The sequence below is a fragment of the Sinohyriopsis cumingii genome, chromosome 10, assembly GCF_028554795.1.
Source record: "Sinohyriopsis cumingii isolate HCF-2022 chromosome 10, ASM2855479v2, whole genome shotgun sequence".
Classification (NCBI taxonomy): domain Eukaryota; kingdom Metazoa; phylum Mollusca; class Bivalvia; order Unionida; family Unionidae; genus Sinohyriopsis; species Sinohyriopsis cumingii.
The window spans coordinates 13,071,895-13,216,073 of NC_142970.1; the positions used below are offsets into that span (position 1 = coordinate 13,071,895).

At 36.1% G+C, this 144,179-nt stretch overlaps 3 protein-coding genes across 5 annotated transcripts in view; 2 read left to right on the forward strand and 1 right to left on the reverse strand.

Moving 5' to 3' along the window:
• Positions 1-25,523: 25,523 nt before the first annotated feature.
• Positions 25,524-42,687, reverse strand: LOC149789617 (ubiquitin-conjugating enzyme E2 G2). Its single transcript, XM_089971646.1, has 5 exons — positions 42,530-42,687; positions 37,790-37,871; positions 33,161-33,279; positions 27,296-27,436; positions 25,524-25,673 (listed from the first exon to the last, which is right to left on the reverse strand). The coding sequence occupies exons 1-5, from the start codon at positions 42,570-42,572 to the stop codon at positions 25,561-25,563; spliced, it is 498 nt and encodes a 165-aa protein (XP_089827772.1). The 5' UTR covers positions 42,573-42,687; the 3' UTR covers positions 25,524-25,560.
• An 80-nt stretch (positions 42,688-42,767) lies between these two features.
• On the forward strand, positions 42,768-121,130 carry LOC149789618 (DNA topoisomerase 2-alpha-like). Of its 3 annotated transcripts, none has more exons than XM_089971643.1 (32): positions 42,768-43,075; positions 45,683-45,955; positions 51,714-51,807; positions 53,087-53,150; positions 55,380-55,525; positions 57,985-58,082; positions 59,813-60,025; positions 60,677-60,850; positions 63,106-63,207; positions 63,811-63,948; positions 65,028-65,324; positions 65,899-66,135; positions 67,030-67,135; positions 69,136-69,338; positions 71,955-72,191; positions 77,743-77,891; positions 80,750-80,981; positions 81,644-81,843; positions 83,073-83,208; positions 84,618-84,813; positions 86,320-86,417; positions 94,042-94,185; positions 95,829-95,912; positions 98,257-98,457; positions 100,172-100,340; positions 100,764-100,928; positions 101,319-101,478; positions 103,027-103,172; positions 106,426-106,551; positions 108,970-109,152; positions 113,561-113,736; positions 117,723-121,130. In XM_089971643.1, the coding sequence occupies exons 1-32, from the start codon at positions 43,040-43,042 to the stop codon at positions 117,867-117,869; spliced, it is 5,130 nt and encodes a 1,709-aa protein (XP_089827769.1). In that variant the 5' UTR covers positions 42,768-43,039; the 3' UTR covers positions 117,870-121,130. The 3 variants fall into 3 exon arrangements, with proteins under 3 accessions (XP_089827769.1, XP_089827771.1, XP_089827770.1); XM_089971644.1 differs by lacking the exon at positions 42,768-43,075 and adding an exon at positions 43,206-43,322; XM_089971645.1 differs by lacking the exon at positions 108,970-109,152 and having other exon boundaries at positions 42,769-43,075.
• Positions 121,131-128,846: 7,716 nt separating this feature from the next.
• The window catches only part of LOC149789619 (salivary peroxidase/catechol oxidase-like), a 65,986-nt gene continuing 50,653 nt past the window's right edge, over positions 128,847-144,179 (forward strand). Inside the window, exons 1-4 of the mRNA XM_089971647.1 lie at positions 128,847-128,938; positions 135,100-135,283; positions 139,504-139,618; positions 141,147-141,361. Of these exons, the coding sequence (XP_089827773.1) occupies positions 135,100-135,283; positions 139,504-139,618; positions 141,147-141,361 (514 nt within the window). The 5' untranslated portion in view covers positions 128,847-128,938. The remainder of the gene's footprint in view (positions 128,939-135,099; positions 135,284-139,503; positions 139,619-141,146; positions 141,362-144,179) is intronic.

Sequence of the window (144,179 nt, forward strand, 5' to 3'; positions counted from 1 at the left end):
AAGTGAGTATATCACACTTCTAACTGTAAATACAAAATCAGTATAATACACTTCTTATTATAAATGCAAAGTGAGAGTATACCACACCTCTTACTCTAAGTACAAAGTGAGAATATCACACTTTATTGCTATTAATACAAAGGGATTAAACCACGCTTCTTAATATAAATACAAAGGGAGTAAAATATGCTTCTTACTATAAATACAAAGGGAGTAAACCACGCTTCTTACTATTAATACAAAGGGAGTATACCACACTTCGTATTATAAATACAACGTGAGTATATCACACTTTGTACTATAATGCAACGTGAGTATACCACACTTCTTACTACAACTGCAAAGTGAGTATACCACACTTCGTACTATAAATACAACGTGGGTATACCACACTTCGTACTATAAATGCAACGTGAGTATACCACACTTCCTACTACAAATGCAAAGTGAGAGTATACCACACCTACAACTCTAAATACAAAATAAGTATATCACACTTCTAACTGTAAATACAAAGTGAGTATACCACACTTCTAACTGTAAATACAAAGTGAGCATAACACACCCTAACTCTAAATACAAAGTTAGTATATCACACTTCTAAATGTAAAAACAAAGTGAGTATATTACAATTCTAACTATAAATGCAAAGTGAGAGTATACCACACCTCTTACTCTAAGTACAAAGTGAGCATATGACACTTCTTACTATAAATACAAAGTGAGTATATCACACTTCTAACTGTAAATACAAAATCAGTATAACACACTTCTTATTATAAATGCAAAGTGAGAGTATACCACACCTCTTACTCTAAGTACAAAGTGAGAATATCACACTTTATTGCTATTAATACAAAGGGATTAAACCACGCTTCTTAATATAAATACAAAGGGAGTAAACTATGCTTCTTACTATAAATAAAAAGGGAGTAAACCACGCTTCTTACTATTAATACAAAGGGAGTATACCACACTTCCTACTATAAATACAACGTGAGTATATCACACTTTGTACTATAAATGCAGCGTGAGTGTACCACACTAACTACAAATGCAAAGTGAGAGTATACCACACCTCCAACTTTAAATACAAAATGAGTATGTCACACTTCTAACTGTACATACAAAGTGAGTATACCACACTTCTAACTGTAAATACAAAGTGATTATAACACACGTCTAACTGTAAATATAAAGTGTGTATACCACATCTCTAGCTCTGAACACAAAGTGAGTATATGACACTTCTTACTATAAATACAAAGTGAGTATATCACACTTCTAACTGTAAATACAAAGTGAGTATATGACACATCTGACTCTAAATACAAAGTGAGTATATCACACTTCTAACTGTCAATATAAAGTGAGTATACCAGACATCTAGCTCTAAATACAAAGTGAGTATATTACACTTCTATCTATAAAAATAAAGTGAGTATATCACACTTCCAACTGTAAAAACAAACTGAGTATATTACACTTCTAACTCTAAATACAAAGTGAGTATATCACACTGCTAACTGTAAATATAAAGTGTGTATACCACACCTCTAACTCTAAATACAAAGTGAGTGTATGACACTTCTTACTATAAATACAAAGTACAAAGTGAGTATACCGCACTTTATTGCTATTAATACAAAGGGAGGAAACCATGCTTCTTACTATAAATACAAAGGGAGTAAACCACGCTTCTTACTATTAATACAAAGTGAGTATACCTCACTTCGTACTATAAATACAACGTGAGTATATCACACTTTGTACTATAAATGCAACGTGAGTATACCACACTTCTTACTACAAATGCAAACTGAGTATATTACACTTCGTACTATAAATACAACGTGAGTATACCACACTTACTACAAATGCAAAGTGAGAGTATACCACAACTCCAACTCTAAATACAAAATGAGTATATCACACTTTTTACTATAAATACAAAGTGAGTAGACCACACTTCTAACTGTAAATACCAAGTGAGTATACCACCCCTCTAGCTCTAAATACAAAGTGATATATGACACTTCTTACTATAATACAAAGTGAGTATACCACACTTCTAACTGTAAAAACAAGTGAGTATATCACACTTCTAACTGTAAAAACAAAGTGAGTATATTACACTTCTAACTCTAAATACAAAGTGAGTATATCACACTTCTAACTGTAAATATAAAGTGTGTATACCACACCTCTAACTTTAAATACAAAGTGAGTATATGACACTTCTTACTATAAATACAAAATCAGTATATCATAATTCTTACTATAAATGCAAAGTGAGAGTATACCACACCTCCAACTCTAAATACAAAGTGAGTATATCACACTTCTAACTGTAAATACAAAGTGAGTATACCACCCCTCTAGCTCTAAACACAAAGTGAGTATATGACACTTCTTACTATAAATACAAAGTGAGTATACCACACTTCTAACTGTAAATATAAAGTGAGTATACCAGACATCTAGCTCTAAATACAAAGTGAGTACATGACCTCTCTAACTCTAAATACAAAGTGTGTATATTACACTCTGTCTATAAAAACAAAGTGAGTATATCACACTTCTAACTGTAAAGACAACGTGAGTATACCACACTTTTAACTGCAAATACAAAGGCGGTATACCATACTTCTGCTTCTTTCAACATATCTAAAACATTTCCACATAACTGTCAATGTTGATTTTTTTATATTTTACAAGTTTATGAAATGTGAAATAAATAAGTGAATGTGCTTTTATTTATTTCTCCTTTTAAAAAATATGGCATTCAACATTAAATAGGCTATGTCAGATATGTCAGATATCTTCATCACACAAAAGGTGTCTTTTTTAAATAAGTTTTTTGATGTACAACAATCAGGATCTGATGCATTATAAACCACACCAGGCACTAATATAAAAAAATGGTTGCATCTGGAATGTATAATAAAATAAAATATTCCCTCCATTCCTTATAAAATACTTTCATTCTTGTGAGTGTCCATCTTTTCATCCTTGAACTATCCACCGATTTATATAGCTATATTCAGGCCATACAAGGAATCTGGTGGTCATCTTTAGCAACAATGTCCACTGTGTCTTATGGTCATATTTAGCAACAATGCCCACTGTGTCTTATGGTCATCTTTGGCAACAATGCCCACTGTGTCTTATGGTCATCTTTAGCAACAATGCTCACTGTGTCTTATGGTCATCTTTAGCAACAATGTCCACTGTGTCTTATGGTCATCTTTAGCAACAATGCCCACTGTGTCTTATGGTCATCTTTAGCAACAATGCCCACTGTCTTATGGTCATCTTTAGCAACAATGCCCAATGTGTCTTATGGTCATCTTTAGCAACAATGCCCAATGTGTCTTATGGTCATCTTTAGCAACAATGCCCAATGTGTCTTATGGTCATCTTTAGCAACAATGCCCACTGTGTCTTATGGGAGAGGTTATAATAAGTAATATTGTTCATGCATTACACACTGCATGAAATACAAATCACCTCGTGACTGCGGTCATTGTGGTTATTTATTTGCGCGGATTATTGCTAACTGGAAATCGAGAGATATGTACGAGCACCGCAATGTTAGGTCTACTCAGCGGTTAAATAAATGTCAAACGGCCCATGACGCGATACGGTAAAACCAACAAAAACTACAGTTAAAAGACTGAATTCATGATCAAGACGTTACATTTTTATTTAATGATAAAACTGTTATATCTGTATTAATTCATCCCTGATGTTTACAAGCTGTAATTAATACGGTACATAGTGCAATGGATTTTGAGAGTGTATAGTGACTCCGTATAAACGTATAAATATTTCATACATACATACAATTATGCATAGATATAAAATATGATTCGATTGACATTTTGCTTAATATATTTCATGTATAAAATTTTAATTACATTTATAGACCAATGTAATGCTAAACCTCTATGATATACAATTACTTGCGTTACTGAGGTTACACGTTTTAAATTGATTTTCTGCTTGTGTTGAAGCAATACTATGATAGCAATGTGTGAATCGGGTTCCTTCGAAATCAATTACTGAAAACAGTCAGCAAAGGTTTTAATGATAACTGGACTAAAGAAGTCCGGCAATCAACTTGCCTTTCAGTTTTATGAAGTAGTAAAAGTTTTCATTATACGATTCGGACAGGTTTACCGTATACATTTATCAGCACATATTTTTCTAAAACAGTGAATGCGACGGTTTTTATCCTATTTCAAAGTAGCTTGCAACACGAAAGTTGGATAATTACTACCTGGGATTTTAAGGAAATTCATATTGGGCTAACGCGGAGATCTATTTTAAGCACTCACTCTTTTTCATAGAAGGTATGCAAATACCAACGACTAAAACAAATCCAGGGAAAAACAACGCTAAGTTAAAAGATACACTAATTCTAAATTAATGGAGATACATAAAATCAACACACACACTAGCTACGACAGATTAAATAGTCGGAGAGACCGGAAGACACGCAAACACAAAAAAATGTGTCAGGGGAATAACAACGTGCAGATAAAAAGGTTACACTAATTAAGAACACACCCACATCAATAAATCCAACCCAGAGTGCCCGGTGAAAAACAAAATTAAGTTAAAAGGTTCCAAAAATACTTATAATAACACGATAATATCATAGACATAATGATACCAACAGTACTTATACTAAGGCCACGACTAACAAAATATAACAAAATCACTCAGATAACGAAAGCTAAATTTAAAAAAGGATATTCAAAATATGTCAAACAATTATCATAGTAAAGGTGCACACCAAATGGTGAATAGTGTGTGTGTGTGTGTGTGTGTGTGTGTGTGTGATTTGTATTTTTAACGTAGCTTTAATAAGAGTTCAGTCATATGGCTACTATGTCTGCAGTGTGACAGTTTATAGTGATATCTAGCGCTGGGGCATCATGCCGCAGACATGTAACATGATGCCCCACTTTACGTGTAAGGGGCCCCGAGCGACCGAATGGTCTAAAGCGCTCACCGTCCCGGAACACTGCCATCTCACCTCTGTCTGCGTTGGTTCGAGTCTCAGGCTCGGCTAACGTGGATACGTGAGAATGCCTGCCAGTAGCTTCTCGTGGGTCGGTGGTTCGTCTCGGGCTTTTCCAGGGTCCCACCTCCACCAGCTATACTGGCCGCCATGTATATCCTATCTTGTGCTGAAAAATGACGTTACACCCCACAGCAACAACAGCTACTGTACGTGTGATCGGCCTTTTTCTTATTGTCTTCCCGTGGGGAGGAGGGTATATACAGGTTCAGGCGTTGTTCTTGGGGATGGCAATTTCTTTTCTGCATGTTTGGGTCTTGGGCTTCTAGTCATTTATGGTGGCAATTTCTTTTCAGTTCTAGTGTCTTCTTTAAACTATGACCTGGGAGTCTTCTATCGTCTGCTTCTTTTCCTGCCCTTCTTTAGTATTGCATCTTACTCTGTGTGTGCTCATTTCATGTGCTGTTCTTGTTGTCTTTATAGTAATAATAATAATAATAATGAGGACTTTGTGTAGTACCTAATCTTTAGAACCTCTAACCGCATTACAACATTAGACAACACCTATAAGACTAAAAAAAAAAAACATATAATAATATTATTACAAAAAACAAACACCATGAAATTAGAAAAACATTAAAAAAATTTAAAAAAAACATGCTGAGAATATTTCAGGTAGGAAACATTATTAGGTCTTTAAGTTTGTTCTTGCAGTCGAAATAAGTGAGTTTTGAGAGCCCTCTTGAATGTGATCACTGTGTCTTTGTGTCTTTGTTCAGTGGGCAATTCATTCCACGTTGCTGGGCCCTGGTATGCAAAAGAACGCTGTCCATATGACTTTGTTTTCATAGTGGGAATAACGAGTATACGATTGTCAGAAGAGGATCGTAAGTATCTTGTTGGTGTGTACACATGGGTGAGGTCGGATAGGTATGTTGGACTAGAGTCCGACAGTGAAACTTAGCACAGAGAACCAATTTTGCGTTTGATTCTGGATCGAATGGATAGCCAGTGTAGGGTACAGAGCAGCGGGGAGGTGTGCTCTGATCGTGTTACTCTAAGTATGATCCGAGCAGCTGTGTTTTGAACTTTTTGAAGTTTCTGGAGCAGATATTGAGATGAACCAGACAAACTGAGTTACAATAGTCCAGTCTTGAAAGTACTAATGAACACGTAAGTGTTTTAGTGGCATCAACTGAAAAGATATTTGCGAATTGAGCTGATGCGTCTCAGCTCAAGATATGCAGCCTTGCATATGTTCATGACATGTTGGTGCATTGTGAGAGTACTGTCCAGAGTAACACCTTGGTTTCGTACTGATTGTGTGAATTTAATGTTGGCGTTGCTGATATTTATTGTTTGAGGTAAAGGATGTGAATGAGAAAGTCTTTGTGTTGTGATCAGAATCGCCTCAGTTTTATCATCATTCATCTGCAGCTTTTTACATGTCATCCATGATTTCACATCAGAAATGCATCTCTCTACAACTTGGATGGTAGTATCAACTTCAGTTGGGTGGCTAGATTTGTATATTTTTGTGTCATCAGCGTACAATTGGTGAGACACTGGATGATGATCTATGACACTTGAGCGCGACTGAGTGTACAGAATGAAGAGAACAGGTCCAAGAACAAACCCCTGTGGAACACCACAACAAAGATCAACTGGGCTGGAGTGCATTCCATTTGCAGATACAATTTGTGTCCTGTTGACCAAGTAGGACTTGAACCACAGTAAGGCTGTATCATGAATGCCAAATACATGCTGGAGACGGTGAAGTCATATATCATGGTCTATTGTGTCAAATGCTGCAGACAAATCAAAGAGGGTGAGGACTGTAATCTTTCCGCTATCCAACGCAGAGAGAATGTCATTAACTACTTTTAGAAGAGTAGTTTCAGTACTGCGGCAAGGGCGATATGCAGATTGTACATTGCTAAAAAAGACTGTTTGAATTTAGATGAGATACAAGCTGGGATAGAACAACCTTTTCTAAGATTTTTTTATATGAATGGGAGATTAGAAACTGTGCGGTAGTTCTTTAAATCGTTATTGTCTAGTGTTGGTTTCTTCAGCAGAGGCTTTACAATGGCAGGTTTGAAAAATGATAGGAATTCCCCGGATGAGAGAGAGGTATTAATAACATCAGTTAGTGAAGGCAATACTGGATCTAAGCACTCAAGCAGCAGTGATGATGGAATTGGATCAAGTTCACATGACGTTGGTGCACTCTTCATCAGGATTGTACGTGCGAAATCCATAGAGACAGGTTCAAATGCTGCTAGTGGTTGCCGCTCAAATTCTGTATATATATATATATATATATATATATATATATATATATATATATATATATATATATATATATATATATATATATATATATATATATGGACAATTCAACAGAGGATCCACACTTTTCAGCACTGAATATGCACAATCATAAATCATGGTAGGTAATTTACATATGTCTTGTGTAAAAATTACTTTTGTTGTGAAACCCAGTTTTACAAGTTACAGTATGAGGAGAAGGTTGATCCTCCTACTGATGGAATATTAATGACAATGATACAATTGTATACGGTATTAGCAATATAACTCAAGTATGTTTGATTAATTTGATAAATTATTATTATTAATATTAATATTAACAATAGCTTCCTTATTAATATTATTATTAGTTCAAGTATTCAGAGGCGGATACAGCAATGCAATGTTACGGTGTTCGTGGGCTTAAGTGACACCCAATTTTGACACATACTTTCGGTATGCAAAGTCTGCGAATCTATCGACGAAACCGAGTAAGGAAAGATTATAGATGTGATAAAAATGCTTTCTTTTTATTATATAGCGAACATAAACGAAATATAAATATAATGGGCAAAGAAAGACTCGATGAAAAACAACAAGCAATATAGATTGTCATCTCTGGAGCAAATTATATAGTTCTGAGCCAACGTCAAAGCATTATCAAAAGCGAATTTGCTTTTTTCTATATACTCTTTTATTCTTGTGATTTGTTATTTATATTCATTGTTCTGTTGGTTTATGTAAATAAAATGGTGCAATGTGTGGAACAAAACATTTCAGTAAACACATGTTTTGAATAATTTCCAGTATCCACTGAGTACACATTAAAATTGCTAAATTATACAAGGTTATGTTTTATCAGGAAACAAAATGTTTTTTTTTCTTTCTCGTGAAGTATGTCATTTTATTCTTGCAATGTAGTAGACGAAATGGCTGATAATATTTTAAGATTTTAAAGTGTACAGTCGAAGAAGAATGAGCATTAAAGAAACATGAATGCTGATCTCCAGTTTATATCTAAACATTAGATATTTTATTGGTTATTCTAAATACAATGAAACCACTCTTCAAACATCCTCAGTTAATATACAAATGCGGATATAGCACAATCGTGGCGGAGATGCCAGATTTGGACTATATTTGGATAATTGGAGATATGATGATTTATATCATATTTTAAATATGTAAATTGTGTAACTGTATGAAGCCTTCATTATGTATGATAATTTCCTTGGCTATTTTTTTGTCTAGTGGTTGTGCATATGTTGTATCTACAAAGTTTTCTTGAATTAAATAGGACAGTAGCTTTTATGAAGACTATTCCAGACTACCATTAGTCGGGTGACACCTATAGATTATGACTTTTACTCCGAGTAACTAGCTACGAATTGGGTTTGTAAAATATATTCCCATCATTAACTCCCACAATCAGACAAACAATCACCAATTTCTAATCAACTCGAACGCAGAGACGTGAATACAGATAGCAATACCCAATGTTTGTTATATATTGTCCTCTTATACATAAATTAACTTACAGGCATTCAATTTAAATTTCCAGTCATGCTAACAGGATACATAATTTCGCATACACGCTATTTATTGACAAAGATTTGTCAGAGAACATATATAAAGTTTTCGAAATCCGTATAGCAGACGCTGTTAAATAAAGTTTAATCTAAATTGTCATTGTACTACGCGAATTAGACACATCCATATATAAGCATAGTAAGCTACTTCACGAGTTGTTAAAAATGAATAATCTAATGCGTACTGGCCGTTTAACACGTTGCAAATTTAATACCAACAATGATCCGTTTGGATTCTTCGGATGACTGCACAGGTTTATGTAGTATGCATATTGTATTATATCAAGAATAGCAAAATGACATCTCACATCTCCCTATACCTAATTCGCATTATACCTTTTCATGTGTGAGAAGTTTTAAACAGTCTATGAATGGCAATAAACATAGCTTTGAGGATATTAGATCATAATACGTTGTAAGACGTTCATGTTATATCCATCATTCGGTACGTGTAAATCACTGTCATTTTGCTAACGTTTCTTGCGGACTTAAAAAATCACCAAGAAACGCTGTCCATAAGGCATTTATGCCCGTAAAAGAACAGATTTTCTGAAATTTCTAGAATCCGGGATTTGCATCCGTATATGAGTATAAAACTAAAGTAAAGGAGGTAAAACAAAACACTTGATAGTTGAAGTCACTGCTCTTTTCTGTAAACTATATATCATCCGCATGTAAGAGGAATGTCGGAGGTGACCCATACAACACAGCAGAAGATAAAATGTGGATAAAAAACGAGTTGTACACTTTTCCGAGTAATTGATGAGACATAACGCAGCTAACCCTTTATGAAATCCTATTTTCTTAGACACCTTTATACCGCTCCGTTGGCCTAGTGGTTAGAGCGTCCGCCTCGGAACCGGGAGGTCGTGGGTTCGATCCCCGGCCGAGTCATACGAAAGACTTACAAAAATGGTACCAACAGCTTCCTCGCTTTTCGCTCAGCATTACGAGGTTAGTGTTAGGACTGGTCGGCCTGGTGTCAAGATAATGTGACTGGGTGAGACATCACGCTACATGTCTGCGGCATGATGACGCAGTGCTAGACATCACTATAACTGCCACATTGCAGACATCGTAGCGATATGACTGAAAAATTGTTAAAGCTATGTTAAAAATCCAAATCACACACACACACACACCTTTACACCGTGTGTGTCCAAATGGCTAGATATGTATAAGGATACATTATGGGATAACACGTACAAGTTTTGTATCATTTTCTTCTAAGTATAACTCTCTACATGTAACAGCTGTCGGTGCTTAACAGATGCGTATTAACTAGTTTTTATGTAAATTTAAACTAACTGTCTAGTCCTAAGACCTTTCCACAGCACAATTTGAGCTTCATTAAGTTTGCTGTCAACGATGCTAACATCTTTATCGTTATTAGTAAATGAAAAAATGAATCAATTATTATTGAAAATCTTATGATCGAGATTGTACAATTGATCTTTGTGGTATTCAAATAGAAAGTTCCTTAAAACGTGAGACATTACCTCACAGTTTACAGAGTATAAGCTAATATTAAGGTAGCAAAAAAACCATCACGTTGCGGGCTTTTGCAATGTTATCTAAGGATAATATGGGCTGCAAAACTGTCTGATTATTAAGTCATTGAGATTGGTTATTAATTAAATGCTTTATGGTCTGAGAATGAAAGGCCAGGTCATTTCCCGTCGTCAGTTTTTCCTTAACCCATTATCACTCACACGAACGTGTTCTCTTTGGTACGAATGATTTGGACGAAAATGCGATATAGATTTCGTGCATGAAACATACAAAAATTACACATCATGCCATTCATTCTGAACGGTGTCTGAGCATGATTAATACCTATTTGTGTATGTCTCTCTGTCGCAAGCTCATGGTCCATGTTTTCTTTATATATCACAGTGAATAGCACCGCCATCGCTTCTAATAATGGGGCACGCCTCATTTCAAAATATATTCGTATACACTCAGAGAGAGAGAGAGAGAGAGAGAGAGAGAGAGTCACTAAACACCGTCTAAACCTATAATGCTAAGTGCCTTATTAAGGAGTGCTAGTCAACATTTGGGATGAAATAATAATACGGTTACCCAACCATTCAAAAGTCATGTAAACATCGTTGCCTTCTCAAGGATCATTTAAACACGTAATTAGCCGAAATGTTTATAACGATTCGCAAAGTCAATGGTTCTAAGTATGAGCCATGCTCTTTAGATTCCATAAGAAACAGCATAGAACGACATCTTAAGGCTAAAGGTATCAAGTCTCTCTTAGAGACCGTCAATTTCAGAAATCAACCGAAGCACTAAATTCTAAAACAATGCAACTGAAGAAGGCTGGTTTTGGAAGAAAAGCAAGAGCATCAGAGCCGATAAGCCAAAATGACGAAGAAGCTTTATTTCAGCCGGTGAAATGGACTCTCTCACGCCAGCTGCATTGCAATTTTCCCTATTCTACTTTTTTGGAAAAATGTTTGGATTTAGAGGCCGAGACGAGCAAAGAAATTTAAAGTTTGGAGATGGATCAGTTTTCACCGATTCAACCGGTACAAAATATCTTCAATATGCTGAGAGGGATAGCAAAACCTTTGACGGTACTGGGAAGGATGACAACAGATCAACAATACCTCGTATTTTTTTCTACTGGAACAACACCGGAGCGAGACCCAGTTCATCTTTACCTGCAGTATTTGAAACGAAGGCCCTTGGAAATGATGGATGCCGTCAGCCCCTTTTATTTGACACCAATTCCAATTCAGAAACTGACAGAAACTTCCCAGATATGGTAATTATATTTTCTCAAGATTCAATTAATGCCCTTATTTAAAATACAAATTTAAATACAGAAAAAAATATTCGTAAAAACATTTACGAAAATAAAATGAATAAATGAAAAGAAAATTATATCAAAGTAAACAAAAAATATCGGAGAAATATGGAATAAATGTTGTACTCTGTAAATACCAAACCTTGCGAAATATAAGAAAACAGATTTTTATGAACGTGTAAATTTAAACAATACAAAAAATATATATTACTGGACAAAATATTACAAATTGCAGGTATTATCCGAGACCTATGGGGGTTCATCAACTCGGGAGTTTGATGAAACGAGCCGCAGAAAGGGCAGAAATCCAGGGGTGAATTACCAACCATTCAGTAAGGAAGACTACTGTAACAACCCTGTCGAAAGATGGTATCCTCCAACAAAGATCATGCAAGTGACTGGGCATAAAAATATGTCATCTACAACTGGTAATAATAATGAGAATAAATCTACTTGCCTTTTTGCATCCTTAATCTCCTCAAAATGTATTTTGTAGTCTCTTTCTGGTAATAAGAATTACGTGGTTTCCAAATAGTGATCCACATCGCAGAAATGTACTGTAATCTGTAGACCTATAATCCAGACTAAATTTTTGAAATCCAAATCACATTACAAAGGCGACTGCACTGCATTCCAAAACGAAAAGAATTTGTTGTTCTCTAAAAAAAAAAAAACAATGTTGAATCCAGCATCTTATTGAGAATTTAGATTTAAAACCTTTCATATTTTTCCAGCTTACGATTCAAAATTATCCATGGCAGAACAGAAACAATTGTGCAGCTTGTTGTCAACGCCAGTCCCTCAAGTCACATGTACCAGTACATCGTGCAGAAAACTCACAAAAGGAGATAATCAGAATTTAGTGGATTGACAGAACAACTCAATTCCTCCAAACCTGACCAGCTGGGAACTTTGTTCAATGGCGCAGTCATTCATAATATGATTTTAAATTTTAATTTCAGATAGAGCAAAATGGGATTTATTTTTCAAATGAGTGACTGAGCGTACAGGTACAATATGAAGTTAAAAGGTCGGTGGGCGGAGCTATGTGCGCATGAATACTGTTATTGTGTATTGAAGAATCTACAGTTGTGAATTTATTTTGTAATAAAGAATAAATCAAATACATTGTTTCTTGTAATGTATTTTATTATTAAGCCTTAGGTAGTTAAAAAAAAAACCAGCATATAATAAAAATGAGCATATAACAAAAAGGTTACTGCTTTTGTATGGGAAAATATGAACTCGTTTTCTTTCGAAAAAAAATGAGTTCATATTTTCCCGTACAAATGCAGTAACCTATAATTCCATCATGCAAGTATTTCATTATATTTCTGAGATTCACTGCATTGTGGAACACAAGGTTCTTAGATTACAATAGGATCGGCACAAATGCTGCATAGCATTTGCTGTACGATAAGCGAAATACCATTAATTGCCATAAAATAGGTTACTTTGTTACACAGTATCAATTATTTCATGAAAGGAGAAATGCTAACTATCACACACCGCATTGGTGACGTTAGTTAATTTATAGGGTGAAGTGGCTGCCAAACGAATTCTATCCCTTTACATTACAGAGAACGTTTTAGGACTGTTATTTGTTAAAGTTGGAGCTTCAGTATATATCTAAAATTGACGTAACGAGAAAGAGCTTTAAGAATGTCCAAGTTAATCAGGTACGATAATTGTGTAAATATTTTCCCCACTGTTTAATGAAGTGTAATGATGACATGATTTTGCTATCTCTGTCGTTAGAAACTCGAATTATATTTTTCTTATTTGTGCCAAAGTTTCATTTTAACTACTCAAAAATAATACCGCAATTCCGAAAAAATGTTGTAATTGATCCAGTCAAACACAGGTGAAAAACCCTATTGTTCGGTGTACAGGTCAGTTAATCTGCTATAAAATAATTTTTAATTTCGCGTCCTGTGTTGAAAGGTGCTTGAATTAACGCAAAGAGTTTCTAAATATCAGCATCAAAACTTCGTCCTTCACTCGTGTCAAGGGTTTCATGTAATTGTTAACATTATCTTATAATGAAGTTTATTCGTCCCGAATATTGAATTGGATATTTCTTAAAGAATTTGTTTAACGATATTGTTCACTTTCTATTTTTATTTTCTGCTTGAAAAGCCGCAAGAATTTAAAAAGTGAACAAATATACAATTCTCAGCTTGTATCTCGGTGTTTAATACAGGGGTCTAAAATACGCAGCCCGCGGCCGCATGCGGCCCGCCAAGCCGTATTATGTGGCCCGCAAAATGAGCCGTATCCTATGGCCTGCAAAAAGGAGTCATGAGAGCCATCCAAAATGCCCTTGCGGCTCTCAGGGTAGACTGAGTTTGAGACCCCTGGTTTAAATGGTCTCAGCAACCGTGTAACAAGACGTGATTCTTCTAAATTTAAGTTCACGTTAATGGAGCAGCTACTTTTTTGGGCAACGTCTACCTTCGTGTTAGAAATGTTTATTAATTACCCTATGAATTTGAATATTCATTAATATTAATAAAGAAATTAAGAAGTTGTTACCGTTATACCTTCTCCATTACAACAACTAAATAAATAAATCCGGAGACCAGATTGTGAAAGTCACCAGATGAAATAGCTTTTTGGATGATGTTAGTATTTTAGATGATTTACATTGTGAAATATCTCTTCTCTTCTCAGTGTTATTAGTGCTGCAGTTGTGAAGGAGAATTAATAGATGCACGGTTCAGAAGTGTATGTTCCTCGATTTCTTAAACCTTTGTTTCTAAGAATTTTGTGCTGGTAATGTCTCATGAACTCGATTTACAGCCATTAGTTAAATTCGTGAGTGACAAAAACGTGTACGACATCCTAAAAGAAAACGTAACTGAGAAACTGAGGAAATGCATATACAGGTACATCTACTCGTGTGATGTAATTTCAGCAAAACCCTTTGGTAGTGTCCCAAACTACTCTCTACAGGCACGGATGTGAAATTTTTATATCAGTTCAACATACCAGTAACTGTTTGTCAAACTTCACTTGTAATAAAATAAGCTTTTTTTATTTACCCTGATTAACCTATAACCTGGTAACCTATAACCTGGTAACCTATAACTTGGCGGTTTTCGTCTGCATTTTATGACAAATGCACATTTACATTCTTAGCACGGTGACAAGGAAGTAATTTTTTATCTTATGTTTACAAACATATACTTTTTACCCGCCAGTTTGCCTACGTTTTTGACGAACCATATTTTCAGCACTGACCGTAATTCGATATCTTCGCTTTTTAAATGAAAACAGTTCAGTTGAGATGCTTGATAACTTGCACAGAGCTAATGTTTTTTTTTTTTTTTTTTGTTTTTTTTTTTTTGCGGGTGGGTGGGTGTTTTTTTTGTGTGTATGTGTGTGTGTTTATTTTGTTCTTGTATCATAGTAGTTTTAAAATATCATAATCCGATAAATACCTTTTTGATGGGGTAATGGGGAGGACGCGGGCGGGGGTGGAGGATTAAGTAAAAGGAGATAGGAAAGAAATAGGTTGCAAATTAGCCATCACTTCTTACCTTCTACAACCAAAGAGTTGTATCCTAGTTAGACAGCTAACTTTAATTTCTCACGGGAAAACAGGCGCGTGTAATAGTTGTCGTGGGGTTTAACGCCATTTTTCAGCACACGATAGGCTATACAGGGCGGCCAGTATTAATGGTGGAGGAAGAACCCGGGAAAACCCCGGAAAGAACCACCGACCCACGAGAAGCTACTGGCAAGCTTTCTCACATACCAACATTGGCCGAATCCAATCGCGTGTAATAGACAGCTAACTTTTATTTCTCGCTGAAAAACTGGCACGTGTCAAAGTTAACATGTATTATGCAATAGGTAATGAAGTGTACATCAGAGCGAGTCAATGTTTTAAGAATTCGGTCGTGTATAAAATGCATCCGATTGTAATGAACGAATGAACGTACGTACTTAAATCTCTGTCAATTAATGTGCCGGTAGATCAAGGTCTAACGAAATTTAAAATTAACAGAACAAACAGCATCATTTTACGGCAGACGTTGCTATTGAATGCTCGAGGGTGGGCGTATTATGTTGTTGTTGTAGGGTTTAACGCCATTTTTCAGCACACGATAGGCTATACATGACGGCCAGTATTAATGGTGAAGGAAGAACCCGGGAAATCCCCGGAAAGAACCACCGACCCTCGAGAAGCTACTGGCAAGCTTTCTCACATACCCACATTGGCCGAATCCTAGACTCGAACCGACGCAGACAGAGGTGACATGGCAGTGATCCGTAACGGAGAGCGCTTTAGACCACTCGGCCACTCGGGGCCCCGGGCGTATTGTGTACTTGTGTAAATATGTTTCAGAGATTTCCGAGGAAAAGGCGCGTTTCTTTAATGGAATCTACTCGTCCATATGTGATTGTCTGGTTGCTCTCAGAGCTGTTCGAAACGGTAAATTTGTCCATTGGGATATAATCTTTTTATATTTGGATAAATACTAAATGCCGCCTTTGGGGAAGAAATACAAAGGCGTAGCAATAAATAAATTTTTACTTCAAAGAACTCTGTGGACAATTATAGTAATTGACACAGAAATAATTACACGCAACATCATCCTTTTATCAGGAATTAGTTAGGGGTTACGAAACGGAAATAACAAGACACTTTAGTAAGAAAAGCAATTAAATCTTATAAGTAACTGAAGTCTATATAGCATTGCCAATAACTATAGAAACACATACATTAGTGAAACAAGGAAATGAACCACGATTGACCATATAATATAACGCAAATATAGTGCATCTGCTCACGTATTTCACGACACAACTGTCAACGGAGTAACCACTATCCACTGTTGTAAAATGTTGAGAACGTGGTTGCTCAGATTAGGTGTAAATGCATCCAGATTGAAGCAAAAGGTTTAACGACCAGAATGTAATCAATGATAACACACATCGCATATCTATGAAACTTTCAGTAATTTCCAGTAGCCAGTGTAAACATTTATTATTATGAAAAAGAAAAAAAAATTCATACTAAAGTGATACTGACAATATTGGCACTATATAGCCATTATTGTGCTGACGTACGGCTAAATCACATTCATACATACATACATACCACAACATGGCAAACAGATATAAATTAATCAAAAGAACATTATTTTCAAGGATAACACTGGTCTACAATTTTTTAGAAGTCGTCTGCTTCAGAGATAAAATGTGCTATTTATTATGGATTGTGATGTGCTGAATTCAAACAATGACAATTAAAGCAACTAATTGGCTACTGTTTAAATGATATTTAAGCTATAACATTTTACGTCTATGTATATTGTGTAGATAGTAGAGTTTTAATCATAAATTGTAAACCTAGGTCTTTTCATGTGTTTATGGTTGCTTTACAAGATAATATTTCACATCTTCTGTTTATGTAACACTTTAAACAAAACAGCAAAAGGGTTATAAAAATAAAATTTCTTATGAAACAAAAGGCAAAAAAAATATGTATAAGTACATAGTTTTGTCCTTATTCAGTGTCTACTCGGCGCTTCTTGGCTTGTCTCTTGTAATCATTAAATGGAGCATCTCTTGTCACTGTCCAGCAATAGTCTGCAAGCATTGATGGGCTCCATTTGCCCTGATAGCGTTTCTCCATTGTTGCAATGTCTAGGTGAAATCGTTCGGCGTGTTCGTCGCTCACTGCTCCGCAGTTCAGTGGAAAAAAGTATAGATGAGAGTACAACAAAATGTATTTTTAGTGACATGTTGCAACCAAGGCTTTTGTATGCCTTGAGGAAGTTTTCCACCAACTCCCTGTAGTTGCCTGCTTTGTTGTTTCCGAGAAAAGTTGTTGCCTCTAACTCCATGCCGTATTTTCCTTGTCACCCAGTGCACGGTCAAATGCATCATCTCAAAGAAGCTCACGAATCTGATGACCAACAAAGACACATTCCTTCATCTTAGCTTCACTTATCCCTGGAAATTTTTCATGGAGGAACTTGAAGACTATTTGTGTTTTGTCCATGGCCTTGACAAAGTTCTTCATCAGACCCAGCTTGGTGTGCATGGGTGGAAACAAAATTTTCCTTGATTCAAGAAGTGGTTGATGCTGAACACTTTTGCTCCCAGGCTCTCATGAGTTTCGGAGTGGACAATGGCTCTTGATGTAGTGGGAATCTATCGCACGACTATCCCATTCGCAGAGAAAACAGCAGTACTTTGTGTATCCAGTCTGCAGACAAAGCATAGAGCAATGATCTTCAAATCGTTACAAAGCTGCCACTGATACTAGTTTTAGCTTATCCACCTCAAAAGTTGTTTCATGTTTTCATAGGTTTACTTCATACGGACGGCATTACCAACTGGAATTCATGGCAAAAACATTGCCATTCCGCAGCAAAACAGATTTAAGACTCGTCTTCAACGAATCAATGAACAGTCTCCACTAATCTGGACCATGAACTATGATGAGGGCTGCCATCACACCATCTGTGTTGCTGCAGGCTACAATATCACCTTCCATGAGGAAGAATGGGACAAGATCCTTTTGACGGTCACGGAATATGGAAACCCTACCACCACCTGCTAGGAGATTCCACTGGTGTTGTCTGGAGCCCAACAGCTCTGCCTTACTCTTGGATAGTTCAAAGTCCCTGACAAGGTCATTCAGTTCACCTTGTGTTATGAGGTGTGGTTCAGAGGAGGAGGATGGGAGAAAATATTGTTCATGTGATATTGATGGTGCAAGACAGGAAGTTTCTTCCTCTTCCTCTTCTGCCTAAAGAATGATTCTGGTGCATCAGAAACCAGTAGCCCTTCTCTGTGGATTACTGGGCCTATACATGATGGAATGCTTGGATAATGCACAGTCCACTTTTTATTCTTTGACACACCTTTCCCAACTGGAGGCAGCATGCAGAAGTAGCCATTTCTGATATGATCTGTTGGCTCTCTCCAAATTATTAGCACTGCCAAAGGCATATATTGCCTTTTCAAGTTCAACCATTGGCGAAGATTTGTTGCACAAGTGTTGCAGCATATGTGTTGGGTCAACCTCTTGTCCTGATCTCCAATTTTGCAGCCAAAAATAAAGGTGATAGGCTTTCTTAACCATAGTGGCTATGCTGCGCTTTTGTAATGCAAAAGTCACTTCACCACAAACATAGCAGAAGTTATCTGCATTGTTCACACATGTATGATACATCTCTGCTCATGTTGTCCCTTTTCAAAATCAAACACTGACAAATAATAGAGCACAACACTATGATTTCCAGGGCTGATGTAGGGCAATTTGTTCAGCAGAGTGATGTAAGTTCAGTTATGATTGCATCATCCATGACTTCTAGGAATAACATTATGCAATTTATATTATATATGACACAATACCAGCTTCAGATTGCATCATTCGTTGTTTTACCTAAAAAGCAAGTACTGTCCAAACCCTGTCATATATGTATTCATAGATCCAATAAAATATGTATTTTAGTCATTTCTGGTTTAAATTGAGATCCCTTCCGTCATTCCCAAGTCAAGGGACGTATATACTGACCTAGTATCATATATTTAAAACTTAAGCCGATCAACAATTTAAGCATTATTTTCGTACTCAGTGACCCAGAATTAGTCAAGTTTGTCTAAATTTATTACGGAAGCATTTTGCTTGCAGACCAGTGTAATAAAGTGGAGATAATACGAGTTGATGAAAATCTAAAGCTAAGGATACATTATTGTTTTTAAGATGTACTTTTATTTTTATTATTATTATTATCCACATCTACAAGCCATATTTTACTAAGTTAACATCACAGCCTTCGTGTAAACTAAGTGTCACAGCCACTGTTAGAAGTATTGTGTATGCATCAGTAATTATCTTTATTAGGTACTATAGCTGAAGCCTTACAAGAAAAATATACAGTCCACTCGTACAGATTTTATACTCACTAACATGTACAGTGTAGTTAATTTTTTTAAATAGGGACTTTAGCAGAAGCCAGACATGAAAAGCACAAAGTTCACTGATCCAGTTCCTATACTCCCTAACATGTCAACTATTAACTATCTGAATTAGGGACTATATGCAGTCCACCCATCCAGTTCCTTATACTCATTAACATGAATAATACAGATTTAATAATCTTGATTTGGGGCTACAAATGAAGCCTTAAATGAAAGACACACAGTCCATTCATCCTGTTCTCAACTTAGAAGCATGTGTATATGGTATGTAGTTTTAACCAATAAGTCAAAACTGATGACTTTTCAAATATTATAACAACACTTGCATTTCTTGTACTAGCAACATAATGGCATAGTGGGAACTTATAACTTTGTTTGCAAACACATTAGCTCAATGTAGATGCAGCGATTCGTTTGATTATAATATAAAATTATACTATTGATAAATACAAGTTCATCTGCATAAATGTTTTACAGGTTTATCACTCTGCAGACATGCAACAAACAAGATAATTTCTTCAAAGAATATCCAACATATTGCCATAATCGTGTTTTGAATTTTATATAAGGAGTAAATTCCAACTTTAATTAACCATTTCCACAGATCAGAGAGTTGATAATAGTATTTAAATAATACAGCTTAAATATTTTCATTTAAGGCAATGATGTGTAATGTTTGTTCTTCAACATGCATCTCTTTGCTTTACCTAACTTCAAACAAATTGGATTGTTCCGCTTTGTGTACTTACGCAAATTAGCCTAATGGGCTTGTCCATAGCAGTGTTACTTAACACGTCATTACCCTACCTATTCTCAGCCAATTAAAAAACAGTTTCAGGAATTTTTCTATATATGGCAATAATTTAAATTTCAAACTACTTGAAATTTACATTTTAAAAATTAAAATTTTGTTTATATATTTAAATAATTATAAAATAAAAAAAAAATCTTCATCAAAAATCTTATAACATATAGAGAGGTATATCACAAACAGGACTTTAAAGGACAAAAGGGGAGAGATGACATATTCTCCTGCCCACTTATATAAAGATACTTACTGAAAGAACCTTATGCTAAATCTGTTATGCATAGCTATATTATATTTAATGTTTGTCCATGATTGTGGATTGTAATGATTATTTGTAAACATATTATGTAGCTAACTTTTGTCCATGATTGAATATTGTATTTTAAGATAATTCTTATCCATAAGCAACATGTTTACTTGGATACAAGTATAGAACACTGTTTTTTTTTCTTGGAGAAAAAAAACCATGGCATACATGATGTAAGATTATTTGCTAAAATGTAAGTAAACATATTTGACCTTGTTCATGAATTTGATGGAAAATTCCATTGCAAGTAACCGTGGTCCAGAGCAATTTGTTGTGTTTTAAGTTATGTGACAGTTTTACATAAGTTTGAAGACAACAATATGATTTCATACCTACCTGAAGTACAGCTTTAAAATCCTTGTTAGATCTGTTCAGAAGTAAATCAAGAGGAATTATTTTAAAAATTTCATTATAATTACAAAGTGCTCATGTACATTTACGACTATATCACTATTTTGGGATTATTGTAAATTCATTCAAGGACATTCTGGATTATATCATTGTGATACATCATGTTTGTTTGCACGTCAGCTCAATCAAGGCTACTGGCACATCAGCACATTAAATACTGAAATTCATTTGGAACACTATACTTTGGACATTTTTTAGATTATTTGGTATTGAATTCAAAATACCTTAAGTTCCTTTTCAATTTTCACTTTGTATTTTGGGAAATCAATTATTTATTGAACTGCTGGTTTCTCTTTGTTTTGTTACTTAGTTGAAGACCAGAGAGTTGTAACAACACTCAATTTTATACTCACTATGGTCAAGAACCCTCAATTTTATACTCCTTAATTTCAAACACAATTTTATACTCCTTATGCACCCCAAATTTATACAACTTATGCTTCATTTTGCTTCCATGGTAATAAAAAATGCTGAATATTGAAAAATTTAAACGTATAACATGGTACCTCTATTTAGTTGCTTGGTACAAATTTTTTTTTAAATATCTTCAATGGTTTGCAAGTTCTGCTCCTGAATGACAAAACTACCTCAGACATTCAATCAGTCAATTTAGAAGGCAAAACCACCTCAAACTTTCTAACAGCCACTTTAAAAAGAGAAATATTCTTAAACCTTTTATCATCAACCCTTAAAAAGAACAAACCTACCTAAAAAATTCAATCAGCCACCTGAAAGAGGCAAAACTTGAACCTTTGACAACCACCTTAAAAACACAAAACAACCTAAAACCTAACACTCACCATGAAAGACAAAACTACCTCCAAACTTGTCAGCCACCTTAAAAATTAGAAATATACTGACGTATAAAATGGTATAAAGTTAAACAATCATGCAAGATAAACCATCATAGATCATCAACAGGGTAAGATTCTCCATAAGCACAAATGGACCCCAGGTAAAATCATCAACATGTATATATACTCAACATAAGCTCACATGGCCTGACGGTAAGATCATCAGCAGGTAACATATTGCTCACATGGCATTTAGACAAGATCATCAACAGGTTCATGAGCTCAAAATGCAAGATCGTCAACAGGCGTGAGACATTATACCAGCTCACACATGGCTTTTCATCATTATAAGCAACTGACAAGTAAAGTGTCTCATCTCAAAACTGGCATTGTTATACCTAAAAAATGTCTGATCCTATTGACCAAAATAAAGGATTTTTTGGTACAAAACTTAAGTTTGCACATTAATTTTTTTCTCTGGATATTTTGACATAATTTACACCCATGTTTCTTATTTAGCCTTTAGGAACATCATCCCCTAGTTTTGGCAACAGAACTTCTGTAAGTAAAATGATTGTGGACAAACACGAAGGTAGTTTAAAATAACTCTCAACATGAACGTTATCAATTCAGACTGAGTGATGCACCAGCTGTCTTAAACATGAAATTGACAACAACTGCTTTAGATGACATAAGAGTCTTAACACTTTAACCGCTGGTGACGAGTTTACATGGCAGGAGGTAGTAGCCTACTGCTGAGCTCTGTAGCGTCAAGGTCATGTAAGATACACTAAAGTGAGTGGTATTATAGAAAGGTGGACGGATGTAGCTCTACAATGGTCCCAAATAATCTGGAATTTCAAGTTGCACTGTCCAATTTTGTGTCTGGTTTTTCATTTTTTGGTCTCAGATCTAAGGCAGACTGGTATGAACTGCAAAAAGACAGATCAACCTTTGCAAAAAGTAGGATAAGATGGGCATTTGGAATAAGGAGTGGTCTCAATATGAAAATAATGGGTCCGTTAAGCAAACAAAAAAAAGAACTACAACTTTTACCCTTCTGCTCATGCGCATGCCATATAGCCAATTAAAAGCGACGTTTCAAACACTGATAGGCAGTGTTATTGGTAGATCACCTGGAAGGTGGTGTTTTAGGATGTATTTAGAAATAGCTTTCAAAATGTGTTTCCTACTTGAATTGCAGCCGAAAACGACAAAAACTTCTAGGGATTTATTGGTTCATTTTGATGATGTCACCAAATTTGAATATTCCTTGCATATTCAATCACTTGTGCATTGACACTGCACATAAATTACAAATTTAGCGATTCCTTGATGATTTGTAAACAAATTCAAAATCCTTGTTAACACATTAACCACTAGTGACGAGTTTACGTCACAGGAGGAAGTAGCCTACTGCCGAGCTCTGTAGCATCATGGTCATGAACAATACACTAAAGTCGGTGGTATTATATAAAGGCAGACAGATGTAGCTCTACAATGATACCAAATAATCTGGAATTTCTAGTTGCTCTACAAAATACAGAGGGAAAATCCTCATTTTTTGGACCTGTTTTTTTTTCTACCCAAAATACACCCATGGTCGGATTCCAATTTTGTGTCCGGATTTTAGACTTTTTGGTCTCAGATCTAAGGCAGACCAGTATGAACTGCAAACAGACAGATGAACTTTGCAAAAAAGTAGGATAAGATGTGCATCTAGAATAAAGAGTGGTCTCAATACGAAAATAATGGGTCCATTAAGCAACAACAACAAAAATTCTAACTTTTAGACTTCTGCTCATGCGCAAGTCAAATAGCCAATGGAAAGCAATGTTTCTAACACAACTAAGCAGTAAGTTATTGGAAGATCACCTGGTAGTTGGTCTTTTAGGATGTATTCAGAAATAGCTTTCAAAATGTGTTTCCTACTCAAATTTCAGCTGAAAACGACAAAAACCTCCAGGGGTTAATGTGTTAATAGCAATGTTAAAAATAGCTGACAAGTCTGTGTGTATTTATGTTGTCTACTGGTGCTAAATCTGAACACACCATCTGCTTCATAGTTAAGAAAAATATATAAGCCAACCACGTAATGACTCTCAATGAATTTCATTCATTACTCATAGTTTTGGAAACTGTCTGGCCATCTAAGAAGTGTTTTTGCTGTAAAAGGTAGTGTCTATCAAAGTCCAATAAATCAGCCCTCAAATCTGTACTGATGCTGATTTCCATTTTGTGGGCAGATCTCACTTATTGTTTTGTTGTTGTTGTTGTTCTAGGGTTTAATGCCATTTTTCAGCACAAGATAGGCTATACATGGCGGCCAGTATCAATGGTGGAGGAAGAACCCTGGAAAACCCAGGGAAGAACCACCGGCCAACGAGAAGCTACTGGCAGCACTTATTGTTTAAATCATACCATTTCAAGCAGAAACACTTGTTCTCAAAAACTCAAAAATGAGTTTTTATTTTAGACACTAACTGCAGACTAGCCACCTCGAGTGAAATGAAAATCAGGACGCCAAAAGAAGAAAAAATCCGGATCTGCATTTGAGGCTATACATTTAAAAAAACTATACAAAGGAATTGATATCTCTGCTGTCTTATGCTATTTACTTAATGCAAAAATGTATGCTACAGTCATTCCATGAAAATCATTTTTCCGTTTTCATCTTTTATGCTGACATTTTGTGTTAATTCCATGAACATACTAAATATCAAAATAAAAGATGAAAATGGAAAAATGCCTGCATCACTTTTACTCTCTTTACAAAGCCATCATGAATAAAAAGTTATTTTAAAATATTTTTGACAATTTTAAAACTCTTGATTTTGGGAGAGAAAAAATTGAGAAATCATGATTTTAGTAAAGTAGATAAGTGGCAGGTCTGTAACTGGTATTTTTCATGACTCTTGAGTTGCAGTCAGCTGAAGGGTCCTTTTGGCAGCAATGTGTACAGAATATTTCTAGATTACATCTTATGTTTGGCAACTTGTAAATCCATTTGGAATTACACAACCCTGTGTATCATGGTCATTTTGAATTTTATGGCTATGGTGGACAACAACTTCAAATAAGCATTACCTTGAGAAATTGTGCACAAAACCTTCAAATTCCAAAATGTTTTGCCCTTTCTTCAGAAACTGCATGGTGAGGTTTTTGGTATGTTTAAAGTCAAACTTGATCAGTAGGCATCTTTGGAAATTTTCATTGTGTACAGGAATAATTTAATGCTTTGTATATTTCTAAGTGACTGAGAGTTTTATATAACACATTTAAATACAACACTGGATTTGGATCAATGTTCTTTAATAAATCGGAATTTTCATATTATATTTTAAAAAAATTATCTTGATATTAATTTCTGTACACCTTTGATAATAAAAGTCAAGAAGGTTTTTTCTTTCTTGTCTTTAAAACAACAATTCCTTTCCTTGCTTCACCCATAAAATCTTGCTTCCATTTCCATGTTTTAATCAAGAGAAAACAGATAAAATTGGAAATGGATTGGTTTTTAAAACATACTTTTATTGCACAACATAAATCATAAACCAAGAGTTTTTCTGACTGTCCTTTCTGCAACTTCATTGAACTTGTTCCTATCCTCTCTCCATGTTTTTGCTGCATCAACATTGGCTGCACTCTCATCATTGGGTTCTGCAACAAAAAATATACATTTTAATAAGTGCTAACAAAAGTATCATGAATGGTACATTATACACCAAATGTGAATGGTATATTGTATGAAAATCATGAAACATCAACTGTGAATGGTACACTATACACCAACCATGACTGGTATGTTAAGCACCAACCATGAAACAAACATAAAACATCAACTGTAAATGGTACATTATACACAAGCCATGAAAGGTTCATTAAACATCAACCATGAGTACGTTATACACCAGGTGTGAATTGTACATTATATGCCAACACAGAATGGTACATTACACACCAACCATGAATGGCACATTTTACACCAAATATGGAAAGTACAGTATGCACCAGCTGTGAATGGTACATTATGCACCAATCATGAATAGTATGTTACACAAGCTGTGAATGGTAAACTACACATCAACCATGAAAGGTACAGTAAACACCAACTATGAATGGTACATTATACAGCAACCGTGCATGGTACATTACACACCAAGCATAAATAGTATGTTATACACCAGCTTTGAATGATACATTATATGCCAACAGAGAACGGTACATTATACACCCACCGTGAATGGCACACTACACACTAACTGTGAATAGTATATTAAACACCAAATGTGAATGGTATATTATACACAAATTATGAATGGTACATTAAACACTAACCATGTATGGTACATCATACACCAACTGTAAATGGTACATTATAATCCAACCTATGTTGAACAGTCCTCTATGCAGGCACCAGTATAAATCTGAATGTGGTCAAGGAAATTACTCAAGACTAAACGTTATTCAACAAAACCCTATTTTCTTTGATCAATAATGATCATGACCTTTGACATTTTCTTCAACATGTTGAGTACAAGCCCTACACAAACACTGGTCCATGTACATGGTCAAAAACTAAAGTTATTAATCAGAAACCTTTTTTCTTAACAGTCACAGATACAATGATCTTTGACCTCAAATCAAAAGGCTTCCTTTTTACCCAACATGCATGTCATCCACAGAGTTGGGTGAAAGTGAAGAAGCAATTTTCTTCTTTCAGTCTCATTGTACTTGACCTCTGACCCCAAATCATTAGACCTCTTCCTTGCCTCAAGTGCAAGCCATCTGCAAAGTCTGGTCAAGGTATTTAAAGAAGCTATGGTTTTGTGTGGAAACGATTTTCTTCTTTCAATTATAGTTACATTGACATATAAACTTTCAAACCTAAAATCAACAGGATTTTCCTTAACTCAAGTGCAAGCCATCTGCAAAGTTAGTGGCACACAAATAGGCATGTCAAACCAGCTGGTAGCACTCAAATAGGCGTGTCGAACCAGCTGGTAGCACACAAATAGGCATGTCAAACCAGTTGGTGGCACACAACTAAGCATGTCAACCCAGCTGGTAGCACACAAATAGGCATGTCAAACCAGTTGGTGGCACACAACTGAGCATGTCAACCCAGTTGGTGGCACACAACTAAGCATGTCAACCTAGCTGGTGGCACACAAATAGGCACGTCAAACCAGTTGGTGGCACATAACTGTGCATGTAAAACCAGCTAAAAAGCAGCAGGATCATGTACAAATTGGCCGATGAAGCTTATTCTAGGGCCTTACCTGCCAACATACTGACGACTGAAAGCAATATTTTTTCCACACTTTGTACAGGACTCCATCTCTCAGCACTTGTCTCATATCCCATGGGGTCATCCCCTGGAGCATGTAAAATGGATATGCAGACCCTGCCGTCAGGGTATACTGTAAAAAGAGAAGAAGTAAAAATGTACCAAAGTTAACTTATCATCATTAATAAGCATCGACAAGGGGTACATGGTTTAATCTAGTAGGTTTCCTCTACAAGATTCCCAGCTATTGTAATAATTTCAATAATGTCATTACTGGCCACCTGTGACTATTAGTGGCACCTAGGACTTCTAGTAACCACCTGGGACTAACACTATTAGTAGTCAATGGATATTTGGTACCAATAGGAACAGAGCAGCAAACAAATACTGACATGAATAGTGTGTGTGTGTGTGTGTATAAGATTTGGATATTACTATGATGTCAGCAGTGTGGCAGTTTACAGTGATGTCCATCACTGAGACATCATGCTGCAGACATGTAGCATCATCCCACCCAGTCACATTATCCTGACACCTGGCTGATCAGCCCTAACACCAACCTCTTAATGCTGAGTGCCAAGTGAGTCAGCTGCTAGTAATATTTGGTATGACTCACCCAGGATTCAAGCCAATGATCTCCTGTATCCGAGGCGAATGTTCTAACCACTTAAGTAACCAGAGTGGTTGACATGAATATCAATGACTGCATTGTAGCAGCCATTTTGATGAACACCATGGCTCCTACTACTTTTCTGAATACTTTATGAATATAAACTTGATGACTACTCTTCATGAATATAAGCTTAATGAATACTTTTCATGAATATAAGCAGTGTATCCCCCAGGGGTGTAAAATTGAGGGTACAAAAAACCCCTAGGTGTCAAAACTGGGGGTCAAATAAAAAATGGGGGGGGGGGTCAAAAATGTACTGACAAATTTTCATACGACTCATACTTTTTCAGCTTGAAATAGGATATTGCAACTTGCACAACATACTCTCTCTCTTTCTCTAACCATACAAATACACCAACATGCACAATTAACAAACAAATGCATTGTCCATTCAAAGAATAATTTTATTAGTTCATTTTTCTTTTAAAGTCATACTTTTAACAGTCTCCTCAACAATATTATAGCCCAACACATTACATATAAGCCAATACAAAAAGCCAAATAAATCTTTTTAACCAAATGTGAGTTAATTTACTGTCTTTCATCAAATGTGTACTATATCATAGGTTTCATTGTACTTCGTCCTTGAACACATTTATCCAAATATCAAGGAGGATACTGATTTATCTTCTTTCTAATAAGTTCCACTTGAACTTTAAGATCTTTCTTTTATTGCAGTAAAAGTTCAAAACCAACAAAATCTGCAATGACCCGCTGACTTTGTAATCCAAATAACGCATTTGTCTCTGGAAGTTTACTGATTTCTTTGTTGTGAAATAATGTCTTAGGTTATAATGTGTTCTCCAGATATCTTATGGCGAACAAGGGCCTATTTTTAAAAATTCTAAAATCCTGTCACGAAAGGATTCTTCACTTTTGCAGTCTTTGCAATCATGTGATCAGAAGTCACACCGGTAATCATAATGAACATTCCAGTCAAGGGAATAATTTTCTCCATTTTTCCTTAAAGTTGGATCCACATTTATTCTTTTGTGTTCTGCTTCTTTCACTTTCTTCGCTAATGCTTTTTAGTGCATGACATTTTAATCTGGAGATCACTTTCTAGTGCAATGAGCCTTGATGTTAAATATCAAGAACAGCTTGCTGAGCTCGATGGAAATCACAAGACGCTCATGAGATTAGGGGAAGCTACTCCGTCATAACATTGCCTATGCTAGTCTGGTTCATTGTTTTATATGTTCCCTGCGTTGCACTTTGCTATACGAATAGAGGAGCGCAAGGCAGGGAGCAAACAAAGCGGGGAACCAGTCAAAGCCTATACACAAAGTATATATGATGCCATCCATCGTCCAATGCATTAAGTATTAAATAAATCATAATCATATTATGAAAATCCTTTGCGTCAAAAAAAACGCACGGTAACAAAATGTGTGCGTCAATTTTGCCCAGCGTGCGTCCCTGACACACAAATGTGCGTAAAGGGAAACACTGAATATAAGCTTGATGAATACTTTTCATGAATATATGCTTGATGAATACTTTTCATGAATATACGCTTGATGAATACTTTTCATCAACATAAGCTTGAAGAATACTTTTATGAATATAAGCAAGATGTGTGTGAGTGATTTGGATTTTTAATGTAGCTTTAACAATTTTTCAGTCATATTGCTATGATGTCTGCAGTGTGACGGTTTATAGTGATGTCCAGCACTGGGGTATCATGCTCCAGACATGTTGGATGATGTCCCACCCAGTCACATTATACTGACATCAGGCCGACCAGTCCCAACACTAACCTCTTAATGTTGAGCACCAAGCGAGGCAGCTGTTAGTACCATTTTTGTAAGTCTCTGGTATGACTCAACCGGGCATTGAACCCACGACTTCCCGAATCCGAAGCTGACCCTCTAACCACAAGGCCACTGGAGCGGCCGTAAGCAAGATGATTATTTCTCATGATAATAAGTTCAAAGAATACTTTTATGAAAATAAGCTTTACGAATAATAATTAAATTTTAAATAAGTGAATAATAAATAATATGAGTATAATGAAATGGAGCCTTTATCTAACTACGGAATAATCCCTTTTATTTGTAGAGACCTGTCTGGAGGCAATTCAGTAATAAAGCTCAAAACATTTATATGCAGAGGAAACTGAAAGGGACGCAGGACAATAAGGATGGACAGGAGACTATGATGTAAGAAGACAAAATACAGACCAAGAGAAAGAGATAAACTATATCATATTACATTTATATTAGCATCATAATTTCACATAACTAGGATTGTTGTCGGAATGTATCATATAGAGAGTTATTTCACACTATGTCATAAAAAAATGTCGCTTTAACAATTTTTCAGTCATATCGTTAAGATGCATGCATTGTGGCAGTTTATGGTAATATCTAGCACTAGAGCATCATGCCACAGACATGTAGATCATAACCCACCCCATCAAATTCTCCTGACAACAGGCTGACCATCATATCCCACCCTATCACATTATCCTGACAACAGGCCGACCATCATATCCCACCCCATCATATTATCCTGATAATAGGCCGACCATCATATTCCACCCTCTCACATTATCCTGACAACAGGCTGACCATCATATCCCACCCCATCACATTATCCTGACAATAGGCCGACCATCATAACCCACCCCATCACATTATCCTGACAACAGGCCAACCATCATATCCCACCCCATCACATTATCCTGACAACAGGCAGACCATCATATTCCACCCCATCACATTATCCTGACAACAGGCAGACCATCACAACTCACCCCATCACATTATCCTGACAACAGACTGACCATCATATCCCACCCCATCACATTATCCTGACAACAGGCTGACCATCATATCCCACCCCATCACATTATCCTGACAACAGGCCGACCATCATAACCCTCCCCATCACATTATCCTGACAACAGGCCGACCATCATATTCCACCCGATCACATTATCCTGACAACAGGCAGACCATCATATCCCATCCTATCACATTATCCTGACATCAATCCGACCATCATAACCCACCCTCTCACATTATCCTGACAACAGGCCGACCATCATATCCCACCCCATCACATTATCCTGACAACAGGCCGACCATCAAAACCCTCCCCATCACATTATCCTGACAACATGCCGACCATCATATTCCACCCTCTCACATTATGCTGACAACAGGCCGACCATCATATCCCACCCCATCACATTATCCTGACAACAGGCCGACCATCATATCCCACCCCATCACATTATCCTGACAACAGGCCGACCATCATAACCCACCCCATCACATTATCCTGACAACAAGCCGACCATCATAACTCACCCCATCACAATATCCTGAGAACAGGCCAACCATCATATTCCACCCTCTCACATTATCCTGACAAAAGGCAGACCATCCTATCCCACCCCATCACATTATCCTGACAACAGGCCGACCATCATTACCCACCCCATCACATTATCCTGACAACAGGCCGACCATCATATCCCACCCCATCACATTATCCTGACAACAGGCCGACCATTATATCCCACCCCATCACATTATCCTGACAACAGGCCGACCATCATATCCAACCCCATCACATTATCCTGACAACTGGCCAACCATCATATTCCACCCTCTCACATTATCCTAACAGGCAGACCACCATATCCCATCCTATCACATTATCCTGACATCAGGCCGACCATCATAACCCACCCTCTCACATTATCCTGACAACAGGCAGACCATCATATCCCACCCCATCACATTATCCTGACAACAGGCCGACCATCAAAACCCTCCCCATCACATTATCCTGACAATATGCCGACCATCATATTCCACCCTCTCACATTATCCTGACAACAGGCAGACCATCATATCCCACCCCATCACATTATCCTGACAACAGGCCGACCATCATATCCCACCCCATCACATTATCCTGACAACAGGCCGACCATCATAACTCACCACATCACATTATCCTGACAACAGGCCAACCATCATATCCCACCCTATCACATTATCCTGACAACAGGCTGACCATCATAACCCATCCCATCACATTATCCTGACAACAAGCCGACCATCATAACTCACCCCATCACAATATCCTGAGAACAGGCCGACCATCATATTCCACCCTCTCACATTATCCTGACAACAGGCAGACCATCCTATCCCACCCCATCACATTATCCTGACAACAGGTCGACCATCATAACCCACCCCATCACATTATCCTGACAACAGGCCGACCATCATATCCCACCCCATCACATTATCCTGACAACAGGCCGACCATCATATCCAACCCCATCACATTATCCTGACAACAGGCCAACCATCATATTCCACCCTCTCACATTATCCTGACAACAGGCTGACCATCATATCCCACTCTATCACATTATCCTGACAACAGTCCGACCATCATAACCCACCCCATCACATTATCCTGACACCAGGCCAACAAGTCCAAGCACAAACCTCTTAATGTTGAGTGCCAAGCGAGGCAGCTGTGAGTACCATTTTCATACATCTCTGATATGACTTGGCTGGGGTTCAATCCCGTGACCTCCTGCATATGAGGTGGACATTCTAACCACTAGGCCACCAGAGTGGTTCATAAACCACTAGGCCACCAGAGTGGTTCATAAACAATCAGCGACATCTCATAATAATGCTACTGAGTGAAATAAAATGTTTCAGTGAACAAAACTAAAATCATAAAGTGCTTACAAGATGTACAAAAGTTTAAGTAAAATTATATTGTACCCTCTCTTCAAGTAGACTATGACCTATTACAGTGGAACCTGTCTTGAAAGACCACCCCTTCTGCCAAAACATAATGGTCTCTCATGACAGGCGGTCTCTTATAACAGGTTATAAACACGATATAATCTCTAAATCTGTACATGGATAACCTGGTCTCTCAAGACAGGTGGTCTCTCGTAGCAGTGGTCTCTTAAGACAGGTTTTACTGTACTGCATTATTACCAGACTAAATGGTAACTGTTTCATTAATTTCACGTAACTAATACATTAATAAAACACTTACTGTTACAGTAAATTAATTTCATGTAACTAATATCTTGAAAATGCTTACTGTTAAATTAATTTTATGTAATTAATATCTTGAAAATGCTTACTGTTAAATTAATTTTATGTAATTAATATCCTTATCAACACTTACTGTTGGGATGGAAAAGCTCACATGTAAACTTCATCTTTGGTGGACTAAGGGGGTAGTCTGGGGGAAATGTTAATCGGGCAGGGAATACACCTCCTTCAAAGCATGTTCCTTCTGGGCCCCTAAAATGGATATGAACAGTGATTCAGATTAACATGAATAAGAATAATACCACTGTATAAAGGCAATGAAAGAGATCTTCCAAACAGTACAGACCCGTTTCAGTAATACCCACAATTCATAACAGAACTGACCTATTTCAGTAATACCCACAACTCCGAAACAGTACAGACCCATTTCAGCACTACCAACAATTCCCAAATGGTACAGACCCATTTCAGTATAACCAACAATTCCCATACAGTACAGACCCATTTCAGTATAACCAACAATTCCCAAACAGTATAGGCCCATTTCAGTAATATCCACAATTCCCAAACGGTACAGACCCTAATCAGTAATACCCACAATTCCCATACAGTACAGACCCATTTCAGTATCACATACCATTCCCATACAGTATAGACCCATATTTCCAAACAGTACAGACCCATTTCAGTATTAGACACTATTCACATACAGTACAAACCCATTTCAGTTGTACCCATAATTCACAAACAGTTCAGACCCATTTCAGTATTATCCAGTTACCAAACAGCTCATAGCCATTGCCCATAACAGTATTATCCACCATTTCCAAACAGTACAGACCCATATCTGTATTACCCACCATTTCCAAACAGTACAGACCCATTTCAGTATTACCCACCATTTCTAAAACTACCAAGACACATGTAGCAAAAGAAAATCTGTACTTATTGTTTACACACAAAAAACCCATACCACAACACCAGTAAAATCAATCATGTCACACTGTGCTGATAAGGATATCAAATAAATGGCTTGAAGACACCGACAGGACAAGATAAAATGATCAATCTTTTTAATCTAAAGAAGGCATATACTGGCATGCTTTCTTGTAATTACAATTGCAGTGAGAGAAAAAGAATTCCTTGATAAAATCTTATCCCAGTTACACAATCCAGTAAGTGAAACTCAACATCATAATATCAAGTCCAAATTAGATAACATATGGTGTGCCTTAGGGCTCACTCCCAGGACCTATCTTATTTCTTTTGTAAATTACTGACTTGCCATTGTATACAGACAGCACCAAACTGACTATGTATGCAGATGATTCAGCATTTCACAAAGAACAGCTGCAAAATGATCTCAATCATATCAGTAATTGGTGTCAAGACCAGGTATATAAATACCAAAGGTCCAATGCTACAAGGAACATCAAATACATTACCCTTCAAAAACCTCAACCTGACTGTCTGTAAATGATTGATATATATCCAGAGTAGAATATCATATACATCTAGGAGTATATGCTGATGATAAACAAAACTGGAATCACAACATGCTGTATAACATTTGTATAAAGGTCAATCCATAATTTTGGATCCAACTGCAAGCTGTATAGACCCAGACCTGACACCATACTGGATCAAACTGTATAGACCCAGAACTGCCACCATACTGGATCAAACTGTATAGACCCAGAACTGCCACCATACTGAACCAAACTGTATAGACCCAGAACTGCCACCATACTGGATCAAACTGTATAGATCCAGACCTGCCACCATACTGGATCAAACTGTATAGATCCAGACCTGCCATCATATTGGATCAAACTGTATAGACCCAGACCTACCACCATGCTGGATCAAACTGTATAGACCCAGACCTACCACCATGCTGGATCAAACTGTATAGACCCAGACCTACCACCATGCTGGATCAAACTGTATAGACCCAGACCTACCACCATGCTGGATCAAACTGTATAGACCCAGACCTACCACCATGCTGGATCAAACTGTATAGACCCAGACCTACCACCATACTGGATCAAACTGTATAGACCAAGACCTACCACCATGCTGGATCAAGCTGTATAGACCCAGACCTGCCATTGTGTTAGATCCAGACCTGCCACAGTTTTGGATCCAACTGCAAGCTGTATAGATCCAGACCTGCCACAGTTTTGGATCCAACTGCAAGCTGTATAGATCCAGACCTGCCACAGTTTTGGATCCAACTGCAAGCTGTATAGACCCAGACCTACCACCATACTGGATCAAGCTGTATAGACTCAGACCTAACACCATGCTGGATTTGTCTAAACTCCATCTTGAATTTTTCATGTTTAACAACATATAGTATAAATAGGTTTCTACTGTTGATATTTCATTTATTTATGCTTCACATTTCCCTTGAGACTCGAGAGCTCTTTTAGGGACCCACCATTTAATTTGGATTGGGGAGGGGCATGATACTTTATTTTAATCTGGACTCTTAAATAACTTGTAAAAAATTATTCCTCTGACTTACAGCTACAAGACCTTGCTATATCCATTATATTATTAGAAACAAATTATCTTGAGGAAAGGAAACAAAAAATTCCAGCTCAAAAGAAGAACCAATGCATCCACCCCATCCCACTGAAATTAAATGGATGGTTTGTTAATAACTGATTTAGTACATCATGTGGTGCTTACAATCCCAATCAAGGTTGAGTACATCATGTGGTGCTTACAATCCCAATCAAGGTTGAGTACATCATGTGGTGCTTACAATCCCAATCAAGGTTGAGTACATCATGTGGTGCTTACAATCCCAATCAAACCATGATAAGAATCTTTCTATTTTGACCCTGATCCTGGACAGGTTCTCCTTCTCACTTTGTACATGTGACAGCAGCAACATTAAAGGGCATAAAATCCTTGCAAAAATGTACATGCTTTGACAGAGCATGGTTCTTTGGAATTTAATGTCATGTTTCAGCACATGGTATGCTACACACAGTGGCCAGTATATTTGGTGGAGAGAGACCACTAGAAGAATCAATGATGCATGGGCAGCTAGTGACAAGCTTTCTCACATACCAACACTGGTCGAAGCAAGTCTTGAACTCATACAGAGAGATGTTAAATGTTTCAGTGATCTGTAATGGCAAAATCCTTAGACCAATCGGACATGTGGGGCCACCTCTAAGCAAGACAGTATCATAAGGGAATATTACTTTTATGTGATTGAACAAAACAAATATAGACGATAATGACTGATAATATGATACATGACTAATTTTTGTATGACTGCATTGATTTTTGCATAAAATGAATCATTTCATGGTACTTAAATTTGTGGATTTAGGAAGGGGGTCCTTTTCTTTCTATAGAACTACTGTATATACTCTAACTGCATAGACCCAGATCTACTGTTGCATATTCACCAGAAGATCATGGTTCATGCAGTTTGACAGGAGTAATCGGGTAAAGAAACCACTGCATTATACGATGGATTAAAGATCTATTGTTTGCCATTGGACTTGATTTATAAGCTAGTACATATGGTTCTGTTCACTGGATCTTTAAATTCATTATTTCTGGAAGCCAAGATATCCACAGAAATTAGCATACTATGAAAAAGTTTGCATCCTCTGCAGTATGTATATAGATGTCATATTAATGATGATTATTTTCAACATCAGGTACCTCAACTGGATGTGACAGTTTCACCAATTAAGTGTATGTGTGTCTGTGATTTGGATTTTTAATGTAGCTTCAGCAATTTTTCAGTCATACTGCTACGATGTCTGCAGTGTGGCAGTTTATGGTCATATATGGCACTGGGGCATCATGCCACCAACATGTAGCATGATATCTCACCCAGTCACATTATCCTGACACCTGGCCAACCAGTCCTAACACTAACCTCTTAATGCTGAGCGCCTAACGGGGCAGCTGTTAGTACCATTTCTAAAAGTCTTTGATATGACTCGCCTGTATAGCAAATGCACAATAATATCATAAAATCATACAAGTATTGATTCCAGAAAGTCAAAAAGACCAAAATTAAAAATACGCTTGCAAATTCTTCATAACAACAGGATAGCAAGATAAAATTATACGTAGCCACTGTTATTTTGACACTAACCTGTAGAAATTTGAATGTACATCAGTAAATATTGAATAAAAACATATGTAAAGATAATTATAATTTAGTTTTAACAAGAAAAACTATGAGATTATTTCATTACTTTCAAGGAAATAAAAGTAAATGTTCATAATTGTATAATGATAACAAGAATGATGAATAATGATTGGGCTTCTAAATTCAACCTGGGGGTGGGGGTGCAGGGTAGAGGGGACTAAAAAGACCTTTTCTGGGAAACATCAGGAGAAAACAGTATCAATGTGATGCGCAAATCTGAAGAAAAACAAGACTTTTTTTATATCTATGACAGAAACCTAACTTGTATAGACGAATATCATACAAGTTCTAATCATGAGAATGTGTAATAACAAATATACTATACAAGTTCATAAGAGTGTATAATAATTATATCATACAAGTTTATCAGAATGTGTAGAAACAAATATACCATAAAGTTCACCAGTGTTTGTACAAATAAGTATGGGACAGTTCTTCACTGTGTAGGAATAAATATAACATATCGCTCATCAGTCTGTGTAAGAATAAAAAGACAAAACAGAATAACACTGGAATGTAGTTTTGACACGTACAATATTATCAGTCAAGTATACATGTAGGCCTTACATAATTAAAGCCTCCCATTCAAAGAAGTTTTCTTCATTTACTGGCCCAGCTATGATTCCTTCTGGTGGGTTCATGGTCAATTCTGGAAAAAAAGACACCAGAGATAAGGAAGGTCTCCTTTCATAGTATTTACTATTCTAAGCATATGGGACTGGAAAAAATGTTTTAGGCAGCTATTTGTCTTGCTGGGCTAACAACAGGCTCAAGTTAGCAATTTGTCCGCATGGCTAAAAAAGGGACTCAAGTTGGTTACTGGTGATTGTGTGCAGGGCTAAAAAAGAGCTCAAGTTGGCAAATTTGTCTCCAGGGCTAAAGCTGGCTAGGTGTCTGCAGGGCTAAAACAAGGGCTCAAGTTGGTTACTGGTTTGCACAGCTAAAAAAGAGCTCAAGTTGGCTGCTTGTTTGCAGGGCTAAAAAAGGGTTTAAGTTGGTTACCTGTTTGCATAGGTAAAAGAAAAGAGCTAAAGTTGGCAACTTGTTTGCAGGGCTAAAACAAAGGCTCACATTGTCTACTTGTTTGCAGGGCTAAAAAGGCCTTAAGCTGACTACTTGTCTGCAACACTAGACAAAAAAAAGGCCTTAAGTTGACTACTTGTCTTACTGGGCCAGTGACCTGGAACTTCTACTTGTCCTGCATAGCAATACTTTCCAACAATTCATCGACTATTCCAAATCTAAAGACCATTAGGTTACTATGGTCAATTCTGACCACTGATAAACTGAGTGCTACTGAAGTCAACTGTTACATAATACATTATGTAAAATGACTTCACCCATTGCATATTAATAAGTAAATGGTATATAAATCAATTCCAGCAGACAGGGCACATTACTCATCCCATCATCATTTACCTGCCAGCTGCCATACATCAAGGTCAACTCCAAATTTAAGTAAAATTTGGTTGGTAGGAGTATGGAAACAACATACCAGTCAGGATTTTGTTGGTAGGAATATGGAAACATACCAGTCAGGATTTCGTTGGTAGGAATATAGAAACATACCAGTCAGGATTTGAGGACAATTAAACTTAAACCTAATGTAATGTGTGCGCAGAAAAAGCAAGTCTTAATTTCTGAAAATATGTGGGGAAAAAACTTACATTTTATTTGAAGATTTCATTAGCAGTTGCATTTCCCTTCAGTAATATTGACCAACAAGGAAATTCTGACCGTCCAGGAGCAAAGCAGACAAGCATTGTTAAAAATGAGCATTAAGTTCTGATTCAAATAATAAAAACTTCAAATATACAAATTTACATGTTTTTATAAAAAAAATCACATGCAATAATGCTTGAAAAAGTTTATTTTTCTGTCCCTTTCAACTTATGCCTTTCTCTGTCTCTCTCTTGAATTGTGTATTAGTCAAATGGTTTATTATAATGGTTGCAGCTACCCAGATTATAAGGACTGGATACATATAACCATTCTTCTGTTATTTGTAATTCGATGTTACAATCACAGCTAAGTTTCATCGCTTAAGTTCTCTCTCATCACATTTCTTGTATTTGTAATTTGATGTTACATTCACAGCTAAGTTTCATCGCTTAAGTTCTCTCTCATCACATTTCTTGTATCCTCCAATAATATTATAAAAATAATTGACATATGTTGTGAAGAGCACAAAATAGTTTTAATTCCTTAAATATTGCACAGACACAACAAATATTCAAAAGTAACATGTCATCTGAGTAATTTGCACGACAAATGTAGTTCAGTTCCTGGTTTCTCCACAGTTAAATTATCCATACTTCTGCTTAAAAAGCTGAAAATCAATGAAGGAAGACACCATAAAATGATTTCCAAATGGCTATCCTTGTTTTCTGACAGGTTTACATTTCAATGGTAGCTGCATTTGTATTTTACTGGATATTGTGTACAGTAAACCCCAACCATTGCTGTTTTCATACTTTGCTGAAAGCAGTAGCAAACCCTACAAATTTCCTCCAATCAGTATAATGCAGTACGAAACCCTACAAATTCCCCCAGTCAGTAAAAGACATTAACAAATTCCTTCGAAATCAGTGTAAGGCAGTAACAAATAAAATATCACTAAGCCAGACTGGTGATTAAAACAATGAAAGAGCAACAGTGTTATTCTGATGGAAGTTTAGTTCTTCAGTACACCCAATGATAAAGATATATATGAAAACCAGATAACTCTGACCAGAGACAACTCAGCAAAAAAATAGTAAGCCAAAGTTTTCAAAAGGCTAAACTTGAACCCTATCCAAATCAACTCAGTTCCATGTATTTGACAAAGGATAATTCAGACCAATTAGTAAAGACAAGTCAGGATGATTATTTATTATCATCAAAAAGGGACCTTAAATTAGTGTGGGTACCTTCATCAGCATCTGGACAAATGATCTTCGTCTTAAGCGATTGTTTCCATGGGTTATCTTTATCATTGCTTAGTGTCATCAAAGATGTGTGAGATAATGTTCCAGTGCAGATGAAAATATTACAGCGAAGATGAAAACCAGAAATGACACTTAACTGTCTTGTAACTGTCAATTTATTTCCTGTACAAACCAATTGCTCCAACTTGTCTTTCACAACTGATCCAAGTTTTCCATTATCAAAGAACAGAGAGTGAAGCTAAAACAAGGCTGTTATGGAGTACCTGGGATGTCCTGTCAGAGTTGCATTTGGCTCGTTTTATCCCCACTTTCTGATAAATATTCATTTTCATGACTCTGTCCAAAAACAAGTTTGAGATGATCAGGAGCCAACTCCAGCTGAACTATACTTTGACAAAAGGACTGCATAATTATTAAGGATAAGGTGGACCCACTGTTCATCATCATCAATAGAGAAATCTTAAACTGTAGAGAGTATGCAAATTACACTCTGAAATTTCACGCTCTTTGATCTTTCCAATTTTGCTAAATATTCCAAACTATACTGCAAATCTTTAGATATGCACCTTAACGTCAGATGCATAATTCCAAAACATAAAATTACACTTGTTTTGACACAGTGAGATATGTTCTTTACATGTAGCCTAATAATGTGGCCCAATATGTGCCTACACATATTACACTGGACTGGGGTACAATCATTATATTTGCTAAGGGAAGTAGGACATCTTTTGTAGCCAACCATTTCAGTCACATACAGAAAATTTCATTTATCGGGATATAAGCTCAGATGTCATTAAGCTATAACAGCTCCTCCAGTGCCAGTCATGTCATGCAAATACAAAGAGAAAGTATAGTTGAACTCAAATTTTCACCAAACTGGTGTCGCCCTTCCCTGCTCAGTTTTCAGACAACATTTAATGCTTTCATATTTGTGTAATATCAGCTCATCATTTTTGGAGCAAGGTAAAGAGTTTAAGCATCATATTTTGTCATATTTTGTCATTTTTTTCATTGTGTCATATTTTGTCATATTTTGTCATTTTGTCATATTTTGTCATTTTGACTTTTGTACCAATTAAATGATCATCTATGTATGAAGCTAAGTTCCATCTATGACAGTCCTGTTGAAAATATATACATGATGCTTAATTATATGGATAATATTTCATTCATTACTGGACCAATTACAAGTATTAGCCCCATCACAAGCAACATTAACCCAATCATGAGCATTATTAGCCCAATTACAAGCATTAGCCCATCACAAGCATGATTAACCCAAACATGAGCATCATTAGCCCATTCATGAGCATTATTAGCCCAATCATGAGCATTATTAGCCCACTCACAAGCATCATTAGCCCACTCAAGCATTATTAGCCTAATCGTAAGCATCATTAGCCCATTTATGAGTATTATTAGCCCAATCGCAAGCATCATTAGCCCATTCATAAGCATTAGTAGCCCAATCGCAAGCATCATTAGCCCAATCATGAGCATTATTAGTTAACTGCAAGCATAATTAGCCAAATCATAAGCATTAATAGGCCAATTACAGACAAATATTACTCTGTGGAAGTTTATATGAACATGGATAGTAAAAGTAAACAAGTTTATTTTATATTTCAACCTATAAAACAAGGAAGAAGCTTAATCCATAAGATTATCCTGACACTGGGCCAACCAGTCCTAACATTAACCTCTTAATGCCGAGCACCAAGTGAGGCAACTGCTAGTAACATCTTTATAATTATTCAGTATGACTTGGCCGGAATTAGAACTCACAACCTCCTGCACCCAAGACAGATGCTCTAACCTGTAGGCCATTGGAGCAGTCTTGATTGGGTTTGGTTAGTTAAAATTATGACATAAAAAGAAAACTAATACGAGGACATTTTTGTCTTTTCACTGAATTCCCTATTTTTCATTCTATGCTGTCAACAAAATTTGGTCATGCATATATTTTACAACTGGTCTTAGTAGGCTGGCCATCCATTAACAAATCTAATGGAGCTGGTATGGGTCAAAATATTTCCTTTAGTTGTTTCAACTCCAGTTAGTTTTTTATTTGATTCTTATTGCCTTCCTCGTCAAAATCCTGTATTCCATATACAAAAAAAATCGAATGTTATTTTTAAAAGACAATTTTTCCCATAAATTTAATCGGCGAAACACAAAATTTTCAACTTTAATTAATAAAAGGGATAAAAACTTTAAGTATCATGTTTTGTAGCATCAGGGCCGTGTCAGATGCCAAGGACGATGCATACACGTAAGTTTCACGTGAAATCTAACAAGTGCTTTCTCATTATGCCAGTCCTATTCAAAATGCATACATAAAAGCGTTTAATAACGGTTTATATCAATCATAAATTACGTTTATATTCTGCCATTAATCTTTTCAGGGCCGAACCAGCCATGGTTGGTGTTGTATAAACTATATCATGGGCTGAATATACGGAGTTCCTGCATTTTCTGCCGATTTTGGTGACTCTTTAATATCTGGAGGTTCAATAAATGCAACCATTCTCAGACAGAAACCAATACGTTCATTGGTTGTGCCCGGTTCAATGGCCAATCAAAGTTGGCGTTACTGATCTCAAATCGCAACAATGGCGCACATTTAATTTCTTCACTGTTCTCCCATTGGAAAATAACCATGTAAACTTCATCTGTTGATCATTCATTCATCGCATGGAATGTTACAAATCCTTTATTTATCAATTTAACACAGGACCTCTGTACTCAAGGAAGCATAGGACTTGTAGATTAGAGGTTTCTTGCGATAGCTGTTGAGAAAGCGTCATTCTGTCTTTCATCGTGGGATAATTTTCGCTTTGAAAAACTTTAAGATCGCTACGTCTATATCCACAGTCTGTTGAAAATTATGGCACAAAAGGCAGTTGACGGATACAAGTGGCAAGTAAGTGCAGATTAATGGTGCATAAAGTAGTATTACAATTTTGCTGATAATGTTATGTTTACGACCTAAAGGTCATGACCTTTGGGTCCGATCACGTGACATTTTCTAGCCTTTTGGTTGGTGGATTTGGATTGGCTGGAAATTGAGCGCGTAGTTTGTATTTTTGCTGTAGCTGATCATACAAGTTCGCAATAAATCGAACTAGAAACAAAATAGTTTTGTAACAATGGCAAGTGGTCCATTGAAGGTAAGATTAAATAATGTGACACATCTACAACCTGGAAAGGTACACATTGTGTGTCACTGGCATTGTGATCACTAAGTGTACATTTTGTCCAGGATTTAAAATTCAGTATCCCACCAAATCAGGTGTCACATGAACAAGATTTATTAACGTCGGCATGGATTAAAACAATTCAGGACGACTTCTTCGTCGACCTTACATAAAACAAATAACGTATTACAACAGGCATGATTAGCGAGACATCTAAAATATAATACAAAACATGCAACAAATGATTTCAGACAGGAGCAAACGATGAATTTTAAAAATGGTTGAGCAAAAGTGAATTTAGTATCAAGGATAAATTTTGTTAAAAAAATTGTCATAATATAAATTGAAAATGCACGCAGCAGCACCACATCATGCCTTACAAAGAAAAGAGCTAACAGTAGGGCACTTGATTTTTGCATAAGACAAGTTCAGATAAAAGTGCTAACAAACGTTTGCTGCTATCATGGCTGGGAGAGGATGTGTTATGTGCTGATGTTACTTTTACAGTCTTTAACATTCCAGGACCGCCCCTGTGGGTTAGTAGTGAGAGCATCTGCCTCAGATGCATTAGGTCGTGGGTTTGATCCCCAGCCGAGTCATACCAAAGACTTACAAAAATGGTACAAAAAGCACCTAAATGTTTGTTAAAAAGGTTCTCGCAAAATGGTGCTCAATCTCACTTGATTTCTCAGACACTTTAAGTAAGATGCTGACAGGTCAATAATTCCTTTTATCAATAACATCTTGAAAATTGTAATTACTTGATCTTCCTTCAGATGATCAAAAAATATTTGATTGACAGAACTTTTTCAAAATTGAGTCAGAATTTACATACTCATTATTGGAAGACGGCATTGAAAGAAGCATTTTATAAATCATTTACAATGTCAGTCACATGAATAATGTAGTTTTTGACCATATTGGTATTATATGTAATGCAAGCTTGGTATTAAAATTGGTTAAAATTATAAAAATAGTACATTCTTAGTGGGTCGAAAACCAGTTTATTACATGGCCACTTACATAAATGTGATTTTGACCACATTCGCATTTTTCTAGTTGGCGCATACAATTCCTAATTCAGGTGAACTAGGTATGAAATTCTATAGCATTCTCACATCATCCCATTTGTGTGTACTCCCAACAGTTTTAAAAAGAAGGCAACAAGGATGAAAAAAAAAATATACAAAACTTTACCATTTTATTCACTGAATCGTGGTTTCGATCCTAGGCAGAGTCATGCCAATGACTTTAAAAAATGGTACTAACAGCTGCCTCGCTTGACACTCAGCATTAGGAGGTTAGTGTTAGGACTGGTCGTCCTTCTGTCAGGATAATGTGACTGGGTGGGATATCATGCTAGATGTCTGTGACACGATGCCCCAGTGCTAGACATTGCTGTAAACTGCCACACTGCAGACATCATAGCGATATGATGGAAAAATTTTTAAAAGTTCAATTAAAAATCCCAATCACACATATTCACTGAATCAATTTAGAATTTCTAACCTGATTGCATCCATGGGGTCCCAAACTCTGTCAACATATTGGTGATTGCCACATTTGCTTGGGCCAGTCTGTTTTCAAGCAATAGATGTGATGTAGTTCAAAGTCAAATAATTATTCAAATTCTTCCTATTTCTTTGCTCAATTTGTTTTAGGAATATTAAAACCAGTCATTGCAAATTTGGACACAAATGACAGATTTTACTGAAATAACTGATTCTAGCAACCAGAAATGGACAGCGAGCACTCTGTTAGCATATTTACTTTGGGAGCTTCCATTTGCATTGGAATGTCATTAATTTAACAATTTTAGGGACCCCTTGGCAATAATCAGGTTAAAAATTATAAATCAGTGAATGAAATGACTTAACTTTATATTTACATTTTTAATATCATTGATGCTTTTTGTATTTAAAACCATCCGGGTGGTACAAAGGGGAGTGTGTGCTAATACCAATGTAAAGTTTTTAAAAAAGGGCAGATTTCTAACTAATACAGAAAACAAAAAATAGATTCTCTTACATTTTAGAAAATTTTATGATGCAAGTGCAAAAAAGACATTAGATAGTAGCAGTTTTTGTTTCTTGACTACCTGATCAAATTTAAAATACTTTTTTAATGAATGGTAATGAGAAAGCACGTTGAATAATGCATTCACAGTATGTGTTTTCATAACAGGTGGGTTATATGACCAGTCAGTATATAAGGTGCTAAATAATTTGTTGGGCATTGCTGTAAAAGCACCTTAGCTAATCCTCTGTCATTATGTGTAGGCTGTTTAATTTATTATTTTTATGATGAAGTCAGCATACTTGTTCTATTTTCAGACTCTCTTTGACAACATGAATGCCAAGGCTGCAGCTACTGGTGGTGGTGATGTACCAGCAAAACCCACCTCAAAAAACAAGCCTGCCAAAGCTGCACAAAGAGATGATCTAGAAAATATGGATGAATATCACGTCCCTGCAAGTGGTGATGGAGAGAGCAAAGGACAATCAAAACGCCTCTCCATAGAAAGAATTTATCAGAAAAAAACACAGCTGGAACATATCTTGCTTCGACCCGACACTTACATTGGATCCGTAGAAGTGTTAACACAGGTAAACAAACTTGCTGGATTACACACAGATGATTTTCAGCAGATATTAGTAAAACTGAAATGTGCAGAACTTTCTTTTGGCCTGTGATATCAGGAATCTTTTAATGTCTGTCCATTTGGGAAATTGCTTCACAAAATTGTTACATTTGATGTAGATAAATAAATTTTTGCTATATTATTTGAATAGAAGCTTTTTATTTCTGTTCCTAGCTGTCATAGTTTCCATTGACAGTCACATAATTTTTATTTTGAAATAACACAATCAAAAGTTGGTAAATTTATCTTGCTAGAACTTTTCCTCCATTCTATTCATATATGTTTTTACTAGTCCTACATGTAAGACATAGCACCTTTTGATTTTGTTGAGGTGCTATGTCTTACTATCCAAATAACGGCCTTGTATAGTGTGTTCCGATGTAAATGACATCGGAATGAGTAATCAAAGTTTCAGGAACATCTCACACATTTGGCAGCCTATATCAACATTTTTCCACTAATTTATGTGTAATTAATATACTTACTGTGCTGTCTTTATCCTGGTGGAATGAAAATATGACACTAGCAAATTGATGCATTTTCACGTTCCGTTGACATGCATTTGAATTTGTTGCAATGCGACGGTAGTCGAAGTATGCCGAAGTAAGTTCAAGTAGGTGGATGTTTGGAATATGTTTCTTGAATGAAACGAACCGTTGCTTACAGTTCCAATAGGCATAATATATTTGTATTCATTTTGTTAAAAAATAATGTTTCAACTTTATCCAATTTCGGCTTTCATCGCTTTCCAGCAAACTGAAAAGTAGGCCGAAGAAACTTGAAAACGGGTCCATTTCTTTTGTGAGAATTTGAATTTATTAGAGAAAAGGCATCATAATAAGTAAAGTCTGACTAAATCATTATAACTTTACTTTGTAGAAAAGCGTCATTATTTTAGTTGTCAGTTGTGTGAAATGTTCCTGAAAATATTACTTTCGTAACGATGTTAGTCGACATCAAAACACACTACACAGCGCCTTTAGTTAGGCTGTAAGACCCTGACGCCAACAACATAAATATCAGCGTCGGGTCTTACAGGTAGGACTAATGTTTTTACTAGATCTGAACTGCAATTTTATATTTATCTTAGCAGAAGTTGTCTTATTATACGAAAGCTTAGCATTTCTTTTTAAGTCCATTTAATAGCAAGTCAGGGTCCAAGCTATACCCTAATATTTGGACAAAATTACCTGTTCAGCATGAATAGCGTAAAGCTTGCAAAACTACAGAGAATTGGGTTGTTTATCGTATTCATTTCAAATTAACATTTTTGCACATTTTCATGTCAGATTATTAAAATACTGAAATTATATGAAAAGTTTTGTACAGATATTACTTTCATATTCTGCTTAACCATATTTGTTGTATAACAAATGATAGCATCCTCAGAAGTCACTAACATCTTCCACAACAAACGCCATTGCTCCCACCAGTATTTAAAACTGGTGAGAAGACTGGCTTCTGTTGTCGAAGAGTTTTTATAATAAACCCTCAGGGTCCTAACAGAGAACACAAGCGATTTCTATTTAAAACTACAACTTGTTGTTCACGACACATTTTAAGTAATAAACAGATTTACATTCAGTTAAGTTTATCTCACACCATGGACTTTTTTTTTAGCTTTCTTTTGTTTTTCAAATTTTGATACCAAGAACAATGCAAGAACAGTTTTTATTACTGCTTTTATTTAAAAAGGTAACTTTACAACTAAAGAACAAAATTTTATTTTATAACTAATTCTGGTTTATAATATGAATGCATTAATCTGCTATAAAAAGGGACACGTTCAAATTAATTTCAGCACTAATCAGTGATAAAGGTTAAAATATGGAAAATTGAGGCTCGTGGGTATCTGCAGGGTCCATTCTTAGAATCCATAGGTGTGGGGTGGTCCATGCTGCGCAGGATGCACTTACAGAGAGCTCTGTTGTGGTTGGGTTTATGGCTGCTAGTCCATTTTGGTTTACCATAAAATTTATTGATGCCATCATGAAAATTCATAATGAGGTATAGAAGTACATGGTACTGGACAACTGGGTTCTAAATCAGAGTTTATTTGCTTATTTTAAACAAATGCATCAAGAATTTTTTTATGTGTACAAATTTTTTAACATTTTAAATATGATGTTCCAAATTTGTAAACATGTATCTCATGTCATAAGCATCCATGTTTAAAGTTGCCCAATCATATAGTCCATGCAGCAAAATCAGTCCACTACATTACTAAGATCATGGAAAGTTCCAACTGCAAAGAGCTCTGCAAGATTACTAACAAGCTAATGTAAAGGAATAAACACTTCCAACTACCTTCTCTCCAGTCGACCTTCCGGACATGTTTGCAAATTTCTTCCGTGACAAAGTACAAACCATTAAAGATAAGCTTGACACCACAATTTCAATTGACTCGTTGTCACCATACAGTTGGGATACAGAATTTGAGCGGCAACAATTAGCAGCATTTGAACCTGTCTCTATGGATTTTGTACGTTCAATCCTGACGAAGAGTGCACCAAAGTCACGTGAACTTGATCCAATTCCAGCATCACTGCTGCTTGAGTGCTTAGATCCAGTATTGCCTTCACTAACTGAACTGATGTTATTAATACTTCTCTCTCATCCGGAGGATTCCCATCATTTTTCAAAACTGCCATTGTAAAGCCTTTGCTGAAGAAACCAACACTAGACCATAACGATTTAAAGAACTACCACCCAGTTTCTAATCTCTCATTCATATAAAAAATCTTAGGAAAGGTTGTTCTATCCCAGCTTGTATCTCATCTAAATTCAAACAGTCTTTTTAGCAATGTACCATCTGCATATCGCCCTTGCCACAGTACTGAAACTACTCTTCTAAAAGTAGTTAAGGACTTTCTCTCTGCGTTGGATAGCGCAAAGATTACAGTCCTCACCCTCCTTGATTTGTCTGCAGCATTTGACACAATAGACCATGATATATTACTTCACCGTCTCCAGCATGTATTTGGCATTCATGATACAGCCTTACTGTGGTTCAAGTCCTACTTGGTCAACAGGATACAAATTGTATCTGCAAATGGAATACACTCCAGCCCAGTTGATCTATGTTGTGGTGTTCCACAGGGGTCTGTTCTTGAACCTGTTCTCTTCATTCTGTACACTCATTCGCTCTCAAGTGTCATAGATCATCATCCAGTTTGTCACCAGTTATACGCTGATGACACCCAAATATACAAATCTAGCCACCCAATTGAAGCTGATGCTACCATCCAAGGTGTAGAGAGATGCATTTCTGATGTGAAATCATGGATGACATGTAACAATCTGCAGATGAATGATGATAAAACTGAGACCATTCTGATCAAAACACAAAGACTTTCTCATTCAAATCCTTTACCTCAAACAATAAATATCAGAAACACCATTAAATTCACACAATCAGTACAAAACCTAGGTGTTACTCTGGACAGTACTCTCACATTGCACCAACATGTCATGAACATATGCAAGGCTGCATATCTTGAGCTGAGACACATCAGCTCCATTTGCAAATATCTTTCAGTGGATGCTACTAAAACACTTGTGTGTTTATTAGTATCTTCAAGACTGGACTATTGTAACTCAATTCTGTCTGGTTCATCTCAATATCTACTCCAGAAACTTCAAAAAGTTCAAAACACAGCTGCTCGGATCATACTTAGAGTACCACGATCAGAGCACACCTCCCTGCTGCTCTGTACCCTACACTGGCTATCCATTCGATCCAGAATCAAACACAAAATTTGTTCTCTGTGCCAAGTTTCACTGTCAGACTCTAGTCCAACATAGCTATCCGACCTCACCCATGTGTACACACCAGCAAGATACTTACGCTCCTCTTCTGATAATCGTATACTTATTATTTCCACTATGAAAACAATATCATACGGACAGCGTTCTTTTGCATACCAGGGCCCAGCACTGTGGAATGAATTGCCCACTGAACTTAGACACAAAGACACAGTGATCACATTCAAGAGGGCTCTCAAAACTCACTTATTTCGACTGCAAGAACAAACTTAAAAGACTGGATAATATTTTCTACCTTTTATATTCTCAGCATGGTTTTTTAAAATGTTTTTCTAATTTCATGGTGTTTGTTTTTTGCAATCATTTCATTATGTTTTTTATCTTATAGGTGTTGTCTAATGTTGTAAAGCGCTTAGAGCTTCTAAAGATTAGGTGCTATACAAAGTCCTCATTATTATTATTATGGCATTCATAGATGTTAAGCTAGTTTGAAATGATTGTTCTTGATCACTATGTGAACATTCTAAACTCTGATAGAGCAATGAGGTCAAATGCACAATTGCGTAAATAGTCTCAGTCACTGTGCAATTTTACGCATTGAGAAGACCCCATTGTAGAGTTGTCTAAAACACTTACAAATATTGATCACTTCCATCACGCCTGTTTGTTTAGGTTCGAGTCTAAGGCTCGGCTAATGTGGGTATGTGAGAAAGCTTTCCAGTATTTCTCATGGGTTGATGGTTCTTCCTGGTGCTTTCCTCCACCAGTTACACTGGATGCCAAGTATAACCTATCTTGTGCTGATAAATGGATGCATGTTGCATCTGTGTGAGGACAGGATTGTCCATAGAAAATGTTTTAATATTAAATCGCCATAAGGAAGACTGCGAGTCTGACTTTTGTATAGTCATCAGAGCTCACAGAAACGCTTAATTACACGTTTGGACGTAAATTTTTTATGTGGGTTGCAGAGTTCAGCGGCTGATAAACCCTCTGATGTGCATGTTGTCATTATAAGAGTACATCAAAAGAACGTTGTGCAATAGCTGAGTGGCGAGTTTGAAGACTTTGACCGGCTGTTTAGCTGAGAAAATGTGCTGATATTTACAATGATTGATATCAGAGGTAGAAAGGCCCAGAGATGTACATGTGGACATTTATAAGAGTACAACTTTACCTTTCATTATTGTGTTCATTTCGAGGTGTAACTGAACAAGTAGTGCATGTGACCTTGATATTGAGACTTAGACAAAGTACCATTTGCAAATCTGGATAAGTATTTTGCGGTTAAGTGGCAAACAGGAAAGATTGTAATGAGATTGCTTATGTTGCTTGAAGCGTATTATACCTGTAGACCTGCCAACTTTAATGATTTTGCCGTTTAAGTCTTATGAAAATTATGTTTAAACTACAGACATACTGCATAAAAGCAACAACTACGGCTTAGTTTTGGAATAAGACCTTTCCTTGGATAGACAAAACTGACAAAATTCAGTCACACTCAGATGGACAAACAAGAGCTATATGTCAGTGTTATAAAGAATGTGGAAATTAAACTCATTGGCAACCAGCAGTTCTAATCTGCGCAAAGTTCACATCATCTGGGAGGGGGACTGCGACTTTTGCTGGTAGGACTACTATTTGTTTTGAAAGTGGGAGTCCTGGACTCCTAGTTTTAAAATTCTAGCAAGACATCTGGTCCTCATTTCTGTCTTATATAGTTTAGGGCAACATTTCATGGAAAGTTCTGCAAATTATTGACAATGATATAAGAGTGAAACAAATTCCTTGAATCCTTTCCATACATCTTAAGACATTTTCCTAATATTGTTTCGGAAAAAATCTCAAAGAATATTGTACTAACATCATACGGTTAGATCATTTGAAGAATTTATCAGTTTATCAGTTGTTATAGATTTGTAATTTGATTAAATTAACACGTTTCCTTTCACTTACAGCCCATGTGGGTCCTGGATGAAGAAAACAATTGCATGGTGCAACGGGATATCACTTTTGTTCCAGGATTGTACAAAATCTTTGATGAAATTTTAGGTATGCATAAATACATACTTACATACATACGTAAGTTTTCTAGCACTTTTAACTTTAGTCAGAGTTGTCAGAAACATCTCACCATTTGATCCAACAAAGCAAGTGGAATACTTAGAGCATTTTGGCAATGTTCTTCTTTGACTGTGCAAATGGCAACAGTTGGTTGAGGTGTTACAAATGAACCAGCTGAGATAAATGTCTCAGAATTCAATTTCTTCTGATTGAACATTTATTTCAAGATGGGGGTATCCATTTCAAAGAAGGGTTTTGAATATACTTTCATTACAAACAATGATGGCACTGTTGTGGCTGTTTATCTTGGATAATTATATTGTCTGAGTACTGATTTCTTCTTTAGATACATCACTTGGTATTAATAAACTCTGTCAACATCCATTACCACATAAATCCAGCTCTCCCAACATAGAGATGCTGTTAACCACTTCTTTTGGCTTGTTCTTGCAGATAAGGGGCATAAGTAATTGTTTGCTGAGATGCAAGTCAGATGAAGATGATCTCCCTTGTATAGATCAAGTGATACAATATTACTTTACTGTCTAAAGATGCTTCATATAATTTGGGTCCAACTGCAAACTGCATAGACCCCTATCTGCTATAAAAATCGTGTTGGGGAGAAATCCAACATGAATGGTTAACAAAACTCACTTGACAGCACAATTATTGCCCACAACAAAAGGAAAATACCTAAAATTATTCAAAACAAATTGTGATAATTTCTTAACATGATAATGTAGTCATCTTAAAACTGTTAGCATAACATGATTTAATTCCGATTTTAGAATAATATTGATTCTGTCTTACTCAATAAATTATTAACTGTTTTGCAGTTAAAGGAATAATTAATGTCAGTATAATTTTGTGTAATATTTGTTATCCATTGTTCATGTGTTCATGAGTCAATAATAGAAAGCTATAGCCAGTATAAAATGTTTGAGTTTTTTTGTTGTTGTTGAAAGTCTTTATTGCAAAGGCGCCATCAAGTTAAATCCTACGTTGATCCCATGACCAATGTTGATGTATGTCTAACATTTCTTGAGCATCCACCTCTTGGAAACAAAATGGTGTCCATTCAAGACAGTTGTTTGCTATATAAGGGCTACATGACTTGTGAAACCTTTTAGAGCTGGCTGTTTAAGACAGGTGATTGTTGCATAAAGGTGACCTTTATGACATGTGTTTCTTTTGTGCCTGATATAGACAGAGAACATTATTTTTGTGCAGATATTTAACAGTTTATTTCATTGCTTTTTTTCTCTAGTGAATGCTGCTGACAACAAGCAGAGAGATCCGAAGATGAATTGCCTGAAGATTGATATAGACCCGTAAGTCTGGTTGTGAATTTTATTACCTAGATTGCAAATAATTAAAAAAAGGTTATTGTCCAGATTTGCAAGAAATTTTGTCTTTCTGGTAAAGTCTGTCAATCGACCTTCCTGAGGTTAGAATTTGTGTTTAGGTCATTTTCTCAATCACTATTGTTTGAAGGGTCACATGACATGAGGTGTATATACTTAATGAGGATTGCTTTGACATTGATTGACAAAACTCTGTAGTACTGGGTGGCATGGACTCCCAGCTGTACATTGGCCTGTTCAAACAGGGAGTTGGAGCAGGCTGATACAGCCCCCTTAACTCCTGGCCTTAGGTTTTCTGTATTATCAATTTCTTTAACTTTCACCCATGCATGTATGCATGTTACCACCACTCCCAAATTGAACCCATTGATATTCAGCCTCAAATAGTAAATCTTTTGTGACTTTTCAGTTTGAAAAAGTTAGATTTATAGGCATAAAATATAAGGGTAGAAACATATATTAAAATCAGTTTTTGTGTTCATTTCATCAGCCTTAGTTGCTCAAAAATATGTGCTGTGTTGATTTTACTGCTAACCATACAAACGTAGGACATGTATTAAACCTTAAGTCTTTTAAAACCAAAAATGTGTCTCTTAGTAAGTGTCAGGGTTTGTAGCTATAAAGAAATGAATGATTTTCCCAATATTTTGCATGCAAGTGAAGTGAGATGCACTTTTTTGCCTCAGACAATTAGTTACCTACTTCCTGGAACCATTAGCATATTTTTATGTTACCATTTAAAACAGATAATGAAATATGTTTTGTATTTAAATACTATTTAATTTGCAATATCACTTAAGGACACAAGTTGACAAAGATTTGTTTACCATTATAAAATCTTTCCATTTTCCTATCGCTTTGCCCCATGTAGTCAGAGAGAATTAGCTTCACCAGTGTGACCTGCTCGATAAAAATAGAGATTTCACTTACATTAAAGTGTGACCCCTATGGAGATTCACTCGATTCTTTACAAGACTTAAGAGAAAATGCAACTTTCTGTCAATCAGTCTTAAATGTAATGAGCAAAACTGCTTTGATTTGGGATATTTTTCTCCAGATCATCGGCTAATATTGATGCTGGCTGTTAAACCATCTACTTAAAGATTGGAGAATGCAGCAAATTCTGATTACATCAATTCAGTTTAAGGGAAGAATTTGGCAACATTTTATAGGGATATTTGTTTTGTTGTTGTTGAAAGATTGGCTGTTAAAGGCTTTTGTGAGCCTAGCAATTTAGTTTTTGTTGGAAACTTAAAGCATATTGTCATCAGTGTGTTTATCTCTTTGTTGGTCTACATACCAGATTTAGGTTTTTGTTTTATTTTATTTTTTTTTTAAACTTTGTAGCCAGGTTTAAAAAAAAGTATGCTAAACGAAAAAAAGTGTTCCTTGATGAGCCAGGCATTTCTGTAATTATGAGTATCACGTTGCATTGAAACTTCAGTTTCAGAAATGAGACATTAATCTGTCCATAAATCTGCAAAAGTTGTGTTGATAATGTGACAGCAGTGAGTTGCTATTTACTTGTTTTTCATCACAAGTCCCTGTTGACAAAAGCAGTTAGTTGCACGTGATCAAAAAATAGTGCATCATCAATCTCTCAAGATCTGCATAAATCACTTTTCACATGTAAATTTGTTTTGTATTTATCCAGACATGATTTTTCTCTGTTTTAAAGTGGACTCAAATCCGGTTTTTAAAAAATGGTCTGTTCGGTCCCATTTCGCAACGACCACTATAACATATTCGTTCCATATATTGAGAAATTATTGTGACTTAATTATAATGTGAACACTGACATGCACATGAAATAACTTAAGCACCAGTAATATTGGAGAACAAATTCATGTGACAATAAATATTGTGAAATTATCCATGTTAACTTTTTAAAAAAAATGGTTAGTTTGTTAGTTTTTCAAATGATTATTTTGTTATATAGTATTATCATAAGATGCACCAGGAGCAGTTTTTTATGATTGTAAAATGCATTTTTGGCTGGGCCCCAGATAAGGGGTTCTGCCCCTTGAGACCTCATTGGTGGAGGATCCCCAACCCCCTTCAAATTTTCTGCTTTTTTTTGTGGAATATTACAATCATGTCTGATTTTTCAGATATTCAGTTTAATGCTCTGCAGTTTAAATATGAACTTGTTTAAAATATGTCAATCAGTTCTTTGAAAATGCATTTTTATTTCAGTGAAAACAACAAGATCAGAATCTGGAACAATGGCAGAGGCATCCCTGTAGTGGAGCACAAGGAACATAAAATGTTTGTTCCCACCATGATCTTTGGGTATTTATTGACATCAAGTAACTATGACGATACAGAGAAAAAAGTTACAGGTTGGTATATCCGTTTTACCATGATTTTACATACTCAGTGACAAATTTGTTTCACTTTACACATCAGAAATCAGTAGAGCTTGTGTGATGGCCTGTCATCTATCTGTCTGTGAGTGTCACAAGGTTTTTATTACTTCTCTACTGATATGATGAAACTTAATTCATGCACGTTCATTTAAGGTCTTAGTCCACAGGATATAGCAGAGATTCCATCAGGGAATATGAATCACACACAATTTTTAATAATTTGCAGTTCTCTTTAAAAAAAAGTCAGACTGGCCCAGGGCTTGTGAATTAAAACAAATTGCAATTCCCGAGTCCAATTACATGTGCCTAAAGTGCTCAGTTTTTTAAAACTATTTAACAGTGCTTAAAAAATTATTTCTTCTGCACAGCCTTGGAGTGATATGTGACTCCCATAAATTAGTTTAAAGTTCCACATATAAAAATCGTTAACTGGTAGCGCCAGGGAGGACTTTGCACTGCTTGTTGTAATGTGCATTTTGAGGTAAAGACTTTTGACACATCTGGGTACTTGATATAAACGGTTGTTAAACTAAATTCGATTGACACAGTGAGTCCTGGAACAAGTATCAAAGGAAAAGAGTATAGTGGTGATACAGATATATGTAAATAAAATAGATTGTAGTGTAGTAACTTTTGAGAGGTGGACAAGAAATATTCCATATGCAATATTTAGATAAAATGTAATAATCTGCTATGACAGTTGGATAATTTGTTTGATACCTCAGAGGTCTCCCATCCCTCATCTTGATGAGCCAGAGACACCGGTCCAGTTTTCTCTGAATGGTCATGAAAACTAGATGGCCACTACATCAATTGGGCACTGGTTAGTTCAAGAACATAGAGTTGTTGTTTATGTATTTGTATTTTTCACACCCTTGTCATTTCTTTGCATCTAAGAATTGAACACAAGAATAAAGTACTATTGTTGTTTGTTAGGCACAGACATTACCAGGGGGGCAATGATTTATTTTAACCTACTAGCCTATGCCTCACTTAGCGACAATGTGATATTTTTTATTTCATCTCTTAAGTGGTTGAGCCAGTTTTAATCAAACTTGGCAGGCATTTTGGGGGGTACACACTCTGTTGAAATTATGTCTGTCATGGCTCTCACAGCAAATATGGGAAAACTTATTTTCAAAATGGAAAAGATGGCATTGATCAGACTTGGTATGTGTGTGTTTCTTAGGACATGAGTTACCCAAGATGTGTCTGGGGTGACTATCATAACAGTGATCTAACTTCCATAACAGCTGGGTGATAAACCTACAAATGATACTTATCTCTTCTCATTCACATCCTTTACCTCACACAATAAATATCAGCAACACAATCAGTACGAAACCTATGTGTTACTCTGGACAGTACTCTCACATTGCACCAACATGTCATGAACATATGCAAGGCTGCATATCTTGAGCTGAGACGCATCAGCTCAATTCGCAAATATCTTTCAGTTGATGCCACTAAAACACTTGTATGATCATACGTACTTTCAAGACGACTATTGTAACTCTGTTCTGTCTGGTTCATCTCAATATCTACTCCAGAAACTTCAAAAAGTTAAAAACACAGCTGCTCGGATCAGAGCACACCTCCCCACTGCTCTGTATCCTACACTGGCTATCCATTCAATCCAGAATCAAAAACAAAATTGTGTTCTCTGTGCTATGTTTCACTGTTGGACTCTAGTCCAATGTACCTATCTGACCTCACCCATGTGTACACACCAGCAAGATACTTATGCTCCTCTTCTGACAGTCATATACTCATTATTCCCACTATGAAAACAAAGTCATAGGGACAGCGTTCTTTTGCATACCAGGGCCCAGCAACGTGGAGTGAATTGCTCACTGAACTTAGACACAAAGACAGTGATCCCATTCAAGAGTGCTCTCAAAACTCACTCATTTTGACTGCAAGAACAAACTTAAAGACCTAATAATGTTTCCTACCTTAAATATTCTCCGCATGTTTTTTATATTTTCTGATTTCATGGTGTTTGTTTTTGTAATCATTTCATTATGTTTTTTTATCTTATAGGTGTTGTCTAATGTTGTAAAGCACTTAGAGCTTCTAAAGATTAAGCGCTATACAAAGTCCTCATCATTATTATTATTATTATTATTATCTCCTATTAGGTGTGGCTATCTGAGGCATATTAAACCCAGTTGGGTCTCTTGTTTTGTCATGTTCGTGGGGGTGGGTGGGTATAATGCACAATGGATCTATGTGGTCTGCAGATGTAAAATGAAATTGGTAATTGCATGACAACAGCTATGGATAAAACTTTAAGTATGGTGTTGAGCATGATAACAAACTTAGCTCATTGCAAAACCTAAATGTGATTGACTAACCTGTCCTTTGATAAGTCTGATTTCTCTGTGTCTTTTCGTAATTTCCAATGAATTGAATCTTGTGTCTGGTTCCAGGTGGAAGGAATGGATATGGTGCCAAGTTGTGCAATATCTTCAGCAAAAAATTTGTTGTAGAGACCTCTTTCTCAGAATACAAGAAAGCTTTCAAGCAGGTATGGTTATCAGAATGAAAAAAAGCCTTTATGCAGGCATGTTGTAAGTAAATATGTATTCAAATAAAATTTGCTGGAAAAGCCAAGAAAATATATCTCGAACTGAAGTTCCACTGCAGTTTCGTATTTTGCACACGGTTGAATTTCCAAACAAAAGGTGATTTCTAATATTTGATTTAGCTATGTATATTTTTCACATAACATTCAGTACAAGTGAAGATCCATTTAGTCTTATTTCCTAGGCGTTTAGTTTTTCATTTAAGAATATAGAAGGAAAATGGAGTGATAAAAAAAAGCTTTTATATTAAAATTGAATAATTACTTGTAGCATCTGTGGCTAATTGTCGTTGTTTTGGCAACCACTAAGCTGAATACTGATGCACAGAAAAATAAAAGATTTATCTTGTACGCATAGTATATTTTAATATCACCAAAAAATTTCAATCTGACAAATTCAAATTAAAATGAAACCTGTCTGTAGGAGACATGTACAGAACATGATCTGACCATAAAGTTCTTTTATCGACATGACAAGTTTCTGATTCAAAGTACCCCTCAAGAAAGACCACACCTCTATTTTGACCAGTGGCCAACATATTACTGCACACATGTAAAATTTACCCCTTACAAACAGCCACATTGTGTTCTTAATATGTGTACAGAACCAATATTTATTTTCGGTTAGGAAGGTAATCTGATTATTTTTCCTGATGTCACGTTTTCATTACTGGAAGAAGTGTTGGCTGAAATACTTGTACCACTACGGTTACTATTATATCACTAATGCTGACATTTACATGAAATGGAGTCAGCAATGTTTTGACAGCTTTGGGCTTCATACAAGCATTATTTTTTTTTTTTTACTGATGATTACGCAAGACATAATTGTCAAGATCACAACCTGGTCAGCACAGGCTAAATATAGATTCTGTAGATTAGCACACAGAATTAACTTTTAACATAACAGAGTTCCACAGACTGAAAAATCTTGTGATAGTACATGTATTCTTTTGTAAACAAGGCATTTCGTTCACTCTTTAAAAGTTTAATCTGCATAATTAAAGTGCAGTACTGTACAATTAGTAACATAGGAATAAATTGTTAAAAAATTTTAACATTTAACATGTCATTGCGTAAATGAAGAACTAATAATTTAGAAGAAAAAGTTATTTGATTTGATGGCAATGGGGGGAGAGTTCACTTGCCAAAAATTTTTATGTTGGGAAGACTCTGATAAACAAGATTATAACAGATAAGGGGAATATTCTGTAGCTGTGTGAAAATGGAATAAAAACAAAGCTAATTATTTTATACCATGATTAAAATAACAGTTTTGAATGGTTTAGTTATGTGCATGCCAACAATACTCCACTCACATTTCACACCCAAGAATAAGAATTATTAATTTATAATTTATGTTACCTAGAAATAACTGTTTTCAAGACAAGAACATTTTAATAATTAACTCTACTCTTGAAATGAAGATATTAGCTGCTTTAAGTTATATGTAGCTTTCTTACTATATACACATCTCACAAATAAAGTCCCCCTCTGGAAAGGCCATCCGTCTAATACGGCCACCTTCCCTGTGCAGAAGGGGTGGCCATAAAATCAGGGGGCCACTCATATATATATATATATATATATATATATATATATATATATATATATATATATATATATATATATATATATATATAAAAAATCAGATATAAATTCTCCTTATTTAGACATGGGTGGACAACATGGGTAAAACCAAGGAGCCAACTATCACAGAAGCCAAAGATGAAGATTTCACATGTGTTACTTTCCACCCTGACCTAGAGAAATTCAAAATGGAGAAACTAGACAAAGACATTGTAGACTTGTTTGTCAGGAGGGCATATGATATTGCTGCGTCAACGAAGGGAGTGAAAGTTATCCTGAATGGAAAAAGAATACCTGTAAGTTACCATTTTAATAGCCTGATGTTTTTATATCCCTGCTGTACTGTGGAGTGTCCGTGTTATGATATTGTCGGTCCATCTGTAACCAATTTGGTTTATGCACAGTAACTTCAGTTAACTGCCATCTGCAGTTGTAAACATTGTTGAAAGCTTGAACTTATGTTAAGGAGGAACATTGTTGATGTGGGCTCAAAGTTCAAGGTTCCTTAGACTGAAAGTAAAAAGAATGGTTTTTGCACAGTAATTTGAGTTCTTCGCCTTGCGCAGTTTCTTAATTTATGGAAATCTGTTTATTGTGTAAGGAATATGACAATACAAATATTGCAGTATTAATTGATATAATAAAATATTGAATTTTATTTGATAAAACTTGTATTATTGTAACAATTTATTTAATTCCATTTGAAGAATCAGATTAAAGGAAATGGAGAATTCTATAAAAGTAAATCTTCATCACCAAGAAGCTCTCACAACTAGTTAAAAAGATAAGCAGTTTTGCTGATATAGATCACAGAACCAACCTTGACTAAGCTTCATAGCTAGTGCCAGTATATCAGTATTGTGCATATTCACGATCTCTTAAATTTCTGGTAAACACCTTGAGGCTCTGCCTTATGGTAAATTATTTTTCACACTTTTCCATTGCAGATAAAGGGTTTTAAAGATTATGTGGAGTTGTACACAAAGAATCACACTGATGAGGCAGGACAGCCCTTGAAAATTGTTTATGAAAACGTCAATGATAGATGGGAAGTAGCTGTTGCCATGAGTGACAAGGGGTTCCAACAGGCCAGTTTTGTCAATAGCATTGCCACCACCAAGGTTTGTTGCATTTATTCATAAGATCTTGTAATTTTGGAGCAAAATGTTTTGTCCGTAATACTTATCTGGTTATAATGTGTGCACACCTTCTAAACCCTCCATGAACTGACATCCCTCTAAGGGTCTACATTTGTATTTCACTAGTAATGCAGACCTCTTACAATTTTGCTGTAAGTCTCAAGAAAAATGATCCTTAAAATATGGACTTACAGAATAAAAGCAAAAACTGCAGAAGATTATTGTTGTTATAAACAAATCTGGATAATTAGTTCATCCATGTTTGATCTGGATCCAGATTTCATTTTAGAATTAATGGAATTAGTCAGGAAACCAGACTAACTTTACGTCAATGCCTCAGACGTTTTAAACTATTTTTTCATGCAAAGCATCTGCTTGATCAAACTGTTGATTATAGAAAGTTTTTAAAATGGCATCCAGCAAGTCATGCATATTTAATGTTGGAGATGAAAGGGAAATTATGTAGGCCTCTTAAAAAGTGTTAATAATTAGCACAGAAGAATAAAATGGAATATTCAGATTCTTGTGAATAAAAACAGTGACAGAATTACATTTATTGGACATCACGTGCCAATTTGAGTATATCTCGTGGCAGGAGATATGGTTGTCGACTTCCAGCTTTACAATAGCAGCTTATGATATTTTGATACACTTTACTGAAAACTGGTCAGACTTGTGAAAAATATCAACTGCCTTACTGATATGGTCTCATCAGGTGTGGAAGGTCTGGTAATGGACAAATTGATGTGATTTAGTGTAAAATTTCCTCTGTTCAAGGGGAAGCCAATGTTGTTGAATTGTGCCTCAACAACCTTGTCATCTGCAGCATGGTAGGGCTGCATTTCAGACCTATCCACTCTTGCGTTGTTTATTTTGCAGGATACTCCCAACATCTAACCATACGCTTTTTTTTCTTCCGGAACAAAATTTGTTTCATGAAGACGAAAGTTAGGGGTCAAATTTGTTTCATTTAAAGATTATTATTTTTTTACAACTTCCCAGCTAATAAGACTGGAAGTGAGCAGAAGTTAAATATGCATTAAAAAGTTGTTGCAAGGTGGAATCGTTATTGGTGATCTATTCTACAAAGTCTAAGAGAGATTCAGATAAAAATATTATTAAACTTCTTTCCAAGCTTCTTTTAGCCTGGAGTTTCCTTGCTTGACCTGTGTAAGTGATTTATATGTAACACTTTGCAAAACATGCAACTGAAGTTTCTGTGTTGCCAGTGGTGGGTATAATAATTCTCCCTGAAGTAACTGAATTTCCCTGTACAATTTGTCAAACTCTCCCTGTATGAGTGTCATTGGGGTTGGCAGGTTAGTACATGTAATCCGAACAGGTGAGTATTATCAAGGAACCATTTTAATGTAAGAATAGTATTACTGGTATGACACAGTAATGTTTGATGGAAGGAATTTCTATGATTGCAATCACAAACTTGATCACTTATTGGTTTAAGCATTTATGCTGAGTCTTAATTATTGTGTATGGTAAATCTATGCATTTCATTTTACCTCTTGGACAAGTGCATAGCAGAACTTCCAGTGGTTATCTGACAAGTCAAATTACTCTGCATGCCAGCTCCATATTTGAGTTGGTCAAGCTGACAGATCCCCTTTGTCATCTGTAGAAATTATACAATATGCTATATAAAATTTCAGATCTTTATTAACTTTAACATCTTGCCAGTTTTTTCATGAACCTACAGCACCTACTTCAAAATTTAGCTAACTTTTAAAAATGATAATTTTTTTTATAAGAAACAAAATTGCAGTTTGAAAGAACATTTTGCTAATTATTGGGTGGGGAAGTCAACAGATTGTGGACATTTTGAGAAAATGTGGTTTGTTTGACAGATTTTGAATATATGTTTAAAAGATTTTGTATGTTTTATATACTTTTATAGACTTTTAACATCTTTAACCTTTATATTATGTTGTGGCAACATTTATTTGGAATTCCATGTGTTTTTATACCATTCTTCATGTTTACATTTGTTTGAATATTTCATTTTCTTAGCAACATGTACCTGTTGTTGGGTAGAGGTGCCATCAAATGCTGCATACATAGTTTTATACATTCATTTCCAAACCAGATAATTGTGACCTTAGTACACTTTAAATGTTAAAACATTTATTAAAACTACTACTGTGTAGAAAGTTATTGCTACTGTTACTGGTGCAATGTTACATCTGTGACTCTTTCTTTAAATGTCGGTTATCCTTACATTATAGGGAGGTCGCCATGTGGACTATATAGCTGATCAGGTTGTACAAAAGCTAATAGATGTGGTGAAGAAAAAGAACAAAGGCGGTATCAGTATCAAGCCATTTCAGGTAAAATCCTTCATAAAATTAATTTGCTTTGAAAATTGTCTGAATCTACAAAACCAGTCAAGAAATGTCATTATCAAGAATTTTCTATAACATATCTCTATAACAAATTCATTTTTTATTTTCCTTTCTAACTTTTAAATGACAAAAACATACCTTTATGCTTGGACATAAAATATTGGGCTGTTTAACTGTCAATAAATGTTAAGTGTATGGAAGATGCTTCTCAAAATGCAATACGTTTAGCAAGATTTGCTTCATTATGTGGTTTCACTATATTTCTGTTAATATTTATGTATTGATCATATTTTATATAAAATCTTTAGAGAAGAACTAAGATAAATAGGGAATTTAGACAGCATAAATTCATATTGCCAAAGCAGTTTTTGCATCCATTTGTTTTTGGAAATTTACTTGCTCAGGGTACACACTAGGAAACAATTCAGGCAAAATAGTCTCCTGGTGACTTGTCATTTTTCTTCAGTACACATGAAACGCAGATTTGAGTCCAGCATAGACCCTGGCGCTTCATTGGATAAATTCTCAAATTTATATTTTACTATTGTTTGATTGCGTTTCCTTTATAACATCTGATTTCTTTTGCAGGTCAAAAACCATCTGTGGGTGTTTGTGAACTGTTTGATTGAAAACCCGACTTTTGACTCACAGACAAAGGAAAATATGACACTTCAGGCAAAATCTTTCGGTTCCAAGTGCATGTTAGGAGAGAAATTCATTCAGCAGGTTAGCCCTCTATTCTTTTTATGCCAATTTTACTTTACCATATCCTTGACTGATTCACCTTCCATTTATGATTGATCATCCACCGATTTTGTCTATTTTATTGTAGTCCTCATAACATTGGTTCTTAATAGATTGTCATGAAACTTTATAAACGTTATTGTTCATACTGTCTTGCAGCAGCATATGACACAGTTTTGTGAATGCAACCAACTAGTCCTGCAGGGTTTTCTAATATAAATTTTGACGGTACTTGGCAGATATTATGGTCATCACCTTAAGGTACATACATTTACAAATTACTTACTGTCTGCAATTTTATTTATTGCCTTTTTGGTCTTTTGCTCAATGGTTCCTATGCTGTGGGCTGTTTAACCCGTATTTTAAAATCTTGTAATTAAAAAGTTGTCTGAAAACACTTTTCAGGCATTAAAATAATTTTAAGATCTTCATTTATTGTCTTTCTCTCCACTGTCTGTAATGGTTCTTATTGCATGTATATTTATCATTTGCATTATGAATGTTACTTTGGCACAACATATAAATTTATGTCATTTCATCATTGTCCATAGTTAGTATAAATGTACAGTATTCATTGTCAGTGTGGATGTTATTTTGCCACATAATATAATTGATGTCATTTCATCGTTGTCAGAGTTGGTAAAATGTACAATATTTATTTTCAATATGGATGTTATCTTGCCACAGAATGTAATTGCTGTCATTTCAGAAGTCAGAGTTGGTAAAATGTACAATATTCATATTCAGTACAAATGTTATCTTGCCAGAAAATAAATATCATTGGTGTCATTTCAGCATAGTCTGATAATGTTCTGAGTGAATTTGAATATACAACATTCATTTTCAGTATGAATGTTATCTTGCCACAAAATATAATTCTTGTCATTTTAGCATAGTCTGTAATGGTCATGGTTGGTATAGATGTTCAATATTCATATTCAGTATGAATGTTATTTTTTCACAGCTTGAAAGTAATACCATTTCATTATTATCTGTAATTGTTCAGAGTTTGTGTGAATGTAAAGTATAAATGTACAGTGTTTTTTTTCTTCAATTTCCAGGTAAACAAATGTGGGATAGTGGAGAGTATCCTAAGTTGGATGAAATTCAAGGCTCAGTCTCAGCTGAATAGAAAATTTGCTGGTGCAAAACACTCGAAACTGAAAGGCATACCCAAGCTGGATGATGCCAACGATGCAGGTACCAGGAGCTCTATTGACTGTACACTCATTTTGACTGAGGGAGATTCAGCCAAAACACTGGCTGTGGCAGGACTAAGCGTTGTTGGACGAGATAAATTTGGTGTCTTTCCTCTGAAGGGCAAAGTCCTGAATGTACGAGAAGCAACACATAAACAGGTAGGTATTGGGCATTGTCACTATTTCTGTGCTTGTGACAGACATAAATGTTTTACTTATTACAGTTTATATGTTGAATTCTGTCTTCCTCTTGCCTGTGAATGGATTACGCTTCAGGTAAATTTATCCTCCTCTCCCCCCAACCCAAAAAAAAAAAATGAAGAAAGCAGACCGCTCTGATGGCATAGTGGTTAGAGCATCTGCCTTGTATGTGGGAAGTCGCATGTTCAAACCCTGGCTGAGTCATTCCAAAGATTTAGCATTAAGAGGTTAGTGTAAGGACTGGTCGGCGTGTTGTCAGGATAATGTGACTTTGGGATGTAATGTTACATGTCTGCGGCATGATGCCCCAGTGCTAGACCTCACTATATATAAACTGCCACACTCCAGACATTGTAGCGACATGACTAAAATATTGTTAAAGCTACATTAAAAATCCTAATCACACACTCAAAATAAAGCAATTAAAATTTCTTTGTCCATTTTTGTTTTACATATGAAATCCAGACTTACCAACTATGTTCAATTTGACCACAAGTATTACTTGGGACATTTTCTTAATTTGTTTTTGCAGATCATGGACAATGCTGAAATAAACAATATCATTAAGATCGTGGGATTGCAGTTCAAAGAAAAGTATGAGGATGCGGATAAGCTTAAGGCATTGCGCTACGGCAAAATTATGATTATGACTGACCAGGATCAGGACGGATCACACATCAAGGGACTCCTTGTGAACTTCATTCATCATTTCTGGCCAAATCTCTTGAAGTATAATTTCCTGGAAGAATTCATCACACCTATTGTCAAGGTACTGCTTGAATGTAAAGGAATATAGCAAGAATATTCAGTGTGTACAAATAATCTTGTAAATTCATAAAATATGTGAAATCATAGCAAATGAGTAAATTACATGCTACAGATAAGTTTATAAAATTACACATATTGAGTAGTAATGTTTTTATAAATATAACATAAGTTGCAAAGGATGCAGTTTAGGAAAATGTCAATCTTTGATTCTGTTTTCACCACCACGTTTTTTTTTCTTCAAAATGGAAATTAATTTAAATTCAACTTTCAGATCAAACTTCCAAGTCCTAGTTGTAAAATGGGAAACTAATAATAACACTAATGTAGAGATATGCATCTTAAATTTGTCCATTCATGAATCAGGCATTTCTGTACAACCAGCTTTTTGATACAAATAGTGAGAATTATTGTGCTCTGAAAATGTTGTAAATTGGTGCTGCTAAAGCATAATATGAAATCTGAAAATATAGAGCCCCTCTATGCCAATGCTTTCATCGTGGCCATAATTTACCTGATTATGCTGAGAGATGTTATAATAAGACTGTTATATAGTGCATAGATACATACAGAACCCAGGTATTTAATAATGTAACCACATTGTTTCTTCATAGGCCAACAAAAAAATGTGTTTGTGTATATGTACATGTGTATATGTGTGTGTGTGTATATATATATATATATATATATATATATATATATATATTTCTTTCTTTCTTTGTGTGTTTAAATAAAAAGACATACCTACCCTAATTTTAAAACATTGAAATATGAAACATGGGTGGGGGTGTGGCTTATTGACCTGGAAGTAAATTAGGTGAAGCAGGTCAAGTAGCAGTGTTATGAAGAGATTATAATGAGAGACCATTGTACACCAGCTTATTTTCCATCTTCATAGGTTACAAAGGGCAAGGAGGAGAAGGCATTCTACAGTATACCTGAATTTGAGGAATGGAAGAAAGCCACAGAAACTTGGCATACATGGAAAGTCAAGTACTACAAAGGTGTTCATTCAAAACAAGTTATAAATGTACATGTCATTTAGAATGTTGTTTCACTGTAGAAGATACCACCTATGGACTTGGAAATGTAGAGTAGGAACAATATGGACTTGGAAATGTAGAGTAGGAACAATCTGCTTTAAGGAATTGGCAATGTAGAATAGGAACAATTGGACTTGGCAGTGTAGAATAGGAACACTGTGGACTTCGAAATGTAGAACAGAAACAATATGCTCTATGGATTGGCATTGTAGAATAGTCCATATATACTCTGTGGACTAGACAATGTAGAATGGGCCCATTATGCTCTCTGGACTTGGCATTGTAGAATAGTCCATATATACTCAGTGGACTGGACAATGTAGAATGGGCCCAATATGCTCTCTGGACTGGACAATGTAGAATAGTTCCAATATGCTTTCTGGATTTGGGAGACTTACAAAAATGGTACTAACAGCTTCCTCGCTTGGCGCTCAGCATTATGAGGTTAGTGTTAGGACTGGTCAGCCTCATGTCAGGATAATGTGACTGGGTGGGACATCATGCTTCATGTCTGCGGCATAATGCCCCAGTGCTAGACATCACTATAAACTGTCACTGCAGACATCGTAGCGATATGACTGGAAAATTGTTAAAGCTATGTTAAAATTCGAAATCACACACACATTCTATGAATTTGGGTATTGTTGAATAGTCCCAATATGCTCTATTGACTTGGCAATGCAAAATAGGCCAAATATACTCTGTGGACTGGATAATGTAGTATAGTCCCAATATGCTCTCTTATGTGTTGTAAGAGGCAACTAGTGGAGGTAGGAGCCATGGTGATTGTTCAGTTAGCTTGCCAGACTCTCTGCTGAAAGGGTGTGGATTCCATCATTGGATCAGTCCTGGTTTCTTACCATGGTGTATCAGTTGGCAGGGCACTTAATTCTAATTACTTCAGCTTTGAAAGTAATTTTGGCATTGTACAACACCAAACCACTCCACTGTGTAAAAAACATTTTGCTCAAGTTTCAGGTAACATTTCAGTTGAGTTCAAGTTCTCTATGTTCATTCAAAGCAAGAGTGTTTATTTCTGTGGATAATGCTTTTCTCTTGCAATGATTGTATGGTAATTAGGCTTGTAACAGTGCTGAGAATAGTCGTCGTTGAGCAGCTCAAAAGAAATGGAAAATTATGATTTGCAAGTAACATGCTCTAAAGTTGCATGTAATGTGAGTCTTATGAAATTATTTTCCTGGTCGTTTATAGTTTTCCATGCAGAATCTAGTTTTCCACTGCACTAACTGAATATGCATCATTCACTTTCTTTTTGAATTGGGGGTATTAATTACTGGTTATTGACCAGTAAAATTAGGCTGAAAAGTAAAAATCCCAGATATTTGGCTTCATCTTAACTCCTGGCACCATATTTGTGCTCAGGAGGTAGTACCCTACTTCCTAGCCCTGTAGTATTACAGAAACGTAGATAGACATAGCTCTTCGGGGATACCTAATAATCTGAACTTTCTACTCACATTACAAAATACAAAACTGTCGGTTTCTCACATCTTAAGTGTAAAGACAATACAAAAATTCCAAACAGAACAAGAAATCTGGTGGAATTTGCATAGAAAATTTACTATCACACTCATAGCAAGGGATGTAGAGTAACCTAGGCTATTGCTTTCTTTGTGAAATACTTTTTATATATTAACTGCAAAAAAAAATTGACCAAACATACCAATTTTTTAAATGGCCATTTTGAAAATGATAATAAAATCCCTTTACATTTGTGCAATTATTTTTATATTTCCACTTTTTAAAATGTGTGTGTTACTTATCAAGAAAAAAGGAAGAAAAATAGTTCATTATTTAAAAATATGTAACATGTGAGAGCTGTAACATTTATCAGAAAGGTTAAGTGTAAATTGAAACACAACTTTGCTTGAACCTTGTAATTACAATTATTGCATTCCAGAACGATCATTTGGGTTTAATTTTTGTCTCTGAACTTTCAGGTTTGGGTACAAGTACAGCAAAGGAAGCTAAAGACTATTTTTCTGAGATGGAACGCCATCGGATTCCCTTCAAGTATGCAGGGCCAGAGGATGATGCTTCCATCAACCTTGCTTTCAGCAAGAAGAAGATTGAGGAGAGAAAGGAATGGCTGACCAACTGGATGGATGAAAGAAAGAGGAGGGAAGAAATGGGGCTTCCGGAGGTAATGCTGATCTTTTGGCAGTGTCTCTCATCAAAAACTTTGTGTTACTAATAATAGTAACAAACCGCATGGTCTTACTAAAATTGGTACCTAGGGATAGATCATCAGTGATGCAATGTCACCTTTTGCGTTTAAAGGGAGGCAACTCTGGTGTAAATGATTATACCTTCTAGAAATTGTATCCCTTGGATATTATTCCACCAACATGAACTTCAAACTTGTAGAAAATGATTTGAAAAGAAAACCACCACAATGATTGCTCGATTAATGTTTAAGTTGTTAATATCAATTCAGACTAATATGAAATCCATTATTTAGATAGTTGTTTTATTAACACGTGGTCCATGTGACCTTCAAAGGTTTGTATTTATTTTGAGTGAATAAAATACATTAGTCACACTCTTGAATGACCACCTGCTTCTTATGGTCAGAATCCGTTGGCACCGATGAGTTTATGTCCAAAAGTACCCTCAAGAACGTCCACCCCTCTAATGCGACCATCAGCCAGCATATTAGTACAAAAAATGTAAAATGTTCTTCTCACAAGCGACCACATTTTTATTTCAAATGTATCCAGAACTAATGATTCATGTCGTGACATGAGGTAAGTAATCAGATCTCTTTCATCGATACACGTCTCCCAGAATACATGTAACACTAAGATTAATATTATTCTCTATAAAAGCTGATGTTTATGGTAGAATTTTGGGCTTAACACATCTGTCGAGTTCTTGTCTTTGATGATTACAACCGGATGTAATTGTCATGATCATAACAAGGTCAGCATGGGCTAGAAAATAGATTTTGTGCATTAACACACAGGGAAATTGAACAAAACACGGTATCAGACAAAGACCAAAAAAACGTGACAACACATTTATCTCTTCCTTTATGAAGAAGGCATTTTGTCCATTCTACAAAAGTTTCATCTGCATAATTAAATTGCATACAGTTAGCAACATCCAAATAGTTACCAAATATTAACATGTCACCACATAAACAGAGACATATTATTTTAGAAGAAAGTTGTTCTACTTGACTTCAGGTGAGGTGGTGAGGGGGACTTGCTAAAACAATTTTATGTAGAAAAGACTCAAATAAACATCATAAACGATAAGGATGTAAATCAGCTGCAGTGGGAAAATGGAGCAAATGAAAAGAAAATTATGTATGTACCAAGATTTAAATTACATTTTTTAATGGTTTTGCAATGTGCATGTCAACAATACCCGCTCGCATATCACACTCACACCAAGGATAAGAGCGATTATTGTAAATTCAGTTGAAATAAGTCCATTATTATAACAAGAAGAACCTTTTAATAATTAATGTTACTCTTAAATGAAGATATTAAATGTTTTGAAGTATGTAGCTTTCTTACTACGTTCATTACATCTCACAAAAAATTTAGCCCCCCTCTGGAAAGGACACCAGTTTTATAAGGCCACTTTCCCGATGCAGAAGGGGTGGCCATATACGAGGGGGACCACTGTATATCATACATATTCATTGACACAAATATGTGTGTGTGTGTGTGTGTGTATATATATATATATATATATATATATATATATATATATATATATATATATATATATATATATATATATATTTGAGAAATGAACAAGTTAAATGTAATAAAACTGGATGGATCAAATGACACTCACTACAGGTAGTTACAGATGTAGTATCTCTTTTCTGTGGTTTATGCAAATTACTTGTTTGAATTTTTTTTGCTTTTGAACCTCATGGCACTCAAAAAATGACATTTTGAGAGTTCAGTTTTCTGGAGAAAAACACTCCTTGAACACTTTTAGAAATGCTTGAAAACTCTGAGAAACAATGCTCTGTGGCTGTATGAATTGTGAAATAGCAGTATCTCTGCCAGATCTTATGTAAATTGGTATCATTTGAACTCCACATGCCATCATCGTTTTCAGTGTTAATAAGTCATGTCCAGGGTTGCATCTAAGGGCTATTCCATTTAAACATACCCTGGCGGGGGGGGGGGGGGGAGGCACATTCAAAAATGGGTGATCACCCATGGAAGTGATTTTTTTCTACCACCACCAGTCACAGCAGTGAATTTTGGACACCCATGCCCATGCATCTTTTGATATGACATGGCACAGAAGTGATTATTGTTTATTGATGACCATGCATGGAAGATTTTTTTATTTTGCCGTCCGTGGGGTAGTGGTATGTTTAAATGGAATAGCCCTTAGACACAAGTTTGTCAAGAAATTTAGAAATTACTTTTTATGATCCTCTACAGTTATGCGATTTGTGGATTGCCATTGCACTTGGTTGAAGAGCAGTGGTAACCAAGGAATGCTAAATTTGGTTAAACTTAAAGTACTCCAATTTACTAAGTCCAATAGGCAAACCTGTATCTCTTTGTTTCAAATTACAGTGATAATTTTTCTCAAGATGAACTCAGTTTTACAAGGTTCCTCTCTCTATCTCTCTCTCTCACACACACACATACACACACACACGTAACATTTAACGTAACTCATTATTCCACTTTTGATGCAAATTATCAACAACAACCCCAAAAATGATGATCAACTTTGTATTCGACTACTGAAATTTAGATTTTTGTTTACATTTCAGCTGTATTTGTATGATACACAAACAAGGCAAATCACCTACAACGACTTCATCAACCGTGAGTTGATTTTGTTTAGCAACATGGACAATGTCCGATCCATCCCATCACTGGTTGATGGTTTTAAACCTGGTCAGAGGAAGGTTATTTTCACATGCTTCAAGAGGAACCTGGTCAAGGAGATAAAAGTTGCTCAGCTGGCAGGGTCCGTATCTGAGCAGTCGGCTTATCATCATGGAGAGGTAATTTTGCAATATTGCATGCCGTACCACAACTGGAAAGGCATATAGTCTTGCCTTTCATTGTGCGTTATATCACTATCCAATCTCTCTCTCTCTCTCTCTATATATATATATATATATATATATATATATATATATATATATATATATATATATATATATATAATGATTGGGACCGGTAGGGACATCATGCTACATGTTTGCGGCATGATGCCCCAATGACAGACATCACTATAGACTTCCACACTGCAGACATAGCAATATGTCTGAAAAATTGTTAAAGCTACGTTAAAAATCCTAATCACACTCACGGATTGTGCAATGAGAAAATTGGAATTCTTAATAGCGGTTTGATATGTATTTTTGCCAAGAATTCTGAATCCTGTGGCATACTCTAAATTGCTAAGAATAATTGGTATTTATACCCTTCTATATTTAGCTCTTTTGGCCTTTAATAAGTTCATAGGACTGTTTAAGGGACGTAGGTTAAATTGTATGCCTATAATGATTAAACTGAATGGTTATCTCTGTTGATATTATTTGGCAGATGCTATGCGGAATTATTTAATACAAAATACTCATTAGAGTATTTGATTAAATATTTTCTGTCAAACCTTTTTAATGTTTTTTGTTAAGTGATGAGGTGGCAAAAACATTTTTTACAAGGAAATTAGAACTCTTGATACAAATGTACAGTAAAACCTGTCATGAGCGACCTCTGCTATGAGCGACCACCTGTCATTTCCGACCACAATCGTAATGCACAGATCGATTTTACTATATAAATGCTCTGTTATGAACGACCACCTGCTGAACGCGACCAGCGACCGCGATTTCTTGGCAAAATATGCATTTTGACACTGCTATGAACGACCGCATCACCAAAAAATCGAAACAGATTGACACCACTGACCTTAACTTAATCCTTTGTAAACACTAGAGCTCGGGATAAGTGTAGTATGCAAACAAAGTGCACATTAAATAACACTATAGTTGAACAACCATATATCGGGATAAACACCTCTAACCATCATTTGATCCTTTGTAACAAAGACTGCGTAAATAGCAAAGATTGCTCTAATAAAGTATTATTGCTACAGTACCAGTTTTGTAAAATTTACAACTCCAGCGTACGGTGTCATTTATAAACTGCAGTAAACCAGACTAAAGTACATGTCACTAACCGCCATTGTAGTGCCGAAGTCATGTGAATAGCCAGTAAGAGTAACATCAAAGGGAGTAATGATGGATATACGCAGTCAATTTAGAGGTTTGTATTTTTTCTTTATCTTTATGAAAACTCACAAAACGCCGGTAGTCCTTATGTCCAAGTGAGAAATCGTTTGAAAGGGCTTCAGTGTTGGTTTGAGTACGTCGTTTGCTTTCCAGTTAATCCATAATGCCTGGAGGGTGAATGAGCTCATTGTCTTTAATACTAGTAAGTGAGAATCATTTCCGGATTTTTTTAAAATTATTTTTTATTTCTTTTGTTAGTGTTTCACCAAGCCACAATCTGTTTACGTGGGTGCAGATGCTGTTGATTTAAACTTCGTCTCAGAATAAATGTATTTTTTCTTGATGAGTTAATTATGTCTTTTGGTTTCATTCATTGGTACATAATATATATTTATTCCACAATTCCCCAAAACCTGATCAAAACCGATAGTCTTTATAATGTCAACACTAATAACAATGGCAGAATCTCCGCTAAAAAAAAGAAAAATTTTAACACTGGAAGAAAGGATTAATGTCAATGAAAGAAATGAAAAAGGCGAGACCACTCGCAAAATAGCAGTCAGCTTAAGCGTCGGTAAAACGCAAGTTCAAAATGTAATCAAAGACAAGAAGTCCATTAGAAACGAATGGCAGAAAGGTGCACAAGCACAGAGGAAATATGCCACGGCACGACAGACAGTTTACGGAGATCTGAACGAGCGAGTATGGGAGTGGTTTTGTGTTGCAAGGAGTAAAAACATATCAGTAAGTGGAAAGTTGATTCCGGAAAAGGCAATAATTGAGATACATGTTCAGACCAAATAGCTGAGTAAAACATGTCAACAAAGAAGTATAATGGATTTCTTTTAAAAAAACAAGTGAATAAGTGTATAAAATAAGATATATACATCATATCTAACTGTTCAATTTTTGTACATATTAATGTGATGTTGAAATATAAATTTTATTCTCGTTGTTTGATAGATGTATATCTTTATTATATAAAGATATTTTGAGAGGAATGCATGCAATATTTAACAAGATTCATGAATAAAGGATATGATACATGTACAGTGAGTATGGGTATTATTTATTTTTCAACAATGCTAACTATTGACCCTGAAAACCAGTCCATTTTCACACACCTCTTATGAGAGACCACCTGTCTTGAGAGACCGCTTTTGGTTGGCAGAAGGAATTTGAACTCTTGATACAAACGATATGAGTATTTTCTCCCTGCCTCTTGCATCCTCTCCGTTTCAAGTTACTGAGAATAGTTTGCATATCTAATAATAGACACCATGTATATTTAACTCTTTTGGCATTGAAACCACCTGTCTAGCTATTTAAACGGACAGATCAGTTTTAATCATAATAGAAAATGATGATACCTGGATTTGTTAACTCCTTTGCACTGCCAACCCTTACAATTTTGCCATAAGTCATATAGAAATTACCCTTAAAATATTTGCCATAAGTCATATAGAAATTACCCTTAAAATATAGAGTTAGAAATAAAAGCACAAATTACGAAAATGTGATTGATTGTCGGAAAATCAGGATACTGGCTTCTGTATATTTTATTCAGAACCAGGTTTCGTATTAGACCCACTGGAGTTGGTCAGGTAACTAGACTGACTTTATAATAGTATGTCAGGTTCTTTAAACTGTACATATTGTACGATGCAAAACATCTGCATAATTAAGCTTGCTTATATTTATTAAAATGGCATCTCACAGGTGATATATTTCAGGACAAAAGGGACAATAAACCTCTTAAAAAGTTTTAACAATACTGAAGAATAAAACGGAATTTTCATATTGTTGAGAAAAATGTAGGAAGGGCAACAATTGCCTTTAGTGGACATTTAAACACAATGATTACCCTCACTGCATCAGTCTTCAATCCTACTTCTGGACTTTTAAAAGCATGTTTTCCAGCTTGTCAATACATATTTTCTTACACCTTACTGAAAACTGGTCTAAATTACTAGGAAAAAATCGACTGTCTTAATTAGAAGGCCTTGTTAGGGTTGGCAGGTCTGCCATTGATATCTTTTGACCGTTTCCTAAAATCATGCAATACAAAATATTGATAAGAGGTCATTTTAAAAATCAAGATGTTAATCATAACCAGCTGCAGACCTGCCAACCCTTCTGAAATAATTGGGAGAATTCTGATTTTGGACCTATCCCGAATCCCGTTTTTAAGAAAAAAATCACACTTTTTCAACTCCTCAAAATTCATATTTTTTTGTTTGTTCAAAAACCTTTTCTGTTTCCCTGTTTCTGTTTCTGGTTTTTCTGTGTCTGGTATGTCTCTTAGTACTTTACCATATCCAGCTTGATTTCTGGTTTTCATCCGCCAATACAAAGAGATTGTCTCACAGTGTGGTTCTCTTTATCCGACCCCATCAGCAAATCTCAGCATCATAATGGATAAGTTTCTCAGCAAGAAGCGAAGAAAAGAAAGTAACAGACTTTTCACCAACCAAGAAAAAGAAATTGGATAAAAAATATAGGAGTGATTGGGAGAAGCAGTTTGCTTTTATTTGTCCATCGACTTGCAGGGCCTATCTTGCATTCTGCCACTGATGAATGTCTCTTTCCACATTCAATTCTGTGTCAGACTTGTAGATTTGGTAAAGCTGAGACTCTCTATGCAGATTCCTTCCATTTCAGTTGGAGAAAAAGACCAGGCCCTTAAACGATACTACAGATTGTTTAAACACATCTGCAATGCTTGCATGAATAAGTAAGTCATTCTTTAGTGAGTTGCTCTCAGCAATAAATAGGATGGATCTGGCCAACTGTTGTTTCCAATTCTTGGGAGAGTAATGCTATCAATACTTTACCACACAGCAACAGCAATGCTGAAAAGAGCATTATCAATGGTTAGATAAAACAGAATCAGCCAAAAAGCCAGCCTGTTAGCATCAACCTTGGATGAACTTTTGCAGAAATGCATATCTGCAACATACAAAGGACTGAAATAACACAAGTAAACATATTTGTCATGATATATACACCTTACTCTTGTACCTCCTGATTTTTTTACCCTGCCTCCTGATATGTAATGGTGATTTGGGGGCAAATTCCTGATTTTTATGTTTTCAATGTTAATCTTAACCCAAAATGCCTCAGCTGGTGTTGTGTTAATCTTAACCGAAAATGCCTCAGATGGTTGTGTTAATCTTAACTCAAAATACCTCAGATGGTTTAGTGTTAATCTTAACCCAAAGTGCCTCAGATGGTTTAGTGTTAATTTTAACCCAAAATGCCTCAGATGGTTTAGTGTTAATCTTAACCCAAAATACCTCAGATGATTTAGTATTAATCTTAACCCAAAGTTCCTCAGATGGTTTAGTGTTAATCTTAACCCAAAATGCCTCAGATGGTTTAGCGTTAATCTTAACCCAAAATGCCTCAGATGGTTTAGTGTTAATCTTAACCCAAAATGCCTCAGATGGTGTAGTGTTAATCTTAACCAAAAGTGCCTCAGATGGTTTAGTGTTAATCTTAACCCAAAGTGCCTCAGATGGTTTAGTGTTAATCTTAACCCAAAGTGCCTCAGATGGTTTAGTGTTAATCTTAACCCAATGTGCCTCAGATGGTTTAGTGTTAATCTTAACCCAAAGTGCCTCAGATGGTTTAGTGTTAATCTTAACCCAAAGTGCCTCAGATGGTGTAGTGTTAATCTTAACCAAAAGTGCTTCAGATGGTTTAGTGTTAATCTTAACCAAAAATGCCTCAGATGGTTTAGTGTTAATCATAACCCAGATTGCTTCCAATGGTTTAATGTGAATCATAACTTCTGAATGAAAGGTTATATCAACATTTAGTTTGCAGTGAAAGACATCATATGATGTTTAGGTGGTTCAAGATAAAAATCGTGCTGATGTGATGTCCGACAGGAATGCCAAGGCAACCTCTTTAGAAATCTTTCTGTCACAATTTTCCTTGAACTGAAAGTCAATTCAAGTAGAGTTTAAACTGCAAGATTTCTTAAAAATATTGATCTTAAAAATTCCATTGTGCTCACCAGAGCAGCCATCCTGAAATTTTTTGTTTGTTCTCCTCCAAATTGAAGGCTGTATCAATATACGTTTTTCATATATCAGCATAATGGTTTTCATCAAAGACTTCTAATGATGTCTACTTTACCTTAAATGAAAACAGTGCCAAGCTGATGTCCAGCCACAGCTAATTTGAAAATCTTGTTAGTGCTGAAGAATATTATAAATGGTGTCAACACTCAACATATTAAAGGAAGATGCACAACAGAGCATCAAGTGTCTTTTAAGGATTCTATTTTTTTGTCATTTTTACTTTTCAGGCTTCCTTGATGGGGACAATCATCAACTTAGCCCAGAATTTTGTTGGTTCCAATAACTTGAACCTTCTGCAGCCAATTGGTCAGTTTGGTACACGTCTCCATGGTGGCAAAGATGCTGCAAGCCCTCGTTACATCTTCACAGCTCTCAGGTATGGTGATCTAATATGTTGTTGAAAGTGCTACTCCCATTTATTAGGGCTTAGCTAAAATTAAAAACTATTGGTTGCCAGCACAATAAAGATATGATGAAGTGGAATCTTTAAATGGCTGTTTTCCAAGCAAACTCCCCTCTTCCACCTATATTCTGTAACAATCCATGACATGTAAAAAAATCTCATATGTCACATGGCATATCACAACATGCTAAAAATGTATATTAAGTAGAATTTTTGCATAATCTGGAGTTTATCAAACTATTACAATGCGTTAACAAATCTTTAATAATCCATTTGCCCAGTCTGACAACCACTAAAAAAGACTTTTTTTGCCCAATCATGCAGGTACTAAGAAGGATTCATTTGCCCAGTGAAGCAAGTACTAAAAACAAATTTATTTGCCCATTCAGGCAAGTACTAAAAGATATTTATATGCCCATAATAAACCATACATGCCAACCATTATGCTTTTGGCATAATCATTATGCTATTTTCCCCACTAAATTACGCCTTACTTTTGAACATATATGGATTAGACAGTTTTGGTATATCCCCCTCCCAAAAAAAATCAGTAATTTGTTTTCAGTTTTATTAACATCCTGTTAATCCCACAGATCGTATTCAAGAAAAGATGGCTTCTACGTAACTAGGACATTAGAGTACACTTGTCTGTAGACTTGCAAGCACTTTCCTAACAGTATTGTGTTCTATTTTTAGCAGCTGTCCTATTTCCAAGAAACATGCTGGTCTTTACTTTTTACCTTTTGACCTCAGATTCTATTTATAGCAGCTGTATGACTTAGTTAGGAGAGAACAGACTGGTTTTCTAACTTTTAATCTTTATTTGCAGATTCTTTGTTCTATTTCATATTTGGTGCAGAACCAGTCTGTATGTATTTGGTGCTAAAAGTCTCGTCAAATTTATTCTAGTCACTATGTGTGCTAGAGCAGAAATGTTTTTCAAATAATTTCGCAGATGGATTAGAAAAAGATTGAGGGAAGAAACGATCCGAAAAATCAATTTTTGAATTACATATGACAGCATTCCATTCTAGGGCAGCTCCACGCCCATTGCAGGCTGTGTGGAAAGAATTTTAATATTAGTCATGGTAGTAAATTTCATGTGGAAGAACAAAACTAATGATACTTTGAAGTAGCTCGTCTTATCTACTCAAATACTAAGGTCACCTTTTTTTACAGCAGAACTCGTTTGTGGACATGTTAGTTGAAAATGCAGAGTTGTTATTTACCAAGTTCTTATTAGTACATAGACTACTCCAAATGGTAGAAGACTACATTGGTCCTTTGTTCCTGATTCCAGAATTGCAGAAAATATGCATGTGCAAGAGCAAAATCATCTAATATTGTTAGGTGTTTAGCTGAAGATACTTCACTTAAAATTGCAGTAGCCATGAAAATTGAGATGTTTAGTATTGCCACAGACAGGTGTATTGATTATGATGAAAAAAGTTGTACTTGGTCTGTGTAAGAGACTTTGACAACGAACAGGGCAAAGTCAGGGTGTTTTTCTTTCATTACCAGAATTAAACAGTAGATGTTACTGGAGAAAACATTTTTCATTTGCATGATAATGCTTTGAATACACATGATACAAGTTGGCAGAACTGTATGATGCTCCAGTTGATGATGCATAGAGGAGTTGCATTCTATTTTTTGAATAATGTCTCCATCAGTGTACATTTGTCATTTGATGCACCTTGCTGCAGGAAAGGCTGCCAATAAATTAGAAGAATTCCTGAAGTATCAAGTTGGCATTCTGCCTGACAATGTACTTCATGCAGAGTTGATGTTCAATGGCACATTATTTCCCACCTAAAAGATCCATTAACTGGAAGATATGAATTTCCTCTTCTTTGTCAGGATATCAAAGAAATATTGGTTATTTACCATTCTAATGCTGGCTGTTTGAGACTGTTCAGTATTGTTAACAAAAATAAAACTGAATTCCGATCTAGGCTCAGTAATCCATCACTTAGTGCTCTACTGGTGTGCAAAACATTCATAACCTGTCTCAGCTGGTACAAATTGTTTTGAAATGTAACATGACTGTCTGTTGGTTTTTAAAGCTAAAAGTGCTACATATGAAAACTTGAAGCAATAATTGATGTTAAAAGACCAGAGGGTTAAATAAATCATTTTGTACATAAGATCATCGAATTTTTATCGTTATATGTGGATTACTCTTTTTGTCCACTTGGATTACACTTTTTCCTCGTCAGGGATTGGCATATATGATAAATTCTTATTAAGTAGGATCAACATTAATGTTGGGGTTTTTCCGTCACAAGCATAACTGACATCAGTGGACTGAAGAACCATAGAGATACATAAAGTTAATAAAATATAGTAAACAAATTTTTCTTCTTCATATTAAAGATTTTTCCTCATAAATTTTACAGATTGGATAAATAATGTTATCCACATATCTTTTTCACATCATGTCCACTGCAAATGTTTTTTCCTGCTTAATTCTTGTTAAAGGATTTAAATTTAAAATCAAATATCTCACTGGGTAGCATATTACAATGGTCTTTATGGAATTAGGTCTCAGTCTGATTTTATCCTCGGCAAGGATATCCTGTCCAATGGACACATTGTTTGTTGCTACCATGGGACAAATCTGTAAATGTTTGGTTTTAGCATGAATTCCTTCTTCTTTTTTCTCTCTCTCTCTCTCTCTCTCTCTCTCTCTCTCTCTCTCTTTCTCTCTCTCTTTTAAAGTTTTGGGAAAAAAATATTTTTGAACAACTTGTCATTATATATTTGCTTTAGGTAAGGTAATATTGTAATTGGAATGAATCAATTATTTTGAATCAATTATTTTATTTTAGCCCATTAGCAAGAATGGTCTTCAATCAGTTTGACGACCCCCTATTGGATTACCAATATGATGACAATGTGAAAATTGAGCCAAATTGGTACATGCCAATTATTCCCATGGTGCTTGTGAATGGTGCCGAGGGCATTGGAACGGGCTGGAGTACAAAGATTCCAAATTATGACATCCGAGAAATCATCAGCAACATAAAGAGAATGATTGATGGATTGGAGCCAATACCAATGGTAACGATGATGAAAACATTGCCTTTAATTTGTCTTAATATATTAAGATTGTTCCGTTTATACATGATATCCAGGAATGGTGGTTTGCAAAAACAGCAGCTAACTTTGAGTGCTAATAAAGATCAAACAAAGTTCGGATTTGCATCTATTTGTGATTGTCCAAATTTTGAAAATGCCCTCATTTTGTCTAATGTAAGAAATACCCATACTTGAAATCTGTCATTTTTCCTATGTCAATATATAGATTTTAAATCTTCTTGACTGCTTTCACTGAGTATCCCTTTACAGCTGTGGTGGGTCTTAGGCCCAAAGATTGGTTCCAGTCCTGTATTAAATGGTATCCATTCCCATCATGAAATATTGTATGATTTTTCCATTTTTGGCATTCGACTCATGAAAATTTATGTGAATGTGTTGGAACATTTTATACACTGATCTTCAGATTTTTTGGTTCCCAAAATGATAGGGGAAAAAACCTGATCCCTATCATTCAAATAAAAGATCCCTGCTTGACAAATTTAATGAATTATATGGATTTATTCATTCATGACATGTTTAAAAGCTGCCCATTGGGACTTAAGCGACAGTGCATATATGTGTGAAAATTTGCATTGTGTTATTAGTGGATGTGATTTTGTAAAGTAGTGCATTATATTTTCCAGTTACCAGCCTTCAAAAACTTTAAAGGTATAATTGAAGAGGTCAATGAAAACAAGTATGTTGTCAGTGGAGAGGTGTCAATCGTTGACGATCAGACAATCGAAATAACAGAGCTTCCAGTCAGGACATGGACGCAGCAGTACAAAGAAGAGATATTGGAACCTATGCTCAATGGTACAGAAAAAACACCGGCCTTGATCATGTAAGTCATTTTTTAAAAAAAAGCACGACACCTGAGCAGATTATAAATGAGACATTGTCCAGGCATTGTGATTTTTGTCTCTTTGAATGGCGAGATGTCACACATTACATCAGCAATCAGTTTTAAGCTGTTGAACTTATTCTGCTGAAGATGATGTTTAAAATAAAATAAGAGATGTGTGTGATATATATATATTTAGGAAATTATTGGTGAAATGTATCTTTTCTTTTCTTTACTTTTTTCTCTCCCATAATATCACATGTGAAAGATACATCTTTATATTTTCATATGTGAAATTACAAGATTTCCCATCATGCTTTGTAATGATTGTGATTGCCAATGGAAATTTTACTTGCAGCAGGATAAATGGGCATTTTGTGTAAATATAAACCGCATTAACTTTCGGGTATGGAAACCATTTTGTACCAAAGATATTTGACTACCACTGTTAACTTTTTACGAAGTTCTGTCCCTTTCAGAACCTTGATAGCAATTTAAACTGTTGGGCTTCATCACTCAGTTGGGCTTGTTATTACAGTCAAAGAGGGTAAGATAGTTACATGGAATGTCAAAAGTTTAATTTATTGCAACATTAGGCTATGCCAAATCCATGCTGATAATTTGATCAAGGAAGGGGTGGTGTTCTAAAGAGTTAATTGACTCTTAAGATCTTTGATTTAGAAGCAAGTATGGTGTATGATTAAAGAGAAATATTTTTCCTTGTAAACAGTGGATATATTTTAGCTTGTGGTACAAAATATTGCCTTTTTACTTGTTAAAATAACATGTTGCTTGGGGGGGGGTATTGTGTGGGTTTTCCTACATACTGGTTGTTGTTGTGGTGGGGTTTAACGCCATTTTTCAGCACACAATAGACTATGTATGGCGGCCAGTATTCATGGTGGAGGAAGAACCACCGACCCACGAGAAGCTACTGTCAAGCTTTCTCACATACCCACATTGGCCGAATCCTAGACTCGAACTCACGCAGACAGAGGTGAGATGGCAGTGATCCGTAATGGAGAGCGCTTTAGACCACTCGGCCACTCGGGGCCCCTCCTATATGCTGGAATGTATGCTGTATTAGCAGGTGTATGAATCACCATTTAATTAGACATGCGTGTTTATTAAAGAAATGAATAATCAAGTACTACTAACATAATCCTCTGATTACTGGGCTATCATAGTGAAGGATAATATGAAGGATAATAATTGTTATTTTTTTATAGGGACTACAAGGAGTATCATACGGACACTACAGTGAAGTTTGTAGTGAAAATGTCTCCTGATAAACTTGCCCAGGCCGAGGAACAGGGACTTCACAAGGTCTTTAAGCTCCAGACCTCTATCTCCACAAGCAGTATGGTCAGTATGCTGTTTGTCTGTCTGTCATTGGGTAAATGGGCACTGTTTATCTGTCTGTCATTGGAGAAATCTGCGCTGTTTATTTTTCTGTCATTGGGCAAATTGGCAATGTTTGTCTGACCTTGGAGAAATTAATACTGCTTATCTGTCTGTCCTTGGAGTAATTGGTGCTGTTTATCTGACCAAAGAAATTGGTGCAAACTGAGAATCACAATTTCAAATCAAGCGTTATATTTCCATCTCCATACGCAGCAAGGTTAGTGTTATTTGTTTTTATGCATTTTTGTCCCCAAGTCAACTCGCCCAAGCTGATTATCATCTCATTTGCTCCATTTCCCCATTCAGTGTGGATAGTAAAAACTTGATGTGCGTGTGTTTGTTGGTGTCATTGTTTGTAGTCTGTCTTCCTCCCATATGAAAATGGCTTGGGTTTACAAAGTTTTCAGTTCCAGACAGCTGCCTAAATTAGTATTTTGGTTACTAGACACTTTTTTCCTGCATTAACAAAATAGACATATATATTACTTGAACAACTATATTAACACCTGCCAACCCTTAAGATTTTGCCTAAGTCATAAGGAAATGATTCTTTATATAACGACAGAATAAAAGCACAGATTATGGAAATAATATATTACACAGGTGAAGGGAAAATGTGTTTTCACAATACAAAATGTTTCCACTTCTTGTGTGAAATATTTCCTTATATCTACTTAAAACTTTTTCTTGGTTTAAATTTGTTTGTAGTGTGTTTGGTTGCAGCGGAAAACCTATGTTTGCATGGATTCCCCCCCCCCCCCCATTTTTGCCAGTACAGTTATCACTGAACATCTAAGCCCTTATCACTGTATTCATGAAAATAAATTCCAAAAGTGTTCAACAGTTTAGAACAAGTAACCTTTTACACGTTTTTCTATTGCATCTAATACTTCAGATTGCATCTTTTGTCTGTGTAATGTATTTCTAAAACAACAAAAGGGAATTTTTGTTGTGCAGATTAAAGCTGTAAACATTGTTAGTAGGGATGGGGGGAGAGATTGCTACACTGATCAAATTCAACAGCCTTTAGAGCTTTTCATGAGTTACCTATTAAGTTTTTATATTTTTTTTAATTCTGCTTTTAAACTTGATTTGTGGCCTTGTAAAGTTTGTATTCTAGTTTAGCATCCAAATTTTGATAATCACTTAATTTTGGTTTACTAGTGGCTTTCATTCATCCCAGATTTTTCCTTCTTTTTTAAAACAAAATATAGATATGAGTCTCATTAACCATGAATTTATTGGTAGTTGTACTAAAAAAAAACTGGATATAGATCATGTCAGGTATGGGTAATGGAATGGGTGGGTCATGGAAGTTGAGTCTGCAATTTGCACAATTTATTTATCGGAATATTTATAACTTTACTTAGGTTTTGTTTGATCACAATGGATGTATCAAGCGCTACAACAAAGTGGATGAAATCCTGCAGGAATTCTTTGATGTGCGGCTTGATTACTACAAAAAGAGGAAAGCTTACCTGGAGGGTATGATTGCAGCGGAGTCATTGAAACTGGACAATATCGCACGATTCATCATGGAGAAAATTGATGGAACTGTTGTTGTTGGTTGGTCTCATTTTCTGTCTCATCTATGATAGCAAGACCTACTAATGCCTTTTTTTTCTTTTCCCACAGTTGCTAGCGCATTGTTGAAAATATTTAGATTCCATATTAATCTTTAGAAACTAATTTTCTTAACTTGTGTGGCTGTATTTAGGCTTGTCTGAAGATTTTGCCAAGATATGCATGTATTTCATGATTTGTGTGTGGAAACTAATAGAATCTTTTATATGCATAATAGGAGAATTCTGTTCCTGAGGATGTTTTCATGTTTCTAACTACAAAGCATAGTTTGAAATAAAAAGATGACACCTAGTCAGTTATGATAAAACATGAAAATGGACATAATATCCATTGCAATTGTTTTCCATGCTTAAAGAGCATACAGTGTTGAATTTGTTCCTAAAAAGTGGCTTTAGACTTGGAAATATGGTTAACACAGATTAAATATCATAGCTATTGAAATTAAAGTGATATAGAAAAATCAGTGATAATTGTGATGCTATATGTGAGAAGATGCCATATAAACCTGTAGCTTATTCATGGACTGGTTTTTGTGCTATATTAATGTCATTAGTCCGTCATGAGTTTAAGGCTAGATATTTTCCATTGGTTTTCATCATTGGAAAACAGGCTGATTGGAATGTGATAAAGAAGTTGAAAAACCACATTCTTTGAAATCCTTTTTAACTTTGGTCACAGAAGAGTTTATGGGATGGCCTGTTGTCTGTCATCTATCTCATAGGTCAAGTTTTGTTATTGCAACTCTTAAACTATTTGCAGCATTGCATGAAACTTTACAAACACGTTCACCTCAAGGTCTTGTTGGTCCGAAATGAAATCATGCTGCTCATACGTCCATTATAGCCACCACAGTGGCCATCTTGAAAATCTTATCGCTGCTTATCCTGAATGAAATGTCATATCGACATTAGATTTTCACTAGGAGACTTAATCTCTAGTTGGTACTGAATGAAATTGATGTCAATCTGAAATCCACTATTGCACATGTTATCCATTTTTTATAATTGCAACTCCTAATAAATGGCAAGTCGTAACAAAATGGGGTTTTCACAAGTAGACTAAGAACAGTATCTAGTTGGTCTTGCGTGAAATTGTGCCGATCTGACCTCAAAATTTGATTACCGCAACAAACATTAAAAATCTTGTAACTAATTCTCCTGATTGGGTGGTGATATTAATATGGGGTTTTCACCAAGTGTTCTACAGATGTTCTGTCATTGGATTTAAAAAATGGTATGGTACCATTTGCTAAATTGAAAATCTTGCTCAAGAATATCCAAGAGGATTTCAGCATTCAAAAGTTATTTAAAAAATGTCTTTTCTTGCATTCCTGGAAATTCTTTTTGACTATTAGTGAATAAGTCCATTCTCGATGTTAAGCATTAGTGTTAACCTTTTTTGGTTTTTGGTCTAGGTAATTTAAAGTGCTCTATGTTCCTGTTCCTCAAACTCATTTATATTTGTATCTCTTCTTTTTTTTTCAACAAGAAAACAAGCCCAAAAAGGAACTGATCCAACTGTTGGTCAGAAGGGGGTATGATTCTGATCCTATCAAGGCCTGGAAGGAATCACAGTGTAAAGGAAAGGTAAATAATAAAAGGAAAATGTATCTGCACTAATCCTATTGTTACCATTTATGATTTTTCTTCTCTAATGACACTGATATTCATTCTTTTCTTCTGAATCCCTATACATTGTGTCCAGTATAAAATTATCAAGAGGGATACTGTGGGTTCAGTGCCATTTTTCTGCACATGATGCAGACCTGCTAACACTTAAGATTTTGCTGTAAATCTTGCGAAAGTTACCCTTAAAATATGGACTTGTGGCATACTAGGAAAAACAGCAGAAAAATGATTGTTGCCAAATAAAAAACAGATTATTGGTTCATCCGTGTTTTATTTGGATCCGGGTTCATCTTGGAATTAGTGAAATTAGTAAGGGAACCAGACTAACTTTACAACAGCACCTCAGATGCTTTAAACTACACCTTTTTATTCATGTGAAGTGTCTGCATGATCAAATTGTTGATTACAGAATTTGTTTTAAATGGTGTCCAGAAAGCGATGCATGTTTAAGATGAAAGGGAAAATAAGCTTCTAGAAAAGTGTTAATAATCAACACAGAGGAATAAAAGGAGTATACAGATTCTTGTGAATAAAAGCTGGAAGGGACACAATTACATTTATTGGACATGCCAATTTGAGTATGACTTGTGGCAGGAGATATGATTAACATTGTCATGTGAAATGGAAAAGAATTTCCAAGAATTATGTCAAGTTGAGAGATAGCAACAAGCCATTGAGCTGCATAAGGTTTGGAACTAGAGTTTGTGCAGCTGTACTAGTGGTAAATAAAGTCTATGCATACTTTACAAACTTTTCAGTTGAACATAATGTTTATCATTGATGCTTTGAACTTTTAATTACGTTTTCCAGCTTTACAATAGCAGTTATTGATATTTTGTTACACCTTGCTGAAAATTGGTGAATCTTATGGGGAAAAAATCAACTTCCTTACTGAGCAGGTCTGCATGATGGGCTATACTTGGCCCAAAGTATAACTGATGGAGGAAGAGTCCAAGACTCAAATCCAGAGGTGAGATTGCAGGGATTACTAAAGGCAAGTGCTTCTGTCCACTAGGCCAGTCAGGGCCTCTGACAAGGTGTGATAATGATAAAATGAAAGTGAATTAATATTTTTTTTTTTTTAAATGACAGTAGGTCTTGGTACTTGAATCTTCAATGTTTAAAAATGAAATTACAAGTTTTTATATAATAGCTTCACTTAATTACATATATTTTTTAATCAAACCCTTTTTTGCTATCTCTTTTAATAAAACATAGGAGAAAAACGTAAGTAAAGAATGAATGAGGCTTGTGCTTTACCTGCATTTTTCTACTTTTTTTTATTGTTCTTCATCTTTCAAAAGATACTTAGGGGCAAATGAAGGTGGACTTGAAGTCCACAGCAAAGCAGCATTATGCTTACACTTGTATTAACCCTTCCCCATTAAGTGTCAACATGCCCTGTCCTGCCTTCCAGGAAATACCATCAACCACCCCAATAGGTGTTACTATGCCTAATCCCACCACCCCTGTAGGTGTCACTATGCCCAATCCCACCATCCCAGTAGGTGTCACTATGTACAATCCTAGTCCTGTCTTCTGAGGCAATACCTAATCCCTCCACAGGTGGCAACATGCCGAATCCTAGTTCCTTGTTACAGGGCATTCCAGCACTATGCCCAATCCAAGTCCTTTATTCCAAGGAATGAAAATCTTGTTTTAAAAGTTTTAAAAAATACATCTGACTCGCATGCACGCACACACACATACATGTCCAAGTCTGAAATCACCACCAGGACAAAATGAGACATGCATTTATACAGGGTCATATGATATTCTCCTCTGACAAGTGTGAAGATGTTACTTGCAACAACTTGGGGCCCCGAGTGGTCTAAAGCGCTCTCCATTATGGATCACTGCCATCTCATCTCTGTCTGCATGGGTTCAAGTCCAGGATTCGGCAAATGTGAATATGTGAGAAAGCATGCCAGTAGCTTCTCGTGGGTCGGTGGTTCTTCCCGGGGTTTTCCTGGGTTCTTCCTCCACCATTAATACTGGCCGCCATGTATAGCCTATCGTGTGCTGAAAAATGGTGTTAAACCCCACAACAACAACAACAACTTGCAACAACTCACTGCCTTTAGTTTTGTTTTCTGCTTTGCTGCTGTTAATTTCCTACACTTAAAAACTAAAATAGATTTGTTCACTAATCCATGCACAAAATCTGAGTATCTCACCAGTTTGGGCTTCTTGATTATTTTCACCTTTGTTAAAGTGTGCTTTTTATAACATAGTGTATCATTTTTTGGTACATTTAATGGAAAAATGTAAGATTGCCAATTTTAATGTCTTTTGACAGTTAATAGCAGTTATATAGCACGTTTTTCTCCAGATGCAACCATGTGCAGTTTAGGTCAGTAAAATTTGAAAGGACACAGATATCATGAGTGCATTGTTAATGACACACACAAAAAAGCCTTTACATCATTTGCATGCTTAAGTCAGTAAGAGATTTGATTTGATTAACACACTCTAACCCTGTAAACCACTGTAAGATATTGTAATGAAACTTTAAGCAGTTGCATGTCATGAATAGACAGTATGTCACATACCATAACCACTCTCCTGTATAGTTACATGTCATGAATAGATGGTATGTCACATACCATAACCACTCTCCTGTATAGTTACATGTCATGAATAGATGGTATGTCACATACCATAACCACTCTCCTGTACAGTTACATGTCATGAATAGATGGTATGTCACATACCATAACCACTCTCTTGTATAGTTACATGTCATGAATAGATGGTATGTCACATACCATAACCACTCTCTTGTATAGTTACATGTCATGAATAGATGGTATGTCACATACCATAACCACTCCCCTGTATAGTTACATGTCATGAATAGACAGTATGTCACATACCATAACCACTCTTTTGCATGCAGTTACTTGTCATGAATAGACAATTGTCACATACCGTAACCACTCTTCCGTATAGTTATGTCATGAATAGATGGTATGTCACATACCATAACCACTCCCCTGTACAGTTACATGTCATGAATAGATGGTATGTCACATACCATAACCACTCTTTTGCATGCAGTTACTTGTCATGAATAGACAATTGTCACATACCATAACCACTCTCCTTTATAGTTACATGTCATGAATAGACAGTATGTCACATACCATAACCACTCCCCTGCATGCGGTTATTTGTCATGAATAGACAATTGTCACATACCATAACCACTCCCCTCTATAGTTACATGTCATGAATAGATGGTAAATCACACCATAACCGCTCTCCTGTATAGTTACATGTCATGAATAGACAGTATGTCACACCATAACCACTCCCCTGCATGCAGTTATTTGTCATGAATAGACAATTGTCACATACCATAACCACTCTCCTTTATAATTACATGCCATGAATAAACAGCATGTTACATACCATAACCAGACCTGCCAAACTCTTACAATTTTGCTGCAAGTCTTACGAAAATTGTCCTTAAAATACGGACTTGTGGCATACTAACAAAAACTACAGAAAAATGATCGTTGCTGAAAAATCCAGATAATTGGTTCATCTGTGTTTTATTTGGATCCGGGTTTCATCTTAGAATTAGTGAAATTAGTAAGGGAACCAGACTAACTTTACAGCATCACCCCAGATGCTTTAAACTGCACCTTTTTATTCATGTGAAGCGTCTGCATGATCAAACTGTTGATTATAGAATTTTTTAAAATGGCGTCCAGAAAGCGATGCATGTTTAAGACAAAAGGGAAAATAAGCTTCTAGAAAATTATAAATAATCAACACAGAAGAATAAAAAGGAGTATTCAGATACTTGTGAATAAAAGCTGGAAAGGACACAATTAAGTTTATTGGACATCACAGGCCAATTTGAGTATGTCTCATGGCAGGAGATATTATTGCCATCGTCATGTGAAATGGAAAAGAATTTCCAAGAATTATGTCAAGTTGAGAGATAGCAACAAGCCATTGAGCTGCTAACAGGCAAATTATACTAAAAGGCTTTTTTTTAAAAAATGGTACCAATAGGTGCCTCGCTTTGTGCTCAGCATTAAGAGGTTAGTGTTAGGATTGGTCAGCCTGGTGTCAGGATAATGTTACTGGGTGGGACATGATGCTACATGACTAAACTGCCACACTGCAGACATTGTAGCAATATGACTGAAAAATTGTTAAAGCTACGTTAGAAGTCCAAATCACACACCTGTACACGTTTTCCAGCTTTACAATATCAGTTACTGATATTTTGTTACACCTTACTGAAAACTGGTTAATCTTACAGCAAAAAATCAACTGCCTTACTGAGACAGACTCGTCAGGGTTGGCAGGTCTGCATAATTACTCCTGCTTAAAGTTACATCTCGTGAATAGACATTGTCACATAGCATAACCATTCCTGCATAGTTACATGCATACAGGTCAGGTCATATATAGAAAATGATAAATCATTGACTTCCATCCATGTATAGGTAGGTATAACCTTTAAACCACTGAAAATATTTTAATAAAACTTTTAATATTTTATATAATGTGTATACTTGCATGTCAAGTCAGCTGCAGATTGCACAGACCTGGATCTGGATCTTTGTAGTTTGTTAGTGATCATTAGAACAAAAACATTAACTCTGAAATACTGTCACATTTTGCTATGGTAAATTAGGGTCTGTGTTGTTTGTAGTTGGACTCTACTTACAAGTATGTATATACTGTATCTTGACTTGGATAGTCTCATATATTCAGACGTTACACCTCCCCCTTTACTCAGTGGCAGGTTACAGTAAGGGATAAAGCAAGTCAGTCTCCCATTTTCTTATCCAGACCACATGCTATCACCTTCGAACAACTACAGATACATACGCTAGCATAGGTGGTGCTCTACAGTTTTGTATTTTGCATAGGGTTAGGATTTTAAAGAAAAAGAATTTCCCCGGCTTTCCTCACTGGTTATACTGGCTATTTAAAAAAGACCTTGTATATCTTAGGTATAATGCAAAGAACCTTTAATTCCCTTTATTTTGGTGTATGATTGATGGGTGTACTATGGGTTATAGAGTATACAGCTTGGCCTTACTTCAAATGTGCACCTTTCAAAAAAGTGCTAGCTCTACTTGGTCATTTTCACCACCTGAACTTCAGAGGTAAATTGTATAAAAAAGAGCCCATAACTTTTTTTACATTTTATGTATTTTGTAGTTCATTCATTGCACTTTCAGAAGCTGGTATTGTCTAGTCTGGCAAAATTCATTTTCCCTATTTTAATAGCTGCTATGTATAGTGTACTTTAGACTAATTCAGGCTGATTTTTTAACACAAGGGAGCAGTCATTTTAGTTGGCAGTGTGCTTAAATCATGTAAAATTTCCAAAAGTACAATATCCAAAAGAAATATCATCCACATTACATTAATGTATCATAGAGGTATGCCAACATTCTCTCCATTGTACATGTTTTAAATGCGAACTACTTCTCCTTACATACGTTACTCTCTCAAAAGTACATATTATCTGGTGAGCTCCCCAAAGGTCAAAACCATTAGTGGGGAAAAAGGTCACATGACTATCATATAATGCTCATTGCTGTTTTCATGATATTTTAATCATTGTAGTACATTCACAGCTATTGCCTTATTTTACACTGCTCACTATGTGGTGCTCTTCCTTTTCTCTAAATCCCACTTCAATCCCGAGTTGATTTTTGCAACTGTCTTCTCTTTTTAAATTGCAAGGAATCAGCAAATTAAAAAATTAGTCTGGATTTAGCATATCTTAATTTTTCATGGTTATCTTGTCACCTTTTTTCCCCAAAAAAATGAACATAGCTATGACAGAAGTGACACTATGAAACTGAGGTAGATGTCAGGGTCTATCGTTTTGTGCTGGTAGTGGCATTCTTGATAAAATTAAATGAAAAACAGTTTGTGAAAAATTTCCTTAACGAACTATCTAAGATACTAACCATCGTTTTAATCTTTTTTTCTTCAGAAAAGGATAGTGGTGACAATAGAAATTTATTGTTTGGGAGATTTTAATAAAGTTTATGGGTAGCTTTTAGCTAGATTTACCTCCCCTGGAAATAGATGTTAACCCTCTTGGATAATCCCTTGCTATTGCTGATTAAAGGAATAGCAGTTTGCTACATGCTGTGAGACAACTGTTTACTGCTACAATTTTACTGTAATTTTGCCACAAAATTTCAGTATAATACCAACTAAGGTTCAGGGTTTTAATTTCAGTGACCTCAGTCTTGCTCAGCATTGAAAAACCATTCTATAGTTTTAATGACCCACTCTCATTGCATCTGACCTTCAAGAATTTGAATTTTGTGAGTTTTCTGGCAGGCACATTGATTTCTAGAGAGCTAATTATAAAAGCTGGATGATCTAAGAAAACTACCGACCTTTTTTTACATATACAAATTTGTAGTATTTTTATCCTACACACGAGTGATCTGTTAGAGAAGGAAATCATTGGAATTGTGGCAAATAAAATTTTCCCTTTCTCCATTGCAAACCAAGGACAAAAGAGGAGTAAGTTGTTGTGCATGAAATAAAATTGCTTTTGCTTGTCTTGTTTTCATTGCTGATATATATTGATGAGTAAAAGTAAGAGTTAAAAACAGGTCTTCATTTGCAAGAACTTTGAACACTTTTGCTCTAGATTGCTCAATTTCAGTTGACTATGATGTGGCCACTTCCCGAATCAACGTTAATAGTTAAAGCAATAATAAAAGGGCCGTTAAAAGGAAACCCTAATCATTTTTCAAATAAATATATTTCAAATGTTAAGATAAATTCTCTATTCAGTACAAAAGAAAGTTTAGAATTAAAAACAATTCACGGAAACATGTAAATGATAGCCAAAGGGACAGTTAATTAAATTTTACAAATTCATCTGGCAAATTAGCATTATTACAGCCCTTCAGTATTCTCACTATGTGGATTTTTGTTTCATCTACCTTCTCCCACCCAACTTATCAGCATATGTTTTTATAAGTTGAATTTACCATCAGAAGCCAAGCTGAAGGTTGGGCTGTGTCATGTGCAGATTGATTTTTGTATTCAAAGCTGGTAAATATATATGCAGCAAGTGTTAATTGGCTTTTTGTCCTCATGCTTATTGGTTGTGTAACCTTTTGCTTGTGTTTTTATGTTGTGGTCTGGTCAAGCATGATTATGGGACAGCTATCTGCATGTGTTTTCTCAAGGAAGTTAATATATTCACTTTTAAATGTGTAAACAAAAGAGATGCATATCTTGAAAATGAATCTTTGGTCCGTAAGTGAAGAACATAAAGTTGGACCAGTTTTATTCTTGAAGCTTTCATGTGTAGTCATGAAGGATTTGAAAGTTTGGTTGTTAAGTTATTTTCAGAAATATAGGAATCTATTTACACATACGAATGGTGAGATCTTTATAAGTTGTAGCTTGTTGGTCATTGCCAGACCTGCAAACCCTTACAATTTTGCACCAAGTCATACAGCAATTACCTGTAAAATATGGACTTAAGGAATAAAAACACAAATTACAGACATATAGTTGAAAATTTTGTCATTCTTATTTATTTGTTGTTTACAATATTCGGTTGCAGGCAGTAAGTGATTCAGAAGACAGCGATGATGAAAACAAGGAAGACACCTCCTCAGGACCCGATTTCAACTACATCCTGGGCATGCCTCTCTGGAACTTGACCAAAGAACGCAAGGATGAGCTCCTGAAGCAGAGGGACAAGAAGGTAGATATTTGTGGCTGTGTCCATATACCTTTATATCAAGGGAATGGCAGTTTTTTATTTGAGTGCATGGGAACATCAAACCACCTTTAATATTAAGAAATCCAAAAAATCTTCATAATTATTTTTTTTTTTTAAAGAAATTGGGAAAATTCTACATTGTGAAATACATTGACAAAGTTTCACAGGGATGATCCTTTTATATTAAAAACAGCTAACTGGCAACTCCAGGTTCTATTGTTGCCACAAGAATTTTTAATTTTAAATACGTTAATAGAGTTAGTAAATTTGCTTGCCAAAACTTTGTGCTCATTCCATTGTCAAATAGCTGATGAGATCAGACAGATATTCATTTTCATAATGACAGTTAAATAGTCCTGTGTTGATTAGACATTTAGTTTTATCTGTTTGAATAGTTAAAAGTACGTATTGGTAATGATTCATATGCACATTTTGTGCTTTGAAGCGCTTAAATTTAACCCATCGCCTAATATTCATCTCCCAAGGTATGCTTGGTCTAGGATGGAATACTAAATGACTTTTTCAACTACTAATGTGGACCGCTCCAGTGGCCTAGTGGTTAGAGAATCCATCCCGAATGTGGGACGGCTAAGGTTCAAACCCCGGCCAAGTCATACCAAAGACTTCTAAAAATGGTACTAATAGCTGCATCGCTAGGCACTCAGCATTAAGAGGCTAATATTAGCCTGGTGTCAGGATAAAGTGACTGGTTGGATATGCTGCGGGATGATTCCCCAGTGCTAGTCATCACTTAAAACTGCCCCTGCAAACATCGTAACAATATGACTAGAAAATTATTAAGGCTACATTTTTAAAAAAATATAAATCTAAATCAGCTTTTAATATATCAAATCGTTTTTTTTTTGTGTAAAAAAAGACATTCTGTTCAATACAATAAGTATTCCAGTTTGTTGACTGAAGTCTGGTTGGTAGGTAATGGTCAATATTCTAGTCCCATTAAATATAGATAATTTTTTATTTATTAAATTTGAATTTATAAATTAATGATGTTTAACTTAACTTGGAACATTTTATGTTTGGCGTGATGCAGATGGTGAATCTAGTATGTATTTTTTGGTATTTTATTATTAAAATAGGTTTTATTACAGAATAAAGGATCAATTTTGCCCCATTGTAAACTTATTGTACAGTCTAAAGTATTGATATAATTTTTTAAGTTAAATTTGAAATGATAAATAATAAAATATTGGAAATATTAATCTGAAATAAAATGAAAGAAAAATTTTGAGGCATGACATATTGGTGGTTAGAAACAAATATTATTTTTAATATTATTTTCTTATAAATGACAATAGGTATGGGTACTTGAATCTTCAATGTTTAAAATGTGTGTTAATAAATTCCCCCAAATTGTAAGCTTCCTAATGAAAACTTCCAAATCTATGGATGGGGCCCCATTGGGATCATAGAAAATAAAATAACTGGGGATAAATTTTTTAAGAGCTTTTCAGACACAGGTGAGTTTTTCAGTATGATAGTGTGATGTTTGCCGCCTTAAAATACGATCTAGATAACAAGAAACCCAGTTGATTACACTCTAAATAGTTTTTTATTTAAAAAAGGAGTATTTTAGAATCTTTTTATTCTTCACTGTTAAATTACAGGCTGCTGAATTAGCGGAATTGAAGAGGAAAACACCAACAGATCTGTGGTCTGACGATTTGGAGAAATTCTTAGCGGAACTGGATGTAAGAGTCTTATTTTCACCTTTGTCTTAAACTTTTTTGTAGATTTTCTAATTCTGATCTCCGCTGTCATAACAGTAATCTAGTAAAATGACCCAAAACCCGTACTGATACTGAGAAGTGATTTGGGGTCTGATATTACCTCTTCATATAATTGGGCTATTTACAGTCAAGTCTGTCCATGGTACATTAGTTAAATTTCAAACACTACTGGTATTTCTAGTGACTTGAGTCCAGATCAGTTGAAGGAGCCTATCGGTGATATGTACTAAATATATATCTCTGGATCAGATCCTATGTTTGAAATCTTTAAATTTGTGAGGGAGAACATAACCCTGCAATCTGTCACAATTTCAGATTTAATGGCTACTGTTATATCCGCTTTTGCTTATTTTCTCATTTTATTATTTTGGTTGATTTGACTAGATGTGACTAGACTCGACCACCAGTGACTTTTCATGTGCATGTCACATGCACATTGGAAGCAAGCATCTATACCTAACCATAAAAAAAATATTTCAACTTACTATTGTAGTGAATTTTTAAATCCAGGTAATTTAATGGATGATTAGTTAAAAGCCAGTAATAATGGCAGATAATATTTTGTGAGTTGGGTCACATGACCAGAGCAAAGGAAACGTTAAATTCCACTGAAATCTCATTGGATTGGTTGCTGGATCTGACGGAAAGCATTGTGTAGCCACTAAATGGTGACTGGAGGTTGGGTTATGCTACTTCAGTTCACATGGATTTAGAAATTGTCAAGCATTGGATTTGATTCAGAAGTATTCTGCATATAATACTTAAAAGGTCCCTTCAACTGACCATAACTCAGAAGCTGTGAGAAATATCAGCAAGTATCTAAGTGGTACACTAATGTGTTGTGGACGGATTTGTCTTCATTAGTTGCATGATTGTTATGAACAGGTGATAGTAGACTATCACCACAGAAGTACTTCCCTTGTTCACATTTCCTTGTATTTGTTTGTTTAAAAAATGTTAATTATGCAAAAAAGAGATCAACATTTGCAAGTTGTTTACCCGCTGATAAATGTGATTTAACTTGTTCACGTTTTTTTGTGGCTGAAAAATCAATTACATTCATGATATAATAAAGTTTCCTTTGAAGATCAGCATGGTACAGAATTCTGATAAAACATCACTCTTTGAGTCCATCACACCTAGCATTTGCCTGTTCTGTCAAAGCTGGTTGAGATGCGTAATCTTTTTTGAGCCTTAGAAAAAAAAAGATTAAAATTATGCAGTTAGTTTCATAAATTTCATTTGAAATGAGTGCACTTGTAAGATTTCTCATTACCATTAATTTTAGTTGGTAGACCAGAGAATAGTGTTGTGAGCTTATTATGAAATATATTTGTATGGCTTGTTAATTTGCGACATGTTCCTTTCTCTAGCCTAAATAACACAATAGTCGTACTAACCTAAATAGCACAGTGGTTATACCAACCTAAATAATACAATAGTTACGCTTACTGAAATGTTATAATAGTTATATTACCGAAATAATGCAATAGTCATGCTAACGTAAATAAGGGGCCCCGAATGGTCTAAAGCGCTCACCGTTATGGATAATTGCCATCTCACCTTGCTCTGCGTGGGTTTGAGTCTCGGGTTCAGCCAATGTGGGTATGTGAGAAAGCATGCCATTAGCTTCTCGTGGGTCAGTGGTTCTTTTCGTGGTTTTTCCCGGGTTCTTCCTCCACCATTTATTCTGGCCACCATGTATAGTCTATCTTGTGCTGAAAAAACAACTAACCTAAATAATAAAATAGTCATACTAACCTTAAAAAAATACAGTAGTCATACTAACCTAAATAGTCAAGAACAGGATTTTTAAAAATATTCATTACTTTTGATACAGTGCATAGGTACTGCTTTTTAGAATTCAAAATTAGTGACTGCCTGTTTCAATACAAGCACTATTGTCGCTTCAGTTTGGCAATTGTATATAACTTATTTGTTTTAAAAAATATCCTAAAGACTATATTAGTAAAAGTGGCCGTTATTTGGGATGGGGGTGGGTAAGGTAAATGGAGTAAGTGAAATATAAAAAGTGATACTTCTGGAGCTTTTCTGAAGTTCTGATCATTGTAATGTTCCAATAATTCACTGAATTATCAGAATTTTGTTCAGGGCATTTTCAGAACAATTGAGTAGGAAATGCGAGTATTTTGTGATGGAAGTAATTGCAACTTCTGTATTTGTTTTGCTAAGACTTGTTCAGCACACTTTTCCCCACTTTGCAAAACATGAAAATTAATAAAGCATTGTCGTCTTATTTTGAAATGAAATATTGTTCATAAAACTTTTCTATATACATATACAGGTTGTTGAGAAGCAGGAAAGAGATGACGACGTTGCACACTTAAATAAGCCAATAAAGATTGCAAAGGGCAAGGGTAAACCAAGAAAGATCGCCATTGAAGAAACTAAACCTTCACCAATGGGACGCAGAGTTGTTCCACGAGTTGACTCAGCCTTCAAACTGAAGGCAGAGAAAGAAGCCATCAGGAAGCAAAAACTGAAGGTGTGCAATGAGTAAAATAGGAAAAGAAATCATTGTGGACTTTCCTTCTTACTTTTCTTGTACCCAATTTTGAGAAGCAGACATTTTACAGGATTCACCTTTTCCATCTGTCTGTCTGTGCATCCATGAATCCCTTTTCCTTGTCTTGGCTATAACACCAATATTATTTCACCCACTGAAAAAATGCCTGTAAGTTTGACTTGGGCTGAACATGTGTTGTACACTAAAATTATCACTGACCTACTTTCTGGGTATAGTTTCTGTGTAAAATAGTGAAAAAGTAGACTCGATGCATCAGAACTGCAATTTCTGGGTTAGAATATAAACCATTCCATTTCTTGTTTCAGTATATGTGCTTAACTGATATTTAATCGTATAGGAAGCAAAGTGGACTTGTGCTTGCAGATCTCCTATGTTTGGTTTCTGCCTAAACTTTTTAGAACATTGTCTCAGTGAGAGGATAACATTTCTTAATGCGGACATGAGCAAAGCAAGATAGTAACAACAGCTAAGTATTTCGTCATTTCTTACCAAACACTCCTGCACATGCATACATACACACAACCTGCATGTATACTTTTATAGTATTGTCTGTTCTTTTTCATGTGTCCTTTCACGCATAAAAATGCCTAACCAACTTGATAATGATTGTACAGAAGCATTCAGGAATTAGCGGATTCCAATCTGTCATCCCATACAATGCAGTTAGTAAAAGAGAAACCATTGAACAACTGCTACACACAAAAAAATCCATGTAATTGTACTGAAAGCAACCTGTCATGAAGACCTCAAATAAATTTTAAAGTGTTGTCGATCCAGCATGGGTAAAAAAAACTAAGATATAAAAATGTTTGAATGTCTTCTTTTATTAACAAAATTTGACAGAAAGAATTATGGCATAAGGGTCAATACATTTTGAACAAATGATGTTGACCATTGCAAAAAATATATTTAAAAAAGAAGAAAGAAAAAACATTTATACAACTTTATTGCAAAATTCTGCTTAACAGAATTTGACGAAACATCTTAGTTTGAAAACCTTTCTCATTTGTTTAGATTATGCCGGTCCAAAATTAGATTTATGTCATTATTAAAATTGGCAAAAACATGAAGAGGACTTTAGCTATAAAGAACAACAAGTTTACCAACATTGACAGAACCAATCCTAGCATACAGGTCATTCAGAAACGGATGTGCCGTCAGATGTGGATGAAAATTTTAAAGAAACTTTGCAGCAGTAGTTTTCAAAATTTATCAAATCAAATTTCAACAGAAAGCATTATACTGACCCATATTCTTGAGCAACTACAATTTTACCTGACTAGTAGGCAGAAGACAGCCAGAGGAGTGATATCATGCCCACTTGGGCCTCTCGTACATGACTTTAATCTTAAAATTTCAGAGTGTTAGTAATTAGGCCAATATCTGCTATGAACTGTAAAAAAATGTGATTTCTTGGTTGTGTTACTCTGTAGCCATGCATTCTGCCATGTTGCGAATGTAATTGTTGCATATAAATCCACATCAGGACTATCAAGTTGTGATTTCTTGGTTATGTTACTTTGTAGCCATGCATTCTGCCATGTTTCGAATGTAATTGTTGCATATAAATCCACATCAAGACTAGCAAGTTGTGATTTCTTGGTTGTGTTACTTTGTAGCCATGCATTCTGCCATGTTTCAAATGTAATTGTTGCATATAAATTCACATCAGGACAAGCGAGAGGCACATCAGGACGGAGGCAACATCCTGGACTTTATGAAGGATGAGGAGGAGGAGGAAGAACCCAAGAGCCTTATGGATAGGTTGAACTTAAAGAAGGAGCTGAAAGATGAAATAAAAATTGGAGAACAACAACCCAAGAAAGAAAAGAAACCAAGAGGTATTTGTAGACAAACTTTAATTTGGAATGTTTCAGGACAAGTGGTGTCCATTAGTGGTAAACTTATTCCAGATATATGGAAGACTCCAAAAACGGCTTTTCCACTTTTCAACAGCCAATACAGTGGCTGCACTAAGGTTTGCCCAGAATTTATGGCAGGCATGTGTAGCATCCTTCAGGGCGCATGCCAGATAGTGATTTTTTTAAAATGTACACACATGAGGTAAATGTAACTGGATATAAACTTAGTTGCTCGTAGTAGGGTGCCTGATTTTTTTTGTTTCAGCCGCACCAAAAATTACATAATTGGTTTAGAATTTAATGATTTTAGTTTCCCAGAAAAAAAACTAAATGAATACCAGAACCTGAATCTATTCGTTAGAACTGTAAAAGATAAAGATATTTAATCCACCTCTGTTGCAGCGCCACGAGCCCCTAAAGGCACAAAGAAGAGTCCCAAGAAAAAAGGAAGAAACCCCTGGTCTTCTGATGAGGATGTAATAAGTGATATTTCCGATATCTCCGATATGGATGGTAGCTTCTTGGAATCCGTGCCTAAGCTAGAACGAGCACCCAGGCGTGCTGCTGGTAAGTTTATATGTTTGTTTATTTAGATGTGAAGAAAACAAACATCCATCCTGTCTTGATTTTGGTAATTTTCTGTATGCCAGTATAGTGAAACTTGAATTAGCAGGTCAGTGTCATTTGTCCATTCAGCTAAATGACATCTTTTGGAAACCTTTAATAGCATTGGGGGGGGGGGGTAAATTTGACAGAAAGTGTCTTTGCCTGAATGCCTTTCAGATCAAAAGAAACGACCTTTTAACGTCAAACATGAGCTCCTACTAAAAGTAGAAAAAGATTTGCACAACTTGATCTCAAAGACCTGCTGAACTTAATTTGATGGATACTTTTCAGTATCTGATAAATGATGTGCCATCAACTGTGGATAGAGCTATAATTTGATTTCTTTTTCAGCTGCAAAGGTTAAGTACAACTACGATGAGGATGAAGAGGAAGGAGGAATTGAAAGTGACGGTGGAGAGTTCCGGAGCACACAGTCTGATGATGAGCCTGCAAAAATGGACACATCAGATAAAGAAGATTTTGATACAAAAATGAAAACCATCCCGGCTAAGTAAGACAGTTTTTATAGAGAATGACTTTTAATTTTTACATTTTAAGATGACAAGTATTATGATTGTAAGCATATTGAGAATGTTGTAGTGTTTTAAAATTAAACCATACTTAAAATTAATGAAAGTCTATCTGTAAATCGCATACCAGTGAAGGTGTTAAGCACAATGATATAAGAGTAATCACAAATCCCTTTAAAAGATTTCTATTTAAACAAGATTCCAAAAACTTACAAAGAATTTTTTATAACCTCAATGTAATTAGAAAATTTGTCTTCAGGGTTCACACAATTCTGGAAAAGTCCTTAAAATACAGACTTGTCCTAATAAAAACCTAGAATTTAGTTTTATTTTTTATATATTTTTTTTATAATCTTTTATATTTTTATCAAACTATTCCTTGAAAATCTAAAATGCTTTTGAAAATTTAGTTTTTCTCAAAAAAGTTTATTTTAGTCTTCTGCAAAAACTGGAATTTTGTAATTGCAATATATATTCAGTATGACTATTAATTCCATTAGAGTGGCAGGCTAAAAAATTCACATGGCACTTTCTTAGCATAACTGGCTTGTAATTTCACAGGGAACGTTGATTACAGTGAGGGGCTAATAATTTTTTGGTGCAGTTCGTCATTGACACTGATCAACCAGAACATTTGGACTTGACTGTTATGTATCAAGGGGAAGAACGTGGTTACCATAGAAACTCAAATCGCTTGATTAAACAATATTTTCCTCTGTGTAAGCTTGAATAAAGGGCATAGTGGTTTTGATAGCAGATGGAAACTTGATAAGTTGTACAAGAATTGGTTAAAACCATTTAGAAGTGCCAAATGATTTTAGTCATTTCTAGCATTTGTGAACATGCCCTGAAATGACATTAAATGTGACAAACTTAAGCAAAATGCTCAATATCAGCCTTTTGTAAATATTTCTTAATTCATTAGTACCTCTTTTTTACATGAAAGTCATTAAGATGGAACAAAAGAAATGCTAAATATGATTTTGTTGACACTCACTCCCACCCCACTTACCTGAAGTCCAGCAAAAATACAGAATCTGCTGATGATTAAGATAAAGACGATTTTCTTAAGGTTGACCTAGTGTTTAAAGCATCTATCTCAGATGCAGGAGGTTGTGGGTTCGAATCCTGGCCAAGTCATATAAAAGACTGATGTTGAAATGTTGGAGATATTAGAAATGACTACTGATCTCTGTTTAGTTTGGAACCACTCTGGTGGCCTAGTGGTTAGAGCATCCGCCTCGGATGCAGGAGGTTGTGGATTTGAACCCTGGCCAAGTCATACCAGAGACTGAGCATTAAGAGGTTAGTGTTAGGGCTGGTTGGCCTGATGTCAGGATAATTTGACTTGGTGGGACATCATGCTTCATGTCTGAGGCTTGATACCCTATCGCTTGACATCACTATATCTAAACTGCCACACTGCAGACATCGTAGTGATATGACTGAAAATGTTAAACCAACATTAAAATTCCAAATCACACACTTAATAGAGGCGGCCACTGATGTGGGTTTGATTGTATTTTCAGGAAGGCTGCTCCTCAGCCAAGGGCAGTGATTTCATCTGAAGAAGAAGATGAAGTGGAGGAGAATGGTCATATGGAAAAGTTAAGCTGGATTGATGAACCTGCAAAGAATGATTTGAATGAGAAATCGTCCTCTCCGCCACACAGCAGTAAGTGCTTTCATTTTCAGGTTTTAAAGTAAACACAGTTGTGGATATTGTTGGGCTCTAAAAGTAGGATTAAGTGAGTTGTCATTTTATTTTGAGGATTTGACTGTGAACAGACCTCAGAATGTGCACCTGCATGTTCAGTTACTTGCTCTGTTGTTAGCTTACCTTGGCGATAGGGTCGACTTTGGACGTCTTTGATAATGAGTAACATTCATGCATACAAATGAGACGATAATGTATGAGTTGGGCTGAGCTTGTTACCACTCTGGAAGCTGTGTTATTGATCTAGTTTTTATTAAACTTGAAATATCTGCTTATATGTTTTATACTATAGGCAAGATAAGTGCATTATGTTGTGGTGGTTTGGATTTGATTGGTTCAGCTTGCCAACACTTTAACGACTATTTCTGATCATATTTATATCAAACTTGGCAAATATGCTAATGATTGGATTGGCAGGCTTTTTAACAACTCTAGAGGCATTATTTTTTTTAATAGTTTTTTTGATCGAACTTGGTAAATAGGCTTATGTCATGAGTGTGTATGTTTTGGATTTTTAACATAGCTTTAACAATTTTTCAGTCATATCGCTATGATGTCTGCAGTGTGGCAGTTTATACTGATGTCTAGCACTGGGGCATCATGCCGCAGACATGTAGCATGATGTCCCACCCAGTCACATTATCCTGACACCAGGCCGACCAGTCCTAACACTAACCTGTGAATGCTGAGTGCCAAGCAAGGCAGCTGTTAGTACCATTTTTGTAAGTCATTGGTATGACTCGGCCAGGGATCAAACCCGCGACCTCCTGCATCCGAGGCGGACGCTCTAACCACTAGGCTACCAGAGCGGCAGCTTATGTCATGAGGATCTTGGTTGAATGTAATTATGATTGAAACTCGTGCATGATGTAACCTCAGCTGAACTTGTTACTTCATTTCATCCTGAAACTATATCTTTCTTTTGCAATTTCGATCAAACTTGGTAAATGGGTTTATATTGTCAAAATCTTGGATACCTTTGATTATAAGCAAAAGACAGCATAATAATTAAACCTTTATCTTGAGGAAGAATTTTATCGGAATAGGTAAAATCAAATAGCGTTAGAGTACTTTCCTTATTGGCTATTTATAGCAAGTATATATGACCCATTTCCAAGAAAATGGAGGGGTTTCTTAAAATTTGAACTATGCCTCACAGATTCATTATATTGATTAGCTAGTTAGTTAGTGGATCAGGTAAAATCAGATCTATCAAATCTTTGTAAACGTGGGTATGTGAGAAAGCTTGCCAGTAGCTTCTCATGGGTCGGTGGTTCTTTCCGGGGGTTTTCCCGGGTTCGTCCTCCACCATTAATACTGGCCGCCATGTATAGCCAATCGTGTGCTGAAAAATGTTGTTAAACCCTACAACAACAACAACTAGTCACAATAGTTGAAACACGGTCAAGGGGACTAAAATATAGCCTTTGCAAGCAATATTAAGCATGTAGCCGTTGTCTGTAAGCAGCCTGTTTAGAAGTCTCAAGACAACTGTAAAAGAGCAGTCTCAGGTCATTGCAAGACTAGGTTTGACTAACTTTAATATTGGTTGCTAAAAGCTTAACCATATGTGCAAAAATATAACTATGTCTTGGTTGCTGCGGTGTCCTAAGTGGTTGAACATCTGCCTCTGATGTGGGAGGTCGTGCGTTTGATCGTTGGCCAAGTCATACCAAAGACTTATAAACAGAGAGCTGCCTCGCTTGGCACTCAGCATTAAGAGGTTAGTGTTAGGACTGGTCGGCCTGGTGTCAGGAGAATGTGACTAGGTGGGAGGGACATCATGCTTGATGCCCTAGTGCTAGACATCAAGCTACCATGCTACAGACATTGTAGGAATATGACTTAAATTGTTAAAGGTAAGTTAAAAATAAAAAACACAACTGTATTCCTGAAGTTTGTACTAGAATTCTTTTAAGCTTGCCAATATCTTCCCATGGGTCAGTGGTTATTCCTCCGCCATTTATGCTGGCTGCCATATATAGCCTTTATGTGCTGGAAAACGGTGTGAAACCCACGTCAACCATGTTCTCATGCATTGACAGATAGAATCACTGCTATAAGATTTTATACTGCATTTGTTCAAATATAAAATAAACATAGTAGCATCCAGGATAACACATACATGCCAACCATTGCACTATCAGCGCAATTATTACCATTTCCTTTTCACCTATGTCTTGTCCTCACCTTTAGGGCTGTTTCATTTAGTACCCAGGGAAGGCAGTTTTTAAAAAATATGCCAGGGTACTTTGATTTCACAGAGGTCATATTAAAATAAGAAAATTCTAAATTGCATCTATGATTGAGTACCCCCCACATTAAAAGTGCCTTCCCTGAGTCCCAGGTATGTTTTACTGGAACAGCCCTTATATGTATTACACCTTTTTTCTTCACATTAAATCTTTTTTTGGATAGTTGTCTTCGTTATTTTTATTATCATCTCTTTAATACTACACATCATTTAAGTTTGAGAATATTATTTTTTTTTATAAAAAAGAATGACTGCTGCATAAGGATAGCATAAGGCTTCATTGTCAGACCTGCATGTACTTTATTTTCTATTTATAGCAGATATATAAGACACATTTCCAAGAAAACAGATGGGGTATCTTCAGTATGAAATCTTGTCTCAAAGATTCATTATATTTTCATAGTATATTTAGGCAGCAGACCAGTCTATACTTTAAAAAGTATGGTTCCAGATGTAAAGCAAAACAGGCTTTATCAGTGTGATTGATGGATGAAAAATGTTAGAGGGGAGGGATATTTTTTTAACTTCAAACCTGTCGGATCAGACAAAGGAAAAATTGATATGCTTTGCAGATTAAATATGGAGAATATGAGACATTTAATACAACACTCACAAAGTTTTGCTCAATGCAAAATTTGTGGATTTGACTTTTTGATCATTAGCAAAATAGACATGTGGACTAGTTATAATGAATGTTGTATATAAATAATTTATCAGTATGTATTGTGTTTGTATTCTGGCACTAATCAATTTGGCATTGCTCATTTGTGACGAGAATTTTAACAAGCTAAAGATTCAGGTTAGTTGCCAAAATAATGTTTTTTCATGCAGTGGCATGTGATTTACAGAATACATTTTTAAGGCTCAGATTATGCTTTTTTTCCCCACATTACTTTATAATACTTGTACCTTTCTAGGGATTGTATGATAATATTTGATTGTGTTTCTCATTTCCAGGTTCAAATCCAATGTTTGATGACAGTGATGATGAGGAACCTCTCACAGTGGACTTGATGAAACCACTGGCGACCTTGGAGAAGAATGAAAAGAAAACCCAGAAGAAAGCAGCAGTGGAAAAGAAAGGTAGTATACATGTGTATTTTATAATCAAACCCATTCCTGCTATTTGAATAATTCAGCTTTTACATTCCTTAGATCACTCTTTGCAGTAGTGCAAGTAATGGAAAAAAATATGTATTCAGCTTTTTTAGATGGATAAAATTGGGCTTTTTAGGTTAGGAGGGAAAATTGAAGAAATGGTTCTTGAAATCGTTTTTATTCCTAAATGAAAAACACACAAATGGGGGGGGGGGGCTTATTGCACTCTTTTTATCCTAGTCCTACAAGACAAGCGTCTTTTTCAAGTACTGATTGTATAGTCCTGTTAATGACGTCACATTTTTATGTCTAATTAGGGTTACTCCAGAAGAACTAGCTGCAGGTGCAAGATAGATACATTTGATTTTCCCTTTATACTGTAATATAGACATGCCAACCTTTGACTTTACATTGAGACCTAATGAAACAGCCTTTCTTCATGACCTTGTGGAGCAAAAGTATTTGCAATTAATAATTGTTCTTGTCAGAGCTGGCTATTTGCTTGTGTGGATTTGATCTACATACATGCCATCCATAATGCTTTTGGTGTAATTGTTATACTTTTTTCACCAAATTGTGTTTTACGCTAGACTGGTACATCAAAAAATAAAATTAAACTAAATCAAAAGTTTCGTCATTTTTATTATTATCTCATTGATTCTGCTCATATAAATTTGAGAATATTAAAAGGTGACTGTTGCATAAAAATAGCATAAGCAGTCTTTCCTTATATCAATTGTATTTAACCCATTTCCAAGATTTCTTCAAAATGTGAACTTACCTCATAGATTCATTTTTTGATAAGCTAGTTATTTAGTGAACCAGTCTATACTTTTAAAGAAAATGGCACCAGATGTTAAGTGAAACACTTTAAGGTGTGATTTGTGTGGATGTTATATGACATAAAATATTTGAGGAGATGGATCTTTTCAAACTTCAAAACTTCTGAGCACCTGACCATGATCATTGCAAAATTCCAGTTCACGATCATTGAGTGTAAGCTACACAAATAAACTAGTTGAAGTGAGTGCTGAATATAAATAATTTCTAAGTACATTTTATGTTGGTATTCTAGTTTTAATATATATGGATTTTGCTCTTTATGACAAGAATTTTGACCAGCTGCAGAACCAGGTTAGTAGTAAAAGTTTATCTTTTTCATATGTGCTGTAATTCAGTCACATAATACATAGATTTATCTGATTACATTGTTTCTCCTCACATGATCAGGCTTGCATTTAAGTTATAGTAACATTTGGCAGTGTGAAAACAGGTGAAGGGGGACAACCAGCTTCTTTAAATATGTAACATTAAAATGCTTGGGAGATTTGCCATGGAACCATTTTCAATCCGCACTGTTACACCTAGACCCTTGGCATATTTAACTAGCTGAAATGGTATATACTGCTCAGTTCGATTGGATGCAGCTGAAAGAATCTCATCCAATCAAAGTTGAGTCAGTATCTTTCATCATAGGTATCGCATTATTGAGTACACAGATCTCCCCTGTTATAATGAGACCTCACGACTAAAATCACACCATTGTATAACAGAAAGGGTTGGAAGCAAACCAGGTGAAACTTACTTATATATATATTTTTTTTTTCAAAACACATTTAACAAATTCTGATTGTGTTCCTATAACAGTTTTTGTGCTTTTCTCTATATATCGGTGGCCGAGTGGTCTAAAGCGCTCGCCGTTATGGATCACTGCCGTCTCACCTCTGTCTGCGTGGGTTCAAGTCCAAGGCTCGGCTGGCGTGGGTACGTGGGAAAGCTTGCCAGTAGCTTCTCGTGAGTCGGTGGTTCTTCCCTCGGTTTTCCAGGGTTCTTATACTGGCTGCCATGTATAGCCTATCTTGTGCTGAAAAATGGCGTTAAACCCTAGAACAACAACAATTCTCTATATATCATGGTACTCATATTTCAGTTGGCAGTGATGGACCCCAACTGCTACATTATGACAAGGGAATGCTATAGCTAACAAGTCACATAAGGAACTTTCTCACTGCTTTTAGTTAGCTGTGGGAAGGAACTTCTTTTTATTGTGTGTGGTTTTTTATATATTAAGAAAAAACACTTTTAGCTGGGGTAATGCAACAGCAGTCGATGGAACAAAATGGATTGATTAACCTTTTTTTGGCAAAGATGCCATGGAAGTAGGTGTCATTATATTCAAAAGAACCTCAATGATCCAATCTCATGGGCAGAGCAAATAACTGGTACAGGGAGATAGGTGTGAATGAGTTTGCATTATGCTGCGTCATCACATTCAGGGGAGATAATACATTTGAATACATGATTTTGTATTGTATATGAAATTATATCTGCCAGTACTGGTGGTTGTATTTGTTGTCAACTTAACTGTATTGTATGTGTGTTTGTCTTTGTCTCCCTGTGTAGTTGACCAGAAACAGCCCAACATCAAAGATGCCTTTAATAAATTCAGCAGCTCTACCGCAGTGGCTGGAGCTAAGCCCAAGTCCCAAAGCAAGAAAACCTTTCTCATAAGCTCCTCAGACGACGAAGAAGATACTTCTCCCAAATCTGGGGCTAGCTCATTGTCCATTGTAGCTTCAGCTGCAGGTATATTTATATTTTCAGGAAATTGTCCAAAAACTTGTGTTTATTCTGTTTTGAATTATACATGGAGAAATTTATCAATCCTGAATTTCAGTTTAAACTATTTGTGTTGTTCTGATTTTTATGGCAAGTTTTTCCAGTGGTTTGTATTTATTTCCCAGACCTGCTGACCATTACAGTTTGTCCGTAAGTCTTGTGAAAATGACACTTAAAATATAGAGTTAGGGAATAGAATAAAAACTGAGGTATAGTCCAGATAGTGACTTGTCCATGTTTGATTTGGATCTGTGTCTCATATTAGATTAAGTGGAGTTTGTCAGGGAACCAGATTACCTTTGCACAAATACCTCAGATGCTTTAGACTGACATTTTTCATACAATTTATCAGAACAATTAAGATGCTGCTTATAGAATTTTCAAAAAATGACATCCAACAAGTGATACATGTTCAAGACAAAAGTGAAAATAAGTCTTCTCAAAAGTCGTAATAATACAAAAGAAGAAAAAGACATTCAGATTCTTGGGGGAGGGGGAGAAGCAGGAAAGGTGACATTTGCATTTATTGGAGATGTGTTATTTGAGTTTGCCTCATTGTGAGAGAGAGATGATTGCCATCATGTGATATTAAAAATTTAAAAATCCAGTGAAGTTGAAACTTAGCATTACGCTTTTTAGCTCTGTAGGGTTTTGAATTGTTTATGAAACTGTACTGCAGCTAACTAAGATACTTTACAAACATTTTAGTTTAATAAGTGTACTGTCATATCGGTGTTGTATATACTTTTCAACTTTTTAAATGCACTTTTTCAACTTTACAAAAGCAGTACGTACTATTTTGTAACACCTTACTAAAAACTGATCCAACTTATGAGGAAAAAAATTGATTGCCTTTCTGAGATACTGAGATGGTCTAATTAGGGTTGGCAAGTCTGCATTTCCTTGTGGCTACATTTGTGTGGTTTGCAACCATGTTGTGTTCTTGGTTATGCCTGGTTACTGAGAACCATAGTTATTCTACATGTTAATGTTGATTCCTCATGTATAAATCCCCAAATTCTAACTCTTTATATTGTTTTTTAGCATGTAACACCACACCACCACCCCATCTTTATGCTCCAGCTGGAAAAAGCAGCCATGGGTATACCATTTTTCGATTGTGTGTTTGGTTGAGATTGCAGTTAAAGATCGTTTAATTTGGTTATTGATGTTGATGGTGAGAGCATCTCGGCAGTAATCACGTTAAGTATCCACCCCCGACCCCTACACACACTTTTTTGTTCCAGCTGGACAAGGCAGGCAGCGGTGTACCATTTTATGATTGTGTGTGTGGTTGGATTAGATCACCTAATGTTGTTATTGATGTTGATGGTGAGCATCTCAGCAATAACCACATGAAGTATCGACTGCGGGTCTAAAGCGCTCGCCGTAGCCAGTCACTGCCATCTTATTTGGGTCTGCGTGGATTTAAGTCTTGGGCTCAGTCAATGTGGGTGGGTGAGAAAGCTTGCTAATAGCTTCCTATGGGTCATTGGTTCTTATTAGGGGTTTTCCCCAAGCTCTTCCTGCAATGGTTACACTGGCTGCCATGTATAAACACATCATGCACTGAAAAATGGCTTTAAACTCAAAACAACAAGTATGCACCTCTACTTAGAATACGTTCTACCCATCCCTAAACCCCCACCCCTACCTCCAAAAGTCTGACCCCTTCATATTTTCTCTTTCCAGTAATTTGATTTTTAGTTAAAAAGTGTTAATTCTCAGATCTTTGGTCTGTTTATACATTACATTTACAAGAGAAAATATGTAACAGTTACTTTCAGTATGGTGTTTTCAAAGTGTGCTACAGGTACATATGAATGCTTTGTAAAAGTCAGACTGAATGACATGTCTTCATATTGAATGCTATGTACAAGTCAAGTCTGAATGACATGTCTTCATATTGAATGCTTGTACAAGTCAGACTGAATGACATGTCTTCATATTGAATGCTTGTACAAGTCAAGACTGAATGACTTGTCTTCATATTGAATGCTTTGCACAAGTCAAGACTTAATGACATGTCTTCATATTGAATTCTATGTACAAGTCAAGACTGAATGACATGTCTTCGTATTGAATGCTTGTACAAGTCAGACTGAATGACATGTCTTCATATTGAATGCTATGTACAAGTCAAGACTGAATGACATGTCTTCATATTGAATGCTTGTACAAGTCAGACTGAATGACATGTCTTTATATTGAATGCTTTGTACAAGTCAGACTGAATGACGTCTTCATATTGAATGCTTTGTACAAGTCGGACTGAATGGCATGTCTTCATATTGAATGCTTGTACAAGTCAGGCTGAATGACGTCTTCATATTGAATGCTTTGTACAAGTCGGATTGAATGACATGTCTTCATATTGAATGCTATGTACAAGTCAAGACTGAATGACGTCTTCATATTGAATGCTTTGTACAAGTCGGATTGAATGACATGTCTTCATATTGAATGCTATGTACAAGTCAAAACTGAATGACATGTCTTCATATTAAATGCTTTGTAAAAGTCAAGACTGAATGACATGTCTTCATATTGAATGCTTTGCACAAGTCGAGACTTAATGACATGTCTTCATATTGAATTCTATGTACAAGTCAAGACTGAATGACATGTCTTCGTATTGAATGCTTGTACAAGTCAGACTGAATGACATGTCTTCATATTGAATGCTTGTACAAGTCAGACTGAATGACATGTCTTTATATTGAATGCTTTGTACAAGTCAGACTGAATGACATTTCTTTATATTTAATGCTTTGTACAAGTCAGAGTGAAAGGCGTGTCTTAATATTCTGTGCCTTTTAAAAATATTTAATTTGCTTCATTTGGGTCAAGTTCCAAATTGGGCATCCGGTTGTGTTAAGTTATTGCATAGTTAGACAGTTTGAGACATGGCGGACTCAATTTGTAAGACAGTTTCTTTTCTAGCATTAATATCGTATGTAGGATCCCACCACCACCAACCCCCCGCATTAATACTGTATATATTTTGTTATGTGCTAGACATCTTACCTAGAGTTACATGTTTTATTTACCTAGGAAAGGTTTTGGTGTTCTCTGATTTCTTTAGTAATGGTGTTAGCTGTATTTCAGTTTGATAATACTAGGCTGTGTATTAGTAATGGTGATGATGGCAGCAGTGGTAGTAGTTACTGCAGTGATTTTAACAAAAAAAAAATTGGCCTGATTTTGTAAAATTAATATTGAATCCATGTTGGAGACTTACAAAAGATAGTGGTCACTTTCTGCCACTAGCATCATTTTCAGTAGTTTCAGGTTTTGGTTCAAGTTTTTCATTTGTATATATTCCCTAAACACCAAGATGGGTTCTCATCATTTATGGCATAAATCATTTTGAAGCTAAGACAATTTATTCTGGGATATGATTTCAAGCCCTTGGGGTCAAGGTCATGATTCTATTTTTAAAAAATGTACATAACCATTTTTCCATTGCTTATATTGTACAACTCTTGTCATTCCTATTATTCATAATTGGGATAAATAATTATGAGGCAAAGGCAATTCATTCAGTAGCACCCTCTCAAGCCCCTTTGACCTTGGGGTTAAGGTTCACGCGTGGGGTGAAAAGTTGTGATGCTAAGGCAGTTCATGCTGAGATGTATTTATATGCCCCTTTGAGTTTTGGGCTAAGGTTCATACTTGGGATAAATAATTATGAAGCTAGGACAATTCGTGTTAAGATATGTTTATATGCCCATCTGACCTTGGGGCCATGGTTCATACTTGGAATGAATAATTACGTAGCTTGAACAATTCATTGTGATGATTACAAGCCCCTTTTAACCTAGATGTTAAGGTTTATAATGAATAATGATAAGGTTGGGACAGTTCATTCTGCAGTATGCTTGGATCAGAGTCAGGTCATTAATGTAAAGGTTTTGTTTCAAAACTTGTCATTTCTTAGATTTCCTAAACCCCTTGACGGGTTTGGAATGAAATAATATAAAACTAATGCAATTCATCCTGGAATATGCACAGTCAATCCTGTAACACCTTCATACCCCCACTGAACTTTCGATGAAGCTCTAGCAAATTCGCATTGTGGCTTCGGTTGATTAAATTTTTATTTGGTGATTTTTTCTAATAATGGATTTTGTTTACACCTAGAATGAGTCATTAAACTGATATTCACCAATGCACTTGCTCAACCTTTTGATGTTTTAAGCAATCCTTCAATTGGAGCTCAATGTGCAGTCCTGGCCTTCTTGTTATGTCAGTGTTAACTACTTTGTGTGCTATGTCAGTGGTTATCTTAATTGTGTTTCACCTTTTCTCATTGCAAAAATGAACTTTGTTTTAGATGCTTATGTACATTTGACTTATGCATCATTTATTTCAGACAAGGCACCAAAGGAGAAGAAGCCACGAAAACCCAAGAAGAGAGACTGGGATGGTTCAGATGAGGAAACAAAACCCAAGAAGGGAAGAAAGCCAGGAAAGAAAGCTGCCAGAATGAACTCAGACGAGTCAGAGGATGAGTTCATTCCGAAGAAGAAAAGCACAGCTGCTAAGAAGGTTTGTGGTCGAATGTTTAAACAATTGAATCGAAGAAAACAAAAAGAATAAAAGAAGGCTATTGTTACCACAGGGATCCATGGTGGTTTAGAGGTTACAAAAGGGATCTTTGGTGGTTTAGAGGTTACAAAAGGGATCTTTGGTGGTTTAGAGGTTACAAAAGGGGTCAATGGTGGTTTGGAGGTTACAAAAGGGATCCATTGTGGTTTAGAGGTTACAAAAGGGATCCATGGTGGTTTAGAGGTTACAAAAGGGATCCATTGTGGTTTAGAGGTTACAAAAGGGATCCTTGGTGGTTTAGAGGTTACAAAAGGGATCCTTGGTGGTTTGGAGGTTACAAAAGGGATCCTTGGTGGTTTAGAGGTTAGCTTGTCAGACCAACATCAGAGGTTACAATTATATCCAAATGAGCCTGGTGCTGCTGCTTTGGTGTGTTCTGGGCAAGGTACTTTGGTGTGTTCTGGGCATGGTACTTTGGTGTCTTCTGGGCATGGTACTTTGGTGTCTTCTGGGCAAGATACTTTGGTGTCTTCTGGGCAAGTTACTTTAGTTTTTTCTGGGCAAGGTTCTTTGCTTCAACAGATTTTGTACAACCATATCTTGGAAGGTTTGCCTGGAAAACTCCTTAAATTATGTAATTGTTGGGAATACAAGACATAACTATTAAAAATGTATCACTTTAAATTCAGAAATTATGCTATTTACATATTTTCAGAAAGGAATTTTTAAAAGAATTAATAATATGGTGGATAAAATGACACAACACAGTTATCAAATGGAGAAGCATCTCTTTCCTGTATTGGTGTTCTTAATAATTGTAATAGTAATAAACCCAAAATAACATGGACAAGTTTAAATATTTTGTGAGATTATATTAATTTGTGAATAAATAGGAAACAAATAAACAATTTACCAAACTAAGTCTTGAAGATGTATCATGCCTTTGAGAACATAAAAAATTCTTTAATGACCTAGACTAAATTTTCTCTACGACTGAGTGCAAATCCTTCAGACATGCAAAGAACATAAAAAACTTGACCCACTTGCATAATTTATTTTGATGACTGCTCTGGTGGCCTAGTGGTTAGATAAGCTATGCGGGAGGTCTTGGGTTCAAACCCTGGCGGAGTCATCCCAAACAGGGTTTGTACTGTCTTTAAAGATCTTTGAGAGTTTGGGGAAAATGAGGTAGCATTTTTAAGACCCTGAGGTCTTTAAAAATCTTTGAAAATTGAAATAAACCCAAATTTTTTAATTTCTTTCCATAATCACAAATAAAATTGTCTAAAGTTGTTAGATTCGGATGTATAGTCTGACTATACCAACCCATTTGTTTGTACCCCCCTACCGATTTCAATTTTGGAAAATTTTAATGTAATAAAAAGTGCAAGGAAATCATTCAATGCATTCATTGATTTATAATTTCAAACCTGACTGAGTAGAGTGGCCCTAACACCGTCATCATCTGCATGTTTCATTCTCAAGTTTACAGTATAATAGACGGACATGCTCGAGATCCATTTCCAGTGCCTGGACAAGTCTATTTTCAGCAAAGGGGTGTGTGCACGACTACAGATGTACATACATAAATTGTCTGCTTCCGATATTTACAGTGTCCCATCAAGCAAAGGAAAAGAATGAAAACAACAAATTTGCTTTTCACGTGGATTTAGCAAACGGTTCAATTTTTATGTTCATGTATGCAAAGGAATATATTTCCAGACTCTCAGCATTATGGTAATTTTCTGTGGCATGATGTTCTAGTGTTAGACATCACTATAAACTGTCACACTGCAGACATTATAGCGATGCAACTGAATTTTTTTAAAAAAAAAAAGTTAATTTAAAAATCCAAACACACATTTATTTTGATTAAATGTGAAACAGTAAACATCGATTGTGTGGCAATAGAAATCTGCTGACAGCTTTGATTAACCTGTATTGCATACTTTTGCAATGTTTAAAATTTCTTGATGCATTTTTAGGGAGTTTTTAGCAAAATTCTTAAGAAAATTAGAACTGTTAACATTCATCCATGAAACATTAGGAATTCTGTCTTGAGAGTAGAAAAAAGATCAGTAATTAAAGAACTAAATGTACATTACAACAAACTGCTTTGACAGCATGAAATATAATATGTGGAATACAAAAGTTGATGGATTTTTTGCACTTGAAAACAGTTCTTGACATAGTTTTGTAATGAATTTTGTACATTTCACTTAAATTGAGTTTAGTATGCTCACCTACATAGACAGTTACTGTCCATCCAGAACAGCTTGTTTTAGTTTTCCATTTAAATTTTTGTATTTGTGACCTTCCTTGCTTGGATGTGAATAGTGTTGGGCATACATTACAGAATCCTGTCAGAATAAACTTTTACCATCTGGTGGGTCTATCCCTTGGCATTTGCATGTAATATTATAAAAAGTTAAGACATGGCACCAAAACGATTATCTGAATAGGTGAGAAACATGCATCAGTTGTGCAACCTTATGTTTATTTCATTAAATCTCCCCAGTTTTCAGGTCCTAGCATAGTGATCACCTTGTCAGAAGCCTAGCATAGTGATCACCTTGTCGGAAGCCTAGCATAGTGATCACCTTGTCGGAAGCCTAGCATAGTGATCACCTTGTCAGAAGCCTAGCATAGTGATCACCTTGTCGGAAGCATAGCATAGTGATCACCTTGGCATCGTGTGCATGTCCATATATACATCTGTCAGTGTCTCTTACTTTCCATCTAGGTCAAAAGGCAAACTCTGCCGAAATGGGGTGTCTTTTATTTAGTAAATTCCTGTTCTTTTGTTTGTTTTCTTTCTTTTCTTTTCTTTTTAAGGACAGAGGAGGTATTTTGCAGATCTGCCAACCCCTAATGTTCTGCCCCAAGTCTTATGGAAATTACTTTTAAAACAGACTTACTGAATACAAGCAGAAATTACAGAAATACGATTGTTTGCAGTAAAATCCAGTTACTAGTGTATCCCTGTTGATATGGATCTGGCATTCAGTGGAATTAGTCAGAGAACCAGACTAACTTAACCAGAGTACATCTGAGGCTTTAAACTGCACATATTTTGTGTTGGAAAAACATCTGCAAGATCAAGCTTTTGCTTACTGTTTTTTACAAATGACATCAAACAGGCAATGGGTCAGGACAAAATGGTCATCAGACCTACTATAAAAAAGTTTAATAGTAGAGACGAATGAAATGGAATATTTACATTCTAGGGCGAAAAGACAGGAAGGGCAGCAATTACGTTTCTAAGATATCATGTGTTTATTTGAATATGTCACATGGTAGGAGAAAAAGATTTAATTTTTAAGGATTGCATCAAATTGAGAGATATCAAGAAGCTGTTGAACTCTGTAGTGTGTGGAACTGCAGTTTGTCAAATTATACTGGAGGCAGTTAAGGTTCAAGTAAGCTTTAGAAACTTTTGAGTTGATTGTGATGTTTACTGTCACTGCATCAGTCCAGAATTACATGTATGAACTTTAAAATGCATGTTTTCCAGCTTGAAAATAGTGGTACATGATGTTTTGTTAGATCTTATTAAAAACTGGTTCAACTTGAGGAAAACAATCGAGTGCCTTTCTGAGAATGTCTTGTATGGGTCTGCATTTTGCCCCAAATGATCAGTTTTAAAAAAGTGTACCCAGCATTTCTCTGTTCATTCCCCTGGGGAAGATTTCACCGATCAATAGAATCTTAATTTACAGATGCGATATCATACCCATGTGGAGCTGTGTGTGAGACATGTTACAGATTGCCTTATAATAATTTGAGTTAAGTTATGATTTATACATCGCTGTAGGATATTGACATGAGTTGCAGTATGCGGCAGTTTTTCACCATTTATTTGTTGAGTAATGTCATGACTTTAAACTTTGCCCTTGCATCGTAAAACAAGATTACTTAAGTAGCACCGTATTGGTAGAGTCATCATATGGACTTCACTTTAGTTTACTGTTTAATCTCTATTGCAGAAGAAAGCCAACGATTCAGAGGAAGACAGTTTTATGGCTGAGGACTTGGATAGTGTTCCCTCAGCACCTGCTCGAGAAAGACCTGGAAGAGCTCGTGCTGCTGTCAAATACACAGAAGACTCCGATGATGATTTTGATGATTTCTAAACTATGGCATCATCTATGAATTTGTCATCAGCAAATGACACCAGTCTGTTCTCTTGAACTGTCAGTGTTATCGATATATTTGTTAGTAATAAAATTACTAAATAACTTGGAAAACACCTTTGATGTAAATATTTTATAAATATAACTTGCAAGGGGAACATTTGGAAGGAGGCTAACTTTTATTGAAGAGCGCGCCTTGTCCTTCATTTCCCACCTATTTACATGGCCTTGATCTGTGAAAAAATTTTAACTCATTTTTGACACCAAATCAATATCTTTCTATTTTAATATAGTTTTGTAGTTTAATTGGGCAGGTATGTAAATAATAACAATGGCATTGTGGTAATTCTTGCGATCAAAATCTTTTATTAAATTATTTTTTGGTTATGTATTTGAGAAGTCGGCTAAAATCAATGTGTTAAACACCTTAGGAAAACAAAATTCAGAATGTTTAGTACTTTATTTTAATTTGAGCATGTAGACAGGTACAACTGTTATTTTTATGGATAATGATCATGTATGTCGGTACTCACTTTTATCCTGTTTACAAGTGATATACCTTTGATGTCATTCACGAGAAAAGTAACCGTGGTTTGCTTGGAAATAAAAATAGTAGTGTCAAGACGTAAGGTCCATTAGATCTTCCTGGTTCATTTTGTATTGATGAATTCAAGTTATGGTTTGTTGACAACTACCTAAAATACAATTATGGCAGATACTACCACATGGTATGAAGTTAGTATCACCTTATATCAAGTGTAATTCTTTTTTTTTATTATTTTTTTTTTTTTTACCATTGTTTTAATGAAAGGTCAGGTTATCACACAAGGCCGTAATGTTTTCAAAGTCTCCGTTTTTTAAATGTCCTTTTTTAGTCATTCAGGCATAAAGAAACTGTCATCAGGGACTGCATTTTGTTATTGCCACAAACCATCAAATTCATTAGTTTAAAATGTAAAGAAACTGCTTACATATATAAGTGTAAAAAGGAATAAAGTATAAATTCATAAAATCCTGTCCCAGCAGATTCGCTTTTACCCACAGATGTTTAAACCTCATAATATTTTCGTATTCTACAAAGTCACAAGGTATCATGCATTCATAGCCCTCTTTCACTATTCAGTTCTATCCTCATAACAAAAATCTGTTAAATACAGGCCACTTCACTGTTATTTTTCTTCTTTTTTTAAAGTCACAAATGTTTTAAGTAGTATTTGATGCCATGTATATATTTTCCTGTGAGAATGCGAGTGTGTTATGGATGAGTCCTTACTTGTTCCGTCACTGGGATTGGGGGGGGGGGTAATGTAACTGCTTGATATTATTAATATTAGGACTGGCTGCTTTTAGAATCTCTGGGAAATTATTTTTTCAGAAAACCATTGTGACGCACCTGAACACCCATTGTTCTGCGATAAGGTTTCCTCAGCCAACTCCAGATCACATATTTTTGGGCCAAGGGGATCTGTTACCAATCAAAGCTCTCCTTAGTGGACAAATCCTTTTAAGCATGTCAGATTAGTGAGGGATTACTGTAATAGACAATTCTGTAAAACTTGTCTGATTTAGTAAAGGTTTACTGTATTTATCTTTAAATGGCAGTGTTACCATTATTGTGCTGATCTGCTTTTTAACGCTAATATCTAGTGAAGGTATCCCTGTAACACATGGCTATTTTAGTGAAGGTTTACTGTAATAGACATCTCTCTAAAATGTGTCTGATTTAGTGAAGCTTTTCTGTAATAGACATCTCTATACAACATGTCTGATTTAGTGAAGGGTTACTGTAAGACATCTCTATACAACATATCAGATTTAGTAAAGATTTACTGTAATAGACATCAGTAAATCATGTCAGATTTAGTGAAGGTTAACTATAATATCAGCAAGGAGTTATTGTAGCTTGGTGGTTGGCACTCTAGACTCTAAATCAAAAGATAGTGTTCAAATCCTGCCAGTGACTTCTTAGCCCTTGGGCAAGGCACTTTACTCCTGTTTCCTCTTTTCAAACACCAAAATCCAAGTAAATATCAACATTTCCTAAGCAAATGTCCTTGATAGGACCAACATTTCCTTAATATATATAGATGTATGGTAAGGATATGAGAATGTAAATGACAAAATCACAAAGTTGTTGCTTTGTTTTCTTTTTGCTCGTTCATCTTTTTTTTACTTATTATTTTATTAGAATTTTATAAGAGTTGCCTATTTTTATGAGTTTCACAAGATATCAAGTTTTGTGTGTGTGCGTTTTGGAAATTCATTAATGTGTCTTGATGCTAGAGTGAATAGATCACGAGCTACAAACTAATTCTTGTGTTTCCAGCAACTCTTATTATAACTTATAGACATTTATCTTTATATGGCACAATGTTACCATTATTGTGCTAATGTGTATTATGTAATATACTCCACTGATTTGTTGTGTATCTATCCTACCACTTTATTTATTATGAACCTATCTGTCCTTTCAGAAAATCACCTATCAACTTTTATCCTACAAACAAATCACCTATCAACTTATCAATCCTACTTCCAAATCACCTATCAGATTATCTATCCTACTAAAAAAAAATCACCTGTCAACGTATCTGTTCCATTAGTTGCATTACTATGGAGAGAATTAGACATCACTTTTCTGCTAGTGGTGTTTTAGTCATTCACAATGCTAAAGCTTTGTTATAGTGGTGGCTTCAAGTGGTCTTAAGCGCTCACTGTTCCGGATCACTGTTTTCTTACTGCAGTCTGCGTGGGTTCGAGTCTTAGGCTCGGCTAACGTACGTGAGAAAGCATGCCAGTAACTTTTCATGGGTTGGTGGTTCTTCCCAGGGTTCTTCTTCCACCAGTTAATCTGGCTGCCATGTGTAGCCTATCTTGTGCTGAAAAATGGCGTTACACCCTACAACAACAATTATTAGTGTTTGCAAGAACCCACAATCACCATTGGGACACAAATATCACAGAACACTTGAGACACTGATATCATGGAATACTTGAGACACTAATATCACAGAACACTTGAGACACCTATATGATAGAACATTTGTTTATTTTAGAAGCTCTTTAGTTACTTTGCTAGTGGGTTGAATGTATGGAAGAATTGTAACAAAGCTGAGAAAACTATTTTACTGTGAACAAGATGAAAAATATGTACTGCTAAACTTGATGTCATGTGAAACTCATACAGAATTCAGATGCCCCATTATCACCATTGAACAAAAGTGTGTCAACTTAGAATAGAAAATAAATGATATCATACTGGCTGCTTGTGATTTTTATCTATACAACCTTCTTTTTTTCTTTTCTTTTTTTTTTCTTTTTTTTTTTTTTTTATTGAAAAATTCTTCAACATTGATTATGCATAAGGACTATCCCTTACCCCTTATGAAATTCAAGGACCAAACAGTTAAGGTTAACATTAAACATGTGTTTAAGATTGTAATAATTCTCATGCTTTCACATTTTACTGCTGGAAATGGAGTGGATTCCGCACATTATACCCATGACAATAAAAAATCAAAGTGAATACCGCACAATCCCATGGCAATGAAGAATCAAAGTGAATAACTGCACATTCCCATGGCAGTTAAAAAGCAAAGTGAATACTAAACATTCCCATGGCAATAAAGACTCTAGGTAAATACTACATATTATGCCCATGGCAATAAAGACCTGAGGTGAATACTGCACATTATACCCATGGCATTAAAGACTACACTGGACAACAAATTTTTACAAAAGTCATGTTACTGAAATAAAATTAGTCAATTCTTATCAATTTTTATGTGCTGAACACGAATATGACAGTCAAATTGCAAAATTGGCTCTAGTTTTTTTGTAATCTGCAAGAAATTAATGTTTACATAACGAAATGCATTCCAATAGTAAAAGGTCAACTGTAATAGCCTACCTATAAAAAATCAAGTCATTGACTACATCTTAGATTTCTTCGCCTGTCTCTTGTACAGCTGTTCGGGAGCATCTCTGAGGAGTGTCCAGCAGTAGTCAGCCAGCATTGTAGTGGACCATTTTCCCTGGTATCTTTGTTCCATTGTTGCGATATCTTGATGAAAACGTTCGCCGTGTTCATCACTAACAATACCACAGTTGCTAGGAAAGAAATCCAAATGGGAATGAAGGAAGTGAATCTTTAGAGACATATTGCAGCCAAGTTTCTTATACTTCATCAACATGTCTTCTACTAGTTCCTTATAGTTTTCTGCCCCAACATTTCCGAGGAAGTTTGTAGAAACTAGGCGAAAAGCATTCCATGCTTGTTTCGCGTCACCTTCCAGCAAGTTGTTGAACCGGTCATCTTTGAAAAGCTCTCGAATCTGAGGACCCACAAAAACTCCCTCTTTAATCTTTGCTTCGCTGAGTCGAGGGAATTTTTCATGCAGGTATCGGAATGCTGGCAAAGTCCGGTCAATGGCTTTCACGAAGTTCTTCATCAAACCTAGTTTGATGTGAAGGGGTGGTAGCAAGATTTTCTGAGCCTCAACCAGAGCTGGGTGTTGGATATTCTTCTCTCCAATGGCTACATTCTGCCTGTGAGTCCATTCCTTCCTCATGTAGTGCATTTCCCTTGCTCGGCTATCCCACTCGCATAAGAAACACATGTATTTTGTATATCCTTGCTGCAGTCCCATTAAAAGGGCAACTACCTTCAAATCACCACAGAGGTGCCAGCTGTACTTGTTATACTCAATGGAATTCAGTAGCTGCCTTAAGTTATCGTATGTCTCTTTCATGTGGACAGCATACGCTACTGGAATAGATGGAAGAATGTTTCCATTGTGCAAAAGCACAGCCTTGAGACTCAGTTTCGAAGAGTCCACAAATAGTCTCCATTCTTGTGGGTCATGAGTGATTTTTAAAGCATTCATGAGGCCCTCAATATCGGAACAGAATATCAGATTACTTTCCTTTCTGAAGAAAGGCTCCAATTGCTGGTGGCGCTTTCGATATGCAGTAATTGTGACATCTTCTAGAAGATTCCATTGTTGGAGTCTTGATCCTAGCAATTCTGCCTTGTTCTTTGATAAGTCCAAATCACGAATCAGGTCATTTAGTTCTTCCTGTGTTATTCTGTGTGGGGTTGATGATGCACCACAGTGAAAATCTGGATCACTGCATGCTGATGGACCAGGAGAAGAACAGGTCGACTCACCTTTGTCTTCGTCAGATGAATCAAGAGAATATTCTGCTGGAGGTTCTGGAATAGGAAGTCCCTCACCATGTGGAACTGGTCTCAATGCAGACGGAATGTTTGGGTAGACTATTCTCGACTTCTTTCGCTTCGTTATTCCGCCGGAAAGAGGAGGAACCAAGCAGAAGTAACAGTCATTTAGGTGGTTGCTTGGCTCTCTCCACACCATTGGGACTGCAAACGGCATTGATGACCTTTTACAATTCAACCACTGTGAAAGCTGTGTTGTACATGTAGCACAGCATATATGCGGAGCCCAAGGCTTGTCTTGGTCACCAACCTTGCATCCGAAGTAAAGATGATATGCCTTCTTCACTTGAGAATTGATACTTTTCTTCTGGTTGGCAAATGTCACTTCCCCACAAATATAGCAAAAATTGTCCGCGGTATTAACACACTTTCGAGGCATTACTGTTCTTTATTGTACGTAAATGGATAAAATAATAAGTTTTATGTAACAGTAGCTTGAACTGTCTCGCACAACGTCTAAAATATTTTAAATGCTGAACCTATCTGATTGGGCTTTATATAGTACACTGCTTACGTCAGCTTCAGCAGCCGCCTGGCATTAGTATAATAGGCCTACACATGTATAGTACACTGCTGACGTCAACTTACTTCAGCAGCCGCATGGCATTAGTATTGCATTGCATCAGAAAATGATGCAATCAACTGTGGATGATGTGAGCATGATGGTATTATGCAATGTTACATCATTATTCCGGATGTTGCTGCAGTCCTACTGGAGAAATTTACACAGTGAAACATAGAAAATGAGGTATATGAATATCTTCAAAACGAGAGCCAATACAAATTTTTCACGGTTATATTCGTGTTCGGCACACCAAAATACTACAGATTAGGGCCTTTTCAAGTCAGTAATGATTTCACTGTTGACCAGTGCTATTGGTGAATATTGCAAATATCCATGGCAATAATGACTTGAGGTGAATACCACAAATACCCATAGTAATAATGACTAGGTGAATGCCACACATACCCATGGCAATATTGATTTTAAGGTGTATACTGTACATTATACCCATGGCATATAAGACTATTGGTGAATATTGCAAATATCCATGGCAATAATGACTCGAGGTGAATACTACACCTTATACCCATGGTAGTAATGACTTGAGGTGAATACCACACATACCCATGGCAATAATTACTCAATGTGTATACTATACATTATACCCATGGCAGTAATCACTTGTGGTGAAGACTACACATACCCATGGCAGTAATTACTCAATGTGTATACTACACCTTATACCCATGGCAGTAATGACTTGTGGTGAATACCACACATACCCATGGCAATAATTACTCAATGTGTATACTATACATTATACCCATGGCAGTAATCACTTGTGGTGAAGACTACACATACCCATGGCAGTAATTACTCAATGTGTATACTATACATTATACCCATGGCAGTAAAGACTGGAGGTGAATACTACATACTTGTGGCAATAATTACTCAAGGTGAATGCCACACGTACCCATGGCAATAATGACTCGAGGTGAATACCACATACTTGTGGCAATAATTACTCAAGGTGAATACTACATTATACCCATGACAATGGTTCAAGTTGAATACTACACATAACCATGGCAATAATGACTCCAGGTGAATACTACACACCCATGGCAATAATGATTGGGGGGGGGGATACTATATAACAGTGTGAAACTCAACAAAATCCTGCAATTCCACAGGACCAGTAACATGAAAATGCAACTGGTCCTGTCCATAACCAACTGGTCCTGTCCATAACCAGCTGGTCCTGTCCATAACCATACGGTCCTGTCCATAACCAGCTGGTCCTGTCCATAACCATACGGTCCATTTCATCATACAAGAAGACAAAATGTAGACAATGATTCAGTGGTATGTTCAGGTAGACCTGAATATCCGCCGTTAGTAAGGTTATTTATGTAACGAATCATAGAACATAAAAGTATAACAAAAATAAGATACTTATATCGTGTTAATTTTATTGAATATTTATTAAATTCAGCATAAGATTGATGCTGTTTACTGGCCAGGGTAATGATGATTACTGGCCAGGATAATAATGCTTACTGGCCAGCTGATCCATGTCCATACACAACTCATCTAGAGGCTGGACATAATAATTGATGACAGTCCGAATAAGAAACAGGATCATTGTCCTTTGTACAGATATGTTCATGAAATTAAGTATGGTAAAGATGAGTTGGAACTGGATCCGAGTTCCAGCAGTGGATTCTTTGAACTGGAACTGGATCAGATGTGTGCTCATCAGCAGAATACAGCTGAACAGTTCGTTCAGTTCCGGATGGTGAATGATTTCCATTTCTGTAGCTCTATGAATTTTCACCGTCTTGAAATGTAGATAAATTTACCTAATTCAGACATCTGCGTCTTATAGCTTTTATATTAAAAAAAACTAATTAAACTTTTTACCTAATGTAAGTTTGTGATGTAATTTGTCTGAGTTTATCATGTTTTTTCACCTATATCCCTGAGGCTGTATCAGATATGAACTCTTCTATAATTCCAGGGCCAGCATGGCTGATTGCATTTACACAGGCCACTCCTTTTCAGGATGTATCGAACAAGTAGTGTTGCTCGTTATGTTCATACAAATGGTGTTGAAATTATTCGGGTGTGAAACAAATTTGGTAGCATTAGCTAGCTACATTTGGAGAGGTTTGTGTGACAATTCACTGAGCCACAGTCTCTTGTCATTTCATGATGCAGAATTGAACGAACTCTAACGGCATTGTCATAGTCTTTGCCTGCATCCTTTTTCTATATTCCAACCAAATACAGTAACCCGACTATTATTTTCATTTCATAGTGTTGTATTGATTTTGAATATTTAGTATTGCCTTAGCTTTGTTTACTTTGTTTTAGCTACTAGTGACTTACATGCATCCAAATACCTACACATGTTCACATAGGGAATCGGAGGTAGCGTGTGTCTTTACATATTGCATAGTTCAAGAAGAGTCTTTATTTGAAGTTACAAGCATCTAGTGAATGCAGATTGAACGCTATATATTTTCTCATCTGAAACATATGCACAAATGGTTAGCAGAAACAATTTAAAGTTCTTTATTTTCATTTGGTTTCTAATCTTTCTTTTATTATAAAAGAAAGTATAAAATTTGTAGAGTTCAACTGGCAATACGGACTGGCCACTAATTTTTTTTGTTCCAGTTCGCCATGAAATTGAGATGGTACCAGACCATATAACAAATCAGTTAGTCCTTTCATCTTTTATTCTATTTACTCCTTTACCTAAATTATTTAACTTGTTACATTTATTAAACACATTATCTTTGTACAAGAAACACATATTTGTAACAGCTAATGCCGTGAACCATTGAGCCAGAAAATTCTATGCATGGTCAGTCTCCAAATAAGAAATAAAATGACCAGGTCTCAAAAGCGGCAAACAACACAACAACTTTGTTTATGCTTACAAACTTAATCTTACTGACTTAGCTTCAAAGCATTTTATTTTTAAAGGATTATGAAAACTCTTTCTGACCAGAAGAATGTCTTTTGTCATTGATACACTATTCATATTAAAACCCCAGTGCCGCCGTTAGGTACAAAAAGTCGAATATACCAAATCGTCTTAATAATACCGAATCTTTCAAGATATTGGTAATGAATATCGTTGGGTGCCATTAAAACTAGATAGTATGAACACGTTTCATCACATTATGAGCATGTAATTTCTCCCTCGAACTGAGAAACCCGTACATTTCTTCCACTTGCTTACAAATTAAACCGATGTTGATCGGCGGCATATGTGGGGCAACCGATTTCAGTCGAAAACGGGAACACGATTTGATGACGTCACCGTTGTAAACATAAAACGCCAACACCACGCTATGTCGGATACGGGAGAGGATCCTTATGTGATAGGCTATTCTCACTTTGCTTTTGATGTGACGCAGTACTCGGCATAGCATTTACGAGTATTTGTCATTCGAAGAATGAAACGTAAATTATTTTTTTAAAGTCTGTGTCGCATGCTTACCAATTAATATCGAAATCCACAACATCTGGGTTCATATTCAGCGCAAGTTTGCCCTATAAAGTATTCTAACGCCCCTGCTGATCACCACTATTTACGTCTTATTTTTATCTAATGCATGCTTTTTCTTCTAAGATTCGCTTAAAAATGCATGCCTGCCTCACCATTCCCTCTAGAAAAAAATATTTTCCCGCCACGTGCGAATCTTGTTATTAGATTAGTATGTAACGAAATTTGTCGACTGTATCACGTCACTATTTTTGGAACACTCCCAAAAAAAATCAGAACTACGAGCACCTTCGGGGACTGAATGAAGAGGTGGCGCCTCTTAATTCTAAATGAAATACTGGAACGTCGTTGAAACCAAGATATCTTGATTAATTAAGAGAACAGTTAATAGCGGTATGTTGTTTTATTAAAAAAAACAAACAAAAAACCATTTCCTTCCTTCCAAAGTTAAGTTAGTTTGGACGTTATGAAAAACGGCTGCACTGGGGCTTCAATGACTAAAAACGCGCTGTTATTCCAAAGTCGCTCAAATATGTTATAATAGCTGCAGTAGCCGACTTCAAAGCAAATGCTTTGAAAGTACGATGTACTGTAGAGCCTCGTTATGGCCCCAAATTTTACATATTTGTCCAAAAGTAGTTGATCTGAGAATACCAATGCAAATATGTAAACAGCTTTTTTGAAAGACTTAATATACAAATTGATGTTTAAAAAAGTTTTGCACACGTGATCATGACGTCACTTTGCGTTGAAATAGCTATATTTGTACTTAAATTGAACCTATATTTAAAACAATATCAGCAGTGCAGGAGCAACCGCAGAATTAATATCGGGGGAGGGGGAGGGGACAAACATGTAGTGGTTAGCTATTAAGTTTTACGGATGTAGGACACAACATGTTTGTAAGTGAAATGGGAGGGGGGGACCCAATGCCTCCGTGGGACTTGATGCTACATGTATGTGGCATTATGCCCCTGTGCTAGACATTACTATAAACTGCCACACTGCAGGCATCGTAGCGATATGACTGAAAAATTCTTCAAGCTACGTTAAAATTCCCAATCACACATACACACGTATCTAATTTAGCTGCTTGTTTTCAGATATTAAAATGGTTGGAGAAAACATTGACATATTATGTTGTAGTTTTATAACTAGCTTTTGGTTTTTAAATGGCAATTACATTTTAAGTCTCTGGGCCGATTTCCACCATCTTCACACATTGCCTTCCATTTTAATCCATTTTTAATGCGGCCAAGGTAACCTTATTTCCCAAAATGCCTAAGGCGTGGGCTCAACTTGCTTACATTGTTTTTTTTGTTTCCTTGCATGAGACTTGTGCTTGTGGCTTATGGAAGAATTTTAGCTGAACACATGAATATATGATATACGATAATGTTAAACAGCCATAAGCTTTTGAATGATTGATAAAAGGCAAATTGCTTTATCTGGCATTAAAATATATTTAAGTTTTTAAAATGATTGACTATACGAAGTCCGATACATGTCCCGCAATTCTCAATTTTCATGAAGAGCGGGCAAATAACCAAAACCTTGAAACAATCACAAACACATAACATATTAAAGTTGCAGAGACCATATGATTTTGAGTTTGAACCTGAAAAGCTTCTACAGTGATATCGAACGTACATTCTCCCTATGAGTGAGTGTATTCATTTAGCACATGCACCCCGTGATGGCTGAGCAACGGGCAAAACGTGCAGTTTTCTTATATAACTCAGGAACTGTGAAACGGATCGTATCAGTCAGAGATTCTTGGCTTAGGATCAAGTAATAAAAAGGTAAGCTAGAATTCTCATTCTATGTTTGTTCTTTGAAATTCTAACTTTGTCGTATGTGTGTATGTAGACTCTTGTTATAAAAGAAATTTAAGGTTTATGGCAATGCACAGTTCGTTACAGGTGGGTGGGGCAAGGTACTTGAATTTTGAAGAAATGGCTAAAATAAAATTATGGTAAGAGTGATATCCCATTTCTTTCAATAAAATATCCTGCAACATTTAGCAGTGTGTGAAAGAAAAGAAAAAAGGTTTATAATTATAAAATTGCCATACCTTTTGTCCACAATTTTTTAATGCAATGTGCATCAATATCGTGTCTGTATGTAATGAAAATGAAACGGCACGGACACTAGTGAATAATCCATTTCGTGAAGTTAAGTGGATTTTATATAATACTTTAAGAAATTGAACACGAGTTGTTACTTTTGTCTGCACATACTGTTTGTAAGTAAAATATAGTTGTCAGTCCTTAATAATAATGAAACAATTTTCATATTCTGTTCATGCGGTTGTATCTTGTCGACCACAGGTGGTAATAAAGTTGTAACTGGGTAATTTGTTAAATAGTGCTAATTAATTTTTAAATATATTACTAAGTATTGGGTCTTGGCTTTAAATCTCTAATAGCATTCGTGGCATTCTAGTTATGGTTGCAAAGAAAAATGTACTAAATGTAAGAGTATGTTTGTATATGTTTGATTTCGATTTTTAACGTAGCTTTGAACAGTTAGTCATCGTTACGATGTCTGCAGTGTGGCAGCTTATAATGTCTAGCACTGGGTCTAGATGCCGCAGACAAAACATGATGTCCCACCCAGTCAACATTATCCTGATACCAGGCCGACCAGTCCTAACACTAACCTCTTAATGCTGAGCGCCAAGCGAGGAAGCTGTTAGTACCATTTTTGTAAGTCTTTGGTATGACTCGGCCGGGGATCGAACCCACGACCTCCCGCATCCGAAGCGAACGCTCTAACCACTAGGCCACCGGAGAAGGCTGAATGTGTAATGAATGCAATGTTACAGCACATTAACGGACACAAAATACTTGGAGAAACAAAAGGTCTGCATTGTGAGGAGGTACAACATGCATGCTTCTATCCTGTATATAAACGCCCACATTTACTTCCGTGTCCCGATTACTAAATAAGAGGTCGCTAGTTCAAAACTTGCGGCGGCATCCCCAATTTTCAAAATATTTATTTTGTATTTTTACGTTGAAACATTCTTTCAAAACTCGTTCATTCCAATTTTTTTAACTTATTATCCTTTTTTTGTTAAATTAATGGTGAAACTTGCTTTTATCACTCCCGTTTTAGGACTGGCAATCCCAGAGTCAAACGAGAGATCGCGAGCTCGAAACACGCGACGGACTCCCAATCTTGTTTACGTTTTTGTATGTTTATATTCAAACTCTTTTAAGCTCGCTCATCCCAATGTTTTAATTGTTTTTACTTTTATTCCCTTACTAGGACGGACAATCAACCTAAGTGTAAAAATGTATGCGATATTCATGTAAGGAACAAAATACTCCCACTTTGTTGATAGTGGGCCATAAGCTACCATGACTACACAAAATTGCAATGTACAACTTTGTGCACGGTCGTCAATCCAACCCTGTGGGGACTTGCACCCCTGATCGCAAAATGTAAAATAGTCGAGATTGCCACTTTGTCTTATGCTAACTGATAACTGATAGGAGCCTATGTTATTAATGTATATGAAAAAATTGTCCGTTCTGAATGGTATAGTGGTACAACACTGGCTTCATTTTTGTGCTGCTAGTTTCCATTTCGATCCATCTTCCCGCTCCGGTGGCCTAATGGTTAGAGCGGCTGCCTCGGATGCGGGAGCTCGTGGGTTCGATCCCCGGCTGACTCGTACCAAAGACTTACAAAAATGGTACTCACAGCTGCCTCGCTTGGCGCTCAGCATTAAGAGGTTAGTGTTAGGACTGGTCGGCCTGGTGTCACGATATTGTGACTGGGTGGGACATCATGCTACACGTCTGCGGCATGATGCCCCAGTGCTAGACATCACTATAAACTGCCATACTGCAGACATAGTAGCGATATGACTGAAAAATTGTTAAAGTTACGTCAAAAATCCAAATCACACACTCGACCGATCTATCGATATCTGTCAAGGTCTATTGTAAACCAACGGCTGCATTAAATCGCCTCTTTATATTCCGTCGTCCAACGCATCCGATGTCTCTTGCATATTGCTTGATACGTGATGAAATATGACACGAACAATAACTGTTACAATTGTACGCTTTTAAACGATGCAACAGAAAAGGAAGTGAAACAAAAACGTCTTAGTAAAATTTTGAAACTTCTTTAAGCTGCAAAGTAGAAGTTAATCAGGAACTGAATCTTGTGAATTAAATCCCAAATCATCAATGTCCTTAGGGCCCAGTGGTTAGATCGTCCGACTCGGATGCGAGAGGTCGCGGGTTGTAACCCCAGCCAAGCCATACCAAATACAAAAATGGTACTAACAACCTCGCTTGGCGCTCAACATCAAGAGAGAGTGTTTGGACTGGTTGGCCTGATGTCGGGATAATGTGACTGGGTGTGACATGTTACATGTCTGCGGCATGTTGCCCCAGTGCTAGACATCACTATAGACTGCCATGTCTATTAATGTCTTATCACAAGTCCAAAAGTATAGAATGTACCAAATGAAATCCACTAGTTTGGATGTCTTCATGTATCACGGTGGTATTATCGAGAATGTCTTTGAACGAGTCCTCGATAATCCCAGGGTAGTATTTTAGTCCAAACTGTCAATAAGCACTTATTTCCAATAACTTGGAAAAATATTCATCTCAAATTCTCTGAACACAACTGAAAAGTGATAACTCAGACTGATTACAAAACAGAAATATTTGTTTACCAAGCATTGTATATACTAAATTCACTTCTCATAAGACCCGATAGAAGATTCTGGAAAAATGATAATTTCTAATGGAAAATTCCGTCAAACTCGTAAACAAGTTCAAGCTTTGAACTAAAGATTTAATAAAGATCTGGTTCACATACAATCGTGGCAAAGATCAAGTTAGGCACAGCCCTTAATAATGACAAAAGTTGGTTCACGATATAATTAAATATACATAATACGGTATCAGTAACTATGAGAACTAAATATTGTCCGTTCTAGGACGGGAATGAGAACATTTTCAAGAGAAATAAAAAAAAGTATATAAAAATGTACAAAATTGAGATGAGCGATTTAAATGTCTGAACATAAAAATACCAAAAAGTATAACAAAATTCGGTATGCGGCAGCGAGTTTCGAATTCGCGACCTCTTGTTTGGCCGCCAGGACACACACGTGTCTTTGATATAAGATGTCAAGCAAGTTGATTAAAGAACCACACGTGTCCAATTCGACACACCTTAGAATCGACTGTATTAAAACATGGATGTATATATTTATAAAAGCCCTATTCATCGTAACTAAGCATGTTGTGCTATACTTGAACATGCACGGTTATGGACAATCGTAATATTCACCAGAGAAGGGACAACTTTCTAATCAACTATGAAACTGTTCCTTTCTAAAAATTAGTTTTATCTAGAACGAGACTATTGTCTTATGAGACGTCTTACTTCAACGACAGTCCTCATACTTGCAAGCAAAGTCAATACACATCATTTGTACATAAATATAAGGTATATTTATTCAATTTATCTAACATCAGGTACTTTACATTATTATTACAAGGGTATTAATAACGATGTACTAATATTGCCGACTATGTCCAGATGTTATTATTTACAGAACACGCGGTGAAAAAAGCGAGGCCACACGAAATGTTAACCAAGAAACAGTTTATTTGATGTGTAATTAACCATCTTCGCTAGACAAGGTCCCGATACGTTACCTCTATCTACCCCTTGGCGGATCGAACAGATATTTTTGTGCTTCGTGTCTGTGAATTTTGTTGGATACGGTGGCAAGCCACCGCATCCAATCAGAATGAAGTTGTTCAAATCTGAACACTGTTCCTACATTAGCGAGACAAGGGGAGCTCACAACTTGAATGGACTCGTACGGAATAAATTTTTCACAGCCATTTCCTGTGTACAAATCTTTCACTCAAATACACTGTAATGGCTTCTCTTAGGTACGTAGTCATACTTTTGACGTTAAACTTACAAGCATCCTTTTGAAGTCGATTGTCTCCACCATTTTCGGCCGATGTTGCACTCTATTTGTTAGTTGGCGTTACATACTAACGGAGGCAAGTCGTGAATTCCAATAGATCTTGCTAGGACAAAGTACTACAATATCTGCTCGATCCGCCAATGCCAATGCGTATATAGGGTTAACATATTGGATCCTTGACTAGTGAAGGTAGTATTTCACCTACATTAAGAATTTTCTTAGCTATTACTAGTACCGACGACTACTGTATTCTTCATCTCGAAAGTCGTGGAACTGTATTGGCTGGAAGAAAGTCGACATTGGCAGGTTCCATTACAAGACGTTGTGATATTTGTCACATGCGGCGTACGTGTGCATATGCAACGTATGACACTAGTTGCCTCTTGGTATTCTTTATGCCACACGATCATCACAATGCAATGTAATGATTCAATTATGTATCACTGTGATGTACTGCACGTGAAACGTGTTGGTTTAAACATAATTTATTGTCACAATTGGATACAAAGGAATTGGGAACAATTTCTAACAATTTAATTTAGACCTCACCCGACATGATACAAGTATTACAACGTATTCAACATAACAACTTAATAATGAAACGTGAGAGAGACAGTAATCACAATTTTAGTAAGTAATTGAAATCGTTCTATAGTGGTTACATATTTGCATACACGGTGTAAAATTCCGTATTTTACATTTGCATCGCCCTTTCGCCAAAGAAGCAAATCTAAGCTAATAGCAGTATATGATATTGAATGTAATTTTCTCATCAATTTTTTTTCATCAACTATGTTCGTTGTCTGCTTATTTGGGACATAACGTGATACAATGCATGGTGGTTTCAATCCCACCACAGGGACAAAAAGGTGTCAGCACGTTGAACACTGTAAAGATGAGCTTTAATGAACCTTACATCATGTCGTAAGAACGGATCCGTGCGGCACACCAGCATTTATAATCATTTCTCGTGAATAAGCTTACGATAGGTCACAAAATAAATTAAATTAAAGATTGTTCTATTGAATTGCAAATTTGACAAGTATACATTTCAATAAGTTGAACAGTTGAGTGACCAAAGCAATTTAGAAAAGATTGTTTTTATCAAAGTAAGTTTGTCGACACAGCTAAGCAGAGAGATTGGCTTGAAACTGGTAATCTCGTGTGGGCCACCTTTTGTTTTTTAAGAAATGGGAAGAATATGCGCGAGTTCACATTTATCAATGTAACGTTAATTGCCTATGGCACGTCTTGTAAATACCTTTTCCACAAAGCATTATATATACCTAGACATTTCGTGCACAGCTTTTAAAAAAACAACACTAAATAATATAACAATTTTCCATTTCTGTACTATATATAGTATTTGGCTATACCCCCACCCCAACCCACCACTGAAACATATTCGCATTACCAATAGCCCTCAAGACTATCTGCCCATGGAAGGAAGGAGTCCAAACCGGTAACATTATAGCACAAAGGAAGATTCGATTCCACGTTTCTCTGTGTCCCAAATATCAATTAACCTTTCCTATTTTCCTCTCCTAATTTAAATCTCGCATCTGCTGTAATAAAGAGTTAATTAACTTGATAAAATATAAAAGAAAATATGAGTCTTGTCGGATTTTATGTAAACAGAAAACACTTGTAGGCCAAGTTGAATGTACCGTTCGGATCATGTTGGATTTCACCCATGATGAAACGGTAAGTTCTGAAAAAAGCCGAACATTTTTATAATGTAAATTCTATTTCTTGACGAGACTTGGCCTGTTTTGCATATTTTTGTTATGCTGCAAGGATAATTGTCCAGTTAATTTTAGATTGTCTTCTCTTCCTCGATGATGGAGATTTTGGCTTGTTCTGACCTTGGAGTTTCAGCAATGGAAAAATGCAATATCATCTGGACATTTTAACTTGACACTGACGGTATTAAATCTTTTTTTTTCCCCTATACATTTCTTAATAAGGATAACATCGTTTCAGATGCGGCGTTTGGTTACTGTGGAGGGCACCTTAATAGTGTCAATGACATTGACCTTGGTTTTAGCACTGCGCAGAGAGATGTCTCCGCAGTTGCATACTCACGCAAGAAGGGTGATGGAAGAGGCGAAAAAACACTACCTGCAGCTTCTAGATACCAACAAAGAACTTGAACGGCAATTAAAAGGTAAAGGAAAGACAGACGAATAGACCGAAAGCAATTTTGAATATGTTTGTGTTAATACACTTGTCAGGAATAAAGGCGTTAATTGTTAACCGACAGGAGAGCACGTTCTAGTCTAGTGTATCGGCTTCCAAACTGCGAATAACTATCTGCATATTTTATCTTCAGCCAGAATTTTTTTTATGCACTCTACAAAAATGCTGCCGATATATATTATCTTCACAAAGTTTTTATTTATTTAAAAAATGGTTACATGCTTTCAGAACTGTACCTTTAATCAGCATTGCATAACCGCATTATTGCATTATTTTACATGTCACATCATTTTATATCTGGCACATTTTTTACGTGTCGTATTATTTACATCTTTCACATTATTTTTACGTCTGTCACTCTATTTTACATTAATGACCGCTCTGATGCCCTAGTGGTTAGAGCGTCCGCCTCGGATGCTGGAGGTCGTTGGTTCGATCCTCGACCGAGTCATACCAAAGACTTGTAAAAATGGTACTAACAGTTACCTCGCTTAGCGCTCAGCATTAAGAGGTTAGTGTTAGGGCCTGGTCGGCCTGGTGTCAGGATAATGTGACTGGGTGGGATATCATGCTACATGTCTGTGACATGATGCCCCAGTACTAGGCATCACTATAAACTGCCACGCTGTAGACATCGTAGCGATATGACTGAAAAATTGTTAAAGCTACGTTAAAAATACAAATCACAAACGCACAATATTTTACATCTGGCAGATCATTTATACATGTCACATTATTTTACATTTGTCATATTGTCTTATTGCACATCATTTTATATCTGGCACATTAGCGTCCGACTATGATAAGGTAGGTCGCGGGTTTGAAGCCCTGCCGAGTTACACGAAAGACTTATGAAAATGGTGCTAACAGCTACCTCGCCAAGCCTCAGCATTACGAGGTTTATGTTAAGACTGGTCGGCCTGGTGTCAGGATAATGTGACTGGGTGGGACATGATGCTACATGTCTGCGGCATGATGACCCAGTGCTAGACATGATATAAACTGCCACACTACAGACGTGTTAGCGATAGGACAAAAAACTTGTTAAAGCAACGTTAAAAATGAAAATCACAAACACTTATCTGGCACATGTTGTTGTTGTTGTAGGGTTTAACGCCATTTTTCAGCGCACGATAGGCTATACATGGCGGCCAGTATTAATGGTGGAGGAAGAACACGGGAAAACACCAGAAAGAACTACTGACCCACGAAAAGCTCCTGGCAAGCTTTCTCACGTACCCACATTATCCGAATCGGAGACTCGAACCCACGCAGACAGGTGAGATGTCAGTGATCCGTAACAGAGAGCGCTTTAGACCACTCGGCCACTCGGGGCCCCTATCTGGCACATTATTTTACATATCACTTTATTTTATATCTGTCATTACTTTACATCTGTAATATTTTGCATCTTGCATATTATTTTACATACTTTGTCACATTGTTTCACATCTGTGGAGATGTGGAGATAGTCAGATACTTGTAAAATACAACCATTGTATGCAGATGTACTCTTCTCACATCGCTTGCTCTAGAACCTGCCTTACTCGATGTGAACCAGCGTCACTTTATCGACTGGAATAATCTTGGTTGTACTTTGGCTTTGGCGCCGTGACAATGGAAATGTTGCACCTTGTGTTTTTGGTTGTTGTTGGTGTACTTTGTTAGGCCGAATAGAAACGAACTTGCTTTAGAATTACATTAAATGAAGGCCATTAACATTTCTGAAATTAAGCGCACGACCGAACGTCCATTTTGATTAGGATTGGAAGCGAAGCACATTCCAGTGACAATTGTAAAACATTTGTTTCAATATATGTTATAGAAATTCTCTCTCTCTCTCTCTCTCTCTCTCTCTCTCTCTCTCTCTCTCTCTTTCTTTCTTCTTTCTTTCAAAACAAACACTAGAGAAAGTATGCTTAAAGTTCCGAGTTTGGTGTCAGATGGCATCCAATTCCATCCGGTACTTGTGAAGTTAAACTGACAGACACATACAAGAACGCACATGCATTGTCCGTTATTACGTTAAGAGCAATAATTTTTCGCGACTTCAACGCGAAGGTTAATTACATTGTAAATTCCAAACCAGAAAACCTTGTTAAATTTACCATCAGTTGTTATGCCACTTGTCGAACATGTAATGTGTTGTTTTGTTTTTTTGTTTTTGGGGGGGGGGGAGGGGCGTATTTTAATTTTTGGGGGGTTAGAGGTTTCCGTTTTTATAATTTATACAGGAATAGTAGAATTTTTATCTATTTTATGGGTAGGATAGAGAATATCCAACTGTAACAACAACAAAAAAAACCCATTTTTTTATATTTATATTTTAATTTAGAAAGGAGTATTTAACGTCTATATGTAGCCAACGCAGATATTTTGCTGGTGTGAATAAATTTGTTCCATTTTATTAATTAGTGAAGAAGTCGCATTTAAATACACAAATGAAAACGTGTACTGTGTATTTTGTATTGTGTATGTGCGCTTACTCGACAACTTTGAAAATGACTGTCTACTTTGAGAGACGGACACATATACGGGGAACGTTTTGGACACGTGCTCACTATGGACACCCGCACTTCAAAATGCTGTAACCCGTTGTAAAATTAAACTGGCATTGATTTAGTAAGCAAAATTATTTACGGACCTTAACTTTTCTCGATATATATGGAATATGTGGTATTTAAACAGGAACAGAATCGAGGAATTTTTTCTAAAGCGTTCATGTTTACTCATTTTATTGAGTAGATGACCGGCCGATACTTTTTAGTGCAATGACCCTTACTTGGGTGATTGATATTTAACTATATGTAGTGCTAGTTCGTCAGCCAATAGCTTTCTCCTTCATTTTGCGTTGACTGGACTCGTAATTATGTAGAAACATCCATATTTCACAATGTTAAATGCTTCCAACATTTCAAGGCTATAATCCTTAAAGGTAAGTTTGTGTTTGTTCGAAATATGATGAAATAGTTTTTAGACTGTTTCAACGAAAACGTTACGTAAATTTCCTCATGCGAATTGATATGGAGATGGAATGGCAATGGTTCTATATTATCTTATTGGTCCTGGGCAAGCATTATTTTGTTGGTCCTGGGCAAGCATTATTTTGTTGGTCTTGGGCAAGCATTATTTTGTTGGTCTTGGGCAAGCGTTATTTTGCTGGTCCTGGGCAAGCATTATTTTGCTGGTCCTGGGCAAGCATTGTTTTGTTGGTCCTGGGCAAGCATTGTTTTGTTGGTCCTGGGCAAGCATTGTTTTGTTGGTCTTGGGCAAGCATTATTTTGTTGGTCCTGGGCAAGCATTATTTTGTTGGTCTTGGGCAAGCATTATTTTGTTGGTCCTGGGCAAGCATTGTTTTGTTGGTCCTGGGCAAGCATTATTTTGTTGGTCCTGGGCAAGCATTATTTTGTTGGTCCTGGGCAAGCATTATTTTGTTGGTCCTGGGCAAGCATTATTTTGCTGGTCCTGGGCAAGCATTGTTTTGTTGGTCCTGGGCAAGCATTGTTTTGTTGGTCCTGGGCAAGCATTGTTTTGTTGGTCCTGGGCAAGCATTGTTTTGTTGGTCTTGGGCAAGCATTATTTTGTTGGTCCTGGGCAAGCATTATTTTGTTGGTCCTGGGCAAGCATTATTTTGTTGGTCTTGGGCAAGCATTATTTTGTTGGTCCTGGGCAAGCATTGTTTTGTTGGTCCTGGGCAAGCATTGTTTTGTTGGTCCTGGGCAAGCATTATTTTGTTGGTCCTGGGCAAGCATTATTTTGTTGGTCCTGGGCAAGCCTTATTTTGTTGGTCCTGGGCAAGCGTTATTTTGTTGGTCCTGGGCAAGCGTTATTTTGTTGGTCCTGGGCAAGCATTGTTTTGTTGGTCCTGGGCAAGCATTGTTTTGTTGGTCCTGGGCAAGCATTGTTTTGTTGGTCCTGGGCAAGCATTGTTTTGTTGGTCCTGGGCAAGAATTGTCTTTTTCATCAAATGAGATAGTGCAAGCTGTGGATTTGTTCCTGTTCAGATCAAGATTTTGAAAAATATATATTCTTCCTTTTTTGTCTTTCCAAGAAACTGTTGTTCTGTTTATCATTGTTTGAGGCTAAATTACATTTCAGTGTTAAAAAGTAGAGTTGTTTGGAGAACGTATCAAAAGTTAAATTGTGGATTTTTTTTATTTTTATTTTGCTTTTGCATTTTTATTTTAGGAAAACGTATCGCACACAGCAAACATCAGTCCTTCCACGGCAGAGACGAGAAAGCCCACAGTGTCTCGTTAGTATCGAGGGCTGTTGTAGGATCTGTGGACGCTTTGAAGAAATTGTAAGTAAATTTTCTGAACCTTGATTGGTCAAAACAATCGTAAACTTGTTTGAAACAAAGTTAAATCTAACATATAAAGAGCTTCATGACACATTTTATGACCATTAACCTTTCTAGTATTTCCTGAGTCATGTGATGCAGAAGGTATTCTAGTTATTGTTTAGATATCTTTGTGGAGGGGATGACGGTTGGGGGCTCCAGGAAATTGCTATTTCTGAAGCGTAGGACGCAGTCTCGATGTTACGCCCATTCGCAATTGTATTCAATGCCATGCACATGATCAGTCTATTGATTTCCGATATCTATCTTCACACGTTCAGAAATAAGTTGGAACTATTCAGCATATACAGCTTTTATCAGAAATGCACACAGTACCCACGTTTTTTGTTTTAGTTGAAATCTCGCTGATCAAAAACTGGCACTGCTAGTCAGAAGTCAGTGATGCACTGAGCCAAGAATGACACTGCTGGTCAGAAGTCAGTGATGCACTGAGCCAAGAATGACACTGCTGGTCAGAAGTCAGTGATGCACTGAGCCAAGAATGACACTGCTGGTCAGAAGTCAGTGATGCACTGAGCCAAGAAGGACAGTCCTGGTCACAAGTCAATGATGTTTTTAGCTAAGAAATACGCTGCTAGTCAGAAGTCTGATACATTGATCCAAGAACGAAACTGCTGGTCACTAGTCAATGGTCAGAGTCAAGAAGGACAGTCCTGGTCACAAGTCAATGATGCAATGATCCCACCAGGACACTCCTGGTTACTAGTAAATGTATACAAATGTGAGAATGTAGTATACACCGTACTTGGTAGAGGGTCGGACTCGTGTCACGTGTAACAAACTTATTGTACCCCAGGTCTGCTCCTGCCTCCTTCGGAATGGTATCTGGCTCCTCGGTATGTTATAGTCAATAAGGTGCTATAAATGCCGTAACAGCAGAACAATATCATAATCTTGTATGCAGAAAGTGGATAAATATCCTACCTCTTTGCACAATACGCATCACTCATATATCCATGCGTACCCCATTTAAATTTCAGGAAGATTGTGCCCCAAGAAAGCTTAGTGGATGCCAGGAAAGCACTTACATTCTCGCAGCCTTTTGAAAACGTACAAGTTTCTGAACAATACGTGGTTAGATAGTTGAAAACTCGACGTAATAATAGCAATCGGGCTGATGAAAGTGCTCGAGTAGTTTTGGAAAAGCAACTCGCTCTTTTAGAAGGCGAAATCTAGAGCTCACGAATGGAGCAAAAGGATGAGAAACAAATTTTCATGTTAACATTGTCTGACCTTTATACAAATGCAAGAATTCGTGTGAATGAAAAAGTCTTAATATTTGATCCATAAAATTCGGCTAATCTTCCAAGTATTGTCTTCTACTGACAACTTTCTCATTCAACTCCTCTCTCTCTCTCTCTCTCTCTCTCACACACACACACACACACACACACACACACACACAACTGCAGGATGGTTAACTCGTTAATTATATGTACTAATTTTAATTCTACACTGTTCTATTTAGGGGCTTTACATTGGATGAACTGCGAGACGGTGGGGTCTATGACATGATTCAGAAAGGATTTCAGGACATTAAACTGTGCAATAAGTACGATTATGTGTGTGATGCGGAGTCTCCTTATCGAACCCCAGATGGGACCTGCAACAATCTGGACAACCCCACATGGGGCAAACGCTTCGAACCACAATGGAGAATCCTACCGGCCGCTTATGACAATGGTAAGAATTTACTGTCCAATTTGCTTTCCAAAATATTTTCTAATGTAAAGCAAGTTGTTGAATTTGAATCAAATAGTTTCTAAATATTTTTTAGATATCTAAAATTATAATAAATTAAAGAACTCTTAAAACTACCGTGTTTATCCTATAACCTTGTACGAGTTTCTTGGAACAGCTCGTTTAGACCGTTTGTATCACATAGCATTAAGCAGTTGCTCGCACGAGTAAAAAATTCCAACATGTCCATGCACTTTTCATACGGGTTCTTTCCCTTAGTCTGCACGAAGCATAGAGACTCAAAATTTTTTATTTGTGTGTGTGTGTGTGTGTGTGTGTGTGTGTGTGTAAGAGAGAGAGAGAGGTGATTCATGTTCTAATTTGGAGTGCTGCCACACCACACCCCGACACACACCGTTTACTAAGTTAATGGTGAGGGAAATGGAATAATAAGCAACCAGAGAAAATGGCTTTATAAATGCTGTAAACATGGGAGTAATTAGCATTTTAAATTAAATGCACTGATGCGAAATAAATTCGTCAGCAGAGGTCTTGGTGAATAACAGGCATACGCCGATTAGTTTATTGAAGCTGCTGAAAATGTACATACATCAAAAATATTATCTAAATGAAACTCTGTGAAAAGCGATCTTCCGTAAAAAGCGATCTTCTGTGTTAAAGTACCTCGCTTACTTCACAATCTTCTTGAATAAATACTACACCCACATTGTTGTGAATGTCCGAAATTGAATTCAAGTACGAAACTTTGTTCTGATTTGATAGTGTATTTCTGCTAAAATACACTATCACATCCTGGAAACTATGGAAAGAACGCCGAACAAGCAAGAGTTTTTATTCTTGTGTCACGTGACTCGTAGATTCCTCTGTTGAGGACTTGGTGTGGCGATAAACAACTGAATTATTTCAAAAGAGCAGAGTTGATTTTGTAATGGCAAACACATATGTGCAGAATAAACTGTAATTTCACCTGCTTTAATAAGATGACCAACAATTTTAGTAAAGACTATGTTTGAGAATAAACTCGAATGAAGAAAAACAGCACAAAATTGTTGCAGCGGGTTTAAAAACTTGGCAACGTTTTATAAACTTTATACACTTGACTGCCCATTAAATTCACATGTGTGAAAAGCACAAAAGGAATCGAAATCATTTGAGCTTGCTCTATTTGAAATGTAAAGACGAAGTCAAGCTTGAAGTTGAACTTTAAATTGTTATTTCTTGTCATTCTGCATGCAATGAAATACAAGTGGTTGTCCATAGGTAAATAACATCCATTAAAGCGGGATTACCTAGTCTAAAAATGGTAACCAAAAAACCGGAATGACCCAGTCTGAAAACAGTAACCACGTGCGTTCTGGAGTTGAATTGGTGCAACTTCTACGTCCTGCACTACAATCACGTGCATTTCTTAAGATGTTAACTGTTCAGGCGGCAGCGAATCTCGTCTCCTCTGTGTTGTAAAACAAAAAGGTGAACACCTGTGGTAAATCCATAAAGGTGAACACCTGTGATAAATCCATAAAGGTGAACACCTGTGATAAATCCAAAAAGGTGAACACCTGTGTGGTAAATCCAAAAAGGTGAACACCCGTGTTTGTAAGCTATTAAACGATAAGCAAAACTTTTAACAATGCCTTGAAAAATTCTGAAACATCTATGCAGCATGTCCATGAATGAATTAACTCGATTTCGAACAAGATAATCTGGACATCCAAAGTTTGGAGGACAATTTAGTTTATGGTGCGTCACATTATATTTTACCGACGTCAAAAAATCTCTTGGAACTTTATGGAATCTGCACACTGATTGGATGGCACATAAGGGGTTCTGAAATGTTAACCTTTGTCAATGCAACGTAGACCGGCAGCAAAATGGAGCACATCACTCATACTGATAAGGCGTAACAGAGTGCGCGAATGACTAGTAACGGAAAATTATTTATGACTGGTATTTTCTATGCTCTCAGATCTTTTGACCAAATATTGTGCCTCAATATTGTTTGGGGTCATCAATGAGGGAACGTATTCTTTAAGCGAAGTCATTTATTTACTCCTACAGTGGTGTCAGTTACCTTTATATATTTGAAGTCAGTGATTTGTCCATGAACGTGGCCAACGATTCATTGGTATCCTAATTAATTTCTTGTTCTGTAGTTTTAAGTGATGGCAGTATTTTGTCAAGGAACTGCTGGCTTGATAGCAGTCTTCAACTGCAATTTTCACGTTGATAATTTACGGGATAATTTGTCTTCAGGATTGATATATTTGCTTCGAGACCGACAGTTCATTTTCGGGTCGGATGCAAGCTAGTATTTTCATTCAGACCTGAATATTTTCCTTTACCTCATAATGTTTTCATTTTCAAATAGCAATGTAATTAGTTCGTTTTGTTAGAAATTAGAAGTGTATATTTTTTCTCAAGCTTTCTCGGGGGCGAACATTGTTTTAAAAACTATTAGCTAACTGCACGCTTTCGAGTGTGCGTGCGTGTGTGTGTGATTTGATTTTCAACGAGGCTTTAACAATATTTCAGTCATATCGCTACAACGTCTGCATTGTGGCAGTTTATAATGTCTAGCACCGAGGGAGGAATTATGCCGAAGACGTGTAGCATCATGTCCCACCCAATCACATTATCCTGACACCAGTCCTAACACTTAACTCCTAATGCTGAGCGCCCTGTGATGGAGCTGTTAGTACCAGTTTTGTCTTTGGTATGACTTGTCTTGGGTTTGAACCCTCCCTTCCTGCATCCGAGGCGGACGCCATAATCACTAGGCCACCTTAGCTGTCGCTTTCGA

Bases quoted from the DNA above. Each gene is read 5' to 3' on its own strand.
- LOC149789617 (XM_089971646.1), bottom strand. From the start codon at position 42,572: ATGGCTGGTTCGGCCCTGAAAAGATTAATGGCAGAATATAAAC. The intron at 33,280-37,789 runs GTAAGGCCTACA...TATCCATTTTAG, and splicing joins GAATGGGAGGCTTTAATTAT to GGGCCCAGAAGGAACATGCT. The intron at 25,674-27,295 runs GTAAGGCCCTAG...TTTTTGTTGCAG, and splicing joins AGTCGTCAGTATGTTGGCAG to AACCCAATGATGAGAGTGCA.
- LOC149789618 (XM_089971643.1), top strand. From the start codon at position 43,040: ATGGCACAAAAGGCAGTTGACGGATACAAGTGGCAA. The intron at 60,026-60,676 runs GTAAGTTACCAT...TTTCCATTGCAG, and splicing joins TGAATGGAAAAAGAATACCT to ATAAAGGGTTTTAAAGATTA. The intron at 106,552-108,969 runs GTAGTATACATG...CTCCCTGTGTAG, and splicing joins AGCAGCAGTGGAAAAGAAAG to TTGACCAGAAACAGCCCAAC.